General features: G+C 46.6%; 1 protein-coding gene across 2 annotated transcripts; it reads left to right on the top strand.

Annotated features, from left to right (window-relative positions):
* The first annotated feature begins 38,103 nt into the window (after positions 1-38,103).
* slc16a4 (solute carrier family 16 member 4) lies at positions 38,104-132,649 on the top strand. 2 transcript variants are annotated; one of them, XM_055654366.1, is made up of 10 exons: positions 38,104-38,313; positions 81,435-81,588; positions 83,370-83,520; positions 89,160-89,292; positions 91,231-91,374; positions 100,309-100,470; positions 102,178-102,774; positions 122,100-122,311; positions 126,085-126,178; positions 131,565-132,649. In XM_055654366.1, the coding sequence occupies exons 3-10, from the start codon at positions 83,416-83,418 to the stop codon at positions 131,816-131,818; spliced, it is 1,701 nt and encodes a 566-aa protein (XP_055510341.1). In that variant the 5' UTR covers positions 38,104-38,313; positions 81,435-81,588; positions 83,370-83,415; the 3' UTR covers positions 131,819-132,649. The 2 variants fall into 2 exon arrangements, with proteins under 2 accessions (XP_055510341.1, XP_055510342.1); XM_055654367.1 differs by lacking the exons at positions 38,104-38,313; positions 81,435-81,588 and having other exon boundaries at positions 83,270-83,520.
* The last annotated feature ends 11,530 nt before the right edge of the window (positions 132,650-144,179 follow it).

The raw sequence follows: 144,179 nt of genomic DNA, 5'->3' as shown, positions 1-144,179 counted from the left end.
TTCCAGCATCTGCCGTTCCTTCTTAAACACTTTGCATATTTCTTCAGTCACTCTCTCACGAAACCACAGTGAGAATGCTTCAGAATGTTGGAACGAATATGGGACTGCAGATGCTGTCATATCTGGAGCTAAAAACCTGCTGGAGGAGAAGGATGGGCACTGTCGGTTACCCACTGAGTTTCTTTAGCAGTTGCTTTTGCTCCAAGATTTAGAAGGAACTGCAGACGCTGGTTAACAAAAAAAAAGGATGAAGTGCTGGAGTAACTCAGCAGGTCAGGTAGCATCTCTGGAGAACGTGGATAGGTGATGTTTTGCGTCGGGATCCTTCTTCACACTGATGTGAAGATAGATTTTTCATATTAGTCAAGCAACCTACATTAAGTATTTGCCCCTTAAACCACTATTGCCATCCTGTGGTATTTTCTGGGCACACTATCAGATTGGAGGGAGCTCAGATGGGTTAGATGGAGTGGTGACTAATCCGGGGACTCCTCAGTTTTCACTGTTGGCCCCATAAACCATGACTTCTCAGGTCAAACATGGGGAGATGGGCAGAGAGAGATAGATTCTTGATTAGTATGGGTGTCAGCAGTTACGGGGAGAAGGCAGAAGAATGGGGTTGGGAGGAAGAAATGATTGAATGGCAGACTTGACTTGATGGGCTGAATGGTTTAATTCTGCTATAACCTATCACCTTATGAAGGACCTTTGAATGTTACCTGCTGCCTGTTACATTACAAGTGAATTCCAGATGATGGCCAAAGAATTGGCTGAAGTTACACATTTGTGAGAACAAAAAAAGGTGAGAGGAGAAAGATTTAATAGCCTGAGGGGCATAATCTTTCACACGGTGATGGCTATATGGAGCATGCTGCCTACGGGGGTAATTGAGGCAGGTACATCAATATATTTAAGTGATATTTGGATGGGGAATATTTAGAGGGATATGGGCCTAACGTAGGTAATGGAACTACATTAGATGTGTAATCTTGTTCGGCATGAAAGAGTTGGGCTGAAGGGCCTGTTTGAACATAGAATAGTACAGCACAGCCCACATTGTATATGCCAAGGATGGCAGTAAAGGTACCATGAATCTCTTCAGAAAAAAAACAATGTTGGAGAAACTCAGAGGGTCAGGCAGCATCTCTGAAGAACACATCCATGATGTTTTGGGCTGGGACCGTTCAGTGCTTGTAATGGGGGGAGGGAAGGGGAGGGGCTGGAAATAAAACTGGAAAATTAAACTAATCTTCGCCTCCTCAAACGTGACCCCACCACTCGCCACATCTTCCCATCTCCCCCCATGTCTGCCTTCCCCACAGTATAAACCTACTGACTCCCATGGCTATCTGGACTACACTTCTTCCCACCCAGCTTCCTGTAAGGATTCCATCCCCTACTCCCAATTCCTCCATCTACGCCGCATCTGCTCCCAGGATGAGGCGTTCCACACCAGGGCATCTGAAATGTCCTCATTCTTCAGGGAACGGGGGTTCCCCTCCTCCACCATAGATGAGGCTCGCACCAGGGTCTCTTCCATACCCCGCAACACTGCTCTCTTTCCCCATCCCCCCACTCGCAACAAGGGCAGAGTCCCCCTAGTCCTCACCTTTCACCTCACCAGGACCGCTCCTTCCGTAACTCCCTGGTCAATTCTTCCCTTCCCTCCCGTACCACCCCATCCCCGGGCACTTTCCGTTGCAACCGCAAGAAATGCAAAACTTGTCCCTTCACCTCCCCCCTCGACTCCATTCAAGGACCCAAGCAGTCGTTCCATTTGTGACAGGGGTTCCCCTGCATCTCGTCCAACCTCATTTATTGCATCCGCTGCTCTAGATGTCAGCTGATCTACATCGGTGAGACTAAGCGGAGGTTGGGCGATCGCTTCGCCGAACACCCCCGCTCGGTCCGCAATAACCAACCTGACCTCCCGGTGGCTCAACACTTCAACTCCCCCTCCTACTACGTATCCGACCTCTCTGTTCTGGGTCTCCTCCATGGCCAGAGCGAGCAACACTGGAAATTGGAGGAACAGCACCTCGTATTCCGCTTGGGGAGTCTGCATCCTGCGGGCATGAACATTGAATTCTCCCAATTTTCTTAGTCCTTGCTGTCTCCTCCCCTCCCTCAGCCCTCGGGCTCTTTCTCCTTTTTCCTTTCTTCTCCCCCCCCCCCATCAGTCTGAAGAAGGGTTTCGGGCCGAAACGTTGCCTATTTCCTTCGCTCCATAGATGCTGCTGCACCCGCTGAGTTTCTCCAGCATTTTTGTGTACCTTCAATTTTCCAGCATCTGCAGTTCCTTCTTAAACAGGTTAAACTAATCTCTGCCTGCACATAATCCATATCCCTTGCATATCCATTTCTCTTTAAATGCCACTATTACGTATCTGCCTTCACCACAACAAGCGGCAGCGTGTTCCAGACACTTGCTACACCCTGCCAGGAAGATGAGGGATGATCTTATAGAGGTGTACAAAATCATGAGAGGAATAGATCGGGTAGATGCACCGAGTCTCTTGGGGAATCAAGAATCTGAGAACATGGGTTTAAGGTAAGGGGTAACCATATAACATATAACCATATAACAATCACAGCACAGAAACAGGCCATCTCGACCCTTCTAGTCCGTGCTGAACACATAATCTCCCCTAGTCCCATATACCTGCGCTCAGACCATAACCCTCCATTCGCTTCCCATCCATATAACTATCCAATTTATTTTTAAATGATAAAAACGAACCTGCCTCCACCACCTTCACTGGAAGCTCATTCCACACAGCTACCACTCTCTGAGTAAAGAAGTTCCCCCTCATGTTACCCCTAAACTTCAGTCCCCTTAATTCTCATGTCATGTCCCCTTGTTTGGTAGGGTGGGGGGGGAAGATTTAATCGAAGGGTAACCTTTTTCACACAAAGTATGGTGGGTGTATGGAATGAGCTGCTGGAGGAGGTAGTTGAGGCAGGGACTATCCCAACGTTGAAGAAACATTTAGACAGGTACATGGATAGGACAGGTTTAGAGGGATATGGGCCAAATGGAAGGAGGTAGGACTAATGTAGGTGGGACATGTTGGTCTTTGTTGGCAAGTTGGGCCGAATGGCCGCTTGTATGACTGCTTGCCATTCCGAAAGAGATTTAATTTCAGGTTTGCAGTATTTTCCTGTTTGTACACAGGGAAACACTAGTGGCCAGGAACGGCATCATGCACTGTTGATTTAGTTTAGCGATGTGAAGTACATTTCCATCTTCAGTCTCTTGTGTCTACAGCCCCTGGATGGCCTTGTCAGTAGGTAAGCATAGTTCTCATTTACACAGATAAAGTTATTTTACTGCCCATTGATTATCATGTAACCTGACTGGAGATTAACCACTGGAGATTAACTCGTTATGCGATGGGTCCATTGCTAAAGAGATCATGCACTGATTTTGATCTAACTGCCAATGAGCAGATGACAAACAATCGTCCAGAAATGAAAGAATTAGCAAGAGTGCTGGAATTCAAAGCATTCAGAACAAAATAAAAATACCCAGTGAAGGCTAATGGCTGGCAAAATAAGTGATAGGCACAGTTAACAAGTTACTTAGGAAGTCTGGTTACTATCTTTCATTCTATTTGTGCAAACATCCCATGAGGACAGGGAGCAACATTCACTGTGCCCATGGGCTAGAAACTCAGCACATCGTCCAGTCCTTGTCCTGGTTTTCCCAATTTCTCGAGGTTGAATTTTCTTGCCTTAGATTTGGAAAGGACTAATCATCGCAGTTTGGGTGGATAAATCTTGATTCTAATCCCCAAGAATAAGTATCAGTAATACAAGATATCTGGGCATTTCAAACAGTCTTCGATCCTAAGACTCCATGATACACACTTCCCCTAGTGGCCTGATCTGAAGTGTTATCAAGGCACATTTACCTATCCTGTAAATCTGGTCTGGACATTCTTCACACACTTATTCTTTATGTTCTTCTGGGGTAGTGGTAGAGAAGGTGTTCCATGGCTTAAAGGCATACCGCGCCAGATTCAGGAACAGCTTCTTCCCTGCTGTTAATCAGACTCCTAAACGATCCTCCCAAACCTACGGGTGCAGTCCTGATCTTCCAACCTACTTCATTGCAAACCTTGTACTTTTTTCAGTAACTGACGCCACTACGCTGTTACACCATATTCTACACTCTGGTAGTTTTCTCTTGGCACTACCTGTTGTATAGCTTGATTGCATTCATGTATAGTATGACTTGGGAACAAGGAACCACAGATGCTGATTTGCACAAAAGGACACAAAGTGCTGGAGTAAAAGCGGGTCAAACAGCATCCCCGGAGAACACGTATAAGTTACGTTTCATGTGGGGTCCTGACCCGAAACATCGCCGTTCCATCTTCTCCAGCGATGCAGCCCGACCCGCTGAGTTACTCCAGCATTTTGTGGCCTTTTATAGTTTAAGTTGACTGGATAGTACACAAAAAAGAAGTTACACTCTATCTCAGTACACGTGACAAAAATAAACCAATACCAATACCGATCCTTTATATCTGGTTTGGACATTCAGCTTTACACTTGTCTGCATCAACAAGTTGTCCGCATCAACAATCCTGCTTCACAAAAAATCTATCGTGGTAAATCACAGTTTGGACTTGTGATTCATAATTAAGGTAAATCATAGTCTGATCTGCAAATGAAGACAAAAAATAAATGGACATTAGTTCTGTAGTGTTGACTGGGCTTACATTTAACTGGGTTTATTGGGTTCAGCTTAGATTTAAAGGTTTGAAAATTAACAGGGATGGAAGGATAATGGGTGTAGATTTCCACAGGGCCAAAGTCCTCGCAAAGAGTAAATGAGAGGAGATGGCGTGTGGATTTCAACACCCCAGTGGTAGACAGAAGAGGAAGAGGGTCTATAAGAGAAACAACAGAATAAAGTTCAAATAAACAACGGCCATAAATAAATAGGGAGATGCAACAATAGGTCAAGAGAGAGGCAGAGAGAGACAAAGAGTTAAGGCGTGCATCAGTGACAGCTGTTTATTAAATGTTTAGCTGAGTGGCCACAAGCTAGTAGAATATGATGAGCGTTTGTCGGCACTGGGCCTGTTTAGACGAATGAACGAATGGGGGACCTCATTGAAATGTACAGAATAGTGAAAGGCTTGGATGTGAGAGGATGATTCCACTAGTGGGAGAGTCTAGGACTAAAGGTTACAGCCTCAAAATTAAAGAAAGTTATTTTAGGAAGGAGGTGAGGAGGAATTTCTTTAGCCAGAGGGTGGTGAATCTGTGGAATTCTTTGCCACAGGTGGCCACGGAGGCCGTCAGTGGATATATTTAAGGCAGAGATAGATAGATTAGTATGGGTGTCAGAGATTAAGGGGGAAGGCAGGAGAATGCGGTTAGGAGAGGGAGATAAATCTGCCATGATTGAATGGTGGAGTGGACGTAATGGGCCGAAAAGGCCTAATTCTGCTCCTATCACTTATGATCTTATGACATGATCTGGTTTTAGATGCTCAATTTGTAAGGTGTAGGCTAAAAAATGTAATTGTGTGTGCATGGAATTATAGAGGGGAAGCCTGAAGAACGGTCCCAACCCAAAACTTCATCCATTTTCTCCACAGATACTGCCTGACCCGCTGAGTTCTTCCGAGCATTCTTTGAGTAAGCATTCTTACTCAATGGAATTGTTTTTATAACATCGCAAGGTTCCAAGCATGAGGGATTAGTTCTTGGAAAAGCTGTGTTTGAGCAAAGAACACTGAGGGATTTAATAAAGGGATTAAATCATAAACAATTCTTTTCATGCCTCTGTGTAAATCTCACCAGTCCAAGTTCCCTTTACCATCACTTGGGGGGGAGGGGGCTGATTATTTAATTTGAAAAGCCTTTTCATACAATTGAGACCTAGTTTATGTTTTAAATGATTAGGCACTGCATGTGACCTGTCCACAGGGCAAGAATAGGCATTTTAAGAAATAACAGCAGTGGGATAAAGTAAATAATAGGAACTGCTTCACGCTAAAAAGCGAATCGGGATGATGGGCAAAAGTTACATGCGGAGAAACACTGGACTCCGCGTCCCAACAAAATGTTGAGAAAGCGTCTAACAAAAACCTTTTATTAATGTCACGTACCGAGATACAGTGAAAGACAGTCTGTCTTTAATCCAGTCAAATTAAAAGCATGCTGTACACGAGTACAATCAAACCATACACAACTACTCCAGGTCGTAAACGGAGTAAAGTTCCAGAGTGGAGAATAGTGTTCCAGTTTCAGGTAAAAAGTACAATGTCTGTGATGAGATAGGTTGGAAGATCGGCACTGCACTCTTACTTACAGAAGGACAGTTCAATATTCTGACAAGATGGTCCTGAATCTGGTGGTACGTGCTTTCAACCCTTTTGTATTTTCAGACTGGCGGGAGATGGAATGACCAGGGTGTATATGTAGGAGAATATCGAAAATATATTTTCCAGGGGAAATACAGCTCATCAGGCCAGCCTCATTGCTGAAATACTCCATCCCAGACCACATCCCAAGCCACCCATATACAAACTGCTGGAGTAAACTGGGAAAGAGAGGTTGTGGTGGTGGGACAAAGCCTGGCGAATGATAGGTGGATACGGGCGAGGGGGGGTGGGAGGCGTTGGCAGATGGGTGGAGTAAGTGACAAAGGTTGGAGATGAAAAGGAGACAAAAGAGTATCGGATAAGGAGAGGAAGGTTCTACATGCCTGTACATGGTTAGAATAAGATAGGTTCAGAGGGGTAAAGTCTGAATGCAGGCAGGTGGGACTTTTGTGTATAAAGCACATTGGTTGGCATGGACAAGTTGGGCCGAAGGGCCTGTTTACAGGCTATATGACTATGAGTGAGATATGAAGCTAGGGGGGGGGGGGGGGGGGGGGGGGGCATGGGTGGAAATGGTTTGGGTGACTGGGAAAGAAAGGGAATCAAGGGCAACATGGGAATATATATTCTAAGTTGCTGTTCTTCCAGTTTACATGTTCCACACGGACTATAATCTGAACCTCAGCTTGTCCACATCCCATATTCATCGATTGGAGGTTTGGGTTAAAATGTAACTCCTGACCTTAGGAAATGCCAGATATGAGGCAAGGCCAACAGATAGATGTCTTGTGCAGTTCTCCACTGTGTCCCGGTTATTATGTGCAAGGTTATCTTGTCCATTTCCTGCCCTGTTGATGGCTTCATGCTTGCTGTTTATTTGCTGCCATCATTTTATAGAAATAGTATTTCTAGTTATAAGTAGCGGAAAGCTGCAGGTTCAGTCCCTGGCCTGTGCTGAAACAGAGACACAGAGTCACACAGCACTCTCATTACAGTTATAGAGTCATGGAGTGATACAGCTTGGAAACAGGCTCCTCAGCCCAACTTGCCCACACTGGCCAACATTGTCCCAGCTACACTAGTCCCACCTGCCTGCATTTGGCCCATATCCCTCCAAACCTATCCTAAACATGTACCTGTCTAACTATTTCTTAAACGATGGGATAGTCCCAGCCTCAACTATGTCCCCTGGCAGCTTGTTCCATACACCTACCACCCTTTGTGTGAAAGCGTTACCCCTCTGATTCCTATTAAATCTTTTCTCCTTCACATTAAACCTATGTCCTCTGGTCCTCGATTCCCCTACTCTGGGCAAGACACTCTGTGCATCTACCTGATCTATTCCTCTCACTAATTTAAAAACCTCTGTACGATCACCCCTAATACACTGCAAGGAATAGAGTCCCAGCCTACTCAACCTCTCCCTAAAGCTCAGACCCTCGAATCCTGGCAACATCCTCATAAATCTTCTCTGTACCCTTTCCGGCTTGACAACTTGATCTGCTGTGGCTGTGGAAACACGGCCATCCCTAACTCACCACTATGTGCCACGCACCGATCTCCGAAGGTCATTTGTCAGCGATCTGTACCTCAGGACCACCACAGACACGAGGCAGCTGAAATTGGAAGCTAAACGGGGCAAACACTTGTGTAGGAAGGAACTGCGGGAGGCATCGGCAGCACTGTTGATGGAGTGGCCTCTTGTTTGCAAACGGTTGCTCCACTTCTGGCAGCCATGGCAACCACGGACAGAAGCTTCCGTAACAGGAAGGATGTGGAGGCTTTGGAAAGATTGTGGAATTTTACCAGGATGATGTCTGGAGTGGGGAGGGGTATGAGCCACAGGGGGAAGATGGATAGAAGCATAGAAACGGGAAATAGGCTGATCGTCCCTTATCAATAACCCGTACCTGCCTTCTCCCCATATCCCTTGACCACTAGTCCCTAGAGCTCTATCTAACTCTCTTAAATCCATCCAGTGACTTGGCCTCCACTGCCCTCTGTGGCAGAGAATTCCATAAATTCACAACTCTCTGGGAGAAAAGGTTTTTTCTCACCTCAGTCTTAAATGACCTGCCCCTTTATTCTAGATAGACTAGATTGTTCTCTCTGGAACACCAGAGGATAAGTTTCCCTCTTCCCTGACTCTGATAGAGTCATAGAGTGATACATTGTGGAAACAGGCACGTCAGCCTAACTTGCCCGCACCGGCCAACATGTCCCTGCTACACTAGTCCCACCTGCCTTTGTTTGCCCCATATCCCTCCAAACCTGTCCTATCCATGTAACTGTCTAATTGTTTCTTAAATGTTGCTATAGTCCTCAACTACCTCCTCTGGCAGCTCGTTCCATACACCCTCAGTCTGAGGAAGGGACTCGACCTGAGGCGTCACCCGTACCTTTTCTCCGGGAATGCTGCCTGACCTGCTGAGTTGCTCGAGCATTTTGGGGGCGATGACTTCATGATTCTGACATATGTACGGGAGCGGAGACACAAGGAAGTGCCAATGCTGGAATCCTGAGCAAAACTCAAGTGCTGGAGGAACTCAGCTGGACAAGCAGTATTTATGGAGGGAATAGATTGACCATGTTTTGGGTCAGGACCCTTCTTCAGACCCTCATAACTACCTGTAGGCTTCATGGCAATTCACTGGGTGTCCAGATTATTGAAATCCATGAGGATCTTCATTCAACGGGATTAACTTCTGGGGACAATACACTGAACCTAATTCACAAGATTAAGGAGTGATCTAATCAAAAGTGTTTAAGAAAGTTAAACGTTTGATAGAGTGATAGATACTATTTCCTCTCAAGGGAACTCGGAACAAGATAGCCTTATGATTAAATCAGGAGTGCCTACAATAGTGAGAGTGGAACTCTGCTCTCCACAGAGCTGCCGTGGCTGGAGGATGTGAAGAGTTCAAATTTGGAATGTTGGACTTTGTTGGGGTGGTGTGATAAATGTTATGGAACAAATGGTGGATGGAGTTAGGATAGAGAGAGATGTGGAAAGCTAATCAGGCTTGTAGAACTGTCTTCTGTTCCAATGTCCTTGAAGATACCACCACTTACAATGAAAAGGTTTAAGACCATTTCTGCCCTAATTTTCATTTTGAATAGTTTAGAGATACAGCATGGAGTCTTGCATGCTGGATACAGCATGGAGACTCTTCAGCCCATCCAGTCCATGCTGACTATCGATCACCTGTTTACACTAGTTCTGTGTTATTCCACTTTCGCATCCACTCCCTACACACCAGGGTCAATTAACCTACAAACCCACACGTCTTTGGAGTGTTAGAGGAAACAAGGCAACCTGGAGAAAACCCACGTTGTCATAGGGAGGACTGCAAACTCCACATGGATATCACCCGTGGTCAGGATTGAAGCCAGTTCTCTGGTGCTGTGAGGCAGCAGCTCTAACTGTGTTCCAGCCAGTGTGCATTTTGTTTTGCCGTTGTAAAGGTGTGTTGGATTGACTCCTGGTGTGTTGATCTCTCTGCCTCCTGTACACACTGGGCAACGTTGTACTAACCCATTCCTCATTGTGGCTGATAAAGAGCAGGAAAGTAGACCACAACGTTGTAGGAAAATCTTTCCTGGACTTAGCACCATGAGCAACACAGTGGTGCAGTGGTAGAGTTGCTGCCTTACTACACCAGAGACCTAGATTTGATCCTGACTACAGGTGCTGTCTGTACGGAGTTTGTACGTTCTCCCTGTGACCTGCGTGGGTTTTCTCTGGGAGCTCCAGTTTCCTCCCACATACCAAAGACGTACAGGTTTGTAGGTTAACTGGCTTGGTATAAATGTAAACGATCCCTAATGTGTATAGGATAGTGTTAGTGTGCGGGGATCGCTGGTCGGTGAGCCGGTGGGCCGAAGGGCCCGTTTCCACGCGGTATCTCTAAACTAAACCATGAGCGAGCAGAAGGGAGGCCAATGCAGTCACAGAGAGCGGCTGGCCATTAGCTTTGTGCTGAGGTGAAGGGGTGCCTTTGCTCTGCTCTTCAAGGTTGTTCAATGTTTCCACTGGTCAGTGACAGCAGCCACAAAATTAATAATATCACAAAACACGATGAAAGAGATTAGAAATGATTATGTTCACAATGGGGATCCGTGAAGATTTCTCTGCAACAAACTTGCTGAATCAGGGTCTGGATGTTCTTTCAAAGAGAATGAGTGTGTTTACTGTAAAAGTATATGAAAGGGTATGGGAGTGAGCAAAGATTGGGATTAGGTTTGTGGGATCGGAAAAGAAGGATTAGACTAATGGGATGTTAAATGTGACTCAGAAACAGTGATTAAAGTGTGGAAACGGGCCCTTCGGCCCAACTTGCACACACTTGGGAGGGATAGGACAGGGGGTGAAGTGGAGTGGAGTGCTGGACTGTGGGGATAATAAAGGTTGTGAGAGTGTTGGATTCACAGTTGGGGAATTAAACGCAGAGGGATGTGGGAGAGAAGGACCAGAGGACACAGCCTCAGAATAAAATGACGTACCTTTGGAAAGGAGATGAGGAGGAATTTCTTGACTCAGAGGGTGGCAAATCTGTGGAATTCATTGCCACACACAGTGGTGGAGGCCAAGTCAATGGATATTTTTATTGCAGAGATTGACATGATTCTTGATCAGTAAGGGTGTCAGGTTATGGACAGAAGGCAGGAGAATGGGATTGAGATGGAAGGATAGTTCAGCCATGATTGAATGGCCGACTAGACTTGATGGGCTGAATGGCCTAATACTACTCATAAAACATACGAAACTTCAACTGATAAGATAATTTCACAAAGACTGTAAGAGCCACCCTCCCACTGCTCATGCAGAAGGGGCACAAAATAACTCCAAGACAAATGTTCTTACTTTACTGATTTGTTTATCTTGGATGTAATCGCTGGTGAAGCCAGAGAGCCACATGAAGGTGGGCTGTTAACAAACTACATCTGTCTAGATCTCACTTGCTTCTGGTCTTCATTTCCTGTTGCTGTCAATGACTGTCAGGCCACTGGTTAGTCTTCAAACCCCTTGAAGCCTCCAGCATCTCTTCCAACTTCAATCTTGGACTATCCTTGATCGGATTTTGCTGGCTTACCCTAGTACTAAATGTTATTACCTTAACACTATACACTGTAATGGCTCGATTGTAATCATGTATTGTCTTCCTGATGACTAGATAACATGCAAGAAAAAGCTTTTCACTGTACTACAGTACACGTGACAATAAACTAAACTGAGCTGACAGTCTGTCTCTGATGTTACTGTACTGCCCCTCACCTGGATCAGTCTAACAGCAATCAAGGCCACGGGTCTCATCATTGGGACCTTACGTCTTGTGTAGACAAGCAAATAAATCATTCTTGGTAATAAATTCTTGGTAATAAATTCACTGAATTAATAAAGTTCGGATGGAGATAACTGCATCTCAAACCTTCACATTTTCTGATGAATCAGTTTTAGGTAGATACATAGACAATAGGTGCAGGAGTAGGCCATTCGGCCATTCGAGCCAGCACCGCCATTCAATGTGATAATTGCTGATCATCCACGATCAGTACCTCATTCATGCCTTCTCCCCATACCCCTTGATTCCGCTAGTCTTATGAGCTCTATCAAACTCTTTTTTGAATGCATCTAGTGAATCGGCCTCCGCTGCCTTCTGAGGCAGAGAATTCCACAAATTCACAACTCTGTGTGAAAAAGTTTTTCCTCATCTCAGTTCTAATTGGCCTACCCATTATTCTTAAACTGTGGCCCTTGGTTCTGGACCCCCAACATCGGGAACATGTTTCCTGCATCTAGCGTGTCCAATCCCATAATAATTTTATATGAGATATCCTCTCATCCTTCTAAATTCCAGTGAATACAAGCCCAGACACTCCATTCTTTCATCATACGACAGTCCCGTCATCCCTGGAATTAACCTTGTGTAAAGATTGTCCTTCCTGAATTTTGGAGACCAAAACTGCACACAATACTCCAGGTGTGGTCTCACCAGGGCCCTGTATAACTGGAGATGGATTCTTAGAGCAGCTTGTACTGGAGCCTACCAGGGAGAAATACATTCTGGGTTTAGTGTTGTGTAATGAACTGTATTTGATAAGGGAACTCAAGGTAAAGGAACCATTGGAGGTAGTGACCATAACATGATATGTTTCAATCAGCAATTTGAGAGGGAAAAGGTAAAATCGGAAGTGTCTGTATTGCAGTTGGACAAAGGGAACTATGTTGGCATGAGGCAGGAGCTGGCCAAGGTTGTCTGGAAAGGGACCCTAGCAGGGATGACGATGGAACAGCAATGGCTGTTGTATCTGGGAATAATTCAGAAGATGCAAGGTCATTTCATTCCAAAGAGGAATAAAGATTCTAAGGGGAGTAAGAGGTGACCGTGGCTGATAAGGGAAGTCAAGGACAGAATAAAAAGAAAAGAAAAGACGTTAACATAGCAAAGATGAGCGGCAAGCCGGAGGATTTTAAAGATCAACAGAAGGTAACTATAAAGGCAATACGGGGAGAAAAGATGGAGTATGAAGGTAAGCTGAGCGGGAAGCCAGAGGATTTTGAATGTCTACGGAACTGTGAGTGTGGTGTTTTGTGTGGTTTTATGGTGGTTTCACCCTGCTTGAAATGGCATGAAACTGCACTTGAGTTTGGTGGCCTTGCACCCTGCTTGAATTGGTAAGAAACTGCACTTGAATTTGATGGCCTTGCACCCTGCTTGAAATGAAATTTCAAGGAATAGCCGTGAGTCAACTGCCAGCCCACCAGCCGTGAGTGAGTGAGCTGCCAGCACATCAGGCTTGAATGACTGAGCTGCCACCCCAAGAATCCATTTGGCCCACAATGTCCATACTCGCCCCCAGGAAACCAGTCCCTTCAGCTCACAACACCCATACTAGCGCTCCAGAAAGCCCCCCCACCCCACCCACTGGCTACCAATATTGGAATTGGTGGAGAGGTGGAATATTGCGTTGGGGGACCAGCCCTCCCGAGTGAACATGGGACCCAACGGATCCCACTTAGTCTAGTATTGAATATAATTGTGAGTGTGTATGTTGAGTGAGACTGCCACAGAGATCCCGGGTTTCACCGGCTCCTGAACCAGCCTAATTAATGGGTGAGGGCAGATCCTGTGCGTTCCCCCGTTTACTGGTTTACTGAACCACGGCCGTAGTGGGGCTGGGGCAGCCAGGCTGGGGAAAGGCTCTGGCATCTTCCACTGAGAGGAAAATGCCTAACCCTAACTCGCCCCCCCTTCCAGAGCTGCCCACGGCTGGTGTTGAAGCCGCTTTGGGACCGGCTGCGGGCTCCGTATGTGCGGCTGCTCAGCGCATGCACCTCGGCCAGCATGCCCTTCTGGATCATCATGGTGATGATGGTGGGGAGCAGCACTGCCCTGCACGCCGCCCGGGCTGCCTGCAACACCCCCATAGCGCCGGCTCCGTTAGTCCGCCCGCTCGCTCACTGCAACACCGGCCGGCCAACTGACCGACTGACTGACTGGCCCTAATCCGAATCCTAACCCTAGCTCTACATTTTTATTTATCATTTTTATTTTACAGTTCACATCATAACTATACAACGATAAATCAGTTGTAAAACAAAATGATCAGCAAGGTTAGCATTACCTTTCTTCCTTCGAAACCTTGCTATTTTTTAATGTAATTAGGAGGCAGCCTTGATCCCAGAGAGCTCGCTGCCAAGCTACCATGAAACAAAGCGCATGATTGGTCAATTCAAGATTCAAGATTCAATTTATTTGTCATTTGGACCCCTTGAGGTCCAAACGAAATGCCGTTTCTGCAGCCATACATTACAAACAAATAGACCCGAGACACAACATAATTTACATAAACATCCATCACATCGCTGTGATGGAAGGCCAAAATAACTTATCTCTCCACTGCACTCCCCCCCCCCGCCACCCCGATGTCAAAGTCAAAGCCCCCGGCTGGCGATGGCGATTGTCCCGCGGCCATTAAAGCCACGCCGGGTGATGCAAGGTCGCACACCGGGTTCTTGAGGTTTGAGCCCCCGGCGTGCGCTCGCAGTGATGTCAGGCCCCGCTCCAGGAGCTCTTCAACCCCGCAACTGGGGCGGGAGAAGTCGCCGTTGCTGGAGCCCTGAAAAGCGGTCTCCCTCCAGGGACCCGCGGGCTCCCGGTGCCGCCGTCCGCCAGACCCACAGTTGCAGCCTCCGAATCTCCGGAGGTCGGGCCGCAGCAGCGCTCCACCACCGCTCCACCCGCTCTGGACTCGGCCAGCTCCGCGACGGTGAGGTGAGTCGTCGGCACCAGAGCCCCCGGTCTTCTCCTGTTGGAGGCCGATCCTCGTTGCAGCCCCAACCACAACGGAGACCCGACAAAGAAAAGGTCGGGTTTCCCGTGCAGGGAGAGATTTAAAAATACAGGTGGATACGTGATTTGGGTCACGAAATGAAATGAAAAAGCACCTGGGCCCATGGTCAACTAGAAGTGTAGAATGAGGAGGTGGCCAATACTGTAGAATCAGAAGACAGAAGGGCAGCACGGTGGTGCAGTGGTAGAGTTGCTGCCTCACCATGACTGAGACCCCGGTTCAATCCTGACTAAGGGTACTGTCTGTACGGAGTTTGTACGTTCTGTCTGTGACCACATACGTTTTCTCCGGGTGCTCCGGTTTCCTCCCACACTCCAAAGATGAACAGGTTTGTTGGTTAATTGGCTTCAGTACACATTGTAAATTGTTCCACGTGTGTGTGGGATAGTGTTCGTGTACAGGGTGATGTCTGCTTGGCGTGGACTCGGTGGGCCAAAGGGCCTGTTTCCCCGCTGTATCTCTGAACTAAAATCTAAACGGACATCAACAATAAACTGCCAAACCCTGGGAGTCAAATCACAGTTAAATGAAGGATAATGACAAGTCCTCACCAAGGCTGTTTCCGAATCTGCTGCATCCTCTTGCTGCACGGATATTCGCTGATATCAAGTGGAGCTGATAAAATGTCAGTCAGTGAAGTAGGACTAGCTGATAATACCAAATCCCACACTTCAGAGCAGGGTTAGAACTCAAGCATTGCTGCACCTCCATCTGGGAAAAATCTTCAAAATCAGGAAAGCCTTCAGGATAACTTGGCATGTTGCAACTTAGAAGAAGCCCCCTGCACCCAATATGTCTTCAGTAGCTCAAAGGATTATTGAGAGTGAAGAGAGTTTAATTGTCACCTGTTGGGCATGATAGTGACAGAGTCGTAACGTACAGAAATAGGCCCTTTGGCCCATCATGTCCATGCTGACCATTGTACTGATCTATACTAATCCCACATACCCACATTTATCCCCACTCCTTCTCCTATCATGACTGCCATGGTATAGAAAGCCACTGCTTGCAAATACCGAGGAGCTGGTACTTATGGCTTTATGGGGTGAATGGTCTAATTCTGCTCCAAGAAATTATGAACATGAACGGCCATCCGGGGAGATATCACTCAGATAGTGGTATCTTCATGATCAGTTAATGGGAGAGGCCATTCAGACCGCTGTATCTTCATCATCAGTTAACGGGTTGCCGTGAAACCTCCACTAGTTCATTCATCAAAGGAAAGCTCCCTTTCTCACGATGTAGCTGCACTTGATCAGACCTACACAAACATGTTTGACATTTGGAATCCCAGTGAAACCACGAACAAGGCCTGTCAACCTAAGCGTGTCCCTTAAGGATGGACAAAAAGTATTGACCTTGGCTGCAACACTCACATCCTGTGGATGAATAAAGAATAAACTGCCCTGTACTCCGAGCAAAGAACAATATGCTGGAAGATAGACACAAAGTGCTGGAGTAACTCAGCGGGTCAGACAGCATCTCTGGCGAAAAGGGATAAGTGACGTTTTGGGTCGAGACCCTTGGTCAGACCCAAACCGTCACCTATTCCTTTTCTCCAGAGATGATGTCTGACCCGTTGAGTTACTCTAGCTTTTTGTGTCTATCCTCAGTTTAAACCAGCATCTGCAGTGCAATGCTACACAACATGCAGGAGGAACTCATCGGATGAGGCAGCATCTGTGGAAGAAAACAGACAGATTGAAGAAGGGTCCCAACCTGAAACATCACTTGTCCATTCCCTACACTGATAGAGCTATAGATCACATTGAGGTGTCCACACGGAAACAGGCCCTTCAGGCACACTGGGCTGGTTCCATTTACCTCCTATCATCCGATATGCCGCCAAACCTTCCTCTACATCTGCCCACAGTCTGAAGAAGGGTCTCGACCTGAAACGTCACCCATTCCTTCTCTCTAGAGATGCTGCCTGTTACTCCAAATTTTTGTGCCTATCTTCGATTTAACCCAGCATCGGTACAGGATACTGAGTTGGATGATCAGCCATGATCATATTGAATGGCGGTGCAGGCTCGAAGGGCCGAATGGCCTACTCCTGCACCTATTTTCTATGTTTTTATCTGCAGTTCCTTCTTACACGTCTTTTAGAATCAGCCTGACCCACTGAGTTTCTTCAGCTTTTTGACTTTTGTTCAGGATCCTAGCATCTGCATTCTCTTGTGTCTCAGTATACAGATCACTCCTGCTGTCCAGCGACAGTCAGGGATATGTTGCTTGCAAGGCTGACTCAAAGGTCCTTGTAGAACTGAAGGATTGCAGAAGAATGAGGAATGAGCATTGGAGAAATATTGTGGAGCCTCACTATCGTGGATTTGTTTCTAAGAGAAAACAACTCCATATGATGACATATATTCATCTCCACGTGCCGGGGGTATTTTATTACAAACGGAATGTTCTGGCACTGGAATAACATCTGTAAATTTCTAAATAGTTCATTGTATATGAAGTGGCTTCTGAGAAACATGAAGTGAATTTTCCTTTTCTGGGAAATTTTTGATCTCTGAATTAACTGCACACATCCCATTAAAGACTATTCAAAGCACAAAGCAACATTTCTTTATGAATTTGGGAATTTATCATAAAAGTGGTAAATGCTGGAAATACTCGACTGATCGGCCGTGGAGTGGAGTGAGCAAAATCATTTATAATTGGGAAAAATTGGAATTCCCACCTGCCCACACCTGGGTTCAGCGGGAGTGATGGACGGAACAGGCAGAAAACACGTTCCTGGTAACTAATTAAATATTTCCCAGAGGTTGGCAGTCTTTGTTCTCCCAGAGTGACCAAACAGTGTTCGACCTGTAATGTGGCGATGGAGGTGATGAGGCATTCAGGAATGATATATTAATGATTTGGACGAGGGAATTGAATGCAACATTTCCAAGTTTGCGGATGACACAAAGCTGGGGGCAGTGTTAGCTGTGAGGAGGATGCTAGGAGGCTGCAAGGTGACTTGGATAGGCTGGGTGAGTGGGCAAATGTTTGGCAGATGCAGTATAATGTGGATAAATGTGAGGTTATCCACTTTGGTGGCAAAAACAGGAAAGCAGACTATTATCTAAATGGTGGCCGATTAGGAAATGGGGAGATGCAACAAGACCTGGGTGTCATGGTACACCAGTCATTGAAAGTAGGCATGCAGGTGCAGCAGGCAGTGAAGAAAGCGAATGGTATGTTAGCATTCATAGCAAAAGGATTTGAGTATAGGAGCAGGGAGGTTCTACTGCAGTTGTACAGGGTCTTGGTGAGACCACACCTGCAGTATTGCGTACAGTTTTGGTCTCCAAATCTGAGGAAGGACATTCTTGCCATAGAGGGAGTGCAGAGAAGGTTCACCAGACTGATTCCTGGGATGTCAGGACTTTCGTATGAAGAAAGACTGGATAGATTCGGCTTGTACTCGCTAGAATTTAGGAGATTGAGGGGGGATCTTATAGAAATTTACAGAATTCTTAAGGGGTTGGACAGGCTAGATGCAGGAAGATTGTTCCCGATGTTGGGGAAGTCCAGGACAAGGCGTCACAGCTTAAGGATAGAGGGGAAATCCTTTAGGACCGAGATGAGAAAAACATTTTTCACATTTTTTAGAGTGGTGAATCTCTGAAACTCTCTGCCGCAGAAGGTAGTTGAGGCCAGTTCATTGGCTATATTTAAGAGGGAGTTAGATGTGGCCCTTGTGTCTAAAGGGATCAGGGGTTATGGAGAGAAGGCAGGGATGGGATACTGAGTTGGATGATCAGTCATGATCATATCGAATGGCGGTGCAGGCTCGAAGGGCCGAATGGCCTATTCCTGCACCTATTTTGTAATTTTCTATGTTTCTATGATTGCTGCTGTTGAGGTTCATCATCCAAGCCCATTTGCGGCAGAGTTGGGGACAGGGACAAGGAAGAGGAATACATTGGGTATAAGTGAGGAATAATTGCCTGCCAGTGCTGAAGGATAATTCTAGTGTTACATTTATTTGCCTTTCATGAATGAGTTTGTGAAGCCACAGAGCATGTCAAAGGCCATGAAAGGTGCTTCAGTTTGCAAGGCCCAAGGCATTGGTATTGAGCAGGCCAACCGCCTAGTCTTGTGGGAGGGATAAACACTGGCTAGGCTTATGGGGAGAGGCCCTGCTACTTTGACTGGTGGCACAAATTGTCATCTGGACAAAAGGTATTGGTCCACACCATATATTAACATTGTGAAAGCTGAAATGGAAATGAAATAATTACGCAACATATCTGAGAAATTGCCTTTGGCAGGAAGATCTGAGAAGAAATGCAAAACTATTTGGCAGAATCAGTGCTCAATAGATAAACAAGATACACGCATAATGAAGTACACAATAATAGTTAGGCAATAGTAGGGCCTCCTCCATTGTCGGTGTGAGGCCCAGGGCAAATTGAAGAAACAGCATTGAGTACCTTACACCCCAGCGGTATTGACTTCTTTAACTTCACGCAGCCCTTGCTTTCCCTCTCTCTCCATTCCTTCCCCTTCACATTTCTCCCACCAGTCTTACTGTCTCCGACTACATATTATCTCTGTACCGCCCACTCCCCTGACATCAGTCTGAAGAAGGGTCTCAACCCGAAACGTCACCCGTTCTTTCTCTCCGGAGATGCTGTCTGTCCCACTGAGTTACTCCAGCATTTTGTGTCTATCTTTGATTTAAACCAGCATCTGCAGTTCTTTCCTATAAACAATATTAGTTAGCATGGACTGGATGGGCTGATGGGCCTGTTTCCAAGCTGTGTCTCTAAACTAAACTTAAATCTTCATTTACTTTTTGAAGTAAAAAGTTTTAAGGACGTGCATCTGCCAGCCAGATCCCTATTGTTCCACAATACAGAGTAGATCAAGGAACCAAGTCAAGTCAATTTTATTCCCATAGCACATTTAAAAACAACTCTCGTTGACCAAAGTGCTTTACATCAGGGCAGGTGCTGACGTGCTACAAATAGTAGTACATAGATCTAACAATACATACATAAACACATACATACAGCGCTCCCTCAGAGGACCTCAAGAAACACTTGTGAGTAGAAGTAAGTTTTAAGTCTAGACTTAAAAGAGTCGATGGAGGGGGCAGTTCTGATGGGAAGAGGGATGCTGTTCCATAGTCTAGGTGCTGCAACCGCAAAAGCGCATTTGCCCCTGAGCTTATGCCTGGACCGCGGGATGTTCAGTAGTCCCAAGTCAGCTGACCTGAGGGACCTGGAGGTGGTGTGGTGGGTTAGCAGACGTTTGATGTAGGTGGGAACAAGCCCATTAAGGGCTTTGTATACATATAGGAGGAGCTTGAAGTTGATTCTGTACTGTACTGGGAGCCAGTGGAGAGAGGCCAGAATCAGGGTGATGTGGACCCTTTTTTGGGTGCCTGTCAGAAGTCTTGCTGCGGCGTTTTGGACCAATTGCAGGCGGGACAGGGGTGATTGGCTGATGCCAGTGTAAAGGGAGTTGCAGTAATCAAGGCGGGAGGAGATGAATGCGTGGATGATCTTTTCAAGGTCGTCGAATTGGAGGAATGGTTTGATTTTAGCTATCCTGCGAAGCTGGAAGAAACTAGTTTTTACCACAGCATTGACTTGTTTGTCAAACTTCAATGTGGAGTCAAATATCACGCCAAGGTTTTTGGCGTGAGGTTTGTGTAAGAGGGTAAGGCTATCGTTCTGATGGAGTCCGAGGGACCGAGTAGGATGACCTCAGACTTGCTCTTGTTAATCGTGGATAGTGTTGGAATGCTACTGAAGTCAATGGTCTTTTCTGCAGCTACATAATGCATGCGGCAGGGCCGACTAATTTATGCACTCTCCAAAAGCTGCAGAAAGGTCATGTGTTATCATTAATAGTCTCTCCCTCACAGAAGCTGCTTCACCCGAGTAGATTAGATGGATAAATGAGAGCCACGATTGCAGCCAACAACTCAAAGCATTTTTGCAAGTGCTTGGTGAAAACCAAATTAGGGTAAGTCTGTAGTCTGTAAGTGGTAGAGCTGCTGCCTCACCGTGCCAGAGACACGAGTTTCATCCTGACTACGGGTGCTGTCTGCAGGGTTTGTACGTTCTCCCCGTGACGACGTGGGTTTCCTCCCACATCCCAAAGACGTGTGGATTTGTAGGTTAATTGGCCTCTGTAAATTGTCCCTGGTGTGTAGGGGGGATCTTATAGAAACATATAAAATTATGAAAGGACTGGACAAGCTCGATGCAGGAAAAATGTTCCCAATGTTGGGCGAGTCCAGAACCAGGGGCCACAGTCTTAGAATAAAGGGGAGGTCATTTAAGGTGAGACTTAGGTAAGAAAAAAAGATTTCACCCAGAGAGTTGTGAATTTGTGGAAGTGGAGGCCAAATCACTGGATGGATTTAAGATAAGAGTTAGATAGAGCTCTAGGGGCTAGTGGAATCAAGGGATATGGGGAGAAGGCAGGCACGGGTTATTGATTGGGGACAATCAGCCATGATCACAATGAATGGTGGTGCTGGTTCGATGGGCCGAATGGCCTCCTGCACCTATTTTCTATGTTTTTTATTGCACCCTCACCAACATCTTGTACACTGTGACATGATGTCCAAACTTCTAAATCAAGTCCCTGACTGATGAAGGTCAGGATGCCAAAATTATATTTCACCAGCCTGTCTACCTGTGACGCCACTTTCAGGGAACTATGTACCTGTCCTCCTGTGTTCTACAATGCTCCAGCAACTCACCAATGCTACACGTCAGAGTTATGAGTAATATATTGAGGGACAGAAGGTCCCTCAACTTTGTTGATGACAACATTATATTGTAAGCAGTGTAGATGGAAACATTAAATAACAAAGTCCTATTAATAATATTAAAGTGATCAAAACCGTGGAAGAATTGCAATGAAGGCAATTGTGTGTTGATCACTAAACATGGAGGGGATAGAAACAGTGCTTTTGAAACACGGAAAAACTATCAGCTGTATTCTTTTAAAGAGAAAGCGAGATCGATAAACAGAGATCATTTAAAAGCTCAAGGATGATTAGAGAAAGGAATCAAGGAATGTGGTTTTAGAGATACAGCATGGAGAAGGGCCCTTCGGCCCAGCAAGTCTGCACTCATCAACTATCACCCATACACTAGCACTATCCCAGACACTAGCGACAATGTATAGAAGCACATTCACCTAAAAACCTGCACGTCTTTGGAATGTGGGAGGAAACCGGAGCACCCGGAGGAAGCCCATGTGGTCACGGGGAGAACATACAAACTCTGTGCAGACAGGACACATAGTCAGGATCGAACCCGGGCGTCTGGCGCTGAAAGGCAGCAACTCTACTGCTGCGCCATCATGCCACCCTTCTCCATTGGACCTTGCTGTTATGTCTATGGTACAAGATGGCAGTAGATCCCTGCCATCTGGGCCGTGCTGCAACCATCGGGCAGCAGGGACAGAGCCTGAAGTCCCACACCACCAGGGTCAGGAACAGCCATCATGTTTTTCAACTGACCTGCACAATGCTAATCCCACCTCAGCAACGCAACACCATTCCGTTGCTCAGGTCAGCCGACTTGGGACTACTGACCATCCCGTGTTCCAGGTATAAGCTCAGGGGCGACTGCGCTTTTGCGGTTGCAGCACCTAGACTATGGAACAGCATCCCTCTTCCCATCAGTTTGTCTTTTACTTTTTGTGTTGGTTTTTTTTTCGTTTTGTCTAGTTACTTTTTGGTTTTAGAGAGCGGGGGCTAGAGGGGGAATGTCTGGGATCACGCTGAGGCCTAGCGGAGCCGGCGATACTGAGGCAGACAACACACAAGTCTTTTACTGTAACTGTTTGGTTAAAGTAACTCTTTAACACTATGCTGGTCCGAGGTCACGAGCTATGGTTACAAGGGAACAATGCACTGGGATCACTATGGTTAAGGGACACATGCCTTCCTCTTGGAAACAAAAGCATGGCAGGTACTATACAGAGTGACCACGGCTCATACGCTACGAACACCAACCGCACCGGCAACAGTACAACACTATGCGAGTTCCCCGTAGCGGACAGGCGGCCTGACCAGCCGGCCAGAGCGGGTGCGTAAACCGCCCTCCTCCTCATCGTCGGGAACAGAAGGGACAGCAGCCGGGGGATGGGCAGGAGAGGCGGGCGGAGGAGAACGCGGGGCTGCGGGCGGAGAAAGAGGCTTGGCAGGCGAGGTAGGTTTTGCGGGCGATGCCGGCTTGACAGGCGAGGCAGGGGAACGGGCGGACAGTTGTGAAGGTAGGGTGCGTGGCATGCGAGGTGTTGCCGGGGCGCGAGGGGCAATGGGAGGTCGAGAAGAGATGGGGGGGTGAGAAGGATCCGCGGGAGGCGGAGCGGGCTCATTCACAAGGAGTAGGTGCTGGCGGGAGCGACGGTAGATAGCCCCCTCGTAGTCGACGAAGTAGGAGCGCGGAGAACCGGCGTCGCCGACTACGACGGCCAGGCGGTAGTGGCCAGTGGGGGACTGCATTCGGACAACCTGCCCCCGGAACAGACGTGGAAGGGGCCGGGCGGATCTGTCGAAGGAGCGCTTCTGGATCACTTGTTTTTTTGACAATGCGCTCAGTGACAGTGGCAGGATTTTGTACTGAGGGCTTGAGGGACTGCTGGGAGACCGGCAGGGGAGGTCTGGTGGTGCGAGACATAAGGCGCTGGGCAGGGGAACCGAGCGCGGGGGGTCGCGGGAAATGTTGCGGAGGTTGAGCAGGGCAAGGTGGAAATCAGCACGGAACAGGCGGCAGTGTTCCAGCAGCTCCTTGGCGCTACGTACGGCCCGCTCAGCAAGTCCGTTGCTCTGAGGAAACTCGGGGCTGCTGGTAATGTGGTGAAAGTTCCAACGGGCAGCAAAGGTTTTAAACTCGTCGCTGGAGAATTGGCTGCCGTTGTCGGACCGGAGGGTCACCGGGGAGCCGAAGGTGGAGAAGTGGCGGCGAAGCTTCCCGATGACAGCGGCAGAGGTGATGGAGGTCAGCTGGTCGACCTCGAACCAGCTGGAATAGGAGTCCACCAGGACCAGGAAGTGCTTTCCGCGCCACTCAAAGAGGTCGGTGGCAACGGCCATCCATGGGAGCTCTGGAGCCGGCGGCTGCAGGAGAGGCTGGCGCTGCTGATGGGGGTGCAGGGTGTTGCAGGCAGCGCAGGCGGAGACCCTGTCACGGATGTCCTGAGCCATACCTGGCCAGTAGAATTGGCTCTGGGCATGGGATAGAGTAGCTTCCACCCCAGGGTGGCCGCTGTGAGCAGTCTGGAAGTAATGATCCCGCAGTGCGGCAGGCACCACGACTTTGTGACCCTTTACCACCACGCCGGCGTGAAGCACCAGTTCATCGCGAACGAGGAAATAAGGTACAGCGCCAGCAGGCAGTTCGGAGCGACGGTCAGGCCAACCACGGCGGATAACGTCCGCAAGTTGTTGCAGGGCAGGATCATCAGCAGTGTGTTGCACCAGGGACTGCATCTGCTGTGAAGGAACAATGTTGACGTTTAGTACCAGAAGGTCGGAGGATTCGTACGGGTGGCGGACAACGGAAGGCAGCGGAGCACGAGACAGGGTGTCAGCTACAAACATGTCTTTGCCCTTACGGTAGACGATCTGGAACGTGAAACGCTGGAGCTGCAGCATCATGCGCTGCAACCGGGAAGAAGCAACATGGATAGGTTTATTCAGGATTGTCACCAACGGCTGGTGGTCAGTCTCGATGGTGAAAGAGTTGCCGAGGATGTAGTCTTTAAACTTGGAGCAAGCGAAGACCACGGCAAGCAGTTCTTTTTCAATCTGGGCGTAGCGCTGCTCGGCAGGGGTCATGGTGCGAGAAGCGTAGGAGACGGGCAGCTGAAGGCCGTCATAGAGCTGCAGACAAGCGGCACCGAGACCGAACTTGGAGGCATCGCAAGTGAGGATAATGGGTCGGTGCAGGTCGAAAAATTTCAAAGTCGGGGTAGCGGCAAGCTTCAACTTCAGAGTCACGAAAGCCGACTGGTGGTGCGGGAGCCAGACCCACGCGGAGTCCTTTTTGATTAGTTCCCGCAGGGGGGCACTCAGTTCACTGAGGTCGGGTATGAACTTACCCAGGTAATTGACCATGCCCAGGAAGCGCTGCAGGCCAGGGACGTCGGTAGGAGCGGGCATATCTGTGACCGCTGACGTTTTCTGGGGGTCGGGCTTGAGACCCCCTGCCGTGAAGACATGGCCAACGTAAGTGACTTCTGGGACCCGGAATCGACATTTCTTCGGGTTGAGCTTGAGGTTTATCACCCGCGCCCTGTCCAGGACTTTGCGGAGGTTCAGGTCGTGCTCAGCAACGTCCCTCCCGTACACCAGAATGTCATCCACGATGATGGCGCACGGTAAGCCGGCAAACAGCTGCTCCATGGTGCGCTGGAAAACCTCACTGGCAGAGTTGATTCCAAACGGCATGCGGAGGAAACGGAACCGGCCGAAGGGAGTGCTGAAGGTGGTGAGGAATGAGGAGCGTTCGTCCAGAGGGATTTGCCAGAAGGAGCTCTTGGCGTCTAGGACTGAAAAGACAGTTGCAGGGCCGACCTGTGCAGCAACGTCCTCTACCGTCCGCATGGGGTAGTGGGGGCGCTTGATGGCAAGGTTGAGGTCCTTGGGGTTGATGCAGATCCGGATCTCGCTTTTGTCCTTCTTGGCGGCGACGACCATGGTGGAGACCCACCTGGTGGGAGCGCTCACCTCCTTGAGGATGCCCATGGTCACCATATCGCGCAGAGTAGACTCCACGCGGCCCTTCATGGCAAAGGAGACGCGGTGTGCCGGCCGAATCACCGGGTCGACGCTCGGGTCGACAACAATCTTATAGTCGCAGGGCAGCTTGCCCAGAACGTCATCAAAGCGGTCGGGGTACTCGGTCAGTGGGTCCATGGGGGCCTGCACCAGGTGAATGCTGTGGTGGAATGAGACTAGCCCCAGGTCCTGACACGCACGGGCGCCCAGCAGGGTGACGTTGTCAGAGTCCAGAAGGTGGAAAGTGAGGGGCCGAGAGGTCTCTAGAACTGTGCAGATAAGAGTTGCCTTTCCCACGGGAATCAGGACTCCCCCCCCCCATAGGCATGGAGGCAGGTGTCGCCAGGAAGAACTTTCTCACCAGATCTGATCTGCTTGAAAAGGCTTATTGACATAACATTGGCGAAAGCGCCAGTATCGACCTTGGCTGAAAAGGAATGGCCGTTCACAGTAACATGCACAGAGGGATCCGTAATCAGAGCAGGTGCACCCAAGAGTGAAAAAATAGTTGGATCTTCATGTGAGGGGAGTGCATCAGAGTCTGGGAGCTCCTCCAGCTCGTACTGAGGAAGCAGAGCGCTATCAGGGAGTGCAATGTTGTTTAGATCGGCGAGGTTGTTTAGACTCCTTCTCGGAGCAGGGGCGGGCTTCCCACGGGAACGGCAGGCGGCAGAAAAGTGGTTGAGTTTGCCACAGGAAAGACAGGTCTTGCCCTGTGCGGGGCAAACGTTTGAGGGATGTGCTGTAAAATGACAGTTAGGGCAGCGTCGCGGGACAGTGGAGGTGGCGACCTTTATGGGGAGAGCCGCGGGGTTTCGTCGCGTAGTCAGGCGACCGGCTTGACCGGTGAAGTTAATGTCCTGGGGAGCCTGTCTGGACACGGAACCAACGGCTTCGGACATGCGTGCAGCATACATAGCATCCCGCAGTGTCAGATCGGGTTTCACTAGGAGCTGCTCACGCAGTCTATCGTTGCGGAGACCATTAACCAGGACGTCCCTAATTAATTCGTCAGGGGTGATTGTGTCAAGGCGGCAGCGCTGAGCCAGGTGATGCAAGGCGGCAATATAAGTGCCGACAGGCTCGCCTGGCAGCTGCTGCCTCTGGAAGAATTTGAAGCGTTCGATGATGTTGTTGGTGGGTATATCACAGAGGGCAGCGAACTTAGCAAGGAGACATACCGGGTCGTTGCGGTCCTCTCCGGCGGCGAAATGGAACGATGCATACTGATCCATAGCTGCAGGTCCCGCGAGGTTGAGCAATAGGTGAGCCTGTACAGCAGGAGTGGCATCAGGATGGGCAATGGCAATGTAGTGTTCGAAATCGCGCTGGAACACGGTCCAGCGATGGACAATGTCCGTGTCGAACACCAACGTGTCTGGTCGACGACAGTGGTGGGACATGATAAAAGGAACGGAGGGAAGGACTAGGAGAAAGAAATAATAAAATAAAAACCGATGAACAGGAGACGCAGGTCTACCGCTGTGACACCATGTAAAATGACTTACTGCACACACAAGTCTTTTACTGTAACTGTTTATTAAAGTAACTCTTTAACACTATGCTGTAGCTGTCCGTGGTCATCACTGGAGCTAGAGAGCGAGCTAGAGGTGGGGACACTACAATTATACTGGAGACAATGGGGAGTGGTTAGTAATATGGGAGGTCACTATGGTTAAAGGAACATGCACTGATCTACAGCAGCTGACAGGACTCGTCCTGGGCTCGCTCCCGGCCCAGCCCAGGATGGAACGGTGCTCCCGTGAGAGCGGCCTGGTGAGGGGCTGGAGTGGCCCAGCCCGAGGGTGGAACGGCACTCCCGCTGGAGTGGCCCAGCCCGAGGGAGGAACGGCACTCCCGCTGGAGTGGCCCAGCCCGAGGGAGGAACGGCACTCCCGCTGGAGTGGCCCAGCCCGAGGGAGGAACGGTACTCACGTGAGGGCGATCCGGTCCGGGGGCTGGGACGGTGCTCCGGTGGCTGGGACGACGTTCTGGCGGCGGTGTCCAGAGTCCTGGGTTCAGCCGCGGGCCGGCGGCTGCGTGTGCTGGACTGGAGGTGCGGCGGCTTCGACCACCCCGGGCCGCAGTGTTTGAACCGGCCCGTTCGCGGGGTTCGGTGAGCTGCGGGACTGTTTGTACCATCGCCCGGTGGGGAATTGCCTCAGCGCAGAGGGAGAAGAGGGAAGAGACTGCAGCCCTAAGATTTTTGCCTCCACCACAGTGAGGAGGTGTTTGGAGGACTCACTGTGGTGGATGTTAATTTGTGTTTATTGTTGTTTATTATTGTATCATTGTATGTATGACTGCAGGCACGAAATTTCGTTCAGACCGTAAGGTCTGAATGACAATAAAGGAAATTCAATTCAATTCAATTCAAGAATGGGATTGGTGGGATACTTCTGCTTGGAACCAGCAGGGATCGGAAGTAAAAAGTAAAAGACAAACTGATGGGAAGAGGGATGCTGTTCCATAGTCTAGGTGCTGCAACCGCAAAAGCGCAGTCGCCCCTGAGCTTATACCTGGAACACGGGATGGTCAGTAGTCCCAAGTCGGCTGACCTGAGCAACGGAATGGTGTTGCGTTGCTGAGGTGGGATTAGCATTGTGCAGGTCAGTTGAAAAACATGATGGCTGTTCCTGACCCTGGTGGTGTGGGACTTCAGGCTCTGTCCCTGCTGCCCGATGGTTGCAGCACGGCCCAGATGGCAGGGATCTACTGCCATCTTGTACCATAGACATAACAGCAAGGTCCAATGGAGAAGGGTGGCATGATGGCGCAGCAGTAGAGTTGCTGCCTTTCAGCGCCAGACGCCCGGGTTCGATCCTGACTATGTGTCCTGTCTGCACAGAGTTTGTATGTTCTCCCCGTGACCACATGGGCTTCCTCCGGGTGCTCCGGTTTCCTCCCACATTCCAAAGACGTGCAGGTTTTTAGGTGAATGTGCTTCTATACATTGTCGCTAGTGTCTGGGATAGTGCTAGTGTACGGGTGATAGTTGATGAGTGCAGACTTGCTGGGCCGAAGGGCCCTTCTCCATGCTGTATCTCTAAAACCACATTCCTTGATTCCTTTCTCTAATCATCCTTGAGCTTTTAAATGATCTCTGTATATCGATCTCGCTTTCTCTTTAAAAGAATACAGCTGATAGTTTTTCCGTGTTCAGAAAACACTCTTTCCATCCCCTTCATGTTTAGTGATCAACACACAATTGCCTTCATTGCAATTCTTCCACGGTTTTGCTCACTTTAATACTATTAATAGGACTTTGTTATTTAATGTTTCCATCTACACTGCTTACAATATAATGTTGTCATCAACAAAGTTGGATATTTAACCTTCTGTCCCTCAATATATTACTCATAACTCTGACGTGTAGCATTGGTGAGTTGCTGGAGCATTGTAGAACACAGGAGGACAGGTACATAGTTCCCTGAAAGTGGCATCACAGGTAGACAGGCTGGTGAAATATAATGTTGGCATCCTGACCTTCATCAGTCAGGGACTTGATTTAGAAGTTTGGACGTCATGTCACAGTGTACAAGATGTTGGTGAGGGTGCAATAAAAAACATAGAAAATAGGTGCAGGAGGCCATTCGGCCCATCGAACCAGCACCACCATTCATTGTGATCATGGCTGATTGTCCCCAATCAATAACCCGTGCCTGCCTTCTCCCCATATCCCTTGATTCCACTAGCCCCTAGAGCTCTATCTAACTCTTATCTTAAATCCATCCAGTGATTTGGCCTCCACTTCCACAAATTCACAACTCTCTGGGTGAAATCTTTTTTTCTCACCTAAGTCTCACCTTAAATGACCTCCCCTTTATTCTAAGACTGTGGCCCCTGGTTCTGGACTCGCCCAACATTGGGAACATTTTTCCTGCATCGAGCTTGTCCAGTCCTTTCATAATTTTATATGTTTCTATAAGATCCCCCCTCATCCTTCTAAACTCCAGTGAATACAAGCCTAGTCTTTTCAATCTTTCCTCACATGGCAGTCCCGCCATCCCAGGGATCAATCGCGTGAACCTAAGCTGCACAAGGATGTCCTTCCTCAAATTAATACTTGTAGTATTGCGTTCAGTCTTGGTCATTCTGCTGTAGGAAAGATGCCACTAAGCTGGAAAAAAGTATGGAGAAGATTTATGAGGACCTTGTCAGGACTCAAGGGCTTGAGCCATAGGGAGAGGTTGAGCAGGCTAGGACTTTATTCCTTGGAGCGCAGGAATGACTGCATTCAAGTAAACATGGATGGTATGATGGGTCATCCGAGATGAGCAATGAATTCATGCTGGCACACTGGACAACATTGATCATCCAACTAACATAACTAACCAAATTTGGAATGATTTGGTTATAATAAGGCAGTTTGTGAGACCTTCTTATGTTGCTTTTCCTACAAAGTGTTGACTGTAAAGGATTCTGAGCTTGCTACAGGCACTTCACAAATTGTTGCACAAAGATGAATAATGAATTTCTTCTGGCAAACCGGGCAATATTTATCATTCAACCAGCATAACAAACCAAATTAGGAACTAATGCGGTTTGTGAGTCCTTCCTATGTTGCATTTCTTGCAGGAACCTTTACTGTCGAGGCACATCACAAATTGTTTCACCAAGATTCAGAAAACGTCTTAAACATCCGCTGTCCATGATTGACCTTAGAAATAGACATCAGATAATAGAACCCCTGAACAATTTTGATGATCCCCATCATCCCGTTGCCTTATATTATGTTTCACATATAGTTATTATTAAGTCATAGAGTCCTACAGCATGGAAACAGGCCCTTCGGCCTAACTTGCCCATGTCAGCCGAGATGCCCCATCTGCACTAGTCCCACCTGCCCGCGTTTCCCTCTAAATCTTTCCTATCCATGTTCCTTGTCCTTTAAATCCTGTTATAGTACCTGCCTCAATGATCTCCTCAGACATTTTTTTACAGGTGGTTCAATATAATTTGTGAAAAAGTTGCTCCTCATCTTCCTATTTAATCTTTTTCCCCTCACCTTAAACCTGGACCTTGATTCCTCTACTCTGGGTAAAGTATATTTATCCATGTGTTATTGTGTTAATGGGTCCGTTAAGCTGCAGCAAGTACGAATTGCATTGTTTTGTAGTCAGTGCATGTGACAATTAAACACTCGTGACCCTTGACGGCTAAAGTTCAGGGTGAATTTCCTGCCAATTGATGAAGGTTAACCTGCACAGAACTGTAGATCACTGAGCAGCAACAACCTTCAAGAAAGACAAAGGGAGAAAACTAACAAGAATAATGTTACATTTCACTGGAATCGGAATGTTCCAGAAACAGAAACAATAATCGCTGAGGATGTCAATTCTGAACACAGGAGAGGACATGCCAGACATTTTCTGGATGGAAAACAAATATTGATGCAAGATTGTAAAGTGAATATCTCATGAAGAAACTACCTTTATTGGAGTTAGGTACTGAATTACAAGACAGATACAAAGTAAGGAGCAAATGAGGCTTGAAATCCTGGCCAACTCATTTCCTTATGTGAAGTGATTGGAGAATTTTCGATCAGATTACAAATGACCTCCACCTCTCAGGACAAGTCATTGAGGACAATGGAAAGATCTGCACAGACAGCAAGTCAGAGATGAAGGCATCTTATCTTCCTCACAGAACAAGATGCTAAACACAATTAAGCCTGTTAATTTTATCAAGCGACAGAATAGGGAAACAAAGTGTAGGTCAATTCTGAATGAACTTGGCAAACTAACCGGGTTGTGAATACTATACAAGTAAATATACCAATTTTGCATCTCAAGAGATAGTACAAGCAAGGCGAATGTTCAATGAAGGGATTTTAGTTGTAGAGAGTCTTATGGGCCAGTCCCATTTAGGCGATTGACTTTAGACAATTTAGGGGAAAAAACAGCGTCTGGAATGGCGACTGTCAGAGTGGAACACACACACACGCATCCCTTCCTTCATCAGCCCGTTATGCAGGCGGGGGACAGGGCAAGCAGGGGGAGCGCTGTCTGAGTGAAATTCACACGGTGCAAACCCAATGTGATACAGACACACACCACGATGAACAGGAAGGTTGGCGCTGTAATTAAGACAGTGAAAGTACAGGTAGGGTCACGTAAGTCCTTTAAAAGAGGGGGGGAGAAAGGGGGGAGAAGGAGTGGAGACAACTTTTAAGAAGCCAGAGATACGCGGCTGTGAAGCTCGGCGGACATTTAACATTACCGGTCGGTTATCCTTGGTTCTGAAAACTACTGCTTACATTTTCTTCCCCCAATGAGCCAATGAAACTCACCAGTCAGCACCGGCTACAACCTATGAGAACCTACGACAACCTTGAACCTCGCGGCTACCCACTACCACTGCACCTACGGCACGAGAATTCTCGCTACTCTCCATGGCGGCTTTATTCTGGTCGCCGCTAATTTTTCAACAAGTGGAAAAATACGCGGCGACCATAAAGAGGCCGCGACTAGTTCCCAAACTGTGGGAACATGAAGGCGACCACATAGTCGCCTAAGTGAGACAGGCCCATTAGAGTCATACAGCACGGAAACAGGCCCCTCGGCCAACTTGTCCATGCTGCCCAACATGTACCATTCAAGCCTGTCCTATTTGCCCGCACCTAGTCCACATATCCCTCTGAACCTTACCTGTCTAAGTGTCTTTTAAATCTTGTTATAGAACTACCTTCTTTGGCAGCTTGTTCCATATACCCACCACCCTCCGAGTGAAAAAGCTGCCCTTCAGGTTACTATTAAATTTTTCGCTTCACCATAAACCAATGTCCTCAGGTTCTTGATTCCCCTACCCTTGGCAAAAGACTGCATTCACCCTATCGATTCCCTTCACGATTTTATACACCTCTAAAAGATCATATAGGAATATGATGGACATAGCACGCCTTGAAGAAATGAGACTCCGACTAATACATAAATATGACCAATTCTTAAAGAGTTGGTCTCCTTTCATCGACTTTTTGGAATCATGTGATGCAGCGGTACCGTAAAGATTGCTGATTTCAGTTCATGACGCGGATAGATCTACATCTCCGAATACAGATTTGAAAAATTCTCTTTTAAGGGGCCTTCTCTTCTATTTCTACTTTCCACTTTCTCTCTTCCTTTTTTATTTTTTATATACACACTTCACGTTTTTCTACTCTCTACCATCTATTTTTCCACTTTTTCCTCTTTCTATTGTTTTCTTTTTCTTGTCCTGCTTACTTCCTTCTTATAACATAAAACTAGAGGTTGTACATAGAATGGATTACGGTATTACATAGTTGGCACCTAAAATTAGGTTCCACTGTACTGTTTTGTGCTGTATTAACTTCTAATAAAATAAACAAAAAAACAAAAACAAAAAAACAAAAAATAAATAAATAAATAAATAAATAGATAAATAAAAGATCACCCCTCAGCCTCCTGTGCTCCATGGAATAAAGTTATCCGGAGAATAATTTGAAAGGAACTGAGAATGGGGGAGAATCATCACATTTGAGAACAAGACAATCAGGAGAAGGAATGTCATCAAACAGAACATTGAATAATGAATCCAAACTATGGGACGTGAGGGGTCATTGTGCATCTTTAAACACATGCAACTTGCTTAAGCAGACTGAGCATGACCAGAAATCTGTGAAACATCCAGGTCTTTCGCCTCTGCAACTCTACAATAATTAGCAGTAATGGATTAGAGATCACAAGCACCACAAACCGAATACATAATCAGTGACTGGAAGGCGATGGGATTTATCCTGTCTACAAGTGGAGTAACTGGGGAAACTCAACGAACTGCAGAAGTTATGCCAAGTGCCTGATTGCTTCAGCTCCACAAACTGGAGAGACAATTTAGGGAGAAAAGCATTTATTTCTTGAATCCAGAATATCTTCAGTCTGACATTAATACAAAATAAGGCTTGAATCTAAATAGATTTTAGATTAGTTTTTAGATTTGGTTAGTTTTTGGGGGTATTTTTGTGTTTTTTTATTAATACTCAGCAAAACTGGGATTTTTATGGCATATCAAGAGATGCATCAAATCTTTGCTTTCTAAATAGCAACAAAATTGAAATTAGTATTGATGACACGTCTTTTCAAAGTATCATTAATGATAACATATACAGCTGTACACAAATACACACCACCGGCATCCCACATTTACACCAATCAAGGGATTTCTCTACATGACGATTGTGAAAGTCATGCACAGACTTCATAAAACAAAATGAATGACAATATAAAGTCTGCATGCTTGTTATTTATTTCCAGTAGTGAGGTTTTCCTGGTTAAAAAAAGAATAATTCATCAAATGACAGAGTGCTGAAGTAACTCAGCGGGTCAGGCAGCATCTCTGGAGAACATGCATAGGTGACGTTTCATGGAGCACTGGAGTAACTCAGAGTGCAGGAGTAATGCCCCTGTCCCACTTTGGAAACCTGAACGGAAACCTCTGGAGACTTTGCGCCCCACCCGAGGTTTCCGTGCGGTTCCCGGAGGTTTTTATCAGTCTCCCTAATGGTCGAAAGTGGTTTCCGCATCTTCTATGTTCCGGCGATTATTTCAAAAAATTCAAAACCGGCCGCGACTAAAAATAAGTTGCCGTTTTAAAAATCAGTCATTTTTTAGTCTAAGCCGGTTGCAATGCTAGTTGAAGGTGGTTGCCGGAGGTTGCAGGTACCTACAACCTCCGGCAACCACCTGCAACCTCCGGCAACCACCTGCAACCTCCAGCAACCACCTGCAACCTCTGGCAACCACCTGCAACCTCCAGCAACCACCTGCAACCTCCAGCAACCACCTGCAACCTCCGGCAACCACCTGCAACCTCCGCAACCACCTTCAACCTCTGGCAACCACCTTCAACTAGCACCTTGGGTGGGGTGCAAAGTCTCCAGAGGTTTCCGTTCAGGTTTCCTAAGTGGGACAGGGGCATAAGGCAGCATCTCTGGAGAACTTGGATAGGTGACGTTTCGGGTCGAGACTCTTATTCCCGTGATTCCTCACAGTCTTTTCTCCAGCTTTGATTGTTTACAACCAAAATTCAAGTCCTAAACTAAATAGTGTTCCAAGAATATTCATTCAAAGACAGGTAGGAAGAACGTAAGCTGGTATAAAACAAATTAAGTCGGAGCTGAGGTGATTCTGTGGTCAAAGGAGAATGATAAACAGGTAAATCTGAGACATAGGGAGATTTAATAAACAGCTTGATTGTGTTATTTTGAATGTTGGAAATGGTTCAGTTTGATATTGAATCAGGTGTGCAGTAAATTGTAATGTGGGAGCTGAGTATTGATCACCTAGATATGAGATCAATCAGATATTTTAGACCAGGTGAATTAGAGGGTGAATGTGATGATAGATTTTGTGAATGGCATGTTTGAGAGGATATCTCCCTTGTGTTCTACATCTCCACATGGAGACCATTTGACCTATCATGTCTATGCCAGCATTCAAAGCCTTTTTGGGTGGCACGGTGGCACAGCTGATTCACAGCACCAGGGACCCGGGTACGATCCTGACCTCAGGCGCTGTCTGTTGTGGAGTTTGCACGTTCTCCCTATGACCACATGGGTTACATCTGGGTGCTCCGTTTTCCACCCACATCCCAAAGCTGTGCAGGTTTGTAGGATAATTGAACTGTGTAAATTGCCAGTGTGTGCAGGGAGTGGGTGATCGATGGCTGGTATGGACATGGTGGGTCGAAGGGCCTGTTTCCGTGCTGCATCTTTCAATCTTACAGACCTTCCCCACCAGTTCCATCTGACATTTATTGATGAGGGAGGGGGATATGATAGACAAGGAGTCAGCCAAGGCTCCTGCTGATGAAGGCACCAGAGGATTAACACATTTTTAATTGACATAGGTTAGTCAATGGATTTAGTTGGATTTAAATGAATATCTGAAGACGGGCTAAGCCAATCTTTCTTATTTAGTTTATCTTTATAGATACAACATGGAAACAGGTCCTTCAGCCCACCGAGTCCATGCCGGTACAGTGGCGCTGCCTTACAGTGTCAGATACCCGGATTTGATCCTGACTGCGGGTGCTGTCTGTACGGAGTTTGCACGTCCTCCCTGTGACCATGTGGGTTTGCTTCAGTGCTCCGGTTTCCCCCACATCCCAAAGACGTGTGTGTTACAAGATTCAAGATTCAATTTATTTATCATTTGGACCCCTTGAGGTCCAAACGAAATGACGATTCTGCAGCCATACATTACAAACAAATAGACCCAAGACACAACATAATTTACATAAACATCCATCACATTGCTGTGATGGAAGGCCAAAAAAACTTATCTCTCCACTGCACTCCCCCCCCCCCTTGTTGTCAGAGTCAAAGTCAAAGCCCCCGGCTGGCGATGGCGATTGTCCCGCGGCCATTAAAGCCACGCCGGGTGGTGCAAGGTCGCACACCGGGTTCTTGATGTTAGAGCCCCCAGCGTGCGCTCGCAGAGTCCCGCGGCCATTCCATGCCGCGCGGGGCGGGGCTGTGAGGCCCCGCTCCAGGAGCTCTTCGACCCCGCAACTCGGGCGGGAGAAGTCCAAGACCAAGCAAAGGCTACATAATCTATCCTGGAAGCTAGATGTGTAGGAAGGAATTGCAGATGCTGGTTTAGACCAACAATAGATGTAAAATGCTGGATTAACTCAGCGGGACAGGCAGCATCTCTGGATAGAAGGAATGGGCGATGTTTCAGGTCAACACCCTTTTTCAGACCTAGTCAGGGGAGACGGAGATATAGAGATAAGGAATTGTAAGGTGTAAAAATGAGACATCAAAGGGGATGCAGTTCAAGGAAAATGTAGAATACCTAGGAGAAGGTGGCAATGAAGCATACAGATTTAATCAGGGGAACAGTCAGATTGATGGGAGAACTAGGCAGGGTGAGGGGTGGAGAGAGAGAAGTCAATATTCATATCGTTGGGGTGTAAGCTGCTCAAGCGAAATATGAGGTGCTGTTCCTGCAATATGCACTGGGCCTCACTCTGACAATGCAGGAGGCCCAAGACAGAAAGGTCAGTGTGGGAATGGAAGGCGGAGTTAAAGTGTTGATCGGGTAGGTTTATTGATCGTAGAGCTGTTTAGCGAAATGATCGCTGAGCCTGCGCTTGGTCCTGGCAGTCACCAGGGCATTACCGTCTGGTTTGGGAATTGCTCTGCCAAGGACAAGAAGGCTCTGCAGAGAGTAGTGCGTTCGGCCGAACGCACTATGGGAACTTCACTCACCCCCCTGCAGGAACTATACAACAGGAGGTGCAACTCCAGAGCAAACAAAATCATGAGAGACCTCTTCCACCCCTGCAACGGACTGTTCCAGCTGCTACGGTCAGGCAAACGCCTCCGTTGCCATGCAGTGAGAACGGAGAGGTTGAGAAGGAGTTTCTTCCCAGAGGCAATTCGGACTGTAAACGCCTATCTCACCAGAGACTAACTCTACAGAACGTTTCTCCTTCTATTATTTATTATGTAAAAGAATATGTGTGTTATGATTGTGTTTATAATTTGTTTGGTTGCTTTGTTGTTTGTCTTTTGCACAAAAGTCCGCGAGCATTGCCACTTTCATTTCACTGCACATCTCGTATGTGTATGTGACAAATAAACTTGACTTGACTTCACTTGACTTGGCAGGCTGAGAGTTACAGATGAGGAAGTAGGGAGTTCCGGGGAGATTTGAGTGGGGAGTGAGGAGAGAGCCTGATGGTTGATTGGGACACAAATGGGACTGAACACATAACTTGAGGGACTGAGAGACACAAGGTGGTTCAGAGGTTCAGGGTGAGGGGTTGTGAGTGGGATGTATGGGAAGCATCTGAGGTAGATGGGGGCAGGCGAAGGGGGGTTTGGGAAATACAGGGGAGAGTATGGACTACATGTGAGGGGTTTAAACAATAGCTGGAGAGATACAGCAGTAGGCAGGTATAGTTCAGAGTAGTTTAGTTTATTGTCATGTGTACCGAGGTTCAGGGAAAAGCTTTTGTTGCGTGCTCACCAGTCAGCAGAAAGACAAGACATGATTCCAATCGAACTGTCCATAGTGCACAGATTCATGATAAAGGAAATAATGTTTAGTGCAAAATAAAGTCCAGATTAAAGATCGTCTCCAATGCGGCAGATGGTATCTCAGGACTGCGCTCAATTTGGTGAGAGAACATTTCAGTTGCCCGATAACAGCTGGGAAGAAACTGTCCTTAAATCTGGAGGTGTGCGTCTTCACACTTCTGTTCCTCTTGCCTGATGGGAGAGGGGAGAACAGGGAGGCTGTGCCCCCACCCCCACACCTTCCCCGCAGTTAGGAGGGAGAGATATTGATGGGCCGAATGACCTAATTCTGCTCCCATCACTTATGACCTTATGACCCCCTGCCCCATCTCTGCTTCCCTCACTTGCATCAGGACCCCAGCTGAAGCAAGTGGGCCGGAGAGAAGCACAAAGTGCTGGAGAAAGTCCGGAGATGAACAGGGAGGGGGACTGAGGGAGTGGGGCGAGGACTGAGAGAGTTAGGAGTTGGGGAAGGGGGAAGAATACGCAGGGGGGAGGCGCTGTGGAAAGGGGAATGGCGAACCGATGTAGGGGCGGGGCGGGGGTGTGTAAGGTGAGGCAGTGCTAAGTGTATGAAAAGTTCCACAGTTGCAGTGTGGGCTGGAGGGAGGCTGGTGGCCGGGCAGCAGGTGAGCGCAGGAGGCGACGATACGGACCCTCTCTCGCCAGCCAGCCACAAGTGCAGATTAGCTTGTGAGATTGTGGAGAGCGCTGGTCACATGCCTACAAAGCCGCGCTTGTGGAGTCCAGCGCTGGAGGCGGATTAGACGGGAACCGCTCGCTCGCCCGCCCGCCCGGCAGCGGCACTGGACACGGTAAGTGTAGCAACGCCCGTCCCGGAGCCCAGTGAATGTGACTGGGGGACAGTCAATGCAGGCAGGCAGGGTGAAGCGAGGTGTGTGAGTATTGGGATGTGTTGGTGACTGACTGGGCGCCGGGCGGGCAAACTGTGGAAGAACTTGTAATGTCATTGAAGTGGGAGACGGGGCAACTTGTCGGTACCAACTAGGTAGCGGACGCTGATTCTCTGCTCCTCTCGTCCAGCATGGTTTTGCCAAATCCCAAACTGCGACTGTTTTGTTTTACATGTGTGTCTGTAATCGGGGGGTTGTAGCCGGTCGTGGGGGAGCGCAGAGTGGGTCGGGGGCAAGCTCGGCGAATTGTCTTGTTTCGGCTTCTCCTGAGAGAGGTGGCGACTGGGTGAGAGCGGGGCTCACAGACAGAGACAGGGAGAGAGAGAGAGCGCCCGCCGGCCCGACACAGACACAGACACAGACACAGACACACCGGCCAACACATCCCAAACCCAACTACAACTGCCCGAGCCTTCAGTCCCACTCATTCTCCACTGCCCCTCTCCCGCGGCCACTCGGCCCATCGCCCCACTACCCCCCCATCCACCCTGTGTCCACTCGGCCCATCGCCCACTCCCTCCCACTCGGCCCATTGCCGGACACTAACCCCCCCCCCCCCGGCCACGGCCAATCTCCCCCCCCCCCCCCCACCCTGCGGCCACTCAGCCCATCGCGGCTACTCGTCCCCACCCTGCGGCCACTCCCTCCGGCTGCCACTCGGCCCATTGCCGGACACTATCCCACCATGTGGCTACTTGTCCTCTCTCCCGGCCACTGGCCGACGGAGCAGCCACACTGCCCGTCACAACACCCACCCGCCGCGGACACTGTGGGTCTGCATCATCACGGTTTAAGACAACTAATAAAGACAACACCGATTCAAAACCATCGATAGATGTAAGGAACTGCAGGTGGATACAAAATGCTGGAGTAACGCGGCGGGTCAGGCAGCATCTCTGGAGAGAAGGAATGGGTGACGTTTCGGGTCGAGACCCTTCTTCAGACTGATGTCAGGGGAGGGGGCGGGAGATTATGCCCCTTGGGAAACCTGAACGGAAACCTCTGGAGACCTTCCTCACCCAAGGTTTCCGTGCGGTTCCCGGAGGTTTTTGTCAGTCTCCCTACCTGCTTCCACTACCTGCAACCTCCGGCAACCACCTGCAACCTCCGGGAACCGCACGGAAACCTTGGGTGGGGCGTAAAGTCCCCAGAGGTTTCCGTTCAGGTTTCCTAAGTGGGACAGGGGTAACAGAGACAATAAGACTGGTGGGAGAAGTGGGAAGGGGGAGGGGAAGGAAGGAGAAAGCAAGAACTATCTGAAGTTAGAGAAGTCAATGTTCATACCGCTGGGGTGTAAACTACCCAAGCGAAATATGAGGTGCTGTTCCTCCAATTTGCGTTGGGCCTCCCTCTGACAATGGAGGAGGCCCAGGACAGAAACTTAAGGTCAGATTGGGAATGGGAGGGGGAGTTGAAGTGCTGAGCCACCGGGATGTGCGGATACAGTCGATTAGGTTGGAGGAGGTGCAAGTGAACCTCTGCCTCGTCTGGAAAGACTGTCGGGGTCCTTGCGTGGAGTCGAGGGGGGAGGTAAAGGGACAGGTGTTGCATCTCCTGCGGTTGCAGGGGAAAGTACCTGGGTGAGAAGGGACGAGTTGACCTGGGAGTTTCGGATGGAACGGTCTCTGCGGAAAGCAGAAAGGGGCGGAGATGGGAAGATGTGGCCAGCAGTGGGATCCTGTTGGAGGTGGTGAAATTGTTGGAAGATTACGCCAGCATTGTGTGTCTACCTTAGATTTAAATCAGCATCTGCAGTTCTTTCATAGACACATAGAAATTAGGTGCAGGAGTGGGCCATTCGGCCCTTCGAGCCTGCACCGCCATTCAATATGATCATGGCTGATCATCCAACTCAGTATCCCGTACCTGCCTTCTCTCCATACCCTCTGATCCCATTAGCCACAAGGGCCACATCTAACTCCCTCTTAAATATAGCCAATGAACTGGCCTCGACTACCCTCTGTGGCAGAGAGTTCCAGAGATTCACCACTCTCTGTGTGAAAAAGGTTCTTCTGATCTCGGATTTAAAGGATTTCCCCCCTTATCCTTAAGCTGTGACCCCTTGTCCTGGATACACCTTCATACACAAGTATTGGCAATGTTTTGGATTGAGAAAAAACTTCATTTGAAATTTTCAGGCTGGAAAATTCACCTGTCACAAACTCAAGGACAGGTGCTTGTTGAAAGGGCTTCGCTATTAAAAAATTATAAAAACAGAAGAGTACAGTGCAGGACGGCCCCTTCTGCCAACAATGCCCGTGCCCAACATGATGCCAGGTTAAACTGATCTCCTTTGCCTGCATCAGATCCATATTCCATCATCAATGTTCCTATCCAAAAACCTTTTCAACGCCACGATGGTACTGCCTCCTCCACCATGAGGCAGCATGTTCCAGGCACTCACCATAAACCTGCCCCGCACATCTCCCTTAAACGTTTCTCCTCTCACCTTAAAGCCGCTAGTATTTGACGTTGCCACCCTGGGGGGGGAATGTTTCTGAAGGAGAAGTGGGTCCTGGATCGACACAAAGATCTGGAGTATGTCAGTGGGTCAGGCAGCATCTCTGGAGAATTGGAATAGGTGACGTTTCGGGCCGATATAAAACTGCATCTGTAGTTCCTTCCTACACTTTGTGTCCTGAGTCTGGTAGCATGGGCCCGTTTCTGTGCTGTATAGTTCCGTGGCTCTAACTAACGTTGAGATGGATTTTAACTGAAGATGGGTCAAGAGTTAACTACCTCACCCTAATTGTCAAACCTGTTGAGAGTTGAGACCACACCTATGCAGTTTCGCGATATGTCTGTTTTGAAACTGATAAATGGCAGATTAATCAGAGTTATTTTAGTCTGAGGTGATGAGATTGGGTGTTACCTATAGGAGGGAGAACACTGAGACTGTGGAATTTATAACAATTTATCCAGGACGTACTCAAAAAGCCAATGGAAGAATTGTGATCAAATGTCTGTGGGAAACACATTAACTCCTGTGGGACAATGTCGAACCAGAGCTCACTGTTGAAAACAACAGGCTCACTTATTTTAGGTGGAGATCAGAGATGTTTTGTCCCGGGATGTGCGTGGTACAGCGGTAGAATTGCTGTCTTGCAGCTCCAGAGACCCGGGTTTGATCCTGACTACGGATCGTGTCTGTACGGAGTTTGTACTGTGACCCGCGAGGGTTTTCTCCAGGTGCTGCAGGTTTCTCTCACACTCCAAACAGTGTACAGATTTGTAGGTTAATTGGCTTCGGTAAAATTATAAATTGTCCCTGGTGTGTAGGGACACACTACACGTTCCGCTGGTCAGCACGGATTCGATGGGCTGAAGGGCCTGTTTCCGGCTGTACCTCGGGTCTAAAGTGGTGGATCTTTGGATGTTTCTCACAGGGTGTGGAGGCAGAGTATTTTTACGTTCGAGTTAGACAGATTCTTGATAAGCAAGTGGCTTGACAGGTTAAACCCTTTTGGTGGAAGGGTGGAATTGATTAGATCAGCCGTGACCTTATTAAATGGTTCGGGGAATTACATGCCAGTGAGACTGACATTGGTGGTGGGCAAGTTTTTGAAGGTAGATCCTGTGGAACAGGATCTACCAGGGTTTGGAAATGCATGGTCCAGTTAGGAATGGCTTTGTGTTTTGGAAATCATGCCCCACAGATCATTTGAAGAGGTCACCAGGAGTAGTGCAGTCAACATTGTCAATAATATTTTTTAAAGTGAATATTGATATATTCTTGATTAGTAAGGATGTCTAGTGTTATGGGGAGAAGGCAGGAGAACGGAGTTGAGAGAGAAAGATAGATCAGCCATGATTAAGTGGTGGAGTAGACTCAATGGCCTAATGGCCTGCTCCTATGACTTATGGACTACTGTTTGTTGTGTACATTAATGATTTGGATGACAATGCAGTTAATATTAGTAGTAAGTTTGCAGATGACACTGACATTGGTAGTAACATTGACAATGAGGAAGGATACCCAAGTTTTCAAAAAGATCTAGATCAGTTGGATAGGTGGGCCAAGGCAAATGGAATTTAGGTCATAAGCAATATGAGTGAAGTGAACTTTCCGTCTATTTCCCAGGTTAGAGTATTTAGAATCTAGAAGTTAACGGTTTATAGTTTGTTCGGTCGTGTGTCAGACGACACGTAGCTCGCTGTTGGCTTCCATCGTCATCCAACATGTTGACAGAATTTGTTGCCACGACGCATCACTGAGTGCATCGTGTCTTTGCTTCCGGGGATCGCCACAAGGAGGCTTCCGTCATGATCCCCAAGGTTCATAGTGAGAGGAGAGATTTAACAGGGACCTCAGAAGCAACATTTCCACTCAGAGGTACACAAAATTGCTGGAGAAACTCAGCGGGTGCAGCAACATCTATGGAGCGAAGAAAATAGGCGACGTTTTGGGCTGAAAACCTTCTTCAGACTGATGGGGGGGTGGGAGGGGAGAAGGAAGGAAAAGGGGGAGGAGGAGGAGCCCGAGGGCGGGGGGATGGGAGGAGACAGCAAGGGCTAGCAAAATTGGGAGAATTCAACGTTCATGCCATCAGGATGCAAGCTGCCCAGGCGGAACATGAGGTGCTGTTCCTCCAATTTCCGGTGTTGCTCACTCTGGCAATGGAGGAGACCCAGGACAGAGAGGTCGGATTGGGAATGGGAGGGGGAGTTGAAGTGCTGAGCCACCGGGAGTTCAGGTAGGTTATTGCGGTGTTGCCAGAGTGAGCAACACCGGAAATTGGAGGAACAGCACCTCGTATTCCGCCTGGGCAGCTTGCATCCTGATGGCATGAATGTTGAATTCTCCCAATTTTGCTAGCCCTTGCTGTCTCCTCCCCTTCCTTAACCCTCTAGCTGTCTCCTCCCATCCCCCCGCCCTCGGGCTCCTCCTCCTCCCCCTTTTCCTTCCTTCTCCCACCCCCCCATCAGTCTGAAGAAGGGTTTTGGCCCGAAATGTCGCCTATTTTCTTCGCTCCATAGATGCTGCTGCACCCGCTGAGTTTCTCCAGCAATTTTGTGTACCTTCGATCTTCCAGCATCTGCAGTTCCTTCTTGAACATTTCCACTCAGAGCGTAGTCGGTATCTAGAATGAACTGCCAGAGGAAACTATAAGAGTGGATACAATCGTGACTATTAGAAGACATTTAGAAACATGGATAGCAAAGGTTTAGAGGGATGTGGACAAGAGGCAGGGTCAAGAATATTAAGCCCATTTGGTCACCAAGAAGAAGGTATGCCAGGTGGCCTGTTTCCGTGCTGTACAGCTCTATGACTGTCTGGCTCGAGCAAGAGGCCGAGAGGCCTAGTGCTGGGAGGTGTTACAAGGTTGTCCACTACTGCAGGAATCAGGAAGTATGGAGTCGGGATAATGAGTCAGACATTTAAAACTGAGATAAATGAGCATTCCTCACATAGATATTAGTAAATATTTACCTGAGAAGGTGGTGGATTCTCAGTTGTGGCAGAAAATCAGGATGGAGATGGAGAGATTTTTATTATTCTCTAACTGGTTCTGGAGATTATTTGGAAAGGTGGTGTACATTTGGCCATGATCTGATGGAATGGTCAAAAGACCTGAAGCATCATGTAGCTCGCAGGTGCTCCTGCATCTTTTGTTTGTATGGTTTCTAATCGCTTATCATCTTCATCCTCACCTAATTTACTAATCTGCCAGAAGACCAGCAACTCTGAAAGAAGCCTAGTCTTCCTGAGACGAGTCTTTTGAACACATTGATCAGATAGATTGTAAGTGCGTTGTGATCATCTCTCAGCAACGGGAATAGAATGTAAAGAGGCTTTGAGGGGGTACGGAGAAGCTGAACGTACTCCCAACCACAACTAGAGAGCAGTCCTCAACTACTGTCAATCTCATTGGTCACCCTTGGACGATCTTTGATCGGACTTTACAGTCTTTACCTTGCATTGAATGCTATTCCCTAATCATGTATCTTAACACTGTAAATGGCTCGATTGTATTCATGTAACTCTGGGTAACTCTTATGTTTATTAGTGCACAAGTCACTGAAAACTGACAGCCAGCTGCTGCTACATTTGGGAAGGCAAATGGCATGGTGCCTGTTCCAACAGGAAAGATATCATACTGCAATGATATAGGGTTGCATCTGGAGTACTGTGTGCAGTCTTGGTGGCCTAGTCTAAAAAACATCCACTTGCCAAGGTGGGTGTGGAGTACAGATTTACATGACCACTTCCATGCTTGTCATATGGGGAGAGATTGATGGATGGGGTCTGGATTTCATAAAGTGTTGAGATTTGGAGGTTGAGGGCAAACCTGACAGCAGTATATATAACCATATAACAATTACAGCACGGAAACAGGCCATCTCGGCCCTTCTAGTCCGTGCCGAACACTTATTTGCCCCAAGTCTCATCTGCCTGCACTCAGACCATAAACATCCATTCCTTTCCCATCCATATACCTATCCAATTTATTTTTAAATGATAAAATCGAACCTGCCTCCACCACTTCCACTGGAAGCTCATTCCACACAGCTACCACTCTATGAGTAAAGATGTTACCCTTAAACTTCTGTCCCTTAATTCTCAAATCATGTCCTCTTGTTTGAATCTTCCCTACTTTCAATGGAAAAAGCTTATCCACGTCAACTCTGTCTATCCCTCTCATTTTAAAGACCTCTATCAAGTCCCCCCTTAACCTTCTGCGCTCCAAAGAATAAAGACCTAACTTATTCAACCTTTCTCTGTAACTTAGATGCTGAAACCCAGGCAACATTCTAGTAAATCTCCTCTGTACTCTCACTATTTTGTTGACATCTTTCTTATAATTTGGCAACCAAAATTGTACACCATACTCCAGAATTGGCCTCACCAATGCCTTGTACAATTTTAACATTACATCTATATATACCTATGAGAGGCATAGATAGGGTAGACAATCAGCACCTTATTCCCAGGGTGGTAATGCCCAATACTAGAGGGCATCGCTATAAGGTGAGAGTGGGAAGGTTTAATGGAGATGTGTGGGGCAGGTTTTTTAACATAGTGAATGTTGGGGACCTGGAATGCATTGCCTGGGGTAGTGGTGGAGGCAGATATTATAAAGGCATTTAAGAGGCTTTTATGCAGGGAATAGATATGGATCACGTGCGGGCATCATGAGATCAGTTTAACTTGGCATCATATTTGTCACAGACATTATGGGCCGAAGGACCCTTTCCTGGGTTGCAATATTCTATGTTCTTGTGTTGTAATGAAAGAAATCTTATTGAAATTTAGGCACAAACCTTGACAAGCAGGACACGGGGACAATATTTCGCTGTCTGAGGAGTGACAAATGGAGGCTCGGGTCTGAGAGTGATGGCTGAGATAGAGAGGAGAATCTTCATTTGCAGAGCGGTTAATTTTTGGATTTCTCTACCACAGGGAGTTGTAGAAACACCAGTCACTGAGTTCATTGAAAACAGATAACTTAGTCCTCGCTAGAGTTGTCCCAGGGGCCAGATGCTTGTAATTCTCTGCGTCTGTGCTGTTCCACAGCAGATGGGATGTTCTAGGTAGGAGCCCGTTAGATGAATGTGACTTCATGTGCTGGCCCACCCAGAGGACAGCAGCAAACAGAAATGGGCTGACAAAAACAGGAACATAGAAACATAGAAATTAGGTGCAGGAGTAGGCCATTCGGCCCTTCGAGCCTGCACCGCCATTCAATATGATCATGGCTGATCATTCAACTCAGTATCCCGTACCTGCCTTCTCTCCATACCATATAACCATATAACAATTACAGCACGGAAACAGGCCATCTCGGCCCTACAAGTCCATGCCGAACAAATTTTTTTCCCCTTAGTCCCACCTGCCTGCACTCGTACCATAACCCTCCATTCCCTTCTCATCCATATGCCTATCCAATTTATTTTTAAATGATACCAATGAACCTGCCTCCACCACTTCCACTGGGAGCTCATTCCACACCGCCACCACTCTCTGCGTAAAGAAGTTCCCCCTCATATTACCCCTAAACTTCTGTCCCTTAATTTTGAAGTCATGTCCTCTTGTTTGAATCTTCCCTATTCTCAAAGGGAAAAGCTTGTCCACATCAACTCTGTCTATCCCTCTCATCATTTTAAAGACCTCTATCAGGTCCCCCCTTAACCTTCTGCGCTCCAGAGAATAAAGACCTAACTTATTCAACCTATCTCTGTAACTTAGTTGTTGAAACCCAGGCAACATTCTAGTAAATCTCCTCTGTACTCTCTCTATTTTGTTGACATCCTTCCTATAATTTGGCGACCCCCTGATCCCTTAGCCACAAGGGCCACATCTAACTCCCTCTTAAATATAGCCAATGAACTGGCCTCAACTACCCTCTGTGGCAGAGAGTTCCAGAGATTCACCACTCTCTGTGTGAAAAAAGTTCTTCTCATCTCGGTTTTAAAGGATTTACCCCTTATCCTTAAGCTGTGACCCCTTGTCCTTGAACATGACTGTGTGTGGCACATTAATTTAACACAAATATCTCTGAGATCTTCACAGGGACATTACATGTAGGTGTCAAAAATGGCACCAAACTACTGTAGGACTGGTTAGGGCAGATACCCAAATGCTTTTTTTAAAGAACATCTCCCCACCACCCCCTGTCATTCTGAAGAAGGGTTTCCGCCCGAAACATTACCCATTTCCTTCGCTCCATTGATGCTGAAGCACCTGCTGAGTTTCTCCAGCATTTTTGTGTACCTTTGGTTTTATAAAGACATGTTTTAAGGTGATCTTTAAGATGGAAAGTGAGATAACAGCACAGTAGTAGAGTTGCTGCCTTGCAGCGTCAGAGACTCGGGTTCGATCCTGGCTGTATGGAGCTTGTACATGTGCCTCTGTGACTGCGTGGGGTTTCTCTGGGTGCTCCGCTTTACCCCCACATCCCAAAGACGTGCATGTTTGTAGGATGATTGGCTTCAGTAAAAATTGTAAATTGTTCTAGTGCTAGTGTGTGGGGAGATCGCTGTTAGGCGCGGACTCAGTGGGCCGAAGGGCCTGTTTCTACGCTGCACCTCTAAGGTCTAAAGGGAGAGGGGCAAATTTCATATAGAAAGGAAATTCCAGAGCTGTGGTTTTTGGAAGCTGGAGGAACAATGGTGTTGATTACATTTAGGAAGATTGAAAGGCCAGCATTAGACTTGTGTCGATTACTGAGCGGGTTGTAAGGCCACAGGTGATTACTTAGAGGTGATTACAAAGTACTTCCAATCTATTTCACCAATGTGTTCAAAGATTAATGTCAGGAAGATGACGGGCTTCATTGCAAGTTGCTGGTCTTCCAGCAGCAGTTGTCATCTGCTGCATCACCTGTGATCAGTCTGTCGAGCACATAGCCTTGTGCTTGTGAGTGGATGGATGGAAGTACAGATCCTTGCACCCCTTCTATTCAAAGGGCCACTGCAACAGCAAGCAGCTGAGGGTCCTTCACCCTCTGCACCTGGAGTGACAAAGTCTTGGGATCGCGAGATGCAAGATCTTTAGCCAAATGGCCACAGCCATCAGGTTGGGGAAAAGCCCGACCAGGATCCTCTCCCCTATAAAACTAATTTCAGATCAGCCCTGGTCTGACGACTGTGCAGTTGAAGAATTTCCCTCAGTGCTTCAGCCACCTTGACTAACATGGAACAGTAGATTCTGGAATCACTCAGCGGTTTGGGATCTGTGGAAGGAGAAACAACATTTGCAGTCTTTTGATCTTCATTTACTGTATAACCTACATTCTATCAATCACCACAAACATTCTTCATTCTTAAGACAGACACAAAGTGCCTTCTCGGCCTCCACTGCCATCTGTGGCAAATTCACTGGATGTTTTCAAGGGAGAGTTCGATATAGCTTGTAGGGCTATCAGAATCGAGGGATATGGGGAGAAGGCAGGAACAGGGTACTGAATTTGGATGATCAGTCATGATCATATTGAATGGCAGTGCTGGCTCGAAGGGCCGAATGACCGACTCCTGCTCTGATTTTCCATGTAACTCAACGGGTCAGGCAAAATCTCTGGAGAAAATGGATGTGACGTTTTGGATCTGGATCCTTCTTCAGACTTCCTCCTCCTTGCTGTCCACTGATACACAGTGGACACACTGTTTACTGTGTCATTCACCCACACTCCTCCGTCAAATTTCCCAATCCCACCAAGAAAGATTTGGAGCGCCACATCTGCACGTCCGCGCGCCACATCTGCACGTCGGAGCACCTGCACGTCCACCACATCTGCACGTCCACCACATCTGCACATTGGACGGCCACATCTGCAAGACCGCCACATCTGCACATTGGACCACCACATCTGCAAGACCGCCTCATCTGCACGTTGGACGGCCACATCTGCAAGACCGCCACATCTGCACGTCGGCGCGCCACATCTGCAGAGCCACCACGTCTGCAGTTTCTCCTCCAGGTCACGCACCATTCACACTTGGAAACACATTGCTGCTCCTTCACTGTTACCTGGTTTAAATGCTAAAAGCACCTTCCCCATCAGCATTGTGTGAGTCATCACCAGAAGGTCTGCAGTGTTGTTGACGAAAATCGTTCTCTAGGACAATCACAAATGGGCACCGACGTCTAGTCATGCAGTGAGTGCCCAGATCCCGATATATAAATAAGGTGCTTAACAAATAAAGTTATTATTATTATTATAAATAATCAGTCATTTTTGTGTATTAGAAAGAGACTAAGAGATCTGGGAAACTCTATACTGGTCCACATTGTTTACCACAATAAGTTGGGAGATGAGAGGGCTGGTGAACATTGACTCTGCTCAATCCCTGACACAATATATACTCAGTCCACAAGATAAGCAATACAATATTATCATGTTAATGAGCAATAGGTCAGGGCCAGACTGGTGATATAGCCCATGTCTGTGTCAGGACGTCTGTGGGAGGGAACGCACAGTAGTCACAGTCAATACCAAGCCATGGGCACCATCTGTGGTGGTGAACACCAGTCAGTGTGCCACATTCTGGGCACCGACAAATCCGTTTGCTGCCTCATTATTATCACATGTACCGAGGTAAAGTGCATTTTTATTTGCATACAATCAGTAAATTATTCCCATACATAAATACAATCCTAGATCAAGTACAAAGTTGATAGAAACAGTGCACTGAGACCATGAGCAAGTGTTGCCAGGCCTGTTGCAGCCATCGCCTCCATCTGGTCATCCAGTGAACTGTCGTCCCTCTCCTCCTTGTTCAGCCTTTGTGCTCTTGGGGGGGTCTCCCGCAGCCAACCTTGTGGGCATGGATGGTAAGACCCCGGTTCTTCTTTCCGGCCCTTTGTCCTTGTGTCAGTCATTGCCAACCCTCCATGCTCCTGTCCATTTCTCTGGCCCTTGGGGATGAGCATTGGCCAGGCTCAGCGACTTCCCTCTTTGGGCGGGTTAACCGGTTCCACGGCGGGCGGGCGTGCGTGCCAGGCCTGCTGCCCGGGTAAGCTGACCATCGCCAATTGTGCCAGTGCATTGTGACGTGTTGGGGAAGATGGTCGCTCTGACCCACTGTAGATAACATCAGGAATTGCTTGGGTATATCCCTGTGGAACACCACACGCCTTTATTGGGATTGCATGAGCGTTTGAGTGGAACATTACAAACGGCGATTGCAAGATCGAGGCAGCGTGTTACACTACGGCGAGCTTCAGGAGTTGCGTGTGCGATTCTGTGTATCAGAGTTGAGCTTATCTCTGGGATAAACGGGTCTGTTACACAATGGTCAGTGTGAAACACGGCATGAGAAAATCTGTGCTTCAGATGTTGGCAACCCGAGGGAATATATGAACGAGTCCATGCGTTACACTATAGGCAAAGTCTAACCACGACGCCCTAGTGTCATTGTCACATGCTTTCAATTTAAGATAATGAGCATCTTTAGCCAAAGCTATATCTTTTCAATGTGTTGGTTGTGACACTGGTTCAAACACAATCCTGACATTCTGCCCAGATCAAAGAACAAATATTTTGTGGGCAATCAACACATTCAATTTCCAAATGACATTCGGTGCCTTAAAGGGTTAATCTGTGCTTTTTTTCATTGCAGTGACTTTTTTTAACAGCTGTTATGATGCTTAGCTTGAACATTCACTTATGATGTAAGTGCATACATTAGTAATTCAAGAAGTTACATTTGCATGGCTGCCTCTTTTCAACATTAATTCTTTGGAAAAAATGATAGCGGGATACTCTGGATGCAGTTGTACAGGGCCCTGGTGAGACCACACCTGGAGTATTATGCGCTGTTTGGCTCTCCTAATTTGAGAAAGGACATTCTTACTATTGAGGGAGTGCAGTGTAGGTTCACCAGGTTAATTCCCCGGATGGCAGGACTGACATAGGATTGACTGGGCTTGTATTCACTGGAATTTTAGAAAGATGAGAGGGGATCTAATTGAGACAAATAAAATTCGTAAGGGATTGGACAGGCCAGATGCAGGAAAAATGTTCCAGACGTTGGGGGAGTCCAGAACCAGGGGTCACAGTTTAAGAATAAGGAGTAGGCCATTTAGGACTGAGATGAGGAAAAGCTTTTTCTCCCAGAGAATTGTGAATCTGTGGAATTCTCTGCCACAGAGGGCAGTGGAGGTCAATTCACTGGATGTTTTCAAGAGAGAGTTAGATTTAGTTCTTGGGGCTAACGGAATCAAGGGGTGTGGGGAAAAAGCGGGAACAGGGTACTGATTTTGGATGATCAGCTATGATCATATTGAATGGCGGTGCTGTCTCGAAGGGCTGAATGACCTACGCCTGCACCTATTATTAATGTTTCTATTATCACAGGCAGTGACGGGCCACATAGAGCATGGTTTGGATACAAAGTGGGGCACCCATCAAACAAGACACACACACACACACACACACAGACACACACACACACACACACACAGACACACACACACACACACACACACACACACACACACACTTACTTCCATTATCCAATATTAGTCATACTTCAATTGGTGCCGTTGTTCTGTTTGCGCCAAATATGAGTTAGACTTGCTCAACAATATTTCACATCAAACTGTAGGATGGAACTGCAGATGCTGGTTTACACTGAAGATCGGCCCAAAATGCCGGAGTAACTCGGTGGAGCGGGCAACATCTCTGGAGAGAAGGAATGGGTGACTGAAGAAGGATCTCGACCCGAAACATCACCCATTCCATCCTTCCAGAGATGCTGCCTGTCCCACTGAGTTACTCCAGCATTTAGTGTCTATTTTCATACACACATACTCTTGTACTCGGAAGGGACCAAAGCAATTCTCTTGTTGCTATCTGGTTCAACAAAGTTGCTTCAGTTGATATGATGTTCTAACTTCCGAACTCTTGGCTAATTTGACAACTTTTAACTTAATGATTGAAGGAGGGCAGTAGGGGTCAGATAATAGCCATCTTAATGCATAGGAAGTTTAGGTGCACAACTCTAAGTCCATCAACTTGATTGCCTCTTCACAACAAGTTATAATATCTCACTCAAATGCAGATATGCAGCATCAAGGAATTTATTTTTATTTAATTGTAGTTTTAGATGCCCCATCGCTTCCTCATTATCTTTGGAAGATCTTTTACTTGCAGCATCTTGCCGAGTAAAGTTTACCAAGTAAGGTTTAGCCAACCTATCCGCTTAACCACTATGACAAATCAAGTTTATTTTGTTATTTTTCACTTCAACCGAATGACCTGAAATTTCCAGCAGGCTGCTCACGACAGTATTTGGAGTTTGCAGCGCTCCCATGCATCTTGGCACTGTGGAAAGGAGCGTGGGGTTGGAGTAGGAGGACTATGAGGTATTGAATGGCTAGTCTTCATTGATACTGAAGCTTGGGTAGACAAAAGTGCTGGAGAAACTCAGCGGGTGCAGCAGCATCTATGGAGCGAAGGAAATGGGCAACGTTTCAGGCCGAAACCCTTCTTCAGACTGCAGATACTGAAGCTTAACTGATCCAAGTACATGGATGGAATTCCCTAATGATGTGCCGAGTTGATGGACATACTGAGAACCCATCCTCGATTGAACTGTGGCATTTCTGGTTTAGTAGCTGGACTTGAATATTGAGCACAGCACAGGAACAGGTCCTTCAGCCCACAATGTCCATGCCAGACATGCTGCCAACAAGACCAACTCTTATCTATCTGCTCATAATCCCTATCCCTCACTTCCCTGCATACCCTTATCCAAGCACCACTATCATCTCTGCCTCCACCACCACCCATGGCAGCACATTCCAGGCATTCACCATCCTTTGTGTAAAAACACTTGCCCCGCACATCTCTCTTATACTTTGCACCTCTCTCCTTAGTTATGCTCTCTCGTATTTGATATATCCATCCTCGCAAATAGGTTCTGGCCGTTTACCCCATCTATGCCTTCTATCCACAACCTCCGGTATTCCATGAGAAATCGAGTTAGATGGAGCTCTAGGGGCTAGTGGAGTCAAGGGATATGGGGAGAAGGCAGGCACGGGTTATTGATAGGGGGACGATCAGCTATGATCACAATGAATGGCGGTGCTGGCTCGAAGGGCCGTATTGGCCCGTCCTGCACCTATTTTCTATGTTTCTATAAGTCTGTCCGACCTCTCCCTGTAGCTAATACACCATATCCAAGCATCATTCTGGCAAACCTCTGCATCCATCATGCACATTCTTCAAGCAACGGGGCGACCAGAACGACACTTGATTTTAAAGAAGAATTAGTCATAGAGGGTATATATTTGTGAAGTCAGGAGAAGAGCAGCTTGCTGATCAATATCCAGGCTCTCATCTCACCTGCCAACACAGGACGCAGGATTTACAGCAAATCCACTGAACCAGCTAGATTAGTTTGAATTTGTTCACGACAGCTGGAAATGTTTTAATTCAAATAATTAAATAAACCTGAATTATAAGTCCATCTCCTCTGGTGTGGACTGTTCATGGCTGTACATGTAAATAGCTTGTTCTAAGCTTCCCCAGTCTAGTTTCAGTCAATAGGATACGGAGTCCAGCACTTGCGCATCTAAACTTCATTATGGAAAAACACAATAACAGTTCCCCACCACTATACCTAACCACCGCGGGTTCGATCCTTGTATCTGCCTGGCCAAGCCCTCCTAGCCTCGTGCAAGCAGAGACACTCCAGAAGGTCACGCAGTCCTATGCGGTCTCCCGGAAGATCGACACAGGACCTCGTGGGAGCGGCCTTTTATAGGTCCCCGAACCTTGAGGGGCCAAAACACATGGGGGTGGTCTCTGTACCGTCCAATAACAGGTATCGATTAACACAGTATATGATAGACATTTCCCTAATCCAATAATACAGGGACTAATACAAGTTTCTAGATGCAAGTTAACAGAGATGAATTATGCAACATGTGCCTGGATATTCAAGAAACCCAGACAAGGCTCAACACTTAACCCAATCAACATCTAGCCTGAAGAAGGGTTTTGGCCCGAAACGTCGCCTATTTTCTTCACTCCATAGATGCTGCTGCACCCGCTGAGTTTATCCAGCAATTTTGTGTACCTTCTAGCAAAGTAAAGCTTTGCAACAATATTTACAGTGTGAATGTCTGGTTTGCATTCACCCAATCTGTTTCATACAATTTACACCTAATTGTAAGAATCTGCAGATGTCCCATTCTTTCCCTGCAACTCTAATGTAGGCTCTAGACAAGCTGGCACCATTCTGCAACTTGTCCCATTTCTGCAGAAGGCACATTTAAATTGACCAAATGGCCTAGCAGCCCAGAAGCCTTTACTCAATTTTAGTGTCCTGGCATCTCCAATTTGGCCAGAATTAACATACTTATCCCCTTAATAATTCATTTAATTTCCCTTGACTCTCATAGTGGATAGATTTTTGCCATAGCAGCAATTGAATTGACTCCATCTACACCTCTCGCTGCCTCCGAAAAGCAGCCAACATAATCAACGATCTGTCCCACCCTGGTCATTCCTCCTTCTCTCTGAGCTCGTTAGACAGAAGATATTGAAGCTTAAAAGCACATACCACCAAACTTAGGAGCAGCTTATTCCCCTCTGTTATTAGGCTTCTGAGCTATCCTCCCATCAGCTAGGGTACTGAATAATTCACCTCTAACCCATTACGGACACTAGAATTTATCTATGGCACTGATGCGCAACTATGCTGAGAACTATATTCTGCACTCTCTAACTTTCTCTTTGCTCTACCTATTGTACTTGAGTTTGACTTGCTTGTACGTGTGTGTAGTATTATCTGATCTAAATGGATAGCATGTAAAGCCAAGCTTTTGCCAGTACCTGGGTAAACATGACAATAACCGGCAACCTAAACACCATTGCCCTTGCCCAAACAAGCCAGCTTTTCATTGCCTCATTCACCATTGGATATTTATCTTGTGCCGGAGGATTGGCATACTGCGCATGTTGTTCCATTGTTTAAAAAGGGGTCTAAGAGTAAACCTAGCAATTATAGACCTGTTAGTTTGACGTCAGTGGTGGGCAAATTAATGGAAAGGATACTTAGAGATAATATATATAAGCATCTGGATAAACAGGGTCTGATTAGGAACAGTCAACATGGATTTGTGCCTGGAAGGTCATGTTTGACTAATCTTCTTGAATCTTTTGAAGAGGTTACTTGGGAAATTGATGAGGGTAAAGCAGTGGATGTTGTATACATGGACTTCAGTCAGGCCTTTGACAAGGTTCCTGACGGAAGGTTGGTTAAGAAGGTTCAATGGTTGGGGATTAATGGAGGAGTAGCAAGATGGATTCAACAGTGGCTGAATGGGAGATGCCAGAGAGTAATGGTGGATGGTTGTTTGTCAGGTTGGAGGCCAGTGACTAGTGGGGTGCCACAGGGATCTGTGTTGGGTCCACTGTTGTTTGTCATGTACATCAATGATCTGGATGATGGTGTGGTAAATTGGATTAGTAAGTATGCAGATGATACTAAGATAGGAGGGGTTGTGGATAATGAAGTAGATTTTCAAAGTCTACAGAGAGATTTATACCAGTTGGAAGAGTGGGCTGAAAGATGGCAGATGGAGTTTAATGCTGATAAGTGTGAGGTGCTACATCTTGGCAGGACAAATCAAAATAGGACGTACATGGTAAATGGTAGGGAATTGAAGAATGCAGGTGAACAGAGGGATCTGGGAATAACTGTGCACAGTTCCCTGAAAGTGGAATCTCATGTAGATAGGGTGGTAAAGAAAGCTTTTGGTGTGCTGGCCTTTATAAATCAGAGCATTGAGTATAGAAGTTGGGATGTGATGTTAAAATTGTATAAGGCATTGGTGAGGCCAATTTTGGAGTATGGTGTACAATTTTGGTCGCCTAATTATAGGAAGGATGTCAACAAAATAGAGAGAGTACAGAGGAGATTTACTAGAATGTTGCCTGGGTTTCAGCAATTAAGTTACAGAGAAAGGTTGAACAAGTTAGGGCTTTATTCTTTGGAGTGCAGAAGGTTAAGGGGGGACTTGATAGAGGTCTTTAAAATGATGAGCGGGATAGACAGAGTTGACGTGGATAAGCTTTTCCCACTGAGAGTAGGGAAGATTCAAACAAGGGGACATGACTTGAGAATTAAGGGACAGAGGTTTAGGAGTAATATGAGGGGGAACTTCTTTACTCAGAGAGTGGTGGCTGTGTGGAATGAGCTTCCAGTGAAGGTGGTGGAGCCAGGTTCGTTTTTATCATTTAAAAATGAATTGGATAGTTATATGGACGGGAAAGGAATGGAGGGTTATGGTCTGAACGCAGGTATATGGGACTAGGGGAGAATACGTGTTCGGCACGGACTAGAAGGGTCGAGATGGCCTGTTTCCGTGCTGTAATTGTTATATGGTTATATATGGTTATATCTGTCATTCACATTCTGGATGTTGAATTGATACCATTGAGCTACCCTGTAAGATGGCTTCTGATTATTTCATTGTTCACATTATTTTGGAAGTTTGATGAGTTTACTCCCGCTGTGTCCCCTCCTGAATCGGAGTCTGCCACCGACATAGAAACATAGAAAATAGGTGCAGGAGTAGGCCATTCGGCCCTTCGAGCCTGCACCGTCATTCAATATGATCATGGCTGATCATCCAACTCGGTATCCTGTTCCTGCCTTCTCTCCATACCCCCTGATCCCTTTAGCCACAAGGGCCACATCTAACTCCCTCTTAAATATAGCCAATGAACTGGCCTCAACTACCTTCTGTGGCAGAGAATTCCAGAGATTCACCACTCTCTGTGTGAAAAAAGTTTTCCTCATCTCGGTCCTAAAAGATTTCCCCCTTATCCTGTGACCCCTTGTTCTGGACTTCCCCAACATCGGGAACAATCTTCCTGCATCTAGACCAATTTTTGTAGTTCATCCATGCAGTCTTTAAATGCCTTCCATTGCATATCCACCGTCAACCCATTAAGAATCAATCGCCAGTCTATCTTGGCCAATTCACGTCTCATACCCTCAAAGTTTTCTTTCTTTAAGTTCATGCCCCTTGTTTCTGAATTAACAATGTCACTCTCCATCCTAATGAAGAACTCAACCATATTATGGTCACTCTTGCCCAATGGGCCTCGCACAACAAGACTGCTAACTAACCCTTGCTCATTACTCAATACCCAGTCTAGAATAGCCTGCTCTCTCGTTGGTTCCTCTACATGTTGGTTTAGAAAACTATCCCGCATACATTCCAAGAAATCCTCTTCCTCAGCACCCTTGCCAATTTGATTCACCCAATCTATATATATACTTAGATTGAAGTCGCCCATTATAACTGTTTTACCTTTGTTGCATGCATTTCTAAGTTCCTGTTTGATGCCACCCCAACTCCACTACTACTGTTAGGTGGCCTGTACACAACCCCCACTAGCGTTTTCTGCCCCTTAGTGTTTCGCAGCTCTACCCATATCGATTCCCCATCCTCCAAGCTAATGTCCTTCCTTTCCATTGCGTTAATCTGCTCTCTAACCAGCAACGCTACCCCACCTCCTTTCCCTTTCTGTCTATCCCTCCTGAATATTGAATATCCCTGGATGTTCAGCTCCCAGCCTTGGTCACCCTGGAGCCATGTCTCCGTGATCCCAACTATATATAGTCATTAAAAGCTATCTGCACATTCAACTCATCCACCTTATTACGAATGCTCCTTGCATTGAGACACAAAGCCTTCAGGCTTGTTTTTACAACACTCTTACCCCTTATACTATTATGCTGAAAAGTGGCCTTTTTTGATTTTTGCCCTGGATTCGTCTGCCTTCCACTTTTACTTTTCACCTTGCTACCTATTGCTTCTACCCTCATTTCACACCCCTCTGTCTCTACGCTCACACATTTAAGAAACTGTTTCCCTTTAACTCCATCCTCCACTATCCCATTCGACACCCCACCCCCCTTATTCAGTTTAAAACCACCCGTGTAGCAGTGGCAAACCTGCCTGTTCCTCCCTCTTCCTCTGCCTGGTCCATGAATGTTCTGTTTTGCACCACAGTCCTTTGCTTCTGTTGAGATCACGTCGTGTGCAGTATGTCCAACCGACTATGGGCGGGTTAGCTGGAACTCCTGTCAACAAATGTTTGTCTTCCCTTATAGGCATTTTGTTTTTGGTCGAGATTGTGGCTTATGCAGGGTGTGCCGATACCAGGCGTGGGGCACTGGAACTGGTAGAGGCAGTGGGGTGGGTGATTGGAATTAAGGTGAGGAATACTAAACTAATTGGCTGGTGACAGGAGATGGCAGACGGGTCATGGGTGACTTAGTCATGGTTGATGATGTGGATGGGCAGGTATCTGGATTATAGAGCCATAGTTATTCAGCGTGGAATAGACACACAATGCTGGAGTAACTCAGCAGGACAGGCAGCATCTCTGGACAGAAGGAATGGGTGATGTATTGGGTCGAGATTCGGGTTCGGGTCTGAAGAAGGGTCTCGATCTGAGACATTACCCATTTCCCCTCTCCAGTCCTGCCTGTCCTGCTGAGTTGTTCCAGCATTTAGTCTCTACCCCTGTTATACATTATTGCCTTACCTGTAACACCTGCTTACCTGAAATTCCTTCACCTGAATTTATTCAGTACCTACATCAAGAGAGCCATCAGAGTGTGTTTTATAGTCATTCTTACTTGCAGCAGCTCAACAGGTGCCCACTTGGCCCTCACCTGATACCTCTGCCTGCGCTCTGCCCCTTCGCCTGAAATCTACATTGATCACTCAACCCTCACGTAAGATGCCTCGTATTGACTGAGCTGTGAAGTGGTCTACAGCATGGGAACAGCCCTGCAGCCCAACGTGCCCTTGAGAACCTACTTGCCCCATCTACACTAGTCCCACCTGCCTATGCTTGGCCCATATCCCCCTAAACCTATCCCATCTATGTGTGTGTACCTGTCCAAATGTCTCTTAAATGTCCTGATAGTATCTGCCTCGACTACTACCTCCTGGCAGCTTAGTTCCACGTACCAATATTTGTGTAAAAGAAAATTACCATTCAGATTTGTATTCCCCCACCCCCACCCACCCCACCTTAAATCTCTGTCCTCGAGATTCCCCTACTCCGTGCAAAAGACCTGATCTATTCCTCTCATGATCTTGTACACCTCCATAAGATTACCCCTCATCTTCCTGTGCTACAAGGAATAAAGTCCTAGCCTTGTAGCTTAGGCCCTTGAGTCTTGGCAACATCCTCGTAAATCTTCTCTGCACCCCATCCAGCATGAAAACAGGGTGACCAAAACTGAGCACAAAACTCTCAATTGGAAGGCATTGCCAGGAGACCTTGTGTTTTGCTCCTTGACAAAGCAGGCTGTTGGTAATGGTAGTGTTCTGAGCATTGAATCAAGTGGAGGTCTCCACTGAAGTGAAATTTCCCAACTCCTTCCCTGCTCGTTACGTCTTTTAAAAGGTTTGATTAGTTTCCGACGTTGGTATTGGAATCATCGCAGGTAAAGCGCTAATGTCCTGTTGGGCGCCAGAGTGGACGTGCTCAAGGATTGTTTACCGAGAGTAAGCAAAAATGGGTACGTCACATCAAAACGTGCTTGCTGCTCTGCTAGAATTCCACAGTATACTTGGTCATCAACATCACCTGAAAATGTGGCATCAAATCTGATGGATTGTCGTAAAACTATACTAAGATTAGCAATGTTACAAAATTTCGAGATTTAAAAAATCAAGTCTGCAATTTATCCCATCAGATAAAGCATAACAATAAGTTTAATTTGACACCTAATTCACTTTCATATCTCAAGCAATAAGAAAGTTATGGCCATTTTCATACTCGGAAATTAGCATCTTGTTCCCTATTGATTTTCTATGGACATAACAAAAAAGCTGTGATCATGGACAGTCAAAAGCCCATAACCTTCTTAAAAATTAAGAGAACTGAATGAAATTTTCAGTTATCATAGATTGAAGCATTCTGAAACAAATATAAAATAATCTTACTTGGATGACCTGAAATTAAAGCATATAATTAGTTAGTTACCCAATTGTAGCTAATTTCAAACTTCAATTACTAGATCTAAACATCTATCCATTTCTTAATAAATGATTAACATTTTTAAATAGCCTAAGTGTCCAAATAATATTCACAAATAATTCACAATAAAACATGATTTTTAAATCTCATTTACATCAATTTATAGGCCAAATGGAAGGAATTTAGTGTTCAATTGCTGTAAATTAAAGTCAATTTAAATCAGCTTTCTAGTGGGTTCCTGTGAACGTGCTGGTTTAGAACGTTCACATTGCGCTGGATTTGTGCCCTCAAATGCCCAGAAAAATACTGCGGGATATAAAGAGCCCAAAATGAGCTACTCGCTATAGAAAACTTTATATACAGGGTTCTTAAGAAGCCCCTTTTAATGTAAAAATAAGGTACATACCTTTAATTGTTTGCTTTATAAAACCCTGGGGCTGCGAGAGGTTGCGGGTTGAGAGAGTGATTTTTAAACTACTATAACTGTTATACAAGGCCATAAAAACTAATAATACCTTTTGCGACGGGGTCTTTCAGCGATTTTCCGTTAATGATTTACTAGGCTGAACATTTTCGATTGCAACAGCCTAGTAAAAATCGCGTTTTAAACCCGCCCCCTCTAAACAGCGCCAAAATCGCGCACAAGGGGTGGGGGCAGATTCTCAGCCACGATTCAGGTAGGTTTTGTAACATACCTACTAAGATGCCCAGTCTAGTTGACGTGTGGTAGAGAGATGGTGTTGCTGTGGAATTCATTGCCACAGATGTCTGTGGAAGCCAGGTCATTGGGTATTGACTTTTTCTTGATTAGTAAGGGTATTAAAGGTTATGGGGAGAAGGCAGGAGAATGGGATTGAGGGGTTAAGATAGATCAGCCATGATTGAATGGCGGAGTAGACACAATGGGCCGAATGGCCTAATTGTGCCCCTATGCCTAATGGACATGAACTCATCAGTGTGACTGTCCAGAAGGTGGACATCTGCTCTATGGCCTTTCCTTCCTGACAAGACTGATGGCGTTCTTGACCATCTGAGTTACTGGGCTAACGTATCTGTGAGACATCAAATTTGCCTCAGAAAGCTGCCAGTGCTTAAATCCTTCCAAGTTAATATGCACGTGACCCGCAAGTCACGGAATAAACATGACTTGGGACTTCCACACTCCACCTCCACGTGGATAAATAGCTTCTTGTCGGGTCGCAGCCAGAGAGTCAGAGTGGGCCATCATACATCCACGGCCCTCAGCCTCAGTACCGGCTCTCCACAGGGCTGCGTACTGAGCCCCCTGCTCTACACCATCTACACACATGACTGCACCCCCGCCCACCACAGCAACACCATTGTCAAATTTGCGGATGACACTACGGTGGTGGGACTCATCTCCGGGGGGGACGAGTACGCCTACCGGGATGAGGCGGAGCAGCTGACAGTGTGGTGTGAAGAAAATAACCTGCTCCTCAACACCTTAAAGTCAAAGGAATTAATAATAGACTTTAGGAAGAATAAAACGGACATGGTACCATTGATTATCAGAGGGGACTGTGTGGAGAGGGTGGCGGATTTCCGCTTCCTGGGAATCCATATTGAGGAGGACCTGACGTGGAGCGTGAACACCACTGCGCTGCTGAAAAAGGTCCAGCAGAGACTGCACTTCCTGAGGGTGCTCAGGAAGAATAACATCACTCAGAGACTGCTGCTGTCCTTTTATCAGTGCTCCATTGAGAGCATACTAACATACTGTGTATGCGTGTGGTACACCAGCTGCACAGCGGCTCAGAGGAAAGCGCTCCAGAGGGCCATTGACAACGCCCAGAGGATTGTCGGCTGCCCTCTCCTTACCTTACATATCATATCCCGCTGCATCAAAAAATCCCAGAGTATCATAAAGGACATTTCCCACCCCAGACACTCCCTGTTTGAACTGTTGCCGTCAGGCAGACGGTACAGATCTACAAGGACAAGGACGAACAGACTAAAAAACAGTTTTTACCCCACTGCTATAAAAGCACTAAATGTAGCCGCCAAGGAACGCAGGGGCGATACAGACTAAGGGACTGTGGTACACTGTGAAATCGACAGAAGGATGGAGGGTTGGGTGTTTATGCGTGCTATTTTCGTGATATTTATTTTAGTTGTTTATCTTTTAATATTTTATCTTGTATGTATCGTTAGCTTTTAGAAATGTTTGAATGGTGCACTGACTGGCTGACATTTTTCAATTTCGTTGTACATGGTTCATGTTACAATGACAATAAAGAAACTATTCTATTCTATGACAACAATGGCTAGTATGGCCAAATGAATATGAGAACAGTCTGTATTAGCACAGCCATATCTAGGATATATAAGCATGGCCTGAACACACCCACACACCTACATATCTCACTGTGGATGAGTGCGCTGGTTCTACAGGTTTTGCAGACCTGTCCCCTCACTTGTTTTTGATGTTCTAACACCAAAGCATATTTTTGGGACATTATAAGGTGAGAGGGGGCAAAGTTTAAGGGAGATGTGCGGGGCAATGTTTTTAAGGGGATGTCGGGGGTGGTGGTGGAAGCAGATGCGACAGTGGTGTATATGAGACTGTTGGATAGGCATATGGATATGTGGGGATATGGATTACATGCAGTCAGATAAGAGTTCTTGGCATCATGCTTGGTACATACATTGTGGGCTGAAGGGCCTGTTCCTGTGTTCCACATACTGTTCTGTGATCTAATGAGGTTTTGAAATTTGTCGTTGTTTTTTCTTGCCTGTAAATGAGCCAGTGCTTCTTCCCAAGGACCTATCTCCATCAGTCCCAGGCGTCAGCTCTCAGCTCCTCGCATCTGAACAAAATTCACCATCAATTCAACGTCCACTTTTTTTCATCTTGTGTTTTGTTTCTTTAACCCTCAAAAACCCTTCCCTCCTCTAGAAAAGTCTTTGCTCACCTTTCCCCATTCTCCGAACCACAATTCTTTAACTCTCTTCACTCTTTTCACTGTCCATTTGTCCAAAGACATGATTCCTGATTTCATTTCAGAATGAACATAATTTAAAAACTCGAGCCATGGAGTCAGACATGACAGAAACAGGCCTATCAGCCCAACTCACCCATACTGACAAAGATGCCCCATTCAAGGCAGTTCCTTTTGTCTGCATTTGGCCCACATCTTTCCAAGCCTTTCCTTTCCATGTACCTGTCCAAGTTGCTTATCTGCTCATTTAATTTTGATTTTGCGAAAGGGAAAATATTTATCATAATCATAAATGTAATATCTTGATCACATGGGTGATCAAGATATTACATTTACTCCATCCTAAATGTTATGGAATATACCAATTTTATGCACTATTATCATATCATCATATCATATCTATATATTAAAACTGTCTGTGTGTGTGTTTCTGTGTGTGTGTGTGTGTGTGTGTGCGTGCGTGCATGTGTGTGTGTGTGTGTGTGTGTGTGCGTGCGTGCGTGCATGTGTGTGTGTGCCAGATTCGGACTTTGATTATTTCCTACGCCAAAACTACTCCAAAATTCTACGAGATTTTTACCATTTCACTAGCGATTTCACTTTTACATTCAATCATCCACTCCTCAAACCATTTCAACATTTTTATGTACACGTTTTTTAATAAAATCCTCCTCCGCCCCAACCACTAATTTTAAAGTCTAAATCGGACTCACGAGCGGCTTGACGTCACAATGCCAACATGGCGACCTATCCAGGCCCACCTGCCTGCCTCCAAACCCCGCCCCCCGCCCCTGCCCCCCCCCCCCTCCATCTCCATCTCCTCACCCCTCTCTCCTCCCCTCCCCCCACCCCTCTCTCCTCCCCTCCCCCACCCCTCTCTCCTCCTCTCCCCCCCCCCCCTCCCCCCCCCTCCCCCCCCCTCCCCTCCCCCCCCCCCACCCCCCCCCCCCCCCCCTCCCCCCCCCCTCTCCTCCCCTCTCCCCCCACCCCCTCTCCCCCCCCCCTCCATCTCCATCTCCTCACCCCTCTCTCCTCCCCTCCCCCACCCCTCTCCACTCCTCTCCTCTCCACGATATCTCCTCCCCTCCCCCACCCCTCTCCACTCCTCTCTTCTCCACAATACCTCCTCTCCTACCCACCCCTCTCTACTCCTCTGTTATCCACTCCTCCTCTCCACCCCGCTCCCCTCTCTCCTCCCCTCCCCCCCCCCCCCTCTCCCCCCCCCTCTCCCCCCCCTCTCCCCCCCCTCTCCCCCCCTCTCCCTCCTCCCCTCTCTCTCTCTCCCCCCCCCTCTCTCTCTCTCTCCCCCCCCTCTCTCTCTCCCCCCCCTCTCTCTTTCTCTCTCTCCCCCCCTCTCTCTCTCTCCCCCCCCCCTCTTGGTCTAGTAGGATAGAACTACTTTGTAAAAGGAAATGGCTAAATATTTGAAACAGATGGATGAGTTATGTTCTAGGAAAGGCCAGGAGTGTGGTGCTAAGCCAGCTTGTAAGTAGGACATGGCTTGCTTCAATCCTTAAAATTCTTTGTTATACATTTGTCACAATTAATTCACTACTAAGACAAGGTGGATTAATTCACAATGACTGGTTCTCCTTTGTCCTGTGTTGGCTGGTGCAGGCATTACTTTGGCAAGTGCTGGGGGTTGGCACACTGACTGAGAGAGGTCACAGCACCATCTAAATCTCTCAGCCAGTTATTAAAGGCCAGCGGATTAAGACAACCCATGTCCCCATTTAATTGCTCACAAATACTGCAAAAATTAGTATGTGCCCTAATGATCAGACAATGCTTAGCAATGTTACAAAATTTTGAGATTTTAAAAATCAAGTCTTTAATTTATCCCATCAGATAAAGCATAAAACAAAGTTTAATTTGACACCTAATTCACTTTCATATCTTCAGTATTAACAATGTTATGGCCATTTTCATACTCGGATATTGGCATCTGGTGCCCTATTGCTTTTTCATTGACTTAACTCAAAAGCTGTGATCGGGAACATTTAAAAGCTGATAACTTTCTTAAATTTTAAGAGAACTGAAATAAATGTTCAGTTATTATAGATTGAAGCATTCTGAAACAAATATGAAACAATCTTACTTAGATGACAAAATTAAAGCATATAATTAGTTAGTTCCCTAATTGTAGCTAATTACAAAATTCAATTACTAGATCTAAACATCTATCCATTTCTTAAGAATAGATTAACATGTTTTAATAGCCTAAGTATCCAAATAACATTCACACAATAATTCAGAATATAACATAATTTTTAAATCTCATTGTCATGGGTTTATAGGCCAAATGGAAGGAATTTAATGTTTAATACCTATAAATTAATGGCCTTTTAAATCAACTTGCGAATGGGATTTTCTGGAACGGGACCATTTGGAACGTTCAGGATGCGGTGAATTTAGTCCCCCATATCGGCAGCAAATACACTGCCAGTTCGTTCGGGGACTAAATCACTGTTTCGCAACTTAAAATGTGAATTAAATACATCTTAAGAAACACTTTTATATATAAAAATAAACTACTTTCTTTTACCTGTCCCCTACATAAAATCCAGCCCCGTTGTCGGCGTTGACGGCTTCAGAAGCTTATTTTAAAATCACTCCAGCGATTAACTTGTCGGGTGAACTTTTTTTAAAAACACACAGAACGGCCATAAGAACGATTCTTTAGCAAGATCTTGCATTCCAACAAAATATAATTCAGGACCAGGTCGGGAAAAAACCCCGTTTTAACCTCGCCCCTCCCGCCACCCCCCCCCCCCCCAAACGCGCCAAAATAGCACACACAGCCAGTGGCAGAATTGCAGCGCCGCTGAAGGTAAGTTTTGTAACATACCTACAATGCGGAATCCACTCAGCAGATCAGGCAGTACCTGTTCAGAGAGACGGACAGTCAATGATTCAGATCTGAGACCCTTCATGGGAATGAGTTAGTCTCAGGTGTGTGTGAGGAGTGGATGAAAAAGCGGTATTAACATAGAACTAGAGTGTGTGCAGGTGATCATTGGCCGGTGTGAGCCGAAGGGCCTGTTTCCATGCTATATCTCTAGAGTAAATGGTGCAGAGAAGGTGGGAGAGTGCGATGGGTCGGTGAGTTGGGGCAGACGGTGGGAGAGTGCGATGGGTCGGGTCGGTGAGTTGGGGACCAGTGATGGATCAATTCAACTTTTTGCAGTTTAACAGGTCCGTAAACGCAATAACACACAGATAAATATATAATAATCGACAATACAGGAAAAGAATAATCCTAATACCAGCTAACCACACTAGTGTAAGACAGAAGTGCCACCAACGACACAGTCCATACTTGCTGAGGTTAGTGTTGTGCCATGTTGAGTTGTCAGGGGGCCCAGACCATCTGTGGAGGTAAATGGACAGTTAGCGTTTCCTCTACAAGGTGCTGCTCGACCCACTGGGTTCCTCCAGCAGGATGTTCTATTAGAGATGGAGTCTGGTGCCATGCTGTATATCAAGGCCAACTCATCCAGGGAACATTGAAGATAAGTATTTGGAAATGTTGAAGTATAAATGTGTGCAGGACCTCCCCACGTTACGAATGGCCAAGCTATCTACTTAGGATCGAGTGTTTGGCAGACAGACGGAAGGATTTGCCAGTGGCTGCAAAGCTGCAGGCATCTTCTCTTGGGGAGAACCTGGTTCAATGCATATCGCAGCGAAACCAATAGTTGGGTTCAATGCCCTGGTCTAACTACACGATGCCCTTGGTCAGAATATGTTATTAATTAAACAAATTGCCATATAGCTGTAATTTGGAATTGAAAACTGTTGAGGGTTATATACAGGCCTCAAGACAGAGGAACTGAACTCTCTTATAACCTGAGAAGGACCTGCCTAAGGAAAGATTAGAGATACTGTAGAATTCAAGTCTACCCTTGCAGCCTGGATTGTCCAGATGGGCTGAATGATGCACTATAATTATCCTCCGTATAATTGTTTCTATGATTATTTATTAGAATCAAAATATCATAAAAGGAATATTGAAAACCAAATAGCTCTTGAGGTGTTTTGAAAATGTGTTTAAAGTTCTGCCGTTCTTGAACCCCTGATGCATGTTGATGTGACATTTGACCGGGTCCAGAGTGGGAGGAAAATAAAACAAAACGCAAACACCGACCATCTATTCATTTCACATCCATGGTGGGACGGCATCTTTCTCAGTCCCAATTAGCTGCAACTTTGCTTCTGGGTATAAAATTAGTGGTTTCTTATCTCTGAAACATTTGGAAGGGGCTTGAATACGTGATGGATATTACATAGCTGTGAGTGTTTCCTGACTGGATAAAACGACCCTTCTCTATAGACTTGGTCAAAATCAAACTGCAAGTCCCATAGAAAGACACAAAATGCTGTAGTAACTCAACGGAACAGGTAGCATCTCCAGAGAGAAGGAATGGGTGACGTTTCACGTTGAGACCTTTCTGAAAGTCCCATTTTGGTGGCTTCCAGGTGTCTTCAGTAAAAAGTAGATTTTGATGCTGAAACCAAGGAGGTGATTAAAGCATTTTAGTTCCTTGTCATGTTTAATAACTTTCAGAAATTGTGGATTAAGACAAGGCACAACCTGGATTCAACCTGCTCTTTGTCAGTCACAGAATCGGGCCTTTTGGCTCATCCCAGCTATGTTGACTAAGATGCCCCATCTAAGCTAGTCTCATTTGCTTGCACAAAAAGACACAAAGTGCTGGAGTAACTTAACGATCAGGCTGCATCTCTAGAAACCATGGATTGATGACATTTTGGGTTGGAAACTTTCTTCAGATTAAACAGACCTGTTGGCAGGAAGCCACTGAGCTGGCTCCTGATCTCCCCCCCCCCCCCCCCCCCCCCCCTCACTCAGACACACTAAGACCCAGTGGGGAGACGACTGAGCAGGTCCTGCTCTTCCCCAAAGACCAGCAACCGGGAGGATGGAGCCAACGGCAATGGCGGGCGAGGAGCAGGGCGGGTAGGTGAGGGAAGCTACTGCACTACCCTACTACACCAGAGGAAAACCTTATCTCTATCTTCATGGGGTAGTCATGTTTTGAAAAAGAATGTCAACCATACCGACAATTCCATGTCTTAAATACTAAATAATGATCAACAGATTAATAAACAAAATCATTCATGTTATTAATGGATCTGCCGTTAATGCAACTTTTCTGCTTTTTGTTGCGTTTGGTTTTTTGTGTAAGGCGATGTCTAGGAATCGTACAGCTATACTTTAAGTTTGATGCAGTATTATTGGGGCTGATCCTGTGAGGGTTCTATGGGAGGAGATCATCGTGAAGATCTTTAATTCCCATGAGGAATCCCACATTAATGAGCGGAGTTCAGCCTAGATTCACAAGGAACGATTGGATTGGATTGGATTCCTTTATTGTCATTCAGACCTTTCGGTCAGAACGAAATTTCATTGCCTGCAGTCACACATATAATAATAAATAGCAAAACATACAATAAACACAAATTAACATCCACCACAGTGAGTTCACCAGGCACCTCCCCACTGTGATGGAGGCAAAAGTCTTAAAGTCTCTGTCTCTTCCCTCCTTGTTCTCCCTCTGCACTGAGGTGATCCAAGCTTCCGTTATGGCCCCGCCGGATGATGGAAGGTAAGTCCCGCGGCTCAACCGAGCTCCGCGAACAGGCCGGTTCAAGCTCCGTGGCCCGGGGTGGTCGAAGCTGCCGCCCTCCAGTCCAGCTTATGCAGCTGTAGTTGCGGGAGCTCCGGTAAAACAGGTCACCAACCTGTGACCTGCAAGCTCCCGACGATGTCGTCCACTGGCCCGCGGCTGAGCCACGAATTCAGGTCGCCAACGCTGGAATGCCGCCTCAGCCCCGAAGCCGGGCCACTGCCACCGGAACGCCGCCTCAGCTCCGAATTCGGCCAGCCTCGCGTTGGTAAGTCCTGGCTGGCTTTGCCTCCGGAGTCTCGAGGTCGGTCACAATTGGAGGCCGCCAGCTCTGCCATTAGGCCTCAGCGCAGATGGAGGCAAAGAAGGGGGATACGACAAGAAGAGTCGCATTCCCCCCGAAGGAAGAGACAAAAAAACATGTTTCACCCCCCACACACACACACATACATATACACAACCTAATAAACTCAAATTTAACTAAAACAAGACAAAAGAAAACAACAACAGAAGTAAAAACAGACGGACTGCAGGTGAGCCACAGCTGTCGACAGCGCCGCCACAGAGTCTCTTTGCCTCAGAATAATTGGTATCCAGGGTCTCCCTGGACCCACAAGGTTTAATTAAGAGATTCATGGGCTGGGTCATATCAATGGCACCCACTCCTACACTGTTCCTCAAAACTATCCCCCGCCTAGGGCCGGAACACCATGAATGAGACACAAAGCTCTCATCACACCATTCCATCACACACACCCAGGCAAGGAGATGCCACATGTCCTCTGAGTCAACAGCTTTCTCTGCCAGGATCAGCCAGGGGAAGAGCTCTAGACCTTTGGTGGATCAATGGTCAGTGCACTGCCTGCCAGTAGAGATGAGGCATTTGTGCGGAGCACCACAAACCTCCTCAGGGACCAGGGTCTACTGATGTTTCACTGCGAATATCCAGCCAACAAGCTGTCAGAACGAGCTAATCGACTGCAAAGATCGACATTGGACTTTCTAACGTTGCGCTTGTATCGTGGGTGAGAAGCAGAGAGGAAGTTTCTTTAAATGTCAAGAGTAGAAAATTGTCAGTAAACAAAACCTCTGCTTCACATACTCAGCGGCAATCCATGCATCATTAGGCAGGGCAAGCGGACAAGCAGGTCAAAGGAGTCTGGAGGTAGTGTCGGGCAGAGAGCCATGTGAAGATATAGGAGATGGGGCAAGGCGGTGTGAATTTCTGCTGAGCTAGATTGTGGATATCACAAACATCTTGGACCATGTTCCAATTACAACATCCATAATAGTATCGAGAGGGGGAGGGGGAGAGGGAGGGAGGGAGGGGGGGGGGGGGTGGGAGAGAGAGAGGGGGGGAGAGAGAGAGAGAGAGAGAGAGAGAGAGAGGGGGGGAGAGAGAGAGGGGGAGAGAGAGAGAGAGGGGGGAGAGAGAGAGAGAGAGAGGGGACTCGACTCATAGTAAATCCTTTCCCTTTCATCTCTGGTCCTTTTATTTTGGAGAAAAACCCTCTGTGTATTCACCCTCTCTATTGCCCATGTGACTTTCTACACCGAATAGTGAAAGGCCTGGATAGAGTGGATTTGGAGTGGAAGTTTCCACTAGTGGGAGAGCCCATAGTCTCAAAATAAAAGGACATATCTTTAGAAAGATGAGGAGGACTTTCTTTAGTCAGATGGTGGTGAATCTGTGGAATCCGTTGTTACAAAAGGCTGTGGAGGCCAAGCCAATGGACATTTTTAAGTTGGAGATTAATACATTCTTAATTAGTAAAGGTGTCAGGGGAGAAGGCAGGAGAATGGGGTTATAGTATAGTATAGTATATCTTTATTGTCATTTTCCTGAGTACTCGCATACCCAGAGGAAACAAAAAAACGTTGCTCAACCAGTGTCCATTCAGTGTGCAGTAAAAATAAATAGCAATAAAAATACATTTATCATGAACAAATTAAACACTCTACTCTCTACTAAACATCAACAGGCGTTCCGATTGGCAGCGGGTTTGCTGCAGTGTGTCCAGGTTGGTGGTTGGTGCGCGATACTTTGGCAGGGGGCAAAGTCCGTTTATCAGTCTTATAGCCTGCGGGAAGAAGCTGAGGAGCATCCCGCTGGTTTTGCAGCTAATGCTCCTGTACCTCTTCCCAGGTGGCAGGATGGAGAATATGTGATGCGATGGGTGGTAGGGGTCTTTGATGATGGAGATGGCTCTGCTGATACATCTCTTCCTGTATATGTATAGCAGGAAAGGGAGTGGAGCACCAATAATCCTGCTGGCGGTCTTCACAATCCTGTCTAGTTGGTGCCGTTCGTACGCCTTGCAGCTCCCGAACCAGGAAGTGATGCCGTAGGTTAATGTGCTCTCGGTTGTCCCCCTATAAAAAGTTCGTAGGTGTGTAGTGGGGAGACCTGCTTTCCGTAGTCTTCGGAGAGGGTGTAGTCGCTGCTGGGTTCTCTTGACCAGTGCTGTGGTGTTGGTCGTGGACGTCAGGTCATCTGACAGGTGGAGTCCTAGGAACTTCACGCTGCTGACCCTTTCCACATCAATAAGGTTGAGAGAGAAAGATAGATCAGCTATGACTGGGTGGACTGGCCTGATTCTGCTCCTACAACTTATGAAGACACCAACTTAGGAATAAAGTCCTAGCCTGCACAATCTCGCCCTGTGGCTCAGTCCCTTGAGTCCTGGCAACATCCTTGTTAAGTCTTCTGTGCACTCTTTCCAACTTAATGGCATCTTTCCAACTGTGATGTGGTATGGGATGCACTTTATTACTGAGATCTGTGTTGTTATTAGTGTTAATGTGACTAAAGCAGTGTAGCATCATGTACCGAACCCAACTACCACCAACCCTGGTCGTGTGGCAAATAAAGATTCTATCTATCTATCTAGAGTGACTGAAACAGAATATAATAGTAAGATTAAACGAGAACTTACCAGTTTGAAGTTTGATCTTGATTTTATGAGGAGTGACGATGAGCGATTACGTGAAGAAGGGCCGTCCGTCTGCGTGCGCGTCAATCTTCAAAGCAGCGGTGTTAAATCACAGATAAAAAGAAGACCTGAGAATAGTAAGATTGTGAAGAAACTAGAACTTCCAGATAGAAACATCGAAACATAGAAATTAGGTGCAGCAGTAGGCCATTCGGCCCTTCGAGCCTGCACCGCCATTCAATATGATCATGGCTGATCATCCAACTCAGTATCCCGTACCTGCCTTCTCTCCATACCCTCTGATCCCCTTAGCCACAAGGGCCACATCTAACTCCCTCTTAAATATAGCCAATGAACTGGCCTCGACTACCCTCTGTGGCAGAGAGTTCCAGAGATTCACCACTCTCTGTGTGAAAAATGTTCTTCTCATCTCAGTTTTAAAGGATTTCCCCCTTATCCTTAAGCTGTGACCCCTTGTCCTGGACTTCCCCAACATCGGGAGCAATCTTCCTGCATCTAGCCTGTCCAACCCCTTAAGAATTTTGTAAGTTTCGACAGTCCTATGCCTTGAAATGGCCTCCTCAGAATCTGCAGACCAACAAGTTAATACGTTCATGTAGTGGATGATTGCTCCCTGTAACTGAGTTCACTAGGAGGTCCCTGCTCTTGGGTACAGCCATAACTGGCTGGACTAGAATTCCCCAAATTTTTGGGGACCAGGCTTGAGTAGGCCAATCTGCCTGTGGCTTAGTCTTGCTTGATTTTGGTCAAGCAACGGTTTGTGAGACAAATTGGGGGAAAGCATACATAAACAATCCTCCCCAATTGAGGGAGAAAGCATCCACTGCCTTTGCTCCTGGATCCAGCTCTCGGGACACATATCTGGGTAACTGATGGTTTAGTCTAGATGTAAACAGATCAATATCTGGTATGCCAAATCGTGTAGTTATTTCGTTAAATACTGCCCGATTCAACATCCATTCTGTGTTATCATTAAACATTCATGATCTTGCATCTGTCACCGTGTTATATCTACCTGGTAGATAGACCGCCGTAACCCAAATATCCCTCTCGATACACCAGTGACAAATGAGGTTCGACAATCTGTCGCAAGATACAGATTTTACACCACCCTTGTGATTGATATATGCCACCGCTGTGGTGTTATCAATCTGAATTTGAACAAGCACAAGTTGCATGTTGCTACAGAAAACCTTGAGCCCATATTGTGCCCCCAACATTTCTAGGTAATTGATTCCATGTGTTGTGGAATTACAGACTCCTGCTCATTCCATCTGCCTCCACAGCTCTAGACTGTGTTTGTGGCTCCCCATCCTTAGCCGCTTGCATCGGTTTGAAGAACCACCGATGGCTTTCGAGCAAGATATCCCTTGAGCTGTCTCACGTTCGTTATCCACCATAGTTATTCAACAATGGCCTCTGCTGGCAATCCATAGTTTTGCCAATTTGGCCTGCATGGAATCTGAGTGTTCGTTCCTTTGCTCGCTGTAAATTCTGGTAATGCAAAGGCCCGTACGTACTGCTGGAAATGCAGCTACTATTTGCCAATTACACTCGCTGTTTGCCTGATAGATGGCTTGTATTTGACTATCAGGTCATAGCAGGCTTACTCCAATCTTGTTGTTTGCCCCTAGGCAAAGTCACCAACATATTTACTGTGTTTGATAGTAAATCCTAGGTAATCAATTACCCTTGTAGGTGTCAATTTTGATTTAACTGAATGGATGAGGTAACCAAGTCTTTCATACAGGGTTTTGGTTTGCCAATTGCTTCTGCCAATTCTTGGTGACTCCAAAAATGAAAATGTCATCCAAATATGCCATGACTATGTGGTTCTGAGACCTTAGTAGACCCAGAATTGGTTTAAGTTGTTTACTCAATAGTCTAGGAGCTGATGTCAACCCATTTGGCAGCCATGTATTGCCATAATTGACCCATCCAGTTATACTTCAAATATCTCCTGCTCTTTGTGAATAGACACCGAATAGTATGCATCTTTGAGGTCGATGCATGCCATGTGACCATTTTTGGAAACCAACTGAGTTGCTGTTCCAATATTGTCCATTTTTAATTGTTTATATCGCACATATGTTTTTTGAGTTCCTTAAGATCCAGAATGATGTGGGCCCTCCATCTTTTCTCTCTTTTGAGAAATATATTGGATATAAATTGGTGAGGTTCTGTATGTGACCTCTCAATGACATTTTTGTCAGATAAAGTTCCAATTTCCTCCTGTATTTCCATAGTTTCATGTTGAGAGAACACCTATGTGCGAAATTTTGTGGGTGGTGATGAATTCAAAATGAACTTAATTTTGAACCCTTCTATACTGTGCAGTACAAAGGGATCCGTTGTGACCCAACACCATTCTTTCAAAATATATTTTAACCTTCCTCCCACCAGTATGTGAGGCTTGTCTTGGGTGTTCCCTAAGGAACTAGTTTGACTTACCTCTGATGAGACTGGCGGTATGGCGCTGGTTTTCATTCACGAGGTTGAACTGGTGGTTGTTCTCTCCTCATCCTCGCTGTGGGCCGGCTGGGCCCTGCCCCTTGACACCGATGTGGGTCTTCCTCCAGTGCCTGGCCCTCTAGGTGTAAAACGCCGAGAGCTGTAAGGATGCATCCTTGGCGATGGACCCTTTTGGGGTAACCTGATCTCTGGTTGTTAGGTGGATCGTTCTTGCCTCGTCGTCCAGATCCCGTACCTGTCTCGGCAGGTCTTCCCCGAACAGGTAGTTTGCGGGCTGGACATTGCTGGCTTTATACAGGACAGAGAACTTCGAGTTAATCGATGGTTTGATTGCATTCTTCCGAATACAATTTCTCTCAAAGTGGGCATAACACAATAGTGCCATTGTGTCCTGTTCTCTGTCAGTGAGGAGTCCATCTTCCACTCCTCCTGCAAATGATGTGGAAAACCATGTCTGCTGCTGCCAGTTCTGCTGCCGGCGGTAATGTCGGGGACAAAGACCGTCGCCCGCTACTGGGAATGCTGCGGTCTTCAGCAGCCGACTTCCCCGCGGACTGTCTCCTCGACATCTGGGCTCTGAAATTATAAACAGCTTCAAGCCCAAAAAGAACGCAGGTAAGTAATTCAACTTTCCTTACCTGCCGCTTGTTTTTTGAAAGTCCCGATGGCTGGGAGGACGCAGTGCCTCTGCCAGTCCGTCGTGCGCGTTGCGTTCAGACGTAATGACACGCACGCAGACAGACGGCCCTTCTTCACGTAGTCACCCACATGACTCCGAAGCAAAATCATGCAATAGGGCCTGACTTCCGTTTGTACAATAATAACACAACATCCTAACTACTCAATTCCATGAATGATGAAGGTCATGTGTCAAACGTACGCGGATCATGTTAGTCACTGCATCACAAACACCACTGCCTGGTGATGTTCAAGTAACCATATAACAATGACAGCACGGAAACAGGCCATCTCGACCCTTCTAGTCCGTGCCGAACACGTATTCTCCCCTAGTCCCATATACCTGCACTCAGACCATAACCCTCCATTCCTTTCTCGTCCATATAACTATCCAATTTATTTTTAAATGATAAAAACGAACCTGCCTCCACCACCTTCACTGGAAGCTCATTCCACACAGCCACCACTCTCTGAGTAAAGAGGTCCCCCCTCATGTTACCCCTAAACTTCTGTCCCTTCATTCTCAAGTTATGTCTCCTTGTTTGCATCTTCCCTACTCTCAGTGGGAAAAGCTTTTCCACATCAACTCTGTCTATCCCTCTCATCATTTTAAAGACCTCTATCAAGTCCCCCCTTAACCTTCTGCGCTCCAAAGAATAAAGCCCTAACTTGTTCAACCTATCTCTGTAACTTAGTTGCTGAAACCCAGGCAACATTCTAGTAAATCTCCTCTGTACTCTCTCTATTTTGTTGACATCCTTCCTATAATTAGGCGACCAAAATTGTACCCCATACTCCAGAATTGGCCTCACCAATGCCTTGTACAATTTTAACATTACATCCCAACTTCTATACTCAATGCTCTGATTTAGAAAGGCCAGCACACCAAAAGCTTTCTTTACCACCCTATCTACAAGTAGACTTTATCTCAGCTAAAATACTATCAGTGGAGTTTGCAATAATCTTATTCATAGAGAAAGAAGGATAGGAGACCAACTAGGGAGCCACTGTATGGTTGAAAGGTTATAAAAGTAGTAATGAGCCATAATGCCATATAGCGTGGAAGGAGATCCTTAAGCCTAACATGCCCCATCTACACTAGGCCCACCTGCCTGTGTTTAGCCCATCTCCCTCTAACCTATCCTACCCATATACCTGTCTAAATGTTTCTCAAATGTAGCGATAGCACCTGGCTGAACTTTTTGTTCCAGCTGCTTGTTCCATACACCTTCCAACAGATGCTGAGATATACCAAGCACAGTGCTGAGAATTATATGCTGCGCTCTCTCTCCCTCTCTGCTCTACCTGTTGTACTTGAGTATGAACTGATTGTATGCATGTATATTATATCTGATTGGATAGCATGCAAAACAAAGTGTTTCACTGTACCTCGGTACATGTGGCAATAATAAATGAGGCGGCACCATCGTGCAGAGGTAGAGTTGCGAGTTGCTGCCTTACAGCGCCAGAGTTCCAGTTTCCATGCTACATCTATCTCTAAACTCTAAACTAAAACATTATCTGGGGACTGACTTTGAGCCCCACCGCGGGGCCGTGGACTTACATTCGGAGCCTGGGATCGACGCTCCAACCGTGGCCTGGGGATTTCACCATCGAGGAGCTCGCAGTCTCGGGTAGATTGAACTTTTTTTTTCGCCTTCCACCACAGTGAGGAATGTGGAGGAGTCACTGTGGTGGATGTTGATGTTAAAATGTATTTTGTGTGTTCTGTTGCTTTTTATTGGTATGACTATGCAAATGAAATTCCTTGTATATTGCAAAACATACTTGGCTTATAAAGGATGATTATGATTAGATGGGAAGTAGGAAAGGGGTACGGACATAAAGGTCATGATATGGTCTGGGAGAGATGTATTCCAGGGGGTTCTCTGGTATAACTGGATTGTAAATTCATAGGGTCATAGAGCTGTACAGCACCGAAACAGGCCCTTCGGCCCATCTTGTCTATGTTGACCAAGTTGACATGCTGGGTCAATCCCATTTTCTGCATTTGATGGTATAATGCTTTGAAACTGCAGGTCTGGTTTTTCTTCAACAGGAATTATTATTGATTAGTTACCAAGGCGTTTGGTGGACAGATTGTGGGGCAAATTCAGACGTGAGCATTAGTGGGGCAATGGATCAGTGGAGGGCGAGGAAATGGTGGTGGAGTGATTGCAGGGTAGAACTTGGGAAAAGGACACAGTCCAGATACACAGTCAGTGCACAGCAGGAGCAGAGAGGCTGAAAGTCAAGACATGCGCTGAAAACACAAGGTGTGCAGTAACTCAGCAGCTCAAAGTAACCTATTCATGTTCTCCAGAGATGCTGCCTGATCCACTGAGTTACTTTTTTTTTGTAATGCGGCATCTGTAATTCCTTGTGTCTCCATGTCTTCAAGAACTGGATTTGGTGGCTTGAGAACCTCGATGCCATTACTTGTGTGTTTCCCATTAGCTGCTCTTTCCCATGACTGCGCCTCAGCCTCAGGCACGACCTAAGCCCTCAACCACCCACTGGCTGACAATCCCTGAATTGGATCCATGCCAACATTATTATTACACAAGCACCTGGAAGAGATGTAAGCTCACTTAAAACAATACGCTGTCAACTCAGGATTGTTTCTTCACCCTCTGACAGGTGTTTCTATCTAACCTCGTAGCTCATGGTTAATCGAGTCACAGAATTTTCATTCCTAGTCCGTATCGAACTTCACCAATGCAAACGCTTCAAGTTACGCTTCTTGTGTGGTGGTAAGGGGTGGGCGGGGCAGGGGGGTGGCGTTCTAGGATAAAATAATTGCAAATATAATTTGCATTTATATAGCGATCCGGCTGGGGGGGGGGGGGCTTTCACAGCGTGTGGGTAGTCTGTCCAGGGGTAAAGTTGCGGGGAGGGCAGGAGCATTGAGAAGGAGGGGATCAGCCGGGGATCATCCGGCTCAAGAGCGGGTCAGCGGGCGATGGATAACAGGACAGCGGGCGGTGGAGCTTACTCCATATGTCAGTGTGAGTAACCTCAATTGTTCCCTTGTTCGCGCTGACACAGGAGTAAGCTCCACCGCCCGCTGTGATGTTATCCATCACCCACTGACCCACTCCGCTCTATGATCTTTGCTCTTGAGCTGGTCCCCTCACTGTTCAGACGGAGAGCACTGCCAGAGGTGAGCAGGCCGGCAGAAGGCGCTGAGATGGCAGTCGGTTCCGCTGTCCAGTGATGGCGGCCGCTCGTAGCCACGCAAGCTGCTTCTTTCCCCGGCCACAATGCAGTGGCTCCGCCCCCGGAGCGCCGCGGCAGCGGTGAGTGAGTGAGTTACTGGCATGAACCCCGACCCCCTCCTTCTCAACGCTCCTGCCCTCCCCGCAACTTTACCCCTGGCTAGACTCCCCACACGCTGTGAAAGGAACTCTCCCCCCAATTGGTCCCATGATAAGTTGAACTAGTATTGTCATTCAATAAGATGACAACTGATTCAACTTGTCCCGGTGTGCTCCCGTTTTTCCCACCATCTTTCCACCTGCTGTCACCCTCCACCCCCCACCCATTCAGTAATTCAGAAAGAAGGAGACTTGGAAGCCGTGGGAAAATTGAATTGTTACTTTATTTATTTTTATTTTTATTTTTACGGAGAGAATAATCTGCGCATGCGCGGTTTAAGATTTGTTTTTAAAAGCCGACTGACTATCATATTACTCACGACACATGACTCATTTATAATTATTTATTTATATTTCTATGAAACTTTTTTCCCAATTGGGCCCCGCACCTCCTTGGGCCGGCCCTGTTTATACCAAGCCAATTAATTTACAAACCGGGTTTAAAACCTGTATGAAGAAGGGTTTCGGCCCGAAACGTTGCCTATTTCCTTCGCTCCATAGATGCTGCTGCACCCGCTGAGTTTATCCAGCTTTTTTGTGTAACTTACAAACCGGTATGTCTTTGGAATGTGGGAGAAAACCAAAGATCTCTGAGAAAACCCACGCAGTGCGCGCTGAGAACATACAAACTGTGTACAGTCAGCACCTGTAGTCAGGATCGATCCCTGGTCTCTGGCAGCAACCCTACTGCTGCACCACCATGCTGCCCAAGCATCCATAAAAACATGTTGCTTTGCACACTCTTCTGCGGGGTGAGGTGGTGCACAGCTGGATGTAGCAACATCTGTGTGATAGTGAATGGCATCTCCTCCCGTGAGGACATGGTGCTACCTGCTGCTGCTGCAGCTGGAACTAATGTCAGAGCTCCGTCCACTGAAGATGAGCATGTCCTCGTGTCTAATCTATACTCACTCACGTCATACCGGGTCCTCTCCCTACACCTCTTCTGATTTACGAGGTGTAAGTGTCACCTGGACATGGAGAAAGTGAACGGTCATGGTCGTTCTACCCAGGGTAGAGGATTCTAAAACTAGAGTGCATCGGCTTAAGGTGAGAGGGGAGAGATTTAAGTTCTAGGACCCTAATCCTGATGAACTGAAATGACAAATGCACAAATGTAATGCCATGGGCTGAGAAACGGGTAAGAAAGGAGAAGTGAAAAATGAATGTTTACATCCTTTATCGTCATAGCATGGAAGCAGACCCTTGGTCAGCCTTGTCAATGCTGACTCACTTGGATATTCAGCTAGTCTCATTCTCCTGCATTTGGCCCATTAGCCTCTAAACCCGGCCCATCCATATATTGGTCTAAATGTCTTTTAAAAGTCATCATTGTATTTGCTTCTATAGCTTCTGCAAATTATTCCAGATACAGACCACCCACTGAGCAAAGGTTGTCCCCGAGATCCCTCTCATCTTAGAGCCTATGCTCTCGTTTTAGAATCCTCTACCCTGGGGGAAATGACCGTGAGTGTTCACTATATTTGGCTGGGCAAATACAGGGAGACTTTAACATTGATAAAAATGCGTTATCTCCTGATTTCACACCACACGTTGAGAAGCTGATTCTGTTAGTAATGGAGGGGAGAGCACAGAGGGTGGGTGTGTGGCCTGCACTTAGGACAAATGGTGAGGATGAAGGAGGTGCTAGCTTGTTGGCGGGTGAGTTCGTAGATGATTCAGACAGCTTTCAGAAGACTGTACAGGGAAAGACTTGATCAACATAGGAAATAGGTGCAGGAGGAGGCCACTCGGCCCTTCGATAAGTCTGCTGAAGAGCTTTGGTTCCATGCTCATGGAGAATGGAAAGGATAGGGTGGGTTGTCTACACATTGGAGCCTCTCCGTTGCCCCGTGGTGGCCCGGTCTACGTGTAACCCTAACCCAGCCATGACGCATCGACGTCGAAACAAAGAACTGCAGGTGCTGCTTTATATCAAAGAGAGACACAAAGTGCTGGAGCAACTCAGCAGGTCATGCAGTATCTCTAGAGAAAAAAGATGAGTAATGTTTTGGGTTGGGACCCTCGTATGGCCAACATCTGACAGAGAAACAACATTTGGGCCAATAGTGTGACAAAGGAGAGGGAGCAGTAGCTCGGGTTCAGTGAAGCCTCAGATACCATTCAATGTGTGTTTATATACAGCTTTCCAAAGATGGCCTCTTACACTATGGGTACACTTGGTCACTGTAGATCCAACATCTATTCCATATAGCCGGCTGTTGCCCATTTGGGAATAAGTGTCCAAGAAGACATATTCCATGATTGCTCACCAGTTATGCAGGGAATGTTTGACTGGAGAGCAACAGTGTAATTGACTGCACATGTTGTTCAGATGTATCAGGAGACATCTTGGAGCATTGTGCCACATTCCCTCACCGGCAATTTCACCCAGGGAAAGATTCTCCGAACCCTCTACAATGCCTCTGATCACCATTTTAGTAGTTTGATGTTTCTGTGAAAGGAACAGCTTAAAAATAAAGACCATAAAATAATGGAGGAATGGAAATAGTTGGCATGAACTTTCAAAATCCCGTATCTACAAGATGGGCCAAATAACAGTTCACATATTGCAACATGAGTGCAGTGTGTGAACAATCCAATATCAGTGGTTGAAAACTATTCCCTATTTTTGTTCAAACGGTTTTAATATCAATTGTCAAAGCATATCATAAAACTCTGCCAATAGATTAAAAACGGATGTACATTTCCTCAGGGTAGTTTGAGTAATATTTGTCCCATTGCTGAAACTTTGTAGGGTGACAAAACTAACAGACTGTGTCCTTCGCAGCTGCAACCTAGGTTCCATCCCGATCTTGGCTGTTGTCTGTGCAGAGTTTGCACGCTCGCTCTGTTTCATCCAGTTTCATCCCAAATCCCAAAGACACGCGAGTCCCCAGGTTGATTGACTTTAGTTTAGTTTAGAGATCCAGCACGGAAACGGGCCCTTCGACCCATCGAGTCTGCGCTGACCAGCGATGACCGTACACTAACACCATCCTACACACTGGGGACAATTCACCTACAAACTTGTACATCTTTGGAATGTGGGAAGAAACCGGAACACCTGGAGAAACTGGTCACTGGGAGAACTAACAAACTACATACGGACAGCACTTATAGTCGGGATCGAACCTGGTCTCTGGTGCTGTAAGGCAGCAACTCTGCACTGTGCTGCCCCTAACTTAGAGATGTTGCCCCAAGTGTGCAGACGAATCGAGAGTCAAGAGTGTATCATTTTCATGTGAGCGGTAGAATCTGGGCTGTAGATGGGATGCAAGGTTAGTGTAAAAGCATGTTTGATGATCAGTTTGAACTTGGCAGCCCAGCATGGACTCTCATGACCCCAAGACTTTACATTGAGGTCAAAATATCGCCTTTTTCTGTTGTGTCCCAGGAGTGTGGAATCCACTTCAAACACTCCCTCATTTTCAAAATACTAAAGCATTTTGTATTGTCTCCACTGAAGGTTGGAAGTGCCTGGAGATGGAATGTCTCGCCCAACCTAAAGTCTGATGAAGAGTGTATCATCTGAACAATGAAAAATAATGAGTAGACGGGCAGCAAAGCGAGCCACCTTCACTAAACGCCTCACGTATCTAGCCTTGACAGGAGAGCAGCAGGTGAGTCCATTCTAAAAGCTGTGTGCCTCTTACAGCAGGGGAACAAAGACCAGGATAATCGCCCCAAACCTTGAGTAAAATGGCCAAGTTGCTCGGAGAACATCTGACCAGCGAGATCTCGCCGTTTAGCAAAGCAGATCATAGAAACATAGAACATAGAAAAATAGGTGCAGGAGTAGGCCATTCAGCCCTTCATTCAGCCAGCATGCCATTCAATGTGATCATGGCTGATCATCTAAAATCAGTACCCCGTTCCTGCTTTTTTCCCAAATCCCATGATTCCTTTAGCTCTAAGACCTAAATCTAACTCTCTCTTGAAACTATCACTCGGGTAAACTCAGGAGTTCTGAAAATGACAGAGAGACGGACAAACGGTTGCAAAAGGGTCTACCTTTGCAAGACACTCCTGAAGGCAGGCACGGGTTATTGATTGGGGATGGCCTCCTCCTGCACCTATTTTCTATGTTTCTAACATCTGGACCCCGCACACCTGCTAAATCCTTGCAGCATCGCCTGGTTTAATGCCAGCCTCGTCAGAGTTTGTTGTGTCAGAGAAGTTGATTTAACCACTCAGGGTGCCCCCCCCATGAGCAAACCCCTCCTTGGGTTGTATCAACTGACAGTCAGGAACATGGGCTGATTACTGTACCACTGAGTGGCTCGTCAGCGTCACACGACAAGGTGGAAGACTGGCTTCTTCCATTGATTGGACTCAGTCAAAATCAAAATATTATTTTATATTATTGGATTAGAAAAGTCTAGATATTTTGCTGTCATCTGGAGTCCATCCTAGTTACCACCCAATCATTTATATTCCCCAAACCTCCTCCAAACCTTTCCATTTGATTGTGTTTCTTTATCCATCCCATCCCTCCCCTCCCCCTGCCCCTCCCTCACCTCCCCTGCCCCTCCCCTCCCCTCCCCCTCCCCTCCCTCCCCTCCCCCTGCCCCTCCCCTCACCTCTCCCCTGCCCCTCCCCTCACCTCGCCTCCCGTCCCCTGCCCACAGACGTCTCTTTCCTTGGGTTGGTCCCGAATGATGCATCCTGTCCACCCTGTCCACCCTGGAGTGATCAAGGATAGTCGAGCCACTTTGATGTCCTTGCCAAACGATGTGTTTATCAACCTGAACATTATTTGCATAGAAAGTAACTCCACTCCACTCCAGCCAGTCACATACCTGCTCTTTGGGGTTTTGAGAAATGGGACAGGGTTTGTGAAAGTGTGTGAATGGTCCCTGTGTAGTGAAGACACTCATGATCAACTTCATGCCGTGAGATGCCTCTGATTGGAAACTAGTTGATGGAGCTGGATTATAAATCTGCACACACTTGGATTCCATTTGACAGCCTTTAGACTTTAGAGATACAGTGTGGACACAGGCCCTTTGGTCCCCCGAGTCAGCAACGATCAGTGATCACCCTGTACACTAACACTATCCGACACAGTAGGGACAATTTACGATTTTTACTGAAGCCAATTAACCTACAAACCCACACGTCCTCAGAGTGTGGAAGGAAACTGAAGCACGCGGAGAAAACCCACGCAGTCACAGTTAGAACATGCAAACTCCTTACAGACAGCACCCATAGTCAGGATTGAACCTGAGTCTCTGGCGCTGAAATTGCATTATTGTGCCACCCATAAAGGATAAATGATTGGTCCAGTGAACAATGAATTTGGTGAAAGACAGGTCCCACACCAGCCGATTCTGTGTGTTTGATTCCTGATATTTTGTGTTATTTTGTATAGAATCAGAAGTCCTCTGTTGATTCATTGCAGAGGAACGGAGAAGCTGCAGTTTGTTCTGGGCATCTGTCGAGGGAACATGGACAAGGCAAGGGAGGCGAAGGGTGAGGATCAGAGGGGGAGGAGATATGTCAGCCCACCGGACGGAGGCTGGGGCTGGATGATTGTAGCCCACTTCTTTCTGGTAAGAAAGCCAGTTCCATCCACTCTATAACACTGTTCGAGTTTGGTTTATTATTGTCATGTGAACTAAGGTACAGTGAAAAACGATTTCTTGGCAGACTATCCAGTCCACAAGAGGTCTGGGTGATTACAATCAAACCTACATGGAGGAAGTGGTTTCTTGTGTTAGGATCTGATATTTAGTTTAGTTTATTCACATAGAGTGGAAACAGGCCCTTCAGCCCACCAAGTCCATGCTGACCATAAATCACCATTCACACTAGTTCTATGTTATCCCACTTTTTCATCCACTCCCTACACACTAGGGAGCAATTAGTCCATACACCCACACATGTGGGAGTGTTAACCTATTTCTCAAAGCTTAAGTTAATCCTGGCCTTCTTTGGAAGACTAACCACCCCTCTTGCCACACTTTGTGGCTTTATCCCATCTGGGTTTGGGCTGTGCTAATAGGACCTTTAGTCAGAGAATTTACAAATCTGTGCCACAAGTGATTTGGCCTCCTGGTAACAGGAAGAGAATTTTCATTAACTCGTTGGTCATATGACCTCAAAAAGGGATTATCTTTTTCTAAATCAAATTCCTAAGTGTTTCTGAATCACCATTTAGGCCAAATTGGGTCAGAGACAAATTGTAAATATATTTCAAATTGGTTGTCAAGTAACTGGAGAATTGGAGATAGATGTCAAAGGGAGATGTTGAGGCAGGTACAATAACAACATTTAAAATACATTTGGACAGGAGCATGGATATGAATGGTTTAGAGGGATGTGTGCCAAATAGGGGCAAGTATTAGATAGGACATCTTGGATGAGTTGGGCTGAATAGCCTGTGACTCTCCTCGATGACTCTCCTCGAAGAGGCTGGAGAAATGACCATTGTGCTCAGACATGGGAAATCAGATAGGAGTGTTCAAAATGATGCAGTGTTATAGAATAAAGAAAGCAGCTGATACCGGCCACAGAGAGATCCATTTTCTATAAGGAGATATTTAAGGTAAATTGGCAAAATAATTAGAAATAAAGTGAGCTGGTATGAACTGGAATGCATTGCCTGTGGGGCTGTGAACAGAGACTGTACTTGTACGCAAAGCTAATTGGATACTTATTTAGGTGTCAGTGTTTCCACTGCCATGGGGGCTTGGCCGTGCCAGAGCGCTGCATGCCATTTAAACTGCTGGATTGCTTGAGGCAGTAAGGAGTGTTTCTTCACAAGGTTCCCACACCTGTGTGTCAGCCACTCTCAGCTTCTTGTACACCTGTTCACTCTCCGCTCACTCCCTCACGAGTACACGTGCCTCTGTTTGCTTGCACACTCCATGCACTCCCTCCTTAGTGCTGGACATTGTGCTCACACCTGCCCTCATTCCAGATCCCTCTCTCCCCACTGATCCCTCACCCTAGCTCCCATACACCCAGCTCTCCCGGGTTTCTCCCTCATTATCACACTCTGCTCACACTTACCTGCGTTGTCTCACTGCCATCTTCAGCTCATGTCTGTCTACACCCTCTCACAGGTGACTCTGACCACCCTCTGTCTGGGTTCTCCCTCAGTTACATTCTGATTCTACTGTCTGTGTCTGTACCCTGTCTAGCATAGCGCCCTGTCTGCGTCCTCACACTGCAACACTCTAATCACACTATCTGCGGCTGTCCTCTCTAATGCTGCACCCTGTTCCCACCTGCCTGTGTCCTTACACTGCGACACCATGGCAGCATCATCTCTCCCTGTGCCAGCACCATCCCTCAGTAACACCTCCCCACACAAACTGCTACTTCCTTATAAGCTCCACAAGTATTTTGAACCGTGATGAAGGATTGTCCAGACACTGGTACACTGACCCTCTGGCTCGAGCCACATTGTAAGGGCTGGGGAACTGTGTGTCAGGATGATTCAAAGTGTTTGTAATTGACAGGTTGAGGCGATGTTTTAATGTGGGTGGGAAGCAATAACAACATTAATCTGCAGGACCGGCACATTCTCATTCACCACGCAATACCAGGTATTGACTTAAAGGGCACAGTCTCCATGGCAACGTCTTTGGCAAGTCCACCCTTCCTTGGGGTGAGTTGGCAGCCATTGTGAGCTCCGTGCAACACTGTTGTCACGAGCAGCAGTGAGGTTCCTTCCACACCACTCGTGTAGCTGTGCCCTGCCTCTGCAGACCAGACGGCAACGTGTTGGATGGTTACATTCACACTGGGATACAAGGGCAGGACTCTCTCTCTCTCTCGACAGCCACGACACGCCCATTCCTCACAGCCCCGGGAAACAGACGGAATTTCCACCAACGTTTTATCCCATCAAAGGAAAGGAAACTTCCAAATTTAGCTTTGAGGCTCTGGAAGAAATATGTGGTTGTAGTGTATGCTCTGTAGTGACTGTAGTGTATGCTTCGTAGTGACTGTAGTGTATGCTCTGTAGTGAGTGGCAAGTACTGCAAAACTGCATGCTTTTTTTAAATCAAAAGTTTTTGTGCAAGTTATTTACAAACCTATGAACTGCTAAAACATCAACCTATGACCAGTACCATCAAAACATTAGCCTAACATCAACTCCAAAACAGCTAAGCATCAGATTACTGCGTTACCATCCTGATCCAGGGATATGGGCCAAACGCAGGCAGGTAGGACTAGTGTAGATGGGGTAAGTTGGGCTGAAGGGCCTGTTTCTGTGCTGTGTGACTCTTATGATTAAATGCGCTGGGATGCCATGAAGCTTTGAAGGGCACTTTACCAAAACGAGGCTTCTGTCTTTATCTGCTGCTTACACCTCATGCACATCTCCCATCACGTCTATTCTTGATGGTCTCTGACCAACTCCCAGCCTCGGATACCCATACAATGACCCAATATTTATCTGTCTTAATTTTCCCCAAATCCCACACATCCACCACCTGGGGTTTGCTGGTCCCTCTTGCTTCTCATGCAGTGACTATAATGTTCCCTTTGTGTCCACATCCCTCCATGACCTGCTCCAGCCTCCACATCCCTGGAACCTCAGCTCCAGTAACGCCAGCGGATGGACTTTAATCCCTGACCACTGGCTATTGTGCCTTCAGTTGCCAAGGCCTTAAGCTCTTTAATTCCCTCCAGAAACACTTCCGTCTCTATACTTCTCTCCTTTAAGGGGCTCCTTAAAGCCACTTTTCTTTCCCGCCATCGATCCCGCCCTGCAGATTGCTGTCAAACTCTCTGATAATGACTACAGAGGTCCTACTTGTTAAATATTACAACTTCAGCTTCAAGCTTTGGAGCAAAACACCAAGACTCGAGCTCACTTTTAATAGACAGATGCCGATCGTGCCAAATGAGTGCGGCCATGAATATAATAAACCTTCTTCCTGTGGCTCGTGAATTTGCCACAGTGGCGGAACGTTAAGATGTGGGATCGGAAAGAATTCCAGGTATTGAGGGGGGGAAGGAGGCTGCCTCGAACCTGGGCCAATCAGTGGCTTAGTGCTGAGATCTCCCGTTGACTCTGAGCTTTGTGATCCTTGCTCTGGCTCGCACTAAAACCACTGGAGTCTGCAACGAGAGAGTACGAGCGAGCGGCCTGTTAGAAATTACATCCAGACCAAAGGCGTCCCGAGATGCACGTGACTAAGTGTAACACATGTTTCCAAGCGTATCCCAGCTGCTGGTGCCGAAAGCTAGCCAGAGACACGGCGTGTTCCTACTCTGTTCCTCTTCACCGACAGGCTCCACAGTTTGTCAGCGTTATGACTCAGCAGAATTAAAATCAGCCCTTTTGGGCTGGAGCAAGTGTGAGATGTTCTCCAGATTACACCCCCCCCCCCCACCCAGGCTTTATGGTCAAGATATGAAGATATGGCTATTAATTTATTTGAGATAGACTCAAAGTGCTGGAGTTACTCAGCAGTTTAGGCACCATCTCTGGTGGGGGTAATCATTAATTAATTGTTTTGGTCTATTATGTCAAAGAGTAGTGTGTTTAAGCTGCTGCAGGTAATAGCCCTGTCCCACGGTACGAGTTCATTCCACGAGTTCTCCCGGGTTTGCCCTGATTCGAACTCGGAGATTTACGGTAATGGCCACTCGTCGGTACTCGGGGCTCTCATGGACATTTTTCATCATGTTGAAAAATCTTCACGAGTCTTCCCGTGCTTACCTGCCGTTAGCGAGTCTTCCAGAGTACCTGCCGTTAGCGTTACGAGCGGCTAAGAGACGTCCCCGAGCTCCGACGTACCCGCTACGTTCATTCTCCGTCCTTACCACGAGTTTCATTTTTTTTTTAAACTCGGGAGAGCTCTTGGAATGAACTCGTACCATGGGACAGGGCTATTAAACACTACACTCTAGAATCTTGAAGAGCCAAGAGTTTTTTAATTATCATATGTGTCAACATTGCAAGAACGCAGACACTAAACCACAAGGTGCTGGAGCAACTTCACGGGTCAGACAGCATCTCAGGAGAATAGGAGACATTTCCAGTTGGGGCCCTTCTGACTGTCTGAAGAAGATTCCTGACCCGAAATGTTGTCTATCCATGGTCTGCAGAGATGCTGCCTCCCATAATTCAACAGAACAATGAAATGTTTGCCTGCTGCAGCTTAACAGACCTATAGTCCATGTTAAATGGCAGGTTGGTTCAAGAAGCTGTTAGCTTACACCACCTGTGATTCAGCCAGTAACAGTGGTGTTATTGGTGAGTTTATAGATGGCATTGGAGCTGTGCTCAGCCCCACAGTCGTGGGCGTAAAGAGAGGACCATGCACACAGCCCTGAGGTATCCCGGTGTTGATGGCCAGTGAGCAGGAGATGTTGGCACAGACATACGCTGATTGAGATCCGGCAATGAGGAAGCCAAGGATCCAGTTGCCAAGGGAGGTACAGAGGCCCTGGTCTTGGAGGCTGCTGATAAGTTTAGTGGGCATGTGAGTGTTAAACTGACTGTAGTCGATGAACAGCAGTCTGCAGCAAAGATCCTACAGCGAGCAAGATAGATCACGCGACGAAAAAGACGTAGTACGGTCATGGGCAGATTCACGGGTAATTTTCGGCCCCATTTCCGTAACCGGCTTCCGTCTCCGCACCAATAGGATACCATAGGATACTACTGCAGAGACGGAACCTGCTTATGGAAACATCCTCGTAAAAATACAAGTTATTTGGCATCAATCTTCTCCTCATTTCCAGAATTATAATTTATAAACACAAACTGTTCCCCCACAACGTTGAATACACTGTGAGTCGGGTCAGGTCGGGTTACTGAAATGGATGAAAAAACGGCCCACGTTCCGCTCCGTTGCGTACTACACATCAGCCCATTGCATTTAGAAGGAGAGGTCTATCTTGCTTGCTATATAATCTTTGGTCTGCAGTATGTGTGATCCTGATGGTCCAGACTCGAAAGGAGAGCCAGTGAGACAACGTCTACTGTCGACCTGAAGCAGATCCAAGTCGTTTCTGAGGCAAGAGATGATGTAAGCCATAACCAAGCTCTCAAAAAGCACTTTATTGGGGTGGATGCAAGTGCTGTCAGACTGGCAGGTCACTGTGCTTTCCTTAGGCATTGGTATAATAGATGCCATTTGAAGCTCTGTCGCATTTAGAGCTGCATTGGGGCATTGAAACTGGGTGTGTTTCACTGTGTAATTTCTCCATCTTTATTTTGCAGGTGAACGTCCTGGTGATGGGAACACTGAAAACATTTGGGATTTTCTTTGTGACGCTGCAGGATGTCTTCGGAGCTTCCTCGGAGCAGATCAGCTGGGTTGGGTCCATCATGTCCAGCCTCCGTCTCTCCGCAGGTAACCATCCCTGCAACCTGGTGTGGTCAGTCTCAACAAGGAGAGGGGTGAATTTTGCAGTAATTAGAAACATAGAAAAATAGGTGCAGGAGTAGGCCATTCAATATGATTTTGGCTGATCTAAATTCAGTACTCTGTTCCTGCTTTTTCCCCATATCCCTTGATTCCTCTTTAAGGTGTAGTTTGATGCATTCCTGATTAGTAAGGGTGGTGGTGGTTTGGGGAGAAGGCAGGAGAATGAGGTTGAGAGGGAGAGATAGATCAGCCATGATTGAATGGAGGAGTAGACTTGTTGGGCCGAGTGGCCTTATTCTGCTCCTATCACTTATGATCTTATGTTGGCACGGTCACTCAGACCAACCGCCGAGCGGCTGGTGTAGGTGATGGAAGATGCCAGAGTGATCAGTAGATGGGGCCCCTGAGCCAGAGAGGGACAGGGAGCAGGGCACTGCCTTGATACTGCTACACCTTGACCCAGCGTCACTGGGTGATACTCATCTGGGTATCCATCACTGAATGTCCATAACGTTTGTCTTTGTGTGACATATATAGAGTCATAGAGCTGTACAGCACAGAAACAGGCCCTTCAACCCACCTTCTCCATGTTGACCAGTTGGCATACTGGGCTGGTCCTATTTACCTGCATTTAACTAATAGCCCTCCTGTCCATATCTGTCTAAATTACTTTTTAAAAATCATAGTTGTATCCGCTCCAATAGCCTCCTCTGGCAGCTCATTTTTCCTGGTATGGATTACCCCCCTCTGGTGCCCCTGAGATCCTTAATTCTCTCCCCTCTCTCCCTATAACACAAGCCCACTTAAGCCTATGCCCTCTAGTTTTAGAATCCTCTATTCTGGTAAAAAGACTCAGCATTCATTTTATCCATGAGGGAAGACCTGATAGAAGTATATAAAATTATGAGCGGCAGAGAGAGATAGGCCAGACAGTCAGACCTTGTCCCAGTGTGGACAAGTCAAAAACAGGGGGGTGTAGCTTTAAGGCGAGAGAGACAAAGTTTAAAGGATATGTGCGGGCACGTGTTTTACACACAGAGAGGTGAGTTCCTGGAACACACAGGTGGAGGCAGATACGATAGTGGTGTTTAAGAGGGTTTTGGATAGGCACCTGGATATGGAGGGTTTATAGATCGCGTCCAGGCAAAGTAGATTAACTATATTTTGGCCCAGAATGTGTGTACCGATGGGCCTGATCCTGTGCTGTATTATCCCATGTTCTATGTTTGGTCTTTGGACATTGGGAAGACCAACATTTCTTAATTGCTTTCAAGCAAACACAAAGCTGTTATAATTGCTTCACACAGTTGTTAATGTATGTCAGACCAGACATTCAGCAAGAGCATATTGGGTTTTCTGGGGATAAATGATCTTGGGACAGTCAGAGGTGACCGTGGCTGACAAGGGAAGTTAGGGAATGGAATAAAACTAAATGAAAAGGTGCATAACATAGCAAAGAATAGCGGGAAGCCAGAGGAATGGGAAACTTTCAAAGGACAACAGAAGGTAACAAAAAAGGGCAATATTAGGTGAAAAGATGAAGTACGAGGGTGAGCTGTGCATGAATATAAGGAAGGATAGTAAAAGCTTCTTTAGGTATGTTAAGAAAAAAACATTAGTAAAGATAAATGTGGGTCCCTTGAAGGGGTCCAAGAAGAATAGCAGAAACAGGTGAAATTATTATGGGGAACAAGGAAATGGCAGAAAGGTTGAACAGGTGCAGAAACATCAGTATCCATGTTCTCCAGAGATGCTGCCTGCCTCGCTGAGTTACCCCGGCACTTCCATGTTCTCCAGAGACGCTGCCTGCCTCGCTGAGTTACCCCAGCACTTTGTGTCCATTGTGTATTAACCAGCACCTGTGGTACGAGGGATGTATTGTCGAGAAAGAAGTACAGTGAATGTTTGACTTTCTCTGTCCAGGTCCGATTGCCTCAGTGGCCTGTGGGAAGCTGGGCGATCGATGGACTTCGATTCTGGGGGCTGTCCTAGTGTGCTTTGGATTTCTCATTAGCATCCTGGCCACCAACGTGGTCTTCCTGTACGTGTCTCTGGGCGGCATTGTAGGTAAGACATCTTCATTCTGCTCAGGCACGTTTCTATATGTGACATAAACCTTCAGGGTTTTGTCTGTAACCAGAGAGTATCTCAAGTCCTTCATGGGCCTCACGGAGTGCCATGTAAAACACACTGATTACAAACAATGCACTATTTTAACACATAAGTGAAATCAATATTTAATGTATAATGTGTGACTATTCCCTTGTGTGAATGGCCAGTAACTTCCTATGACAACATTTAAATTAGTGTTAAATTTAAATTTAAAGTTTGTTTTTAAATCATGGATTTTTTTTAAATTAATTCTCTGTGAATCTGAGCTTTAAGTACATTAAAGAAAAGTTGCTAAGCATAGAACAAGCTGGCTGGAATTTAAAAAGTGCTGCAATTCATCCTAGATGAAACTTGGGGAGACATGGTCGAAATGTATAAGATTATGAGAGGCATAGATAGGGTGCAACCTTTCCCCAAGGTGGGAATGTCATCGACTAGAGGCTATACTTTTCAGGTGATGGAGGCAAAGTTTAAACCTGTGCAGAGTAAGCATTTTGTACAGAGAGTGGTGGGAATCTAGAACGTGCTGCCTCGGTGAGGCAGGCATGGTCGTGGTCTTTGGATAGGTAGATGGATAGGCAGGTAATGGTGGAATATGCATCACATGCAAGTGGAGAAATTGTGTGCCAAAGGGCCTGTTACTGTTCTATGGTCTATGGTCAACGATGTTGATCTTTGGCCATTTTGTAATCGACCCGTGAGCGGATGTGAAGTGAAGGGTGGGAGCTACGGAGAAGTAGGATGTCATTTCATGCAACATGGTGCAGGAGGGATTCTTGTGCTATACCTGTATCCGGCTTCACTCCGATAGGCACAGGCACAAAATAAAAGCGTCTGAGTAAAGCAACATCCAGGGTAGAGGTATAGCCCAAAATAACACAAAATCCCCTCCTGCAATGGGTAACAGTCGTGGGCCAGAGTGCAACTGTACCATTGGCAGAGGCTCAACAAAGATGCTGCCTTACCTGCTGAATTACTCCAGCACTTTGTGTCTTTTTTTTTGCAAACCAGCATCTGCAGTTCCTAGTTTCTACAAATAGTGCAGGTGCTGTGAATCTGAAATGATGACCAAGAACACTGGAGCATCCCATGGACTTGCATGGGAAGATGTTGAAGGTGGGAAAGGAGTTGGGATGATTGGGACTTGAACCAGGGGATCGTGGAGGGAATCTGAACACAAGGAACTGCAGATGCTGGTTTACAAAAAACAGCACAGTGCTGGAGTAACTCAGCGAGTCGGGCACATCTCTGGGTAGAAAGAATGGGTGACGTTTTGAGTCGAGACCCTTCTTCAGACTCAGGTGAGAGGTAGATTAGAGATATGGACGGGTAAGGTGAAAACAACAGTTCAAAGTAGACGTTGATCAAAGAAATGTAGAACGGTTCATTGGTAGCTGTGGGGAAGATGACAACGAGGCATACTGCAGTCAGTAAAATTAATCAGGTGGACAGTGAAACTGATCGAACTAGTGTGGGTAACGGACTGAGAGAGATAAGCAAGGGTTATTTGAAGTTAGATAAGTCAATACCGCTGGGGTGTAAGCTGCCTAAGTGAAATATGAGGTGCTGTTCCTCCAATTTGCATTGGGCCTCACTCTGACAATGGAGGAGGCCCAGGGCAGAAAGGTCAGATTGGGAGGGGGAGTTAATATGTTTTGCAACCAAGAGATCAGGTAGGTTTAGGCGGAGTAGGTGGTGGTGTTCAGCGACATGATCGGCGAGCCTACGCTTGGTCTCGCCGATGTATAGGAATCCACATCTGGAACAAATGGATACAGCAGATGAGGTTGGAGGAGGTGCAGGTGAACCTCTGCCTCACCTGGTAAGACTGTTGGGATCCTTGAATGGTGGCGAGTGATGAATTATAGGGACAGGTGCTTGGGGGGAGGGGAGGGGGGGGGGGGGGGGGCAAGCGAGTTAACGAGGGAGTTGTGGAGGAAACGTTGTTGAGGCAGAAATATAGGAAGTGGAATGTGCCCCTTGTCCTTGCAGGGTTGAACAACCTGTCAGTCATAAATGAGGAAAATCATCCATTGATGAAAAAGGAAGGAGTGTACAGCGATGCAGTTGCCATGGAGATGGAGGAACTGGGAGATCAATAGAAAATCCTTATACAGTGAGAGGCTTATGTCATCAGTCACTGTCAGAGACAACTGCCTCTCAATTGTCTTTCCCTGAATGAAGATAGAGAAGTAGATGAAACAATGCCAAAGATAGACACAAAAAGCTGGAGTAACTCAGCGGGTCAGGCAGCATCTCTGGAGAGAAAGAATAGGTGACATTTCAGCAAATTGCTCATGGACTGTGTGAAAACCAGGGAAGAGTGGAAGGTCGATTTAATAGTAAGATTAAACGAGAACTTACCAGTTTGAAGTTTGATCTTGATTTTATGAGGAGTTCCGATGAGCGATTACGTGAAGAAGGGCCGTCCGTCTGCGTGCGCGTCAATCTTCAAAGCAGCGGTGTTAAATCACAGATAAAAAGAAGACCTGAGAATAGTAAGATTGAAGAAACTAAAACTTCCATGTGACCTTGATAGTATGAGGGTGGGAGCGGTGGGCACGTAATCGCTCATCGTAACTCATCATAAAATCAAGATCAAACTTCAAACTGGTAAGTTCTCCTTTAATCTTACTATTTTACTTCGGAGTCACGTGAGTGACTACGTGAAGATTTCAAAGCTCTGTGATTTTACGCCGGTTACGAATCCAGGTGTCACACACTGAATGGATTGACCATGGATGCGTGTAATCATTAAAGCATTCAGACATTACATAGTTAAGTAAAGACACTGATGCTTTAAATGAAAGAAAACGTTTTTTTTTAAATAGTTACCCCTCCAAACCTTGGAGGGAAACTAGGGAACAGAACTTAAAATGGTACGTGCAAACACCCCCGGTCCGGTTATGGGTTTGTTATATAACCGGTGGACCGTTCATTCATTCGTCCATCCTGCAGCCACTAGGATGACGTCAAGGGGCACGTCCATAGCTCTTACTGCCGATGTAGATGCAGCCCTGGTGGAGTGACATTTAACTATATAAATGTTCACTCCTGGTACCGCCATAACCTCCTTTGACCACCTGGAGATGGTTTGAGTTGACACCTGCTGGTGTTGTTTTTTTATGGCTGTTGAGGACCGATTGTTCTGAGCCTCTGAGGTTCTCCGTAACTCTCAGACAGTGGTGCTAGTATGTTACCACACACACAACCGTTGGTCCTCTGGATATGCCAAGAACTGGATCTTCATCCTTGGCATTCTTGGCCTGCTCTTTTTTATCAGGTTCCTGATTATGAATGTTATGTTGTTCATATTGGTGGTCATGTAGTCCAACTGTAGCTTTTGCAGTGTCTGGACTCTTTGTGCTGTTCATAGTGCCATCAGCATACCACCTTCAGGGTTAGTTATAGGCGGTCCCCACTGTCGAAGTAGGGTTAGTACCACGCTCACATCCCATGTGGCCGTCTACCTTGGCCTTGGAGGTATTAAATTGTAAATTCCCTTCATGAATTTTGTTGTAAAGGGGTGCGTTCCTATCGACCCGTGCCCTGCTTCCGGCATCAGATAGGAGGAGAATGCGCCTCTGGCACTATAGATTGCACTATAACTTTGTTTATGGTTATAGTACAGAGTTGATAGGAACTCCAAGACATTCGTTATCCGAATTGTGTTGTATTTGTTCGGACAGTCCTATGCCTTGAAATGGCCTCGTCAGAATCTGCAGACCAACAAGTTAATACGTTCATGTAGTGGATGATTGCTCCCTGTAACTGGGTTCACTAGGAGATCCCTGCTCTTGGGTACAGCCATAACTGGCTGGACTATAATTCCCAAATTTTCCCGTCTTGCTTGATTTTTGTCAAGCATCGGTTTGTGAGACAAATTGGCGGAAAGCATACATAAACATACCTCCCCAATTGAGGGAGAAAGCATCCACTGCATTTGCTCCTGGATCCAGCTCTCGGGACACATATCTGGGTAACTGATGGTTTAGTCTAGATGCAAACAGATCAATATCTGGTATGCCAAATCGTGAGTTATTTCATTAAATACTGCCCGATTCAACATCCATTCTGTGTTGTTATTAAACATTCGTGATCCACCGTGTTATATCTACCTGGTAGATAGACCGCTGTAACCCAAATATTCCTCTCGATACACCAGTGACAAATGAGGTTCGACAATCTGTCGCAAGATACAGATTTTACACCACCCTTGTGATTGATATATGCCACCGCTGTGGTGTTATCAATCTGAATTTGAACAAGCACAAGTTGCATGTTGCTACAGAAAACCTTGAATCCATATTGTGCTCCCAACAATTCTGGGTAATTGATTCCATGTGTTGGGGAATTACTGACTCCTGCTCATTCCATCTGCCTCCACAGCTCTAGACTGTGTTTGTGGCTCCCCATCCTTAGCTGCTTGCATTGGAATGAAGAACCACCAATGGCTTTCGAGCAAGATATCCCTTGAGCTGTCTTACGTTCGTTATCCACCATAGTTATTCAACAATGGCCTCTGCTGGCAATCCATAGTTTTGCCAATTTGGCCTGCATGGAATCTGAGTGTTCGTTCCTTTGCTCGCTGTAAATTTTGGTAATGCAAAGGCCCGTACGTACTGCTGGAAATGCAGCTACTATTTGCCAATTACACTCGCTGTTTGCCTGATAGATGGCTAGTATTTGACTATCGGGTCATAGCAGGCTTACTCCAATCTTGTTGTTTGCCCCTAGGCAAAGTCACCAAAATATTTAGTGTTTGATAGTAAATCCTAGGTAATCAATTACCCTTGTAGGTGTCAATTTTGATTTAACTGGATGGATGAGGTAACCAAGTCTTTCAAACAGGATTTTGGTTTGCTGTGAGTGATGCTTCTGCCAATTCTTGGTGACTCCAAACTGAAAAAGTCCTCCAAATATGCCATAACTATGTGTTCTGAGACCTTTGTAGACCCAGAATTGGTTTCCGTGGTTTAGTCAATAGTCTAGGAGCTGATGTCAACCCATTTGGCAGAGCCATGCCATCCAGTTAAACTTCAAATATCTCCTGTTCTTAATGAATAGACACCGAATAGTATGCATCTTTGAGGTCGATGCATGCCATGTGACCATTTTATAGGAAGCTCCTATAAAACAGTTGTTAGACCGTAACAAAAATTTACTGTTCTGAAAGTCTGTACTGCACAAATCAGTTAAACCTGGATGAAGTGACATCCTCCATCTGTCACCTGTCCTGAAAGGCAATCCTGCCCATAATACTGGGCCTGCCTTGAAGACAACTCCGGTCCGAGTTCCAAGTCTGCTTGGAACCTATGTATGTTGTGCAGTAAAAATAATCACATGTTATTATCTGTTTTTTAAAACCAGATCTGAAATTCATGTTATTGTCATTTTGAACAAAAACACAAGAGTAAATTACCAACATGTAACTGGTTCACAATCCCTTGTTTCAGTAAACCCAGACCCACCTACCTCCATGGCTACCAGTGGTCTAGTGGTAAGCCCAAAGGCCCCTGATGCGGGTTCCTTTTCTCTTCTTGATTGGGAGTAGGACTGGTAGGGAGTGTGGATTCCATGTTTCTCCTGACCTCTGCTTGAGTCCGTCTGAAAAACCTCATCATACTGAGCCTGCCTTCCCTTGCCGGCACTTGTAGCATTGCCAACTGCTGGCTCTTGAGGCCATATGCATGTGCTTCAGTATGTTCATACTTTAAATTCGAGATCAGTTACCTACTGATCACTCGCACTCCCCTCCACTGAGAGTGAGATTTGTAGGCAGCCCTGAAAACAGGTGCTACCGCAGGCCCCTGAGGATACCTGCGCTGACATGGCACCTCCAGCGGACCTAAATGAGATTCTTCCTTTGGGTCAGACTGAAACTGACCGTGGTTGCTCCTCTCCTCAGATCAGGAGACATTTGTGCAGCCCTGAAACAGGTGCCGCTGCCTGCGGGTTCTCCATAATACCCGGGCTGTCAATTAGCTAGATCTCCATCCAGGGAAGCACCCAGTGGAACCTGGATGATTACAGAAGTACTTCTTTTCTTTTGTTTGTATGGAAGCTTATTATTCATTTTATGTAAAGCACTTTGGTGTCAATGCGAGTTGACTTAAACAGTGCTATATAAGTAAAACTTACCTACTTACTTCCTTTCTTCTGCTTGTCCCTGGGAAGGTTTCCCCCCCTGTTCTTTTGTACTCTGATTCAGAGTGGTTTCTTCCATATGTACTTCCCCCTCCAATAGGGATGACATTGGGCTGCCCCATGTGCGAGACTGCTGGCACGGCTTGCGGTGGGCCCGTGTTGATACTGCTCCCTCCTTCAGAGCAGATAATTGTTGGGAGAGTCGTCCTCCGACGCTCTCCGTTGATGGAGGGTATCCCTTTTCCCCGGACTCATCTGAGTCAACGGGTTTGTTAGACTTGCGGGTGGTATTACATCCCGCAGGACCACCACGGAGCTCCTCTTCCTGTACCAAGCCTCCTGCCAATTCTGCTGCTGCCGACACTAATGTCGTGAACAAGACCGTTGCCCGCTACTGGAAATGCTGCGGCCTTCGGCAGCCAACTTCCCCGCGGACCGTCTCCTCGACATCTGGGCTCTGAAACTACAAAAAGCTTCAAGCCCGAAAGAAACGCAGGTAAGTAATTCAACTTTCCTTACCTGCCCATCCCGACGGCTGGGAGGACACAGTGCCTGCCAGTCCGCCTTGCGCATTGCGTTCAGACATAAAGACGTGCACGCAGACGGACAGCCCTTCTTCACGTAGTCAATCACGTGATTCCGAAGTAAAATCTTTCATTTTACAAAGAGCAAGAAATGAATCGTCAACGAACTGAAAGACGACCTCAATTGGAATTAAATAAATTAAAACAAGAAAAAAAAGCCCAAACTAGTTGGGAAAACGTCTCTCACAGATGCCCCCAGCTGGAGATACTTGCAGCATTCTCTGTCATTGTTCCAGATTGATGGCACCTGCACTATTTGTAGAAGCGAGGATGTGCAGTGTTGGTTGGGTTTAGTTTATTGTTACCGAGGTACTGTGACAAGCTTTTGTTGCGTGCCATTGATGGTTTACAAAAAAAGACACACAGTGTTGGAGTAACTCAGTAGCTTAGGCAGCATCGTTGGAGAACATAGAGTGAAGAAGGGTCTCGACTCGAAACATCGCCTGTCCATGTTTTCCAGAGATGCTGTCTGTGCCGCTGAGTTACTCCAGCACTCTGTGTCTTTTTTTAACCTGCGCTATTTGCAATAAGGATTTCCCATTGTCCATGAAAAGTAACGACCCACTTCAGTTCTCTGAGCAATACTTACAGGTTTAGTTTAAAGATACAGCACAGAAACAGGTCCTCGGGCCCACCGAGTCTGTGCTGACCAGTGATCGCTACCCGGACGTGGCGTCGAAGAACGAGAAGCCGAAGCAAAGAAGTGGAAGCCAAATAACCGAATGGAAATGAAGCCGAAACGCCAACTAACCAAAAGGCTGCGTTGCCTAAAAGAAAACTCACAGAATGGCCGCTCTGCCGAAAAGCCAAATAACGGACATGACGTCGCCGGACTTGTCAGCGATTGTTCCAAGCCCCCGCGTCCATCACATCACTGGCCGATCGAGACGGGAGGGTTGGAGTCATTTTCCCACACAAACCATTGGTGACTGGGCACTCTGAACCCGAGCACCAAGTTGTAAGCGGCTGAAGGAGCGCATCCCTCGGGACAGCCCCCACACTCCGGCTGTTGGTGGAACAGAGGTGTGGGACAGGCTGGTCCCTCCGCCCACCCAGGGTCACTGACCGCGATGCACCGCCATCGGACCCCCAACCCCACACCGGGGGGATTCACCCCGACCCCCGACCCCCCCAGACCCCAACCCCCACCGGGTGATTCACCCCCCCCCCCCCGACCCCCAGACCCCAACCCCCACACCAGGGTGAATCACGACCCCCCAGACCCCAAACCCAGGGTGATTCACCCCCCCCCCCCCGACCCCCAGACCCCAACCCCCACACCAGGGTGAATCACGACCCCCAGACCCCAACCCAGGGTGATTCACCCCCCGACCCCCAGACCCCAACCCCCACCGGGTGATTCACCCCCCCCCCCATCCCCCAGACCCCAACTCCCACCGGGTGATTCACCCTGACCCCTGGATCCCGACCCCCACACAGGGTGATTTACCCCCCCCACCCCGGCTGCGGGGACAGACGGCCCGGGGCATTGGCAGCCATGGTAAATCGCTTTTCAAACATGGGGGAGGGGGGACACATAAATTCCCTGGCGGGTTGATGACAAGTGTGTATGACAACAAACAATTATATCTTCTCCCGGCGACGTCATGTCCGTTATTCGACTTTTCGGCTGAGCGGCCTTTCTGTGAGTTTGCTTTTAGGCGACGCAGACTTTCTGTGAGTTTGCTTTTAGGCGTCCCACCCTTTCAGTTAGTTGGCGTTTCGGCTTTGTACGCTTTTGGTTCTTTGGTTTCAGCTTCGTTTCCATTCGGTTATTTGGCTTCCACTTCTTTGCTTCGGCTTCTCGCCCTTCAATGCCACGTCCACACATGCAGGGATCACCCCGCACACTAGCACAATCATACACACTAGGGACACTTTACAATGTTACGGAAGCCAAACATGTATGTCCTTGGACTGTGAGAAGAAACCAAAGCAACCGGATAAAACCCATGTGGTCACGGGGAAAACGTATAAACTCCGTACAGACAGCGTCTGTAATCGGGTTCCAAACGCAGGTGTCTGGCGATGTGAGGCAGCGAGTAGGGGCGCCAACGTGAAGATGTGTAGATGTTGTATTTTTATTTATCATGTGAGAATCATTGGCTGAGTTCCCCCAGCACTCGGTGTTTTACTGAAGTGTGAATGTGTGTTGCAGGGCTTGGCTTTGCTTTCCTCTACCAAGCAGCAACGGTCCTGCACGCTAAATACTTCAGGAAGAGACTGGCCACTGCGTACGCCATCGCCAGGTCAGGAATGGGCCTGACATTCGCTCTTGCCCCCTTCACACAGTTACTGCTGGCAGAGTACGACTGGCAAGGTGAGAATCCCTTCTCCTCACTGGGGCATAAATTCTTTCATGAGTTTTAAGGCATGGCAGTTATCAATAAACATGTGCCTCAGATTAGCTCAGAGTGGTACAGCACTGAAACAGGCCCTTCCGCCCAATGTGCCCACACCGACCAACGTGCCCCATCTACACTAGTCCCACCAGCTTGTATTTGGCCCATATCCCTCCAAGCCTATCCTATCCATGTACCTGTCCAAGTGTTTCTTAAACATTGTGATAGTACCTGCCTCAACTACCTCCTCTGGCAGCTCGTTCCGTACACCCACCACCTTTTGTGTAAATAAAGTTACTCCTCAAGTTCATCTTCCCCCCCCCCCTCACCTTAAACCAGTGATCTCTGATTCCTGAGTCCCCTTCTCTGGGTAATAGACTGTGTATAAATCCAAACTATTCCTCTCATGATCTTATACACCTCTGTAAGATCACCCTTCATGCTCCTGCGCTCCAAGAAATAAAGTCCCAGCCTACAGCTCCCTACAGCTCAGGCGCAAGCTCTCGAGTCCTGACAGCATCCTCATAAATCTTTTCTGTACCCTTTCCAGTTGAACAACATTGATTTAATAACATGTCATTTAATGAGATCAAGGCTGACCAGATCTTTTGCTTCAACTCTACGTATCTTCCACGAACAATTCTAAAGGAGACAATGTGTCTGGAAGTATCTCTAAGCTCCAGGCAGACCAGTCAATGAAGGGCAAGGGCAGTGGCTACACTGCATCAGTCCCAGGTACTATTGAGAAAAAACATTCAGCCAGATGCTGTGAAGAAGGGTCCTGACCTGAAACGCTGTCTGTCCACAGATACCGCCTGGCCCACTGTGTTCCTACAGCACTGTGCATTATGTCCAAGGCCCAGTGTCTGCAGTCGCTAGTGCCACAGTCCCACAGGTGGTAGTCCCACAGGACAGCTAGCTTCACTGGCCCAGATTATAGGGAGCAGGAACGTCCAGAATGTCCCACGTAAACTGATCAGCCTCCCACAGTTGAACAATCAGCCAACATCTACCAGGAGTCTTCATGAGGTTCCTCTGATCTCCCACCAGTTGTTGTGGGCAGTTGCCTGAAACTCTAGGGAAACGTAGTCAGCTGTAACAACTGTCATCTGCTTGTTTCTGGTCAAGTTATTATAGAAGGTGGGGAAGCTAGGGTCATTATTCTCAATGTAGTCTTGACTTGACAACATCAGCAATGGTTAACTGATGTTATTGAACTTAAACATGGGAGTCTCTGTACACATGAAGTCACCAGTAGGCCGGACTCTAAAACACCTGAATGACAGCAAACCTGTGGGATTCAGTAAATACTAACACAAGTGTGTCCCAAGTAGCAAAACTGTGGGGCTATTCTGAAATATTCACTCCACTGTGGTAACTCTGCAAATATTAGCAGATCTCGCAATGTTCTCTGTAAATATTAATATGTGGGGGTTCTCTTAAATATCGTGCTTCTGTGGTAACTCTAAATATTAAGATACCTGTAAATACTAACATCTGTAAAACTCCCTTTGAATATTACCTAATGTGAGGCCCTCCAAATATTAAAGCATTTCCTTTCCTATTTTTCCCTGAATATCACTGCCTCGAAATAGCAAAACACACTTGTGAGGCTTTTTAAAAAATACTACATACAGTTCCTGCAAGGAATAGACTGTTGATGTCCACTTGTTTTGTCTCTACAGGTGCTTTGCTTATTCTGGGAGGGATAATGTTGAATCTTATTGCTACAAGCATGTTATTGAGGCCAATATATCTCCATGAAAACAAACACTTGGATTTGCCCCCCAATGTGAAAACACTCATCAGCCCACAGAACAGTCTGTTTCACAATGGAGCAACCAAGCAGGGCATCTTTGAGAACCATCCGGAAGGTTGCATCATCTCGGCCAACTCCACAGTGAGCCACTTGGCCATTGGTCACCTTGGTGACTTGAAGCACTATGACAGTTGCATTGTGGGCGAGGAGAGTCTGAGCATCAACCCATTACGTAGGGAGATGGAGGCGAGTGTGGGCCATGAGAGCAAAGCCTTTCTGGATAAAGTGATGTTCACGAAATCTCACAGTGACAACGTTGAGTTCTCGGGCAAGGACAACGGATTGCAACGAAAGGAGAAACTCCTGGACTTCACGTTGTTGAAGGATCCTTTCTTTTGTATATACACTTTCTCAGTGATGTTCAGCCAGTTAGCATACTTCATTCCTTACTTCCACCTATCGGCAAGGGCTAAAACCCTGGACATCAATGCAATGGATGCATCCTTCATCATTTCTGTTGCAGGTAAGCTCAGGGTGAAAGACATTGTCTCATTCAATTTCTGATAACAAAAGACAAAGTAACTCAGCGGGATCCTTCTCCAGACTGAAGAAGGGACCTAAGCAGAAACGTCGCCTATCCACAATCTTCAGAGATGCTGCCTGACCGGCTGAGTTACTCCAGCACTTTGTGTCTTTGTTTGTAAAGCAGCATCTGCAGTTCCTTGTGCCTCCATTGACTTTCTGCTGCTGCTCAACGTACCCCTTCACACAATCATACAATGTCCTCTTCAATGCCCAAAACAGTCTGTAATCCCAGGTGTAAAACTTGAATGTGAATGCACTATTCTAACCTCGTTGTAACCTAACGAGAGTGGGGCTTGGTGTCAGCAAATTGTTCAACAGCATCGAGAGGTGGGCTGTTTGTAGACTGAGCCTCACCCTGAAAACCACACACTTCCACAGCACTGGGTTATTTCGGGCGATCACACATCTGAAATGTGCACATCATTTCAATGTTATTTCTATATGTCCCATCAGCATTTGATAATCGGTAATGCAGAACCTGCTTTTCCACGATTCGATCATCTTCAGGTGTGAGACCCTGTGGACTGTTTCCCAACTGAGACTGTGTTCTCGGTGTTGAATCATTTACATAGAAAATAGGTGCAGGAGTAGGCCATTCGGCCCTTTGAGCCTGCACCGCCATTCAATATGATCATGGCTGATCATCCAACTCAGTTATCTGTACCTGCCTTCTCTCAAAACCCCCTGATCCCTTTAGCCACAAGGGCCACATCTACCTCCCTCTTAAATATAGCCAATTAACTGGCCTCAACTACCTTCTGTGGCAGAGAGTTCCAGAGATTCACCACTCTGTGTGAAAAATGTTTTTCTCATCTCGGTCCTAAAGGATTTCCCCTTTATCCTTAAGCTGTGACCCCTTGTCCTGGACTTCCCCAACATCGGGAACAATCTTCTTGCATCTAGCCTGTCCAACCCCTTAAGAATTTTGTACATTTCTATAAGATTTCCCCTCAATCTTCTAAATTCTAGCAAGTACAAGCCGAGTCTATCCAGTCTTTCTTCATATGAAAGTCCTGACATCCCAGGAATCAGTCAGGAAATGCAGCTCCTGACTGAACAGACTGCAGTCCCAGTAGGGTCTGTGTCCCTAGGAGTAGCCCCTCCACCTTCAACGACGAACCAGGGGACATAGAACGTTTTGGTCAGACACGTTATAAGTTTCTGGGCGGCACGGTGGCACAATGGTAGAGTTGCTGCCTCACAGCGTCAGAGACCTGGCTTTGTACCTGACTATGGGTGCTGTCTGTATGGAGTTTGTACATTCTCCCTGTAACCGCATGGGCTTTCTCCGGGTGCTCTGGTTTCCTCCCACACTCCAACGATGTGTGGGTTTGTAGTTTATTTGGGTTTTGTAATTTATCCCTAGTGCATAGGTTAGAACTAATAGACAATAGGTGCAGGAATAGGCCATTCGGCCCTTCGAGCCAGCACCGCCATTCAATGTGATCATGGCTGATCATCCCCAATCAGTACCCCATTCCTGCCTTCTCCCCATATCCCCTGACTCTGCTGTTTTTAAGAGCCCTATCTAGTTCTCTCTTGAAAGTATCCAGAGAACCTGCCTCCACCGCCCTCTGATGTGTACTAGTGATTGTGGTCAGCATGGACCCAGTGGGCCGAAGGGCCTGTTTCCACTTTGTATCTCTAAACTAAACTAAAACCTAAGCCATTCCCACCGGGAATGTGACACTCTCTGTCCTTCATTCTGCTGTGAATGAAGCTCAAAAGCAACAGCAATTATCCAGTGTCCCTACGAGTGAGAAGCATTATTCCCTATTGCTATATTTAAGAGGGAGTTAGATGTGGCCCTTGTGGCTAAGGGGATCAGAGGGTATGGAGAGAAGGCAGGTACGGGATACTGAGTTGGATGATCAGCCATGATCATATTGAATGGCGGTGCAGGCTCGAAGGGTCGAATGGCCTACTCCTGCACCTAATTTCTATGTTTCTATGTTTCCCATTATTCCCATTCTTCCCATTCTGCTCACATGCAATCAAAGGCAGTCAGCCCGTGAGGACTGGAAATGGGAGAGAATTCCCTGGATCTTCAGGCTTTGATCCAGCTAACAGCCAGACCACTTTAATAAGGCAATCGTGGAAGTGATAAAGTCAGACACAGACTGCTGGACTAACTCGGGCAACATCTCTGCAGAACATGGATAGGTGACGTTTTGGGTCGGGATCCTCCTTTAGACAGAAAGGTCACCTATCCATGTTCTGCAGAGATGCTGCCTGAGTTACTCCAGCAGTCTGTGTCTGATTTTATTACTGCTATGACTGTTTTATTCAAGTGTTATGTGTTGCCCGGAACAATAACCTCAATGGAGTAAGTAACTTAACAGTAATTTATGAATTAACTTTGAACACATCAACGTAACTCACATAAAATGACTGCAGATTTTCAGACAGTGTCCACACGTCCCATATCAGCGTGCTCGGGTTAGACGGTGTTTCCAATCAACTGCTCACGTGACCAGCAGGGACGCCAGCATGCAGGCACAGAAGTAACTGTTCGGGATGGTACAGTCTAGATGTTTGGTGGATCAAAGCTTAATCCCAGGAATCCTTGATCCCAGATACGCTGCCTGACCCGCTGAGTTACTGCAGCACTTTGTGTCTTCTTTTATGAACCAGCATCTGCAGTTCCTTGTAACCACATGAGAAATGTCAGTTCCAGTCGGCCGTGGGTATCAGAGGCTGTGTACAATGTTGTCGCCCAAATGCCATCAACCTTGTTTAAAAGGAATGCCCGTGGTGCTCTGCCCTGTCTAATACCACATCATCGGGCATGCCGCCATTGCTGCATCCTGTTTGAAAATGCCATGGCAGCCTGGGGAATTGGTGCAGAGATGGGTGTAGTGAAAACTCATCTGGGGCATTAATGTCCTTGGAGAAGGAAATCTACCATCCCTTATAGGTTCCAACATTGCTGCCTCTGTGACGTGGTCCAGCAAGTCACTTGTTCAAGAGTGACTCCAGACAGAGGTGATACTGGCCCTCCCCGTGACCTCACTGCACCTTGAATGAGGAACAGGTTTGCATTGAGCTTCTGTTTTTCCACTGATTTAAGACCTGACTGTGAGGCTATCGCATCCTCAGGGTACAGAATATCAAGCATATGAATGTGCGAAGTATAAGAAATAAAGTGGATGAGCTTGAGGCTCAGTTAGAAATTGCCAAGTATGATGTTGTGAGAATTACAGAGACATGGCTGCAAGAGGGCCAGGACTGGGAACTGAATATTCAAGGGTATACCTCCTATCTAAAAGACAGGCAGGTGGGCAGAGGGTGTGGGGTAGCTCTGTTGGTGAGGAATGAAATTCTGTCCCTTGCAAGGAGTGACATTGAAACAGATGTTGAGTCAGTATGGATAGAACTAAGGAATTGTAAGGGTAAAAAGACCCTAATGGGACATCTACAGGCTCCCAAACAGTAGCCTGGATATAGGGTGCAAGTTGAATCAGGAGTTAAAATTGGCATGTCATAAAGATAATGCTACGGTTGTTATGGGAGAATTCAACATGCAGGTAGACTGGGAAAATCAGGTTGGTACTGGACCCCAAGAAAGGGACTTTGTAGAGTGCCTCCGTGATGGATTCTTAGAGCAGCTTGTATTGGAGCCAACCAGGGAGAAGGCAATTCTGGATTTAGTGTTGTGTAACAAACCGGATTTGATTAGGGAACTCGAGGTAAGGGAGTCATTATGAAATAGTGACCATAATATGGGACGTTTTAATCTACAATTTGAGAGGGAGAAGGGTAAATCGGAGGTGTCAATGTTACAGTTGAATAAAGGGGACTATGGAGCCATGAGGGAGGAGCTTGCCAAAGTTGACTGGAATGATACCCTAGCAGGGATGTCAGTGGAACAACAATGGCAGGTATTTCTGGGAATAATACAGAAGGTGAAGGATCAGTCCATTCCAAACAGGAAGAAAGATTCCAAGGGGAGTAAGGCGACCGTGGCTGACAAGGGAAGTCACGGACAGTATAAAAATAAAAGAGAAGAAGTACAACGTAGCAAAGATGAGTGGGATACAAGAGGATTGGGTGATGTTTAAAGAGCAACAGAAGATAACTAAAAAGACAATACGGGGAGAAAAGGAGGTACGAAGGTAAGCTAGCTAAGAATATAAAGCAGAAACTTATTTACGTATGTGAAGAGGAAAAAATTAGTTAAGACCAAAATTGTAACCTTGAAGACTGAAAAGGGTGAATTTATTATGGGGAACCTGGAAATGGCAGATGAGTTGAACAGGTACTTTGGATCCATCTTCACTAAGGAGGACACAAACAATCTTCCTGATATAGTAGTGGCCAGCGGATCTGTGGTGACAGAGGAACTGAAGGAAAACCACATTAGGCAGGAAATGGTGTTGGGTAGACTGATGGGACTGAAGGCTGATAAATCCCCTGGGCCGGCAATGACAAGTGGGATACCACAAGGCTCGGTGCTGGGACCGCAGCTATTTACAATGTATATTAATGATTTAGATGAAGGGATTACAAGTAACATTAGCAAATTTGCAGATGACACAAAGCTGGGTGGCAGTGTGAACTGTGAGGAGGATGCTATGAGAATGCAGGGTGACTTGGACAGGTTGGGTGAGTGGGCAGATGCAGTTTAATATGGATAAATGTGAGGTTATCCACTTTGATAGCAAAAACAGGAAGGAAGATTATTATCTAAATTAGTTAGGAATAGGGGAAGTACAACGGGATCTGGGGGTCTTTGTTCATCAGTCAATGAAAGTAAGCAGAAGGCAGTGAAGAAAGCGAATTGCATGTTGGCCTTCATTACAAAAGGAGTTGAGTGTAGGAGCAAAGAGGTCCTTCTGCAGTTGTGCAGTGCCCTAGTGAGACCACATCTGGAGTATTGTGTGCAGATTTGGTCTCCAAATTTGAGGAACGACATTCTTGCTATTGAGGGAATTCACCAGGTTAATTCCCGGGATGGCGGGATTGTCATATGCTGAGAGAATGGATTGGCTGGGCTTGTAAACTCTGGCATTTAGAAGGATGAGAGGGAATCTTATTGAAACATATAAGATTATTAAAGGTTTGGACAAGCTAGAGGCAAGAAACATGTTCCCGATGTTGGGGGAGTCCAGAACCATGGGCCACAGTTTAAGAATAAGGAGTAAGCCATTTTGAACGGAGATAAGGAAACACTTTTTCTCACAGACAGTTGTGAGTCTGTGGAATTCTCTGCCTCAGAGAGCGGTGGAGGCTGGTTCTCTGGATACTTTCAAGAGAGATCTAGATAGGGCTCTTAAACATAGCGGAGTCAGGGGATATGGGGAGAAGGCAGGAACGGGGTACTGATTGGGGATTATCAGCCATGATCACGGTGGTGGCGGTGCTGGCTCGAAGGGCCTAATGGCCTTCTCCTGCACCTATTGTCTATTGTATAACATAATGACGAGCACTGTTGCAGCCTGCTGCATCGGAGATGCATTGTTCCAATCAGTTGTGCACAGTTCAAATTATTTTCAATTTGTCCCTGTCCCAATGGATAGAACAATCTGTGGAAGCAGATACAATATTCACAGGTAGGTCGTGAAAAATCCCATTGCTCTCTGGAACAGTGATTAGAGTTGAGTGATATAACCTAGAAACAGGCGCTTTGGGAGTCCATTCTGACCATCGATCAACTTTCACACATTGATAGTTCTATGTTATACCACTATCTCATCCACTCCACACACAGCTGGTACAGCTGATGTCTCACAGCATCAGAGACATTAGTTCGATTCTGATCTCAGGTGCTGTCTGTGTGGAGTTTGCACATTCTCCCTGTGACCGTGTGGGTTTCCTCTAAGTGCTCCCTTTTCCCGCCACATCCCAAAGACATAGATGGTTAATTGGCCCTGTGTAAATTGCCCGTAGTGTGTAGGGAGTGGGTGAGAAAGTGGGAAAATATAGAACTGGTTCTTCGACTTCCTGGAATAGACCATAATGTGAGGATGTGACAAATCATCCTCTACGATAATCCTCCGCACTGATGCCCTACAAGGATGTAGTCTCAATCCGCTTCTTTGCTCCTTATACCCCCATGACTGTGCAGTCAAATGCAAATCTACGCCAGTTTCCAAATTCACAGACGACACCGCCACAGTAGGTCGGATATCAAATATTGATGAGACAAAGTACAGGAAGGAGATGGAGAATCTCGTGTCCTGGTGCCAAGCCAACAACCTTACCCTCAATGTCAGCAAGACAAAGGTGATCAACTTCAGTAAGCAGAGCGGTACACATACCCCGGTATACATTGACAAAGATGAAAGCTTCAGGTTCTTAGGAGCAAATACCATCAGCAACATGTCCTTGATCAACCATATCGAAGCTATAGCTGAGAAAGCACACCAACGCCTCTACTTCCTTAGAAAGGAGGAGATGGGAAGATGTGGCGAGTGGTGGGGTCACGTTGGAGGTGGTGAAAATGACGGACAGTGTGCATGGCTTGATTGTAAACATGTTTGGGCTTTCCACTGACTGGATAGCATGCAACAAAATAGCTTTTCACTGGACCTCAGTAAGGTAATACAATGATAAATTGAAATAAACTGGTGGTCGGCATGGACTCTGTGGGCCGAAGGGCCTGTTTCCATGCTCTAAACTAAACCAAAAGTTCCACAGCTAGATTTTGAAGTGCACACAAAGGGTTAATTGGATGTTTTCCCGGGCAAGTTGATGCTCTTGGTCCAAGGAGCATTATACTGATGCCCACTAGCTGAGGATGTGGGCTGCATGGAGAGACGTCACTCTGTGTGAGAGTCACGTCACATGGCAGCACCACACCGGCTGGCTTCTCCACAGACCCCGCCCGGCTTGGCAACTGAGTGGCTGCAGAGGCGAGAGCTAGGCAGATCACTCCGCCTTATGCTTAACCTAAAGTACCAGTCCAGGAACTAGTCCCGTCTCGCCTCCACAATGGCCCTTATGTTCTCTTGTGTGTTTGTGCCTAAACCTCTCGTTGTGTGCAATCTCTCCCTGCTAATGCTGCTTGTCTAAAACCCCTTCTTCATAAAAGACGCCTTTCATTTCTCTGGCCTTCACGCTGCCTGCTCTTCCTCTCGTTGCCCAGCAACAACAAACTTTCCCCAGCTGATCTCGGCTTTTTTTTTCTCCTCGTCTCTTGGTCAATCCAGAATTTATTTGGATCCATTTCAACATGGGAGACTCTCTGATTATTCAGCTTGGCTCATCAAATGTAAAACATTTTCATTTTTTTAAAACAACTGTAGTCTGTGAATCATTGCTGTTTAGGACAGAGATTGCTAGACAGAGCACGGCAACTGTAACTTGGGCCAAACTTTGGATCTGGGATTAACCTGGTAGGTTCTGTCGATCTCCAACTCATTTAGACCACACTAGGGCATGTTGGTAACCTGCAGGTCTCAGTGTCACTAACCCAAGTCAAGATTAAGATAACCCAGGTCATAGTGAGACCAATCCACGCCATAGTCTAACACAGACCAACCCAGGTCAAGGTTAAAGCAACCCAGACCATTGAGTGTCTATCCCCGGGCAGGGGACTAACACGGACTGTGGTGTACATATGTCGGGTCATAGTGGGACTAACCCAGGCCCAAGTGTATCTGGGTCCCAGACCATAGTGAGACCATCCTAGATCTTACATAGAAACATAGAAAGTAGGTGCAGGAGTAGGCCATTCAGCCCTTCGAGCCTGCACCGCCATTCAATATGATCATGGCTGATCATCCAACTCAGTATCCTGTACCTGCCTTCTCTCCATACCCCCTGATCCCTTTAGCCACAAAGGCCACATCTAACTCCCTCTTAAATATAGCCAATGAACTGGCCTCAACTACCTTCTGTGACAGAGAGTTCCAGAGATTCACCACTCTCTGTGTGAAAAATGTTTTTCTCATCTCGGTCCTAAAGGATTTGCCCTTTATCCTTAAACTGTGACTCCCTTGTCCTGGACTTCCCCAACATCGGGAACAATCTTCCTGCATCTATCCTGTCCAACCCCTTAAGAATTTTGTAAGTTTCTTTAAGATCCCCCCGCAATCTTCAAAATTCTAGCGAATACAAGCCGTTCTTCTTGTTTAAGAAAGAACGGCAGATGCTGGAAAATCGAAGGTGGACAAATATGCTGGAGAAACTCAGTGGGTGAATTTCTGAGTGAAAAACCCGCTGAGTTTCTCCAGCATTTTTGTCTACCATCCTGGACCTTAGTGTGTGTAGCCCAGACCATGTTGAGACCAACCTGGGCCAGTCTGCAAATGAGCATAAACTCAAGCAGATACTGAAAATCCACAATTAAAAAAAAACAAAAAACTATTGGGAATACTCATGGATTAAGGTGAGAGGGGAAAGATATGATGAGAATCTGTGGGGCAATGGTTTCACTTAGTGGGTGTATGGAACCAGCTGCCAGAGGAGGTAGTTGAGGCAGATACAATAACAATATTTAATAGACACTTGCACAAGAAAGACATGGATAGGAAAGGTTTAGAGGGATATGGGCCAAACGCAAGCAAATTAGACCCGCTTAGATGGGGCATCTTGGTCGGCATGGATGCATTGGGCCGAACGGGCTGTTTCCATGCTGTCTGACTATGACACTAATACTTAGCTGGTCAAACAGGATAGGGAAGTAGAGTCAACATTTTTCTCTTTCTATGACAGCCACATTTCTGCCGTTAGCAGCAAACACCAGACAACGACGCCTGATCTAATTTGACTAATTTGTTCTCAATCTATCATCTCTCCACGCTCCACGCATCCCTCTCTCATCTTGTCCACTGCTGAAAACTAATCCCGGTTCTTTAGTTTCTATTCCCAGCAGAAGATTTGAAACCTGAATATCAACAACTTAAATGTTCATCTGTTCTGGCACTTTCTATAACGAGACAGACCCAGGACACCACGTTTGGTTTTCCACTCAGGTGATCATGTCAGAATTGCAGCCTCGCTCATAGCAGCCTGACAGAGAGAGTCACAGAGCTGTGCATCACAGAGAGGCCCTTCAGCCCACTCAATCCATACTGAGCTGGTCCCATTGCCTGCATTTGGCCCATAGTCTTCTAAATCCGTCCCATACATAATCTCTGTCCAAAATTATTTTAAAAGTCACCATTGTATTCTCTCTATAACTTCCTCAGGCAGCTCATTCCAGATATGGACTACCTTCTGAGTGAAAATGTTGCACTTGAAGTCTCCACCCTCACCCCATGCCGATGCCCTCTAGTGTTAGAATCCTCTCCCTGGGAAAAAGACTGTGAGCATTCACTTTGTCCATGTCAGGGCTGCCAACTCTTACGCATTGAGCCTGAGACTCACGCATTTGACAAAATTCTCACGCTCTCGCGCTGATGACAGAAGTTCTCACGCTCAAAAAAATATGTTTTATATATATATATATATATAGATATAAAATAAAGTCACACTCCTCCACGAGCAATTGGCTTAAGCCCATCGTACACTATTTAAAATGGCAATGTAGACAAAAATGCTGGAGAAACTCAGCAGGGTGAGCCAGCATCTGTGTCTGAGTTTGACCCTTCTTCAGACGCAAGAATTGTCTACCGCTTTATAGATGCTGCCTCTCCCTCAGTCACATTCCCGTGCAGATGGTGTGATAGGTGAGACACGGCGGTGGTCCCAGCACCGACCCCCCCCCCCCGATGCCCAACCCCCGGGTCACTTTCCCTCACCTCCCCCGGACCCCAGCTGGACACAGAGCACCTGGGTTGGCCCATATTCCCGGGAGGGGGGGGGGGGGGAGAGAGAGGAAAATGCTCCCCGGACATTGCCAAGTCTCCTCCACTCCGGGTGTTGTCGACGCTTCACTGACACATACTCTCACACACAACCTAACACACACTCTTACACACACACACACACTGGCACACACAAGGTTTAAAGGGATATGGGCTAAATGCGGATAAATGGGACTAGTTTAGATGGGGCATCTTGATCTGCATGGACAAGTTGGGATGAAGGGCCTGTTTCCATGCTGTAAGACTATGACACACTGGAGAAAGGGTGCAATTGCTCTGGGGAGGATCCAGGGGCGATTTTTGAACATATTGGCAAAGCTGGAATTTTTTTTTCACTTTAAAGAAAGATTTGATAACTGGGATTGTATTCTCTGCAGCAACGAAGGTGAAGAAAATACTTAGTTGAGATGAATAATATGAGAATAGGACGTGTTTCGCTTAACAAAGTGTGTAGGAAGGAACTGCAGATGGTGGTTTAAACTGAAGATCGACACTAAAAGCTGGAATAACTCAGCAGGACAGGCAGCAGGTGATGTTTCAGGTCAAGACCGTCAGACTGAAGAGGTTGAAAACCAGCCATCAAACACAATGACTGGAGCTGTGTGTTATCCAACTAAGGGCAGAAATCAGAATCATGTGTCCTTCTTTATTGACGTGACACCATAATAAATATATTACAGAAAAAATAATGTAATGGGGTGGCAAGGTGGCACAGCGGTAGAGTTGCTGGCTTACAGCACCACAGACCCAGATTTGATCCTGACTACGGGTGCTGTCTGTACAGAATTTATACATTCTTCCTATGACCACATGGGTTTCTCTGGATATTCCGGTTTCTCCCACATCCGAAAGAAGTGCAGGTTTGTAGGTTAATTGGCTTCTGTAAATTGTCCCTGGCGTGTAGGATGGAACAGGTGTATGGTAGATTGCTGGTCGGTGGACTTGGTGGGCCGAAGGGCCTGTTTCCATATATATATATATGATATATATATCTTAATTTCATTGAACCATATACGGTTGAATATGTGGCATTATTTTCGTCTTGGTTCTATAGTCAGAGTAAGGTTGATTTATTTGTGCAGAACAGTGATGGAAGCCTGATTTCTCTTGCCTTGTTTCTATGTTTTTGTTTCTCTGTATATATGCATAACAGCATAAATTATAATCTGATTTCCATACATGAATATACTAATGACATTCATGTGCTGCACCTATTGATCAGAGCCTGGCTCTACTGTGGAATGTAATTAGGAATGTGATTTAGCCTTACCTATTGAAGCATAAATGTTGCATTCAAGTGGGAGTAAAAAGACTCACTACAGTATGCACTAGATTGCACAATTTCAAGCTGAAAAATGGAAAAGCTCCCTACCGACTGTCCCGCCATCCCAGGGATCAATCTCGTGAACCTACGCTGCACTGCCTCAATCACAAGATTGTCCTTCCTCAAATTAGGAGACCAAAAATGTACACAATACTCCAGATGTGGTCTCACCAGAGCCCTATACAACTGCAGAAGAACCTCTTTACTCCTATACTGAAATCTTCTTGTTATGAAGGCCAACAGTCCATTTTACTTCGGAGTCACGTGAGTTACTACGTGAAGACCCCGCCAGCACGCATGTGCGACATATCGTCTCACGCATTGCACAGCGACGAGCGGGGTGAAGAGTTCTTCCGCGGCAAAGTTTAAATACGGGACCTGCAGGTAAGTTATCTAATCTGAGGTCGTGTATTTTTCCCTTGTGTTTTTCTGTTGCAGTAAAAACGATGGACAAGGGCAAGAAGTCGAAGAGGGTCGTGTCTCGACTGGCTGCGTGGGACCGCGAAAGTTCCGGCCGTCAACGGCGACCAGCGACACCTGGACCGCAGTTAATATGGTCCGTAGTCACCGATGTAAATCCTGCTCAGCTGGGACCAGCGGCGCAAGCTGCACAGCCCGAACCAGCGCAGTGGACTGGTGGAAAAGCAAAGCAGAAGTCAGTCCGGCCGGTTGACTCTGATGAGTCGGGCCAGGAGGACTCGCTGCCGGGGAGCAGCGGTGGTGACCGCATTTCCCGCATGGAGCGGTTGATGGAGCAAATGCTCCAATGTGACATGCTCCGCGAGATGGAGTATGGTCACCATCGCATACCCATGACAGCACCTTACCCAGGGCTGTTTAATGCATCTCCCTCAACAGAGGGGAGCATGGCGGGCCAGGGCTGGGCTGGCCCCGAAGAAGGGGACATGGCTGAAGAATCCGGCAGTGTGCTGGGGGTGCATGATCCACAGGAGCTGTTGGGAGTGGTCACCAAATTTGCGGTGCCACCACAATCAGGACAGCCGTTACAGACTAAACTGGCGGCCAGCATCGACTGCCTGTCTTTCCATCCACTACCATCAACGAGACAACAGCAAAATACATGCCTCCTGAGAACTGTGTCTCCTTAAATGTCCCTGCAGTAAATAGTGCAATCTGTGGGTACATTGGAGTTCGCATAAGAACCCAAGAGGTTAAAATGCAGAAGATATTGAAGCTTCTGACATCGGGCATAACGGCGTGCGCTCGTTCCGTGGAATGGAGATGACGGACACTCAACAGGATATACTGGCGCTGTTCTGCAATACACAATATGAGATGAATTGCCTAAGGAAGAGTGTGATTAGACCTGCACTAAACCCCAAATTTGCAGCGTTGTGTAAGACAGCTACTACACAACCACAAATACTGCTATTTGGAGGGAATTTATCAAAACAGTCAAAGAACACAATTAGGAGGCTATAGCCGTCAGACTCATGAGGGCGACATCATCAACGAGCAAGGCCACTTACCCCATACGGCAGCACCCCTATGCATCCACCAGCAGGCAACGACACCAGGATGCTGGTGAAAGCATGAGGGCCGCGCAACAAACACGGAGGTCTTTTTTAGGCCATGGCCCAGAGCGACCCTCATGGAAGATGCGCCAACCCCGCACTCCGGCGCCTCCTCCGCAGAAGAGGCAGAAACTGAAGAAGTGAATGTGCCATCGGTAACCATGGAAGTAGGTGGGTCTGGTTCCTTCCAGAACATAAAAGGTGTAGGTTCTGTACCAACAGGGGGACGGTTACACCTGTTTTGGGAGGCATGGAGGTCTATTACTACTGACCATTATATACTACGAAGTATTCAGGGATATGAAATTGAGTTTATCCAAAAAGTCATGCCCCCAGTTCAACATGTGGCTAGCCGATAGTTTGTGCTCTCGCAACTGGAAAAATTGGAAGGACATGCAGATCTGGGGAGATTATATGCCAAAGGAGTAATAGAGAGATCAGAACATGACTCTCTAGAATTTGTATCCAACATATTCAAAAAAAACAAAAAAGATGGTGGATATCGCATCATCATTGACTTGACAAAACTGAATACTTTTGTAAACTATATTCATTTCAAAATGGAAACATTTGTTACTGCCAAGCAATTCGTTTCCGAAGGATACTTCATGGCATGCATCGATCTAAAAGATGCATACTATTCGGTACCCATACAAAAGGATCATCGTCGATACCTAAAATTTAACTGGATGGGGCAGCTATGGCGGTATAAAGCCTTGCCTAATGAGTTAACATCAGCCCCAAGACTATTTACCAAGATATTAAAACCTGCCTTGGCACTACTCAGGAAACAAAAACATATTGTCATGGCGTATCTTGATGATATATTAATTGTGGGGAAACCTTGGAACTAGCTAAGTCAGCAGTCTTAGCTACCAAACTTTTGTTTGAAAAACTGGGGTTCATCATCCATTCAGATAAATCTAAGTTGACGCCATCCACAACTATGGACTATCTGGGTTTCACAATTGACTCTATCCACATGTCTGTAACATTGCCAAAGAATAAAGCAGCAGACTTAATGGAAGCCTGTAACAAGACGGACAGGACTATGAACATGATCACAGCGGCCTACAAATCAGAATCAACAAAGAAGCAATACTTCTCGTGTATAAGGAAATGGGAGTTGTATTACACAAGGACTGGAATAGCGTAGAACACATCTACAGTTACCAATGTCCTAGAATTCCTGTCCAGCCTTCATTTCGATGAAGGACTGAGCTACAGCACTATCAATTGCGCTAGGAATGCACTGTCAGCATACTTGTGGCAGGGACCAGGACAGCATTCCATGGGATCTCACCCTCCAGTTGCTAAACTCATGAGGGGTATATACAATATACCATATCGTGGCTACAGCAGGGTGGTCTAGAGAGAAGACCTTCCAACTCTTTTATAACAAACTGATTACCAAACCTGTGGTGTTTGCAAAAACAATTTTAAATCCTGTAATATGATTCATCCCAAGGGATCATTATTATTTTGTTAAAATAAATTGTTATTGTTTGAATTTTCATTTATGTCTGAATACGTTAACATACTTCCTCCGTTGGACGACTACGGCAGTGAGTGAAGCATGGACTCGTTCCACGGCATGAAATCACAGATCTTTGAAATCTTCACGTAGCAACTCGCGTGACTCCGAAGTAAAATAGTAAGATTAAACAAGAACTTACCAGTTCGAAGTTTGATCTTTATTTTATGAGGAGTTTCGTCGAGGGATTACGTGCCCTCCATGCCCACCCTCTATCATAAAGGTCAACTGGTTTTCTAGTTCCTCTTATCTTACTATGTTTATTTCACTTATTGTTGTCTGTGATTTCACATCGCTGCTTTGAAGAATGACACGCATGCGTGCTGGCGGGGTCTTCACGTAATCCCTCGACGTAACTCCTTATCAAATAAAGATCAAACTTCAAACTGGTAAGTTCTCGTTTAATCTTACTATTAGCTTTCGTCACTGCCTGCTGTACCTGTAAGCCAACTTTCAGTGACCGGTGTACAAGGACGCCCAGGTCTCGCTGCACCTCCCCCTTACCTAACCTAACCCCATTGAGATAATAATCTGCTCCCTTGTTTTTGCCGCCAAAGTGGATAAACTCACATTTATCTATTATACTGCATCTGCCACGCATCTGCCCACTCACTCAACCTGTCCAGGTCACCCTGCAATCTCCTAACATCCTCTTCACAGTTCACACTGCCACCCAGCTTTGTGTCATCTGCAAACTTGCTAGTGTTGCTCCTAATTCCCTCTTCCAAATCATTAATATATATGGTAAACAGTTGCGGCCCCAACACTGAGCCTTGCGGCACTCCACTCGCCACTTCCTACCATTCTGAAAAGGACCTGTTCACTCCTACTCTTTACAGTTTGATCACATGTTTGATCACATGTATCTGCTGGTGTCTCCTGCCTGTTGTTCCCCTTCCCGCAGTTGTGGATAAAACAGGAGCAGCAGTCATTGCCCTGTCTCCACTGTCTCTCGGGAATTCTCTGCCCGCTCCTCAGGAAGGCCACCAGTTCTATATCCCAGCGCGAGAGAGAAGTGTTCTAACAAGCTTGAGCTTTTCATTTTGATTTTGCAACCTTCCCTGTGTTTTATCAACTGCACGAGAGGAAGAGTTATGTCAGCGTTGTCGCAAAGCCTCTCGGCTCAGTCACAGAAATCAACTTTTAAAATGCAGATTTACTTTTTCTCACCCAAGAAAGAAAGCCTGCCAACCTCAAGGAGGGCTTGGCATGAGACAAATCACTAGTTACAAAGTCTCCAAGTGCTGGACTAACTCAGCGAGTCAGGCAGCATTTCTGGAGAACATTGGATAGGTGACATTTCGGGTCGGGACCCTTCTTCAGACCTGAAATGTTACCTATCCACACTCTCCAGAGATGCTGCCAGACCTGCTGAGTTATTCCGGCACTTTGTGTCTTTTTGTTGTAAACGAGCATCTACAGTTCCCTATTTCCCGGCACTAAGCCTGTTGTATGAGAGGAATTTCTGTGCACAGAAAGATCCACAGGCAGATGAGTAACCTGTCAATCAGGTTTTGGTGGTGTTGTTTCAATCAGGACACTGAAGAAAGCTCCTCCTCTCATCTTCAGGATAGTGCCATGGGAAGTTGTCAGAACCACTGAAGGCTGACAGGGCCTTGCTCTAAAGCCTTGTCCAAAAGATGACAGCTTTGTTAGGGCATCAGTGCACGTATCATCCAGCGGGCAGTGCATCCCTCCACAGTGCAGTGGCCTCTCGCTATTCCAGTGGTCGGTCCAACCTGGATTCACTGCTGAACTCGTGAGGTGAGTCAGACAGCTCCCCTTGGGGCAACCCTCGTGTGTCTTAGTGGCTTCTCTGGAATATCACCACTTACAAGAAGCGGCCAGGAGCAGCCCGTTCCGTCTACGTCACAGGTTTGCATCCAGGGATCGGCTGCTCCCTCATGAGGAGAGGTTGAGCTGAGTGGGATGTTGTGTTAAAGTTGGGACGTTAACTTACAGTCGTACAAGACAATGATGAGTCTGCGCTTTCATTTTTACTTTAGGTAGTTGAGGGGTGATGTTATAGAGGTGTATAATATCATGAGGCAAAATTGTAGATAGAGTAAACGCACAGAGTCTTTAACCCAGGGTCGGCAAATCGAGAACCAGAGGATACAGGTTTAATGAGAGAGCTCATAAGATCATATCATAAGTGATAGCAGAAGTAGGCCATTTGGCCCATCAAGTCTACTCCACCATTCAATCATGGCTGATCTATCTCTCCCTCCTAATCCCATTCTCCTGCCTTCTCCCCATAACCTCTGGCCCCTGAAAGATTTAATAAGAATCTGAGGGGCAATTTTTTCACACAGTGGGTGGTAGATGTATGGAACGTGGTGCCAGAGGAAGGAGTTGAGGCAGGTACTATAATAAATGTGAAATACATTTGGACAGCTACATGGATAGGCAAGGTTTCGAGGGATTTGGGCCAAACACTTGCAAATGGGACTGATGAGAATGGGCCTCCTTGGTTAGCATGGACGAGTTGGGCTGAAGGGCCTGAATCTGTGCTGTATGATTCTATGTGGTCTGGAATGTATAAGCCTGAGAGGTAATCTCATTACAACATAACTCCTTACAAATCCTTCGTTCAACCTCTCACCCATTTTCCTCAATCGAATGTTTCTTCTCCAAGGGTCTGTTGCTTGAATCTCAGATCCTCGGGTACCAAGTCTTAGGAAGGATAATGGAGGGATAATGCCTCACACCAAGGGACAATAAACAGAAGAGACTGTGAACAAGGTGTTTATGTCCTGGAATTAGGAGGTCAATGGCGATCCAGTGGGCAATCCTCGCTCACATCTCACCCACTCATCCTGCATCCTGTATTTTTCCAGGGTTCGCATTCAGTCACTACTAGTGCATTGCTACTGAGAATTTGTTTCACAGCTGAGATTCTTTTTATTCTTAGCACATGTATTACTGTTCCGTACTCCAGCCAAAAGAACCCATTAACCTCTGGTCTGTTGCCAAATTCACAGGCACTGGCTTGCTCAAAGGCCTATTCCAACATTTGTAACCATAATCACGTACAAATCTGCCCTGCTTCACACTTACTTATTCTCCCCCTCGCTAATGTTCCCCACTACACTTCCTTTCTCCACCCATCTTGCTCGACCCCCAGCAGTTCTTGCCCACCCCCTCCACACACGTGCCCACAACACACTGCTGCACTCATCTGAAGCACTTTCCCTCCTGCTCCCACCTCCTCTTCTTCATCCCCACTGAATCTCCCCTGTTCCCCCCTCCCTTCCCCCTCACCTCCCCTATCCCCCTGACCTCCCCTCTCCCCACTTCCCCTCTCCCCACTCCCCCCCCCCCCACCTCCCCTCCTCCCCTCTCCCCACCTCCCCCCCTCTCCCCTCTCCCCAATCCCTTCCCCCCACCCCCCCCTCCCTTCCCCCCACCTCCCTTCCCCCCACCTCCTGTTGCCCCACCTCCCCTCCTCCCCTCCCCCCACTTCCCCTCTCCCCCCTCCCCCCCTCCCCCCACCTCCCCTCCTCCCCTCTCCCCACCTCCCCTCCTCCCCTCTCCCCACCTCCCTTCCCCCACCTCCCTTCCCCCTCATGTCCTCTCCCCTCCTCCCCACCTCCCCTCGATTGAACCTCCCCCCCTCCTCGCTCCCCCCCCCACCTCCCCCTCCCCCCACCTCCCCTCTCCCCACCTCCCTTCTCCCCTCCCCTCCCCACACCTCTCCTCCCTCCTCTTTGTCACTTTCATCCTTCCTTCATCCGCTCCCCTCCTTCCCCCATTTCTCCTCAGCCACCCTTTCTCACCACCTCTCCCCATTGTACCCCTTTCCTTTCCCCTAAGATGGCTGCAAGGTTTAACCCTTGCCCTCTTCCTCTTTAGACCCCTTCATTGCCGCCACTGGCTGTGATAGTTTGCTATGGTCAGGTTGGCAGTCACGTTTCCTCATTGTTACAATATCCACATAGAAACATCCTTATACTGGCTGTACTGGATGCAACTAATCTCTTCTGCCTGCATGTGCTCCATATCCCTCCATGCGCTGCATATCCAAGTGCCTATTTAAAAGCTTCTTAGACTCCACTGTCAAATCTGCCTCCACCATCACCCCTGGCAGGCTTCACGTTCCAGAATCCCACCACCATCTGTCGAATAACCTTTCCCCACACATATCCTGTAAACTTTTGCCCCCTCTCATCGTGAACCTATACCCTCACATCCTTGACATTTCCATCCTGAAAAAAAGGTTCTGACTATCTGCCTTATCTATGCCTCTCCTCATTTAAAATACTTCCAACAGACCTCCCCTTTGCCTCCAACGTTGCAGGAAAGACAATCCAAGTTTGTATAATCTCTCCTGATAAATGAAACTCTAATCTAGGCAGCATTCTGGTAAATCTCCTCTGCACTCTCTCCTAAGCCTCCACATCCTTCCTAATGAGGTGACCAGAACTGCACACAATTGTTCTTTAGACATTAGAGATACTATCTGGCCCTTTGGCCCACCTGACCAGCGATCACCCTGTACACTAACACTATCCTACACATTAGGGATAATTTCCAATTTTAATTTTGCAAATTGTCCTGCAAACCTGGGAGGAAACTAGAGCACCCGGAGAAAACTGGCATGGTCACGGAGAATGTGCAAACCCCGTACAGTCAACACCTTTAGTCAGGATTGAACCTGGGTCCCTGGCGCTGTGAGGCAGCGACTCTAACGTTGCGCCACTGTGCCACCACCAAATATCATTCCTCATTCCTCATTCCTCCCCACTCGATGTTCCTGCCCCTCCCCATGTCTAACCCGTACAACCTTCCCGTGCCAGGAGCTTGCTGGGCGGATGTAACAAATCAACGGTTCTCTCCAGGGTACAGACCAGGTACCACACTGTAGGGAACTTGTATCCCAGTGAGAATCTGTCACATCATCAGAGAAAACAAACTAAATGATGCCTTCAAACTTGCTAAATCCCTCTCTGCTGAAAGATGGAACTTAAAGCTGATTCTTGGACCATGTTACTTAGTTACTTTGTCCGTTGAATCCGTCGGCTGACTGATCACTAGGGGAACCATACAGTGCCCTGGGATGTGTGACTGCATTCACCGTGCTATGTAATGCAAGCTGCTGTGTCTGTGTGGTTGCAGGTATAACGGAGACTGTTGCCCAGCTGGCTTCAGGATGGATAGCTGACCAAAACTACGCCAACAAGTTCCACTATCACAAAGCCTACCTTCTCCTGTGTGGCCTGTCCAACCTGCTGGCTCCAATGGCGACCACCTATGCCCAGCTGATGGTCTATGTGGTATTCTTTGCCGTGTTCTGTGGCGGATACATGGCTCTGCTGCTCCCAGTCCTGGTAAATCAGCACCTTCTCCTCCTTACTGACTCTCCTTATTACTCCTCAATGGGCAGCATGGTGGCTGCCTTACAGCGCCACAGACCTTGGTAAATCTATAAATTATTGCTGGTGTGTAGGAACATGTTAGTGTGCGGGGATCGCTGGTTGGCGAGGACTTGATGGGCCAAAGGGCCTGTTTCCAAACTGTACGTCTATAGTCTTACTGCATGAGTGATAGGATTTTGGGCAATTTCTCATGTTGATGGATGGTGTGGTGGAGACACATCCTTGAGGCCAGCATCTTTATTATCACTTGACTTTACCAATTTCACTCAGAGGACTGGATATTCAAGAGATATAAAATCAGACATTTCCCTGTTTTGATTCCTCCCCAATCTCGACCTCACCCAATCTGAAGGATCCTGACACAAAATATCACCTATCCATGTTCTTCACAGATGCTGCCTGACCTGCTGAGTTACTCTAGCACTTTGTGTCATTTTGTGTAAGCCAGCATCAGTAGATCCTTTTTTCTAAATTCTTCTTGTGACAGTCATGCCTTGCATTTGGAATGTTTTCCACACCCTTGCAGAGTGCAATACCCCCTTTGAGTGTCCTGCAACAATGTAAGGAAGTATAGAGGACATCACATTAACACCAGGTGTGCAGGGCAGCAGCCCAGTGCTCCCTGGCATTGCCCTGGATTTTTGTAATTGGGTCTCTGGAAAGTGAAGACTACCACAGCCCGAGCTGACACTAGGATTAAATTAGGCTTGGATCAATTTGTCAACTTGTCTGTAAAGCTTCAGTGAATAAGGGCCCCATGAACGATATACTGAAGACATATCAACACACACTGTAAGGTAGAATAAAGAGCCAAAGGAATATTTCAAGGCATAAGAAGACCAAGGGATTGAAGAAGTGAAGATACCAAAGGAGGTAGTTGAGGCATTGTACTGTGATAACATTTAGAAGACACTGGACAGGCACATGGACTAGTGTAGATGGGGCATCTTTGTCAGCATAGACGAGTTGGGCCGAAGGGCCTGTTTCCGTGTTGTGTGACTCTGTGACTGGATGTCTGTCCAGGTTTATGGGTTTAATTATTGGTGACCTGTGTTGGGGAAGTTGAAGAAACAGAAACAATGTGTAGTTGTAATAACAAGGAATTGCAGATGCTAGTTTATACCAAAAATAGACACAGTGCTGGAGTAACTCAACGGGTTGGGCAGCATCTCTGAAGAACATGGATAGGTGATGTTTTGTGTCGGGACCCTTCTCCAGAGATGCTGCCTGACCCACTGAGTTACTCCAACACTTGTGTCCTTTTTTTTTTTAACACGAGGGAACTATGCAGTGAATACCTTGCTCTTGTACATTCCTACTACATATATATCTCACCATAAAAGCATAAGTTAATATGCTTGTCACCAACAGCATATACACAATTTTAACATTTCTTCAATTGAATGGGAGCGTCTAGGAAGAGAGGGCGCTGTTCCTAGACAAGCAGAAACGTAACCCTGGTAACCCCAACCCCCCCCCCCCCCTCCCCCCCAACAAACACAGCCAGACCCCAGTCTGCAAAGATTGCACCCTTCTACACCCCACTCCTCCCCAATCACCACTTCACCCCTACTTAAAGCAAGACTCCAGTCTGAAAAGACTGGACCCTTTTCCACCCACCCCTCTCCAATCACCACTTCACACCCAATTACCCACACCCTCCATGCTGCACAACATCACTTCTCCATCATCAACAATAAAACTAGAGGAGGTGGATAGGCTTTTCAGAAGACAGAAAAGTCGGAAATCTCCAGGACTGGCAATGTTTCCCCCTCTACTCTCAAGCTCTGTGCTGAACAACTGGCACGGTCTACACAGACATTTTCAACCAGTCCCTGCAAACCTGTACTGCCCCTGCCTGCTTCAAAGTCTCCACTATTGTCCCTGTACCCAAAAAGGCAAGGATTGCTTGTCTTAATGACTACAGGCCTGTCGCGCTGACCTCTGTAGTCATGAAGACCCTTGACAGGCTTGTGCTGGCCAAGCTGAAAAATATCAGGAACCCCCTGCTGGACCCTCTGCAGTTTGCATATTGGGCCAATAGATCTGTGGATGATGCAGTCAACCTGGGTCTGCACTTCATCCTCCAGCACTTAGACCACCAGGGGACCTATGCGAGGATTTTGTTTGTTGATTTTAGCTCTGCATTCAACACCATTGTGCCAGAGCTACTCCACTCCAAACTTTCTGAGTTGACTGTGCCTGAACCCCTCTGTCGGTGGATCACCAGCTTCCTGACGGATAGGAAGCAGCATGTGAGGTTGAAAAAGCACATCTTGGACCCGCAAACCCTCAGCATAGGAGCACTGCAAGGCTGCGTACTCTCTCCTCTCCTCTACTCTCTACACCAATGACTGCACCTCCACAGACACCTCTGTCAAGCTTCTCAAGTTTGCGGACGATACAACCCTGATTGGACTGATCCAGGATGGGGAGGAATCTGCCTACAGACAGGAAGTGTCACACCTAGCATCCGGGTGCCATCGCATCAACCCGGAGCTCAATGCTCTTAAGACAGTGGAATTGATTGTAGACTTTAGGAGAGCTCCCCCTCCCCTCACCCCACTCACCATCAATGACACCACAGTCACATCTGTAGTAGACAAAAATGCTGGAGAATCTCAGCGGGTGAGGCAGCATCTATGGAGCGAAGGAAATGGGCAACATCTCAGGTCAAAACCCTTCTTCACATCTATGGAGTATTTTAAGTTCCTTGGAACCATGATCTCCAAGGAACTTAAGTGGGGGGCTACCATCGATTCCTCAGTCAAAAAGGCACCACAGAGGATGTACTTCCTGCGGCAGCTGAGGAAGCACAATCTGCCACTGACAATAATGGTCCAATTCTACATGGCCATCGTGGAGTCTGTCCTCACCTTCTCCATCATGGTCTGCTTTGGCTCAGCCACCAAGCACGACACCTGGAGGCTGCAGCGAATCGTCCGATCAGCAGAGAAGGTTATTGGCTGCAACCTTCCCTCCATTGACGAACTGTACACTGCAAGGGCCAGGAAGCGAGTGGGTAAGATCATCCCTCTCACCCTGGCCACAAACTCTTTGAATCACTTCCCTCTGGAAGGCGACTCGGGACTGTCAAAGCTGCCACAGCCAGACATAAAAACAGTTAAAAACAGTAGCTCTACTCAATAACCAAAAATCTGTAGCCTCCTTTCGATCTGGTATTTTGTTTAATTCACATGTTTAATCAATAATGTTTTATTATTAATGTTTAATGTTTTATGTATTCTTAACTGTCACTGTATGTCATGTTGTCACTTGTGGTCGGAGCACCAAGGCAAATTCCATGGTCATTAAACTTAGTCATTCATTCATTCATCCATTCATTCATCTGCGAATTGATTGCCACAGATGGCGATTGAGGTTAAGTCATTGAATATTTTTAAAGCTGAGATCATTGGGTTCTTGATTAGTAAGGGTGTCAAAGGTTATTGGATAAATACAGGAGAACAGGGTTGAGAAGGAAAAATAGATCAGCCATGATCGAATGGCAAAGTGGACTTGATGGGCCAAATGGCCTAATTCAACCCATGTCAAATGGTCTTAGTTATATTAGTAACAGGAAGGTTTGGTTATCTTTGACTGAACATTGTACCAAGATAGAGTGTACTGCATCAAATACTGGGTCAGATTTTGATGTGATGATATTAATGCAGAATTGGATTCCAATGCACTAATGTTCATCTTTGCCTTCCTTGTGTTCACAGGTTGATCTGGTTGGAGTGACAAAAGTGAGAATCTCGCTGGGCTTTTCAATGTTTTTCGCTGGGATTGGTTGCCTGACAGGACCTCCAGCAGCAGGTAAAGACATGGCAATGGTTACTAGGTCTTCTCTACTTCAGCGTTCCTCAGCACACAATGTTCGGCAAATGCGCATTGTTCTCCCTTGTCTATGTTTCTTAAGTGCTAGATCTTCCTGTGTAACCAAGATCTGAAGGCCCACAATGTTATGCCGAGATCTTTGTTTCCTGGGATAAATGATCAGCAAATGCAGAATGTTCCCCTTTACTGCCTTTGTGATGGACAATAAATCACCAGGATTGCTGGTGATGTTTCAATGAATCTTCACTGGCAAGTTAGGTTAAAACAAAAGAACATTACATCTGAGATAGACACAAAATGCTGGAGTAACATAGCAGGTCAGGCAACATCTCTGGAGAAAAGGAATAGGTGACATTTCGAGTCAAGATCCTACTTTAGACTGACTTTTCTCCACAGATACTGCCTGTCCCGCTGAGTTACTCCAGCATTTTGCATCTATCTTCGGTGTAACCTAGCATCTGCAGTTCCCTCCTGCACACCAGGACATTAGATCGTTTGGGCATTATCGTAAATAGTGCCTGATTATATTCAAAATACCAATAAAGCATTTGCCATTATTCATTGGATCAGGTAGCATCTATGGAGGGAATGGGCAGATGATATTTCGGGTTGGGATCTTCTTTAGAGTAGTCTTCCACAGGTGCTGCCTGATCTGCTGAGTTCCTCCAGTACTTTGTGCTTTATTCAAGATTCCAGCAACTGCAGTTCACTGGTAGATGTGGAGAGCCACTTACTGCCTATGCCTGAACTGCAGAGAAAAATTCACCTTGCAGGTGACTGTGCACAATCAGCACGGGAACGAAATGATCAATAAATATGTGACGGTAGACAATACTGCTGGAGAAACTCAGCGGGTGAGGCAGCATATATGGAGCGAAGGAAATAGGTGATGTTTTGGGTCTCAACCCGAAACGTCGCCTATTTCCTTTGCTCCAAAGATGCTGCCTCACCCGCCGAGTTTCTCTAGCATTTTTGTCTACCTTTGATTTTCAAGCATCTGCAGTTTCTTTTGAAACAAAAATGTGAATATACTTGGCATTGAGGGAGGCAGAAGAGAAATATTGTAGATGACAGCAGCAATTGGGGTGGATAGATGAGACAGGGGAATACAGGGGTGTTTAGGTGGTTGAACAGGTTTTTTTGTTTAAAGTCGGACATTTGATTTTCTTGTCATTATGTTGTGTCACCTCATTCTTAAAGCCAATGTATTTAAAGCAGGAAACACTCCCTCAAGCATTGTGATCAGTGCTGGCTAAATGGCAAAGAATCCACAGGGTTTTGTTCATGTTCATGAGGCCAAGATTGCTCCCCCGTGCATGTGAGATGCCAATGTGTGCTAGCTCGCACCCTCCTGAGATTAGGTTCAACACTGTTGTACAAAGTGCAAGGTCAGACTTACTTTGCCATGACCATGGCTGCTCAGAACCACATTGCTGGGGTGTGGAGACAATGAATCGATAACAGACTGGGCAGTCAAAGATCTCAAATCGACATACAGTCCATAGTTTAGAGATATAGCGCGGAAAGGCTCTTCGGCCCACCGAGTCCACGCCGACCAGCGAGCACCCGTACACTAGCACTAACCTACACACTAGAACAATTTAGAATTGTTACTGAAGCCAATTAATCTCCAAACCTGCACTACTTTGGAACGTGGGAGGACACCAGAACACCCAGAGGAAACTCACGCAGTCACAGGGAAAATGTACAAACTCCGTACTCACAATAGTCAGGATTGAACCCAGGTCTCTGTAAGGCAAGACCTCTACTGCTGCACCTTTACCTTCTATAAGTCAGCCCTCCATCAGCATGTGATTTACCCAAAGGCAGTGTGTTAACTTTAAAAGTAATAATTACTGCTCACAGTGATGTGCCAAAACATGAGATAAAAAAACTTTATGATTAAGTTGTATATTTACATGTCATTATCAGAAGCATCCCACCACAACCCCTTCACCCATCACACTCTAATCTACAACTCACACTGTACAAGAAGGCAGCCAACTTAACCAATGACTTTGGAGCCTAGGTGGATGAGGGGCGGGCTTTTTGAGGTGGACAAGGCCATGGATAATGTAAATTCTCACAGTCCCAATCCCAGATGTTGAGGATTCTAAAACGAGAGGGTATAGGCTTAAGTTGTGGGAGGGGAGATGTAAACAAGACCTGAGGGGCACCTTTTACTACTCAATGGGTAGTCTGTATCTGGAACAAGCTACTAGAGGAAGCTACAGAACTGGTGACTTTCAAAAGACATTTGGGCAGTTATATGGATGGGAAGGGTTTAGAGATATATATGGGCCAAATGCAAGCAAATGGGACTAGCTCAGAATGGAAACCTAGTCGACACAGACAAGTTGGGCCGAATGACCTGTTTCAATGGTGCATAACTATGACACTCACACCCCGCAAATTCCCTCTTCTCCCCTCTACTAGCGAGCAGAAGATACTAAAGCTTAGACACGTACCACCAGATGGAACAGTTTCTTCCCAGCTGTCATCTTATTTTTAAACGTACCTCTCATATGCTCAGGATGTATAACCGATTCACCGATGTACCACATTGGTCCTTGTACTTCTTCTAACTGTGCTTTCTCTGTAGCTGTAATACTATGTTCTATCCTGTTTCTTTTATCTCTTTTGCACAGCCTGATTTAGACTTTACTTAGTCTTTAGAGATACAGCGTGAAAACAGGCCCTTCAGCCCACCAAGACCAGTAATCACCCCATATACTAGCACTATCCTACACACTAAGGACAATTTCACCTCAGAGTCAAGAGTGTTTTATTGTCATATGTCCCAGATAGAACAATGACATTCTTACTTGCTGCAGCACCACAGGATATGTAAACATAATAAATTAAATAACAAAAACTCAGGGGAAAAAAAGAACAATAACAGTGCAATAATAATGTGTGTATTGTAGTTCATAGGTTACGAGGTTGTAATGTTTAATAGCCTGATGGCTGTAGGGTAGCTGTTTACTTCCCGATGGCAGTGGTGAGATAAATGTGTGGCCAGGCCAAACGTGTACGCTTTTGGAGTGTGAGAGGAAACCAGAGCGCCCGGAGAAAACCCACGCATCACACGGAGAATGTACAAACTCCGTACAGACAGCATCCATAATCAGGATAGAACCCGGGTCTCTGGCCCTATAAGGCAGCAACTCTACCACTGTGCCACCGTGTTGCCCCATCATGATATACTTGTGCATGATATGATTTGCCTGGACAGCAAAGCTTTTCACTGTACCTCATACACGTGACATTAATAAACCAACACCAGTAGATCATGAAGGGGCTCTTTATGAAACAAATTAATTATGGATACAAAACCGTGTAACTATTACACTTCTCCACGTCTAAGCGTGGACTCAAAAACACGGTCATATAGTTGCAGAGGTTCAAACTGCAGAGACTCAAGTCTCCAAATCTGAGGAAGGACGTTATTGCCATAGAGGGAGTGCAGAGAAGGTTCACCAGACTGATTCCTGGGATGTCAGGACTGTCTTATGAAGAAAGACTGGATAGACTTGGTTTATACTCTCTAGAATTTAGGAGATTGAGAGGGGATCTTATAGAAACTTACAAAATTCTTAAGGGGTTGGACAGGCTAGATGTAGGAAGATTGCTCCCGATGTTGAGGAAGTCCAGGACAAGGGGTCACAGCTTAAGGATAAGGGGGAAATCCTTTAAAACCGAGATGAGAAGAACTTTTTTCACACAGAGAGTGGTGAATCTCTGGAACTCTCTGCCACAGAGGGTAGTCGAGGCCAGTTCATTGGCTATATTTAAGAGGGAGTTAGATGTGGCCCTTGTGGCTAAGGGGATCAGAGGGTATGGAGAGAAGGCAGGTACAGGATACTGAGTTGGATGATCAGCCATGATCATATTGAATGGCGGTGCAGGCTCGAAGGGCCGAATGGCCTACTCCTGCACCTAATTTCTATGTTTCTAAACTCATCAAATGTTGCAGAGCCAAAGGGACGATGACAGGGGATAACTGTTCTTACAAAATGATCAGACATAAATGGGAGAGAGATGTGAACAGTGCCAAATCCAAAAGCCAGGTACTCCTATGGGTCAGGCAGCATCTCTGAAGAAATGTCCCAAACCGAAACAATCTCTATCCATGTTCTCCAGAATGCTGTTACTCCAGCAACCTGCTGAGTTTCTCCTGCACTTTGTGTCATATCTTATGTTGTGCAGTGATCAGATAGTAAACGAGACCACTGCTTCGATTGGGAACTGATTCTTGCAGTAGAAAAATATTTAAAAACATCTTAAAAAATGGTTCTATTGCTGAGACTACCACAGTAAATTAAAGTTGATTGAGGGTCTAATGAAAGTGGTACGTAGGAATTGATTCTAACAGAATGTTTCCTCATTGGATTGTCACAAGCCAGGAGCATTGAAACGTGTGCTTATGGTGACTGAGCTGAAACATCACCTATCCATGTTCTCCAGGGATGCTGCCTGACCTGCCGAGTTACTCCAGCACGACAGTATTATTTGTTCATAACATCTGCCCTCTAGTGTTCGAGTCTGCATCAATCATTCAAATACTCACCAAACAAGTGTCACAGTGGCTGGGACCAGTCAATGTACTTTGACTTCCTTGTCCTGCATTCATTATCCTTTATGTAACCAGGCTGTTCCTCGTCCTGCAAGCATCATCCTTTATCTGACCAGACTTTTGTGTAACTACTCCCCATTGCTGATCTTTCTAAGCTCCCAGAACCATCTGCCTGAATAAAAATTCCCCTAAATTCTTGCTCACCTTGTGGCAACATTAAATTCAAGGTCCCTATGCAGACAAAATTGTTATTTCTGATCAAAACTCTTCACAGTTATCATGTTCTAGTCTATAAATTGGTTTGCAATAGCTTCCTAAATTGATGAATCGGCATTTAGTCTCTCCAGGGTTTCAATGCTTTTCCAGCATTTGTGTTCTGTTGGGTGGATGATGAAAGTAGCATTGAAAGATACATTTCACTCCTCCTTTCTGCTTATCTGAAACCTTTTCACCTCTTGCCTTTGTCGCTACATCTCACTTGCCAGACATTGTCCCACCCCCACCTCTCTTTTCCAGCTTTCTCCTTCTTACTTCAACAGTCCAAAGAAAGCTTCCCGACCTGAAACGTTGTCTGTCCGTTCCCTCCACAGATGCTGCCTGACCTGCTGGATTTTACTATTAAAAGAAATAATCCTGTTTTCAAGAAAAGTATTAAGATCTTCAGCAGCAGGAGGATCTTGACGATGTGGCCATGGTCTTGATGGAGGATATCACGGAGGATTTCAACGGACAGGGAGATAATAGTCCCTTCTCCATTGTCTAACTGTGTGCCTCTGTTAACTGTTCCAGGTTGGCTGTATGACTACACTCGGACGTACGACTGTTCCTTTTATCTGGCGGGCATCTGCTACATCCTGTCTGCTGTGCCTCTCTTCCTGGAGCCCACAGCACGCAGGTACAAGGCAAGGAAACTAGCCAAGACTCAGACAGTGAAGACGGACACTATCAGCAATATGGCCTGTATAGCAGAATGCCAAAACGGACAAGTCATTATTCCATCTGATGTGAGATCTGAGAAGTTGCAGCATATCAGCTCTGTATAAAGAAGACTGCCGTGCCCCACAAGGAACATAAAACTATTTAAAACACCACAGTGATATCTTGTCTGACGGAAATCCAAGTGCCCAGAGTTCTGAGCACATTGTGCAGGGACACTTGTTTTGCATCAAAATTAAAATGTGATTTTTTTTGATGCAATTCTTCAGATAATGAAATTGTGGTGAATTGTTTTGGTCATCACAAGGTATGAATATGCCTGATAAAACAAGAAAATCCTACAACCTTTTGCACAGCTTTGATGTGAGATAAAGGTGGTTCTGGGCAATCACTCACACAGTCAATGGGCTTTCACCCGACGCAGAGAGAGAGCTTCCTCAGAGCCACCAACACAAATCGTTTCTCATCTTTGTCTTCAAAGGACAGCAGCAGATGGAAAAAATAATTCTCATGTTAGACTAAAGTCACTTTTGTATTTTGGTTCTACCTGCAGGAACCAAAATGAGCCATTTTGCACAGAGACCCATCATGCCATCTCCCCCACCATAACTCTGCTTCCTTAATATATCTGAGAGTTGTAGCAGGTGAAACGAGCGTCCCGTCACACAGTTACACCCAATACACATGGTACCAGGGTATCAGGCCCTATCAAACTCAAGAGAAGATCACCAAACTGCCCATATCTCCTTCAGCACTCCTCCTTCCCATAAGAGCATAGAACAGTAGAGCACAGGAACAAACCCTTCGGCCCACAAGGACTGTGGCAAACACAATGCTAGACCAACTCCCATCTGCCTGCGCGTGATCCATATCCCTCCATATCCATTGCCCACCCAAAAGTCTCTCCAATGCCACTATCATATCTGCTAATACCACCATCCACCACTCTGTGTGTAAAAAATAAAAAAATAAATCATTCATGGGACTTAACGTGGGGCCCCGAGCAGATGGTGCGGGGGGGGGGTTCATGTTATGACCGTCTACTTTTGACATTATCTTCACTACTTCTCTCCACAGTTCCTTTTGTTGCTCAAGTTTCACCATCCAGGTAGTTCCCAGATTGGCTGGCTACAGGAATAGCAATGCTGGGGTAGGCTAGCGAACGCACAGTACCAAAGAGTTATCCTTAACTAACTATCCACTTACAAGTTCTATTTTCAATTCAGTCATTCTGTGGGTGGGACTGTAATTGGCATGTATTATTTAGTCTGCAGAAAATGTAGATCCTTTGGTGGCATGGTGGTAGAGTTGCTGCCTTACAGCGCCAAAGGCCCGGGTTAGACCCTGACTACAAGTGCTGTCTGTATGAAGTTTGTACATTCCCCCTGTGACCCCCAGTTGCTCCAGTTTCCTCCCACATTCAAAAGATACACACTTGTAGGTTAATTGGCTTTGGTAAAATTATAAATTGTCCCTAGTGTGTAGTGTACGGGGATTGCTGATCAGTGCAGACTCGGTGAGCCGAAGGGCCTGTTTCCATGCTGAATCCCTAAAGACTAGATCCACACACTGGGACAAAGATTTTGTGTTCATTTTATTGGGGAATGGGATTGTTACGCGGGTCAGAAAGATGTGGATGACAGGATTTTAAACCGCTTTTAAAATTTATGTAGGCCTAGAATTAGTAAATAACATTAGGTTGGATACAAGCAACTGCAGCTGCTGGTTTATAAAAAAAAAAAAAGACTCAAAGTGCTGGAGTAACTCAGCTGGCCAGGCAACATCTGTAGAAAACATGAAGAGGTGACATTTCTGGTCAAGACCTGTGAAGAAAGGTCCTGACGAGAAACATCACTAATCCATGCTCACTGGAGATGCTGCCTGACCCGCTGAGTTACTCCAGCCCTTTGTACCTTTTCTTTTACTTATTGAGATCATATTTTTTTAGACAGCCTGTGCATGGATCTGCTACATGCTTGCATGAGCTGAACATCTCAACTACTTTAGTGTGGATTTCTGGGGCAACTTGGGCTTTATCCACACGTTGGCAGTGTGGCCAAACATCTGTTACCAACACAATGATTTGCCATTTATTCTTTCGAGCTGCAGCATGCGAGGACTTCAAATCCTGAGCGCATCTTTGGTTGTGTAGTGATACAGAACAGAAACTGGGCCAACTCATCCAAGGTACCATCTTTAGGCTAGTATCATTTGCCCACATTTGGCCCATATTCCTCTAAACCTTACTTATTAATCTGTCTTTTAATTGTTGTTATTGCATCTGTGGGTGTGTGGAACGTGCTGCTAGCGGAGATCGTTGAGGCAGGTACGATAACAACATTTAAAAGACATTTGGATAGTTATATGGATCGGAAAGGTTTTGAGAGATATTGGCAAACAGACAGTGGGACTAGTGTTGGCATAGGCAAGTTGGGCCGAAGGGTCTGTATCCATGCTGTGTAACTCTGACTCTACCAGCTTCAACTACTTCTGGCAGCTCATTCCATATACCCACCACCCTGTGTGAAAAAATTGCACGTAAGGTTCCTATTGAATTTTTCCACCTCACCAGAAACCCGTATCCTCTGGTTCCTTCGTTCCGCTGTCTAGGAAAAGACTGTGTGCATTCATCCTATCAATTCCCATCATGATTTTATACAGCTTTATAAGATCACCCCTCAGCCTTTTGCCTCCTATGAATAAAGTCCTGCTTGCCCAAGCTTTCCATATAGCTCAGGCCCTTGAGTCATCACATCTTCATACATTTTCTCTGCACCCTTTCCAGCTTAACGATATCCTTCCAATAGCAGGATAACCAAAATTGAACATTATACACCAAATGTGGCCTCAACAATACCTTGTACAACTGTAACGTAATGTTATACTATACTCCATACCCTGGCTGGTGAAGGTCAACGTACCACAAGCCTTCTTGGCCATCCATTCTACCTACATAACACTTTCAGTGAAATATATCCCTGCATTGCAAGACCCTGCAATGCAAGCTCCACACTTCCAGGGCCCTACCATTTACAGCGAAAGTGCTGCCATGGTTTGACTTCTCTAATTACCAGATCTCATATGTAGTTATTTTCCACTGGGAATCATGCTAACTCCAGTATGAAACCCAATTCTACAAGCAGCATCATTCCAATAATATGTACAGAACAGGAGTCAGTCACAACATTACTCACTGTCAGGTCTATTTACACTTTCCATGTCAGTTGGGCAGACATTTGTTTTCCAAGAAAATCTTTATTAATAAGCAATCACCTTTTCTCTGTTGAATGGATTTGTACTTTATAAACTGTGGTTAAAAAAGATTATAGATTTTATTGTATATAAAACAAATAAAATAAATTTCTTCTTTTCTTGGGATGTCTCAGACCCAAGAACATGTTAAAATGCTGTGGCTTCAATTATTCTGTTGATGTTGGACATGCATCATTTGTCCAAATATCTAATACACTGCAGCTCTCTGCAAAGTCCTCTTTCTCACAGAGGTCGGAGCACTATCCACAAATGGTCTGATTATTCCTTAGCAGAATCTGTGCAGTTAATGTATTTCTGGGTAGACTGGAACACCATATTGAAGTTGTGGAGACACAAGGTGCAGCAAAAACATCACCCCGTCTTCAGTCCAATTTTCTTCCGACCACATTGTTCATTGTACAATTGTCACAAACCACAGGCTAACTTTAAAACATAGGATAGTACAGGAACAGATCCTTCAGCCCACAATGTCCATGCAGAATATGATGCCAGGTTAATCTCCTCTGCCCTAACGTAACCCATACCCCTCCATTCCCTGCATATCCATGTGTCATTCTCAAAGCCTTTTAAATGCCACTATTCTATCTGCTTCCACCACCCTGGGCAGCACAATACAGGCAACCACCACTGTGTAAAATAAAATCCAAGTACATCTCCTTTAAACTATGTCCTTCACAGCTTAAGGATATGCCCCCTTATGCCCCTGTCCCACTTAGGAAACCTGAACGGAAACCACTGGAGACTTTGGGTCCCACCCAAGGTTTCCGTGCGGTTCCGGGAGGTTTTTGTCAGCCTCCCTAATGGACGAAAGTGGTTTCCGCTTCTTCTATGTTCCAGCGATTATTTCAAAAAATTCAAAACCGGTCACGACTAAAAATAGGTTGCCGTTTTAAAAAGCGGTAATTTTTTAGTCGAAGCCGGTTGCGATGCTAGTTGAAGGTGGTTGTCGGAGGTTGCAGGTGGTTGTCGGAGGTTGCAGGTAGTGGAAGCAGGTAGGGAGACTGACAAAAACCTCCGGGAACCGCACGGAAACCTTGGGTGGGCGCAAAGTCTCCAGAGATTTCCGTTCAGGTTTCCTAAGTGGGACAGGGGCATTAGTCTTTGCCTATTCCACCCTGGAGGGAAACAGTTTTGGTCTATCCTATCTATGTCTCTCACAATTTTATATACTTCTTCTTGAGTCTAGTTTAGTTTAGCGATACAGTGTGGAAATAGGCCCTTTGGCCCACTGAGTCCGCACCGACCAGCGATCCCTGCATATTAACACTATCCTATACATATTAGGCACAATTTTTTTTACACTCATACCAAGCCAATTAACCTGCAAACCAGTATGTCTTTGGAGTGTGGGAGGAAACCAAGATCTCAGAGAAAACCCACGCGGTCACGGGGAAAACGTTCAAACACCGTACAAACGGCAGCTGTTGTTGGGATGGAACCCTGGTGTCCGGCGCTGCAAGGCAGCAACTCTGCCGCTGTGCGACTGTGCCGCCCTTCAAGAGTCCCGGTGGAAGTATATAGATTTATACAGTCCAGAGCTTGTCCAACCTCTCTTTGTAGCTGATATCCTTTTCACTGCAAAGGGCACATTACCTCGGTACACGTGACAATAAACTAAACTAAACTACCCTTCAATACAGGCAGCATTCCAGGTAGACCTGTTCTACACCCTCTGCAAACCTTCATATCCTTCCTGTTTGCAGAGAAGAAAATCCAGGGAATTAGGTAGAACAAACCTCCTTCTATTTGCCTCCATTTTCTGCTGTACTGTACCAATTTTAATCCGGCCCCAAATCAGACATGGATTTGTGTCCTCAAGAGATTGGGTAAAACCCATGTAGATACTCAGCTTCAGCACATGGGAATTCCAAGTGGGGGTTGGCTTTTTGATGAAAATGTCAAATCTGTTCCATTAGATGATCATTTCAGATTTATTGCCATTATTTTGAAGAATGGGTGATTCGTACACACTGTGTCCCGACCTAGAATGATCTCCCAATATCCTGCCACTTTCACAGTGCTCTTTGTGGGAAGGGGGACATAGAAACATAGAAAATTGGTGCAGTAGAAGGCCATTCGGCCCTTCGAGCCAGCACCGCCATTCACAACTCTCTGGGTGAAAAAGTTTTTTCTCATCTCAGTCTTAAATGGCCTCCCCTTTATTCTAAGACTGTGGCTCCTGGTTCTGGACTCGGCCAACATTAGGAACATTTTTCCTGCATCTAGCTTGTCCAGTCCTTTTAATAATTTTATATGTTTCTATAAGATATCCCCTCATCCTTTTAAACTCCAGCGAATACAAGCCTAGTCTTTTCAATCTTTCCTCATATGACAGTCCCGCCATCCCAGGGATCAATCTCGTGAACCTACGCTGCACTGCCTCAATCACAATATTGGCTGTCAAATTTCCTAGCAGTGACCACACTTCACTGATAGCCAACAACTTTGGTAGCTTCTGAGGCTGTGACAGACACATACTGTATATAAATAGAAGTCTTACCTACAATTTTACTGGAAAGTAATATTGAATGTGGTATAATAGCAGGCAGACTCTCAAGCCAGTGGGATCTTACCCAGTCTAGTCTAGACTCGTAGCCCAAATGTAATTGGCTCAGAGAGGTAATAAACGTTCACTTGCTTCCCATCTTCTAGCTGGATGGGTTAAACAAAAAACCACACCAAAATTTAATAACCAGATTCACAAATATGTCCCAAGCTCCCTTCCAGAGAGTTTTAGAGACTACTGGACCAAGGGGGACCCGTTGGGTCCTGTCCCCCTCGGGGGGGGGGGGGGGGGGGGGGAAGAGGCCAGCGGAGACACACACACGAACCACCCCGATATATTAATATTATTTGCTCCTTTGTCCCCATCCCCCGCCCTATCCTCATGCATAACCCCAAACTGCGGCTGGAGAGGGAGGGGGTAGACAGGGAGGGGGGGGGGGGGGGGGGGTAGTAGACCCCACCTCATCTCCCTCCTCCTCATTTCCTTCATCCTCCACCCCTCCCTCCCATTCCCTGCCGCAGCAGCTACCCAGGTTGTAGAGCAGCGCCAGGGCCTGGAACTCGGCCTGGTTCTCGTACTGAACCCGGCCCTGGCTGTGTACTTCAGCCGTCAGCTCGGCCACCACATGGTCTCCAGTCCAGGCCCCGACTTCACCTCCGGGCTGGTCCCTGACCCCGGCACGTCCTTGGTTACACCGGCAGCTTTTTTTTCGGCGCCGGTCACGGCCCCATCCCACGCCCCGAGCGCGGCCTTCACTCCAGCTCCAGGCTCTGGTCCGGCCCAGGTGCTGTGCTTGGCAGTCTCCGCACCAGGCAGCGGGCGGGCGCGCGGGCGTCGACCCAAGGACCTGACTTGCGAGTGGATTGATTTTGGGGGGGGGGGGGGGGTGTTCTGGGGGCAGGGAGGGTTTGGGAGTGGGGGGGTTGTGGGGGCAGGGGGGGGTGGTGGGGGGGAGTGAGCTTGGAGAAAAGACGGGGGGAAGAGCCATGGGGGAGATGGGGGCATAACGGGGGAGGAGCCGGCGAGGGGGGCCAGAGGGGTTGTGGCTGGAATTGGCAATGCGATGGGGACTCACAGCAGGCGCTGGTCATTCTCCTCCACCGGGATCTATGCTGGTCCAGGTCTCCAACATTGGGCTGGTGCTTGCTTGGGGCTGGGCTGGTGCTTGGGCTGCTGCTTGGGGCTGGGCTGAGCTGCTTGGGGCTGGGCTGCTTGGGATTCCTCCGATGTCCGGTTGGAAACCTGCACAGGCCACCCGCAGCTCCAGTAAAGACGCGATGGCGCAGGAAAAGGCGGTCCGTCCCGGGGAGTGACGGGGAAGAGACCAATCCACGCGACGCTGACTGGCAGGAGAAGAGATCGATCTGCGCACGCGCGTTTTTTAAGATTTTTAAACTTCGCTAACTTTGACGACATTGAACTGATCGGAACAAAACCTGGTGCAATCGCAGCGCAGGAGAACGGTGAGTGAACTGGCGAAAAATCATAGCGCTAACGCGAACCGTTTACCCGGAAATAAAAAGACCGCCAAACTGGAAGATAACAAGATGAGAGTTTTAGTTATGTACTAGACCAAGTGCAGACCCGTTGGGTCTGTTTCCCCAACGGCGTTTGCGGGGTGGGGGGGGCAGCGGCATCACACTCACACTAACCACCCCCCCAAACACACAGGTGGGGGTAGGGGGGGGGAGAGGGAGACGGGGTGGGGAGAGGGGAGTATGAGAAGAGAGGAGGGAGGGGAGAGGAGGAGGAGGAGGAAACGGGAGAGATTTGTGAGGGAAAGGAGAGCGGGGTATATGGGGTGAGAGAGGGGGATGGGGAGGGAGGGAGAGTGGAGGGGAAGGGGGAGAGAGGTGGAAGAGTGGGGAGGGAGGAGGAGAGGGGTAGGGGGAGTGATGGAAGAGGGACAGAGTGGTAGGAGGAAGGGGGCGAGTGGGGTAGAGAGGGAAGGGGAGTGGGGGAGAGAGGGATGGATGGGAGAGGGAGAGGGGTGAGGAGAGGGAAACATAGAAACAGAAATTAAGTGCAGGAGTAGGCCATTCGGCCCTTTGAGGCTGCACAACCATTCAATATGATCATGGCTGATCATCCAACTCAGTATCCTGTACCTGCATTCTCTCCATACCCCCTGATCCCTTTAGCCACAAGGGCCACATCTAACTCCCTCTTAAATATAGCCAATGAACTGGCCTCAACTACCTTCTGTGCCAGTGAATTCCAGAGATTCACCACTCTCTGTGTGAAAAATGTTTTTCTCATCTCGGTCATAAAAGATTTCCCCCTTATCCTTAAACAGTGACCCCTTGTTCTGGACTTCCCCAACATCTGGAACAATCTTCCTGCATCTAGCCTGTCCAACCCCTTAAGAATGTTGTAAGTTTCTATAAGATACCCCCTCAATCTTCTAAAATCTAGCGAGTACAAGCCAAGTCTATCCAGTCTTTATTCAAATGAAAGTCCTGACATCCCAGGAATCAGTCTGGTGAACCTTCTCTGTACTCCCTCCATGGCAAGAATGTCTTTGAGCATTGGGCATTGTGACATCACACGATACACGATGGAACGTTCACCAGGGGCTGGGGCTGCTTCTATGGGTGAGAAGCCAGTTTTTTTTTTAAATTTGGCGGGGGGGGGGGGGGGGGGGGGGGGGGGAAGGATTTTATTAAAAATGTGTACATAAACACGACAAAATTTAATCAGGAGTGGATACTTAGAATGAAAAGTGAAATCTCTACCGAAATGGAAAAAATCTCGGCGATTCTGCGTCAGGTGTTGTCGTAGCAACGAATCAAAGGCCGGCAGCCACAAGTCAGGCAGAAAGCCGGCAGCAGGCAGCCGGTCGGACACAGAGTTTTAAATATAAATAGAAGATAGATAGATAGATAGATATCATAATACAGCCTATAAATAGCCGCCACTACAGAACATAACCATATAACCATATAACAATTACAGCACGGAAACAGGCCATCTCGGCCCTACAAGTCCGTGCCGAACAACTTTTTTTCCCCCTTAGTCCCACCTGCCTGCACTCATACCATAACCCTCCATTCCCTTCTCATCCATATGCCTATCCAATTTATTTTTAAATGATACCAATGAACCTGCCTCCACCACTTCCACTGGAAGCTCATTCCACACCGCTACCACTCTCTGAGTAAAGAAGTTCCCCCTCATATTACCCCTAAACTTCTGTCCCTTAATTCTGAAGTCATGTCCTCTTGTTTGAATCTTCCCTATTCTCAAAGGGAAAAGTTTGTCCACATAAGGTAAACATAAGGTAAAATTATTTTTCCTTTAGAATTTTGTGTGACTGAACAAGGGCAAGACATATTTGATAAGTTACATGCGGCAGTGGTAAAATTGCTGCCTTACAGCACCAGAGACCTGGGTTCAATCCTGACCTCGGCTGCTGTCTGTACGGAGTTTGCACGTTTTCCCTGTGACCGCCTGTGTTTTCAATCAATCAATCAGTTTTATTCGTCACATTGCACATAAAGTGCAAGTGAAATGAATTCTCAGCATGCTCTGATTTCCTCTCACCTTCCAATGTTCCTGATGTTGGGGGGAGTCATTTAGAACAGAGACAAGGAAACACTTTTTCCACACAGAGTTGTGAGTCTGTGGAATTCTCTGCCTCAGAGAAATTCTCTGCCTCAGAGAGCTAGATAAAGATAGCAGAGTCAGGGGATATGGGGAGATAGCAGGAATGGGGTACTGATTGGGGATGATCCGCCATGATCACATTGAATGGCGGTGCTGGCTCAAAGGGCCGAATGGCCTACTCCTGCACCTATTGTCTATTGTTGTGTAGGTTTGTAGATTAATTGGTCTCTTTAAATTGCCCAGAGTGTGCAGAAGGCAAAAATGGAATAACATGGAACTAGTGTGAACGGGTGATCGGCGCGGACTCGGAGGGCCAAAGGGCATGTTTCCACACTGTAAGTCTAAACTGAATGGTTGAATCAAATGCATTGCTGTTTGTGTGTGGAAATCTTTGGGCCACAGGATGGAAACGCATTATACACAGCCTATGTACAGCTATTCTCCATCGGGGAGTTGGGACAGTGCCTGGTGTTACCATGTTGGGAAGATGAGCTGTTGCACAGTTAGTAACCTGACAGTTGTTAGCCAGAACATTAATGAGTATTTTGAACAATAGATGTTTATTCCCTCGAGGTATTCATTTATATTTAAATACATCAGGGAATCAATAATAAATTGTATTTAAACGGCTGCTACAATGTCCAAGGAAATGCACCAGGATGGCACCTCTCTCTACCAGCGCAGTGTTGCAGTCAAGCTGAATGTGCAGAGAACCGAACAAGCTCTTCATAGTCACAAAACTACTTTAAATTCTGGTCGAATAGAGTCGAGACCAGAAACATCGTAAAGTTTAATAACATAAACCTCAAAGGGTTGAATAGATCTTCTTTTATAAATAAAATCTCTTCTCAGAAATATTTGCAAATAATCAGGAAATGGTTTTACAATGCTGTCAAAAAAATGGACATGAGCCAAACTTGAAATTCTGAAAGGAGAAACAAGGAACTGCAAGAAGTCTGAAGGGTTTCAGCCCGAAACGTTGCCTATTTCCTTCGCTCCATAGATGCTGCTGCACCCGCTGAGTTTCTCCAGCATTTTTGTGTACCTTCGATTTTTCAGCATCTGCAGTTCCTTCTTAAACAAGGAACTGCAAATGCTGACTTACACAAAAAAGTGCTGGAGTAACTCAGCAGATTAGAGCTGAGTTGGATGATCAGCCAAGATCATATTGAATGGCGGTGCAGGCTCGAAGGGCCGAATGGCCTACTCTTGCACCTAATTTCTATGTTTCTAACACCTCTGGAAAACATGGAGAGGTGATGTTCCAGGATTAGGCCCTTCTTGTATTTAGGCCCACCTGTGTATTTAAAATGCTGCTGTTACGATATTTCCTTGACTGTCGGACAAACAGCTTTACAGATAGGGACCAATCAATGCTACTTCTCGACACGTTGGTCAAACCTCAGCCGGCCAAGTTGTGAAAATAAATTCATCAAACCTGGCAAATGGGGAATTGACATCTGAAAAAGAGATCTACACAGGCTGATCTACAATGCACCTTCGAAGCTCGTTGAGTGAACAAAGTGCTGGAGCAACTTGGCTGGTCAGGCAGCATCTGTGGAGGGAATGGACAGACATTTCAAGTCTGGATCCTTCTTCAGATTGATGGAGTGAGTGGGGGGGGGAGTGAGAGAAAGCTAGAAAAAGAGGGGGGATGCACAGCCACAAAAAGCTGGAGTAACTCAGTGGGACAGGCAGCATCTCTGGAGTGATCTTTCATTCATTGTTCTTTATCTCTCCACATCACTTTCTATATCTCGTTTCCTATATCCCTACCCAGTCTGAAGAAAGGTCTCGACCCAAAACATCACCCATTCCTTTTCTCCGGAGATGCTGCCCGTCCCACTGAGTTACTCCAGCTTTTTGTGCCTATCTTCGGTTTAAACTAGCATCTGCAGTTCCTTCTTACACAAGTGATAGGTGGATACAGGTGAGGGTGGGCTTGATTGGCAGATGGGTAAATCTGGGTCGGACCGTGGTTAAAGAGCAGCAGGGAGAGCAGAGAGAGAGAGAGAGAGAGAGGGTCATACAGAACTCCCACTGGAGAGACTTCTTCAAAGTAGGCAAACTTAGAGATTCTGCAAATCTCATCTACTGGTGGAGTGCTACGTGACAGTAACTGGCTTGCAAGAGCAAAAGAGCAGCCGTCAAAATAAACAATTTGTAGGACATCTAATTTATAAAAGATTTGCCTCATGCAAACGCGGCCAGTAACCCATGTGTTTCTTATAGACAGGCAATCTATCCAAGCACGGCAGGAAGTATGGAGATAACACTAGTGCAATATAAAATCTTTATTAAGCAGTCAAATTATTGAGTTACATCATCATAATTCCATCAACACTGAACAGAAAAGTTGTAGTAAACATTAATTACAATAACACTGGAAATGTTCCATAACTCTGACTATTATACTAAAAATTGTAATCAACCAATGAGCTCCAGCCAGGCATAGCAGGCTGGTTGTGAACACAGGTTTGGATTTATCCATCGTTAATGATGCAACTTTTGTGACAAACTCTTGTTGGATAATTAGCTTTCCAAAGTACACTGCCCTCCATAATGTTTGGGACAAAGGCCCATCATTTATTTATTTGCCTCTGTATGCCACAATTTGAGATTTGTAATAGAAAAAAAAATCACATGTGGTTAAAGTGTACATTGTCAGATTTTAATAAAGGACTTTTTATGCATTTTGGTTTCAACATGTAGAAATTACAGCTGTGTTTATACATAGTTCCCCCATCTCAGGGCACCATAATGTTTGGGACACATGGCTTCACAGGTGTTTGTAATAGCTTAGGTGTGTTTAAATGCCTCCTCCATGCAGGTATAACCACCAAGTCTTTCCTCCAGTCTTTCCATCACCTGTGGAAACTTTTATTGCTGTTTATCAACATGAGGACCAAAGTTGTGCCAATGAAAGTCAAAGAAGCCATTATGAGACTGAGAAACAAGAATAAAACTGTTAGAGACATCAGCCAAACATTAGGCTTACCAAAATCAACTGTTTGGAACATCATTAAGAAGAAAGAGAGCACTGGTGAGCTTACTAATCGCAAAGGGACTGGCAGGCCAGTCCA

Source organism: Leucoraja erinacea, chromosome 24, assembly GCF_028641065.1.
Source record: "Leucoraja erinacea ecotype New England chromosome 24, Leri_hhj_1, whole genome shotgun sequence".
Lineage (NCBI taxonomy): Eukaryota > Metazoa > Chordata > Chondrichthyes > Rajiformes > Rajidae > Leucoraja > Leucoraja erinaceus.
This window is presented reverse-complemented; position numbering and strand designations above follow the sequence as displayed.

Excerpts from the sequence above, each read along its gene's own strand:
- slc16a4 (XM_055654366.1), top strand. The coding sequence starts at position 83,416 with ATGGACAAGGCAAGGGAGGCGAAGGGTGAGGATCAGAGGGGGAGGAGA. Across the intron at positions 89,293-91,230 it reads CAGCCTCCGTCTCTCCGCAG|GTCCGATTGCCTCAGTGGCC; the intron begins GTAACCATCCCT and ends TTCTCTGTCCAG. Across the intron at positions 100,471-102,177 it reads GGCAGAGTACGACTGGCAAG|GTGCTTTGCTTATTCTGGGA; the intron begins GTGAGAATCCCT and ends TTGTCTCTACAG.